The 138587-nt window shown below is 51.3% G+C and overlaps 7 protein-coding genes across 23 annotated transcripts; 3 read left to right on the top strand and 4 right to left on the bottom strand.

Moving 5' to 3' along the window:
- The first annotated feature begins 18225 nt into the window (after window positions 1-18225).
- On the top strand, window positions 18226-25245 carry LRFN3 (leucine rich repeat and fibronectin type III domain containing 3). The gene is made up of 3 exons (XM_059044009.2): window positions 18226-19287; window positions 20842-22278; window positions 24617-25245. Exons 2-3 carry the CDS (start codon window positions 20858-20860, stop codon window positions 25080-25082), a joined length of 1887 nt encoding a protein of 628 aa, XP_058899992.1. The 5' UTR covers window positions 18226-19287; window positions 20842-20857; the 3' UTR covers window positions 25083-25245.
- A 25033-nt stretch (window positions 25246-50278) lies between these two features.
- SDHAF1 (succinate dehydrogenase complex assembly factor 1) lies at window positions 50279-51836 on the top strand. Its single transcript, XM_067019222.1, has one exon. It carries the CDS (start codon window positions 50708-50710, stop codon window positions 51188-51190), a length of 483 nt encoding a protein of 160 aa, XP_066875323.1. The 5' UTR covers window positions 50279-50707; the 3' UTR covers window positions 51191-51836.
- A 6310-nt stretch (window positions 51837-58146) lies between these two features.
- Window positions 58147-62224, bottom strand: SYNE4 (spectrin repeat containing nuclear envelope family member 4). Of its 8 annotated transcripts, none has more exons than XM_059045173.2 (8): window positions 61817-62224; window positions 61470-61620; window positions 60829-60972; window positions 60404-60598; window positions 60084-60332; window positions 59221-59298; window positions 58458-58516; window positions 58147-58365 (listed from the first exon to the last, which is right to left on the bottom strand). In XM_059045173.2, the coding sequence occupies exons 1-8, from the start codon at window positions 61942-61944 to the stop codon at window positions 58188-58190; spliced, it is 1182 nt and encodes a 393-aa protein (XP_058901156.1). In that variant the 5' UTR covers window positions 61945-62224; the 3' UTR covers window positions 58147-58187. The 8 variants fall into 8 exon arrangements, with proteins under 8 accessions (XP_058901156.1, XP_058901155.1, XP_066875287.1 ...); XM_059045172.2 differs by having other exon boundaries at window positions 58469-58516; XM_067019186.1 differs by having other exon boundaries at window positions 60419-60598.
- Window positions 62225-62375: 151 nt separating this feature from the next.
- On the bottom strand, window positions 62376-67544 carry ALKBH6 (alkB homolog 6). 4 transcript variants are annotated; one of them, XM_067019211.1, is made up of 7 exons: window positions 67449-67544; window positions 66578-66660; window positions 66194-66262; window positions 64804-64864; window positions 64271-64443; window positions 63951-64067; window positions 62376-62798 (listed from the first exon to the last, which is right to left on the bottom strand). In XM_067019211.1, exons 2-7 carry the CDS (start codon window positions 66656-66658, stop codon window positions 62535-62537), a joined length of 765 nt encoding a protein of 254 aa, XP_066875312.1. In that variant the 5' UTR covers window positions 66659-66660; window positions 67449-67544; the 3' UTR covers window positions 62376-62534. The 4 variants fall into 4 exon arrangements, with proteins under 4 accessions (XP_066875312.1, XP_058901161.1, XP_066875314.1 ...); XM_059045178.2 differs by having other exon boundaries at window positions 64271-64422; XM_067019213.1 differs by lacking the exons at window positions 66578-66660; window positions 67449-67544 and having other exon boundaries at window positions 64804-65237; window positions 66194-66264.
- Window positions 67545-67915: 371 nt separating this feature from the next.
- On the bottom strand, window positions 67916-80038 carry CLIP3 (CAP-Gly domain containing linker protein 3). The gene is made up of 14 exons (XM_059045126.2): window positions 79843-80038; window positions 79303-79526; window positions 76150-76289; window positions 75971-76064; window positions 75623-75784; window positions 75112-75230; window positions 74366-74602; window positions 71952-72087; window positions 71676-71804; window positions 70900-71043; window positions 70709-70832; window positions 70437-70501; window positions 70005-70077; window positions 67916-69462 (listed from the first exon to the last, which is right to left on the bottom strand). The coding sequence occupies exons 2-14, from the start codon at window positions 79466-79468 to the stop codon at window positions 69408-69410; spliced, it is 1644 nt and encodes a 547-aa protein (XP_058901109.1). The 5' UTR covers window positions 79469-79526; window positions 79843-80038; the 3' UTR covers window positions 67916-69407.
- A 1446-nt stretch (window positions 80039-81484) lies between these two features.
- Window positions 81485-93310, bottom strand: THAP8 (THAP domain containing 8). Of its 3 annotated transcripts, none has more exons than XM_059044011.2 (4): window positions 92880-93310; window positions 84271-84463; window positions 83716-84108; window positions 81485-82099 (listed from the first exon to the last, which is right to left on the bottom strand). In XM_059044011.2, exons 1-4 carry the CDS (start codon window positions 92960-92962, stop codon window positions 81959-81961), a joined length of 810 nt encoding a protein of 269 aa, XP_058899994.1. In that variant the 5' UTR covers window positions 92963-93310; the 3' UTR covers window positions 81485-81958. The 3 variants fall into 3 exon arrangements, with proteins under 3 accessions (XP_058899994.1, XP_058899995.1, XP_066875307.1); XM_059044012.2 differs by having other exon boundaries at window positions 92894-93310; XM_067019206.1 differs by lacking the exon at window positions 92880-93310 and adding an exon at window positions 92054-92128.
- On the top strand, window positions 93277-138304 carry WDR62 (WD repeat domain 62). 5 transcript variants are annotated; one of them, XM_067019006.1, is made up of 32 exons: window positions 93277-93840; window positions 96619-96710; window positions 98082-98144; window positions 102547-102604; window positions 102832-103002; window positions 103872-104009; window positions 104425-104607; window positions 105972-106132; window positions 107567-107756; window positions 114545-114682; window positions 116540-116718; window positions 118293-118384; window positions 119923-120048; window positions 122967-123034; window positions 123115-123236; window positions 124044-124119; window positions 124899-125010; window positions 125106-125169; window positions 125772-125900; window positions 127913-128046; window positions 130205-130257; window positions 132202-132420; window positions 133994-134121; window positions 134461-134573; window positions 134925-135032; window positions 135341-135475; window positions 135770-135884; window positions 136009-136150; window positions 136232-136292; window positions 136474-137157; window positions 137707-137864; window positions 137957-138304. In XM_067019006.1, exons 1-32 carry the CDS (start codon window positions 93661-93663, stop codon window positions 138218-138220), a joined length of 4656 nt encoding a protein of 1551 aa, XP_066875107.1. In that variant the 5' UTR covers window positions 93277-93660; the 3' UTR covers window positions 138221-138304. The 5 variants fall into 5 exon arrangements, with proteins under 5 accessions (XP_066875107.1, XP_066875108.1, XP_066875111.1 ...); XM_067019007.1 differs by lacking the exon at window positions 104425-104607 and having other exon boundaries at window positions 137957-138298; XM_067019010.1 differs by lacking the exons at window positions 136474-137157; window positions 137707-137864; window positions 137957-138304 and having other exon boundaries at window positions 136009-136118.
- The last annotated feature ends 283 nt before the right edge of the window (window positions 138305-138587 follow it).

Raw genomic sequence — 138587 nt, 5'->3', positions numbered from 1 at the left:
ACTCCTAGACAAGAACAAGATGAGAGGTCTCACCCTACCTCATATCAAGACTTATTGTAAAGCTGCTGGAGTGAGTGGAAGTGGTTTAACCACTTTGGAAACAGTATGGCATTGTTTTTCCCAGTGACTCAGAACTTCTGCCCCTCTACCTGTATCCTGGAGAGACTAGTGGATGGACACCAGGAAGCCTGTGCAAACCTCTTCACAGCTGCCCTATTTGCAAAGCCCTTCAGGGTAACCAACACACATGACCATCACAGGAGAATGGGTATGTATATTGTAGCACATTCTTTTTTTTTTTTTTTTTTTTTTTTGCGGTACGCGGGCCTCTCACTGTTGCGGCCTCTCCAATTGCAGAGCACAGGCTCCGGACGCGCAGGCTCAGCGGCCATGGCTCACGGGCCCAGCCGCTCTGCGGCATGTGGTATCTTCCCGGACCGGGGCACGAACCCGTGTCACCTGCATCGACAGGCGGACTCTCAACCACTGCGCCACCAGGGAAGCCCTGTAGCACATTCTTATTCACACAATAATGAGAATAAATATCCTGGATCCATAGAATAAACACAGTAGATACTAATACTTGCTACAACATGGATTTATCTCACAAACAGAATGTTAAGTGAAAGAAAAAAAGCCATATACAAAAGAGTACATGCAATATGGTTCTCATTTGCATAAAGTTTAAAAATAGTCCAGATTAGACTACAGTGTTTAGGAAGCAGAGGTAGGGGGCAAAACTATTAAGAAAAGCAAGGAAAGGATGCTATCAAATCAAAATGGTGGTAACCTGTCAGAGAAGAGGAAGCTTTACGAATAAAAAAGGACAAAACATTTTCTAGACTGCACTGATGACCTCTTTTTTTTTTCTGAGGCGGTAGATGGTCGAGTGTTCACTCAATGATTCATTATGCCGTGCATTGGCTTTTTGTTTGGGGTTTTTTTTTTGTTTTTTTTTTTTTTTTGTGGTACGCGGGCCTCTCGCTGTTGTGGCCTCTCCCATTGCGGAGCACAGGCTCCGGACGCGCAGGCTCAGCGGCCATGGCTCACGGGCCCAGCCGCTCCGCGGCACGTGGGATCTTCCCGGACTGGGGCACGAACCCGTGTCCCCTGCATCGGCAGGCGGATTCTCAACCACTGCGCCACCAGGGAAGCCCTGTTTGGGGGTTTTGTGGGCTCTTTTGATAGGTGTTCTATATGTCACAATAAATGAAATTTAAAAGATCTATTAATGCTTGCTCATTATGAAAATTTTGAAAAATACAGCCAAATACAAAAAGAAAAAGGAATTTCACCTACATCTTAGAGACGCCTTCATTACAATATTTTGTTATATTTCCATCCTGTCATTTTACTGGGTATATTTTTACATATTTCTGACCATGTCATATATGCAAATTTGCATTCTGCCCATTTTTGCAAACAACTTGTATTAACCTGAAACAAGCAGCTATATTCCTTTTGACTGCTCATTCGTGACATGACCTCACAGTTACCCTCGCTATTTGCCCTGGGAAGAAAGCAAAGAGATGACCCTCAGAATAAATTAGACACCAAAGCTAATTTTTTTTTTTTTTTTTTTTTTTTTGCGGTACACGGGCCTCTCACCGTTGTGGCCTCTCCCGTTTCAGAGCACAGGCTCCGGACGCGCAGGCTCAGCGGCCACGGCTCACGGGCCCAGCCGCTCCGCGGCATGTGGAATCTTCCCGGACCAGGACACGAACCCGTGTCCCCTGCATCAGCAGGCGGACTCTCAACCACTGTGCCACGAGGGAAGCCCCAAAGCTAAGATTTTATTTCTCTGTCCACCTATGCTTAGAAAGAGCCGTGTGATGAGTCTCCATTTCCTTTTTCCCCTTCCCACTGCCTGGAGCATGGAAGTGGTGGGAGCCACCTTGGACCACTCAGGCCAGGGCGCTCCCCTAGGGATGGGAGAGACATAGGTCAAAGCAGTCTGCATCTCTGATGCCATAAAGCCTCCATACTGACACCATGAAGCCCTGGACTGCGTATGCTTGGTCTACTGGTGAGAGAGAATTAAAGTTCTCCTTTAGTTATTATAGTTATTATAGTTTATTATTATCTCCTATAGTTTATTGAGTTCTGTTACAGATTCATGTCTTACCTAACATAGACCCTACCTAAATGCTCATTATATGTGAGCATTTTCTCATGTTCCCAAAATCTCCGTAGAAGTATCAGTCTTGGGACTTCCCTGGTGGCGCAGTGGTTAAGAATCCACCTGCCAATGCAGGGGACACGGGTTCGAGCCCTGGTCCAGGAAGATCCCACATGCCGCAGAGCAACTAAGCCCTTGCACCACACAACTGGACCTGTACTCTAGGGTCCACGAGCCACAACTACTGAGCCTGTGTGCCACAACTAATGAAGCCCGCACTCCTAGAGCCCATGATCTGCAACAAGATAAGCCACTGCAATGAGAAGTCTGTGCACCGCAACGAAGAGTAGCCCCCGCTCACCGCAACTAGAGAAAGCCCACACACAGCAACAAAGACCCAACACAGCCAAAAATAAATAAATAAATAAATTAGTTATTTAAAAGTCTCTTAAACAAAAAGAAGTATCAGTCTTAATTGGTTCATAATATTGTGTCCTGTGAAGTTACTGAATTTTTCATTCACTCATGCATTCATCCATTTATTCCATCACATATTTGTTGAGTGCTTACTTGGCCCCTGGATGGAGGATGGGTATGCAATGGTGAATAAAACTGCCTTCCTAGTGGAAGACAGGTGATACACAAGAAAACAAATAAATAAACAAGATAACCCTTCTCTATGTTCAGATACAGCATGTTCCCAAATGTGTAGCAGAGACTACTTGCTCACTAAAACTGCCCCCCTTTGCCCCTTTGCACACAGCTGGACCACATTTCCCATCCTCCCTTATAATCAGGTATGTGAGCCAATGAGCAAGTGGGCAGATGCGTGTCTGACTTCCAGGTGTGATCCCCCAAACCTCCCACTTAGGACTCTCACCTCTTTTAACATTCACCAATGGAGAGGACTAAGGACAGGTGCCGGGAAGCTAAAGGAGCCCAGAGCTGCCAGGTGGGAAGAGCCTGGGTCCCTAAGTGGCTCTGAGGAGCAGAGCTACCCCTCTCGCTGTGTCACACTACCCTGTGAAAGAAAATAGGTTGCATCAAGCCACCGAGATTTGGGGATTCTTTGGTTACAATTGCTAGTAATTCACCTTGCCTCATACACATGAAGAAAGGGCTCTGGGAAACTGCAGAAATGGCTCCAGTTTTTCACCCCTCCCTGGCTCCTTACCTTTTGCCGTCTGACTTCACAGCACCTTCCATCAAAGGGTGGAGTCTATTACCCCACCCCTTGAATCTGAGTAGGTCTTGGGCCGTGAGGTGGCCAATAGAATGATAGAGAAGAAATGGCATGAGAGTTGCCAACAACTGCTGAAGAACCGAAAATGAAGGCAGAAATAAGTAAATACATTCAGGGAAAAAAATGCCTAGGAGGTACCCTCATACAGTTATGGACTCTAGCAGGTTGAGGAAAATTCCTGCAGCTCACCTAACTTCTTTCAAGCCAGCATTTCCCACATTTATTTTATCAAGGAGCCTTTATTCTCAAATACCAATTAACATCCCATGGATCTTTGTCAAATGCTAGTAGGGCACAGTCAAATTATTTCCAATTAGTTTTTGTTCGTTTCATTATTATTTTTTAAATGGTGTTATAAAAACCCTTGTAGTGAAATCTTTTCCACTTGCCGGATTCTTTCCAGGGGCTAAGTTCCTAGCAGGGTAAATGGTGAATTAACAGAGATGCACATTCTCAGGCTTTGGACTCAGGCTGCCCAATCCTTCTCTGGAAGGGTCACTCCCATTCACATCCCAATCATAATGAATGTGAACAGGGTCTCCCATTTCCCTGAACTCTCCTCACCAAAGGGAACCACATTTCAAACATCCTTGCTGATTTGACAGACAAAGGGATGCATCTCAGTATTTCAAGTGGCAAATTATTTGAATATTACTGGGGATAAACTTGCCTTTCATCATTTTTGGCTATTTGTATTTCTTCTTTGAATTGTCTTTTCATATTAATTACTCATCTTTCTTTTGAGTATTGGCTTTTCCTGTAAATTCCACATTAATTTATTAATATCTTTATTACATTAACCACTTGTCTATCACACCTGCTGCAAATATTTTTCTCTACTATTTATTTAACTTCAATTTTAGTCATGCCCTTTTTGAACATATGGGATATTTAACTTTTTATACAGTCAAACCCATCAATCCTTTCCTTTGTAATTTGTTCTTTTTTTTAACAGGATTTTAAAATTTTTATTTATTTATTTATTTATTTTTGGCTGTGAAGCACGGCATATGGGATCTTAGTTCCCCAACCAGGGATCACCGGGGATCAAACCCATGACCCCTGCAGTGGAAACACGGAGTCTTAACCACTGGACCGCCAGGGAAGTCCCTGTGATTTATTCTCTTAAAGTTCAGAAAGTCTTTTCCAACCCATAGGTTATTAAATATTTATTTCATCTTCAAGATTTTTATTGTGTCATTTTCTTCCCACATTTTCCTCTAGTCCATCTGGAATTTATTTTCATTTATCATGCAAGATGAGGCTCCAAATTGATATTTTCCCCCAAATGGCTGAGACAGAAACCCAGCTGGTGTGACATTATGTTTCTGTTCTATAATACATTCTTGCTTTCTTTACTCTCTTTGGCCAATCATTCTGGTACATTACCCAGGATGATTGCTCTTACACTGAAATCACACTTTATATTATATGAATTCCATGATTTTGTCTGTCTTGTCACCAGTGTATCCACAGCACCTAGAACAGAGCTTGGCACATGGCAGGATCTCAATAAATATCTGGTGAAAGAATAAATTAGTGAATGAATCAATGAATGAGTGAGCAATTAAATGAATGCATACAATATGCCAGCCCTGATCTGGGCAGTGAGTGTACAGAGGAGTAGGAAATAGTTTACTCAGTGTGTATCAGGTAGCCATTGCTGCATAACAAAATTCCCTACAACTAATGGATTAAAACAGCAACCATGTTATTATTTGCTCACTGTCCTGTGTTTCAAGATTTTGAATGGGAGCAGAGATGGTTTGTCTCTGTTCCACATGATGTCAGCTCTGGTTAGAACATCCAAGAGAGCTTCTTCATTTGCGTGTCTGGTGCTTTGGGAAAAGTTCGAATGGCTAAGGGATAACTAGAACAGCTAAACTGGGGTCATATATGAGGGGCATCGATTCTCGCTGTTACCTGGCTTCCTTAGGTCTCCACGTGGCCTTTCCATGTGGTCTCCCCAACAAGGAGCTCAGAGCTCGTGAGTACACGAAGCAAAAACTGACAATCCTAAAGCTTAGCCAAGAACTGGCTGTGGGTGACTTCTGTCATATTCTATTGGTTAAAGCAAGTCACATGTCCAAGGCAGATTCAAGGGGAGAGGATGATATGAATGTGAATAGGGAGGTATATCTCTTTGGGAATCTCAGCATAACTGACTTCCACAATCCATTAAACGGCTGCTTTTTAGCCATTCACAAGGGCCAGGCAGAAAGCAGGTGCAATGGCAGGCCACACAGAAACAGGCTCCTGAAATGCAGTGAATGTAGGGGCCCAGGCCATTGCTGGGCCCTGAGGCAGGTACCTCTCCCAGTCTCAGAAAGGAAGTGGTTTCCAATGGAGGTAACCCCAGACATGTGTATTAAAAATGAGAGCACAATCAGTCAAATGGAAGAACATGTACTAAGGTACACAGGCAAGAAACCACTTAGAGATTGTCTTGGTGAATCCCTAAAGTCCAGAGGCAGAGAGATGAGGTTGGGGCCAAATCAGGGTCTGTATAATGGGGAAAGATGGAAGCCCTGAATGCCACTGTAAGAAATCTAGCATTCATCCTAAAGAATAGTGATTCCCAACCAGCAACTGGGTATCAGAATTACCTGAGTTTAAGAGGGCAGACAGCAGAAGCAAGAAGAACTACAGTTCTGCAGCCTGTGGAAGGAAAACCACATTCACAGAAAGATAGACAAAATGAAAAGGCAGAGGACTTTGTACCAGATGAAGGAACAAGATAAAACCCCAGAAAAACAACTAAATGAAGTGGAGACAGGCAACCTTCCAGAAAAAGAATTCAGAATAATGATAGTGAAGATGATCAAGGACCTTGGAAAAAGAATGGAGGCAAAGATCAAGAAGATGCAAGAAATGTTTAACAAAGACCTAGAAGAATTAAAGAACAAACACCTAGAAGAATTAAAGAGCAAACAAACAGAGATGAACAATACAATAACTGAAATGAAAAATACACTAGAAGGAATCAATAGCAGAATAACTGAGGCAGAAAAACAGATAAGTGACCTGGAAGACAGAACAGAATTTTTTTAAAAGAATGAAAAGAAATGAAGACAACCTAAGAGACCCTGGGACAACATTAAATGCAACAACATTCGCATTATAGGGGTCCCAGAAGGAGAAGAGAGAGAGAGAGGACCTGAGAAAATATTTGAAGAGATTATAGTTGAAAACTTCCCTAACATGGGAAAGGAAATAGCCACCCAAGTCCAGGAAGTGCAGAGAGTCCCAGGCAGGACAAACCCAAGGAGAAACACACCGAGACACACAGTAATCAAATTGACAAAAATTAAAGACAAAGAAAAATTGTTGAAAGCAACAGGGGAAAAACAACAAATAACATACAAGGGAACTCCCACAAGGTTAACAGCTGATTTCTCAGCAGAAACTCTACAAGCCAGAAGGTAGTGGCACAATATATTTAAAGTGATGAAAGGGAAGAACCTACAACGAAGATTACTCTACCCGGCAAGGACTTCATTCAGATTCGATGGAGAAATCAAAAGCTTTACAGACAAGCGCTAAGAGAATTCAGCACCACCAAACCAGCTCTACAACAAATGCTAAAGGAACTTCTCTAAGTGGGAAACACAAGAGAAGAAAAGGACCTACAAAAACAAACCCATAACAATTAAGAAATTGGTAATAGGAACATACGTATCAATAATTACCTTAAACATGAATGGATTAAATGCTCCAACCAAAAGACACAGGCTCACTGAATGGATACAAAAACAAGACCCATATATATGCTGTCTACAAGAGACCCCTTTCAGACCTAGGGACACATACAGACTGAAAGTGAGGGGATGGAAAAAGATATTCCATGAAAATGGAAATCAAAAGAAAGCTGGAGTAGCAATACTCATATCAGATAAAGTGGACCTTAAAATAAAGAATGTTACAAGAGACAAGGAAGGACACTACATGATGATCAAGGGATCAATCCAAGAAGAAGATATAACAATTATAAATATATATGCACCCAACATAAGAGCACCTCAATACATAAGGCAACTGCTAACAGCTATAAAAGAGGAAATCAACAGTAACACAATAACAGTGGAGGACTTTAACACCTCACTTACACCAATGGACAGATCATCCAGACAGAAAATTAATGAGGAAACACAGCTTTAAATGACAAAATAGACCAGATAGATTTAATTGATATTTATAGGACATTCCATCCAAAAACAGCAGGTTACACTTTGTTCTCAAGTGTGCACGGAACATTCTCCAGGATAGATCACATCTTGGGTCACAAATCAAGGCTCGGTAAACTTAAGAAAATGGGAATCATATCAAGCATCTTTTCCAACCACAACGCTATGAGATTAGAAATAAATTACAGGGGAAAAAATGTAAAAACCACAAACACATGGAGGCTAAACAATATGTTACTAAATAACCAAGAGATCACTGAAGAAATCAAAGAGGAAATCAAAAAATACCTAGAGACAAATTACAATGAAAACATGACAATCCAAAACTTATGGGATGCAGGAAAAGCAGTTCTAAGAGGGAAGTTTATAACAATACAAGCCTACCTCAAGAAACAAGAAAAATCTCAAATAAACAATCTAACCTTACACCTAAAGGAACTAGAGAAAGAAGAACAAACAAAACCCAAAGTTAGTTGAAGGAAAGAAATCATAAAGATGAGAGCAGAAATAAATGAAATAGAAACAAAGAAAACAAGCAAAGATCAATAAAACTAAAAGGTGGTTCTTTGAGAAGATAAACAAAATTGATAAACCATTAACCAGACTCATCAAGAAAAAGAGGGAGAGGACTCAAATCAATAATTCTTAACAACTGCGCCACCAGGGACGTCCCTTTGTGAATTTCTGATCCATGAAGTTGGAAGGAAAAGAAAATGGTTGTTTTAAGCTGCTTAATGTGGGGATAATTTGTTATGCAGCAATAGATAACTGAAACATTGGAGTTGCAAACGACCCTAACCCTAATCCTACTGCAGCCAGACACGTAATGTAAATCAGTGAGCGAGGCCTGGCATGGGACAGCCAAGTGGGATCCCTGGTGAATGGAGGGGAACCCATATTGTGCTGCTCTGGGCTGTATTTGCCCCGATCTCTTCCTTGTCCTCCCCTTTCTGCCTGCATCCCAGACCACAGTTCCATCTCACCTTCATCTGGATTCACCTGGGGTTCTGCCAGTGGAAAGCAGTGGCAGGAGCCTGGAGGGTAGGAAAGAAGAGGCCAGAGCAATTCTCCCCTTCCACAGTTAACTCCTCCCTCTCTCCCTGTGGTTGTGTCCCCCCCACAGTCCAGCCAGCCAGATAATCTCACTGGGGTTCCAGCTTCTATTAGGTGACTTTGGGCTCTGGTGACACCACCTTTGTTCTTCCAGCTTGGAGCAGCGGTGGCTTCCCACTGCTGTTAACTTCCGATGGCTTCACTGGCTCTTGTTTGGCCCCTCAGCTCCTCCATCTGCTGCATAACCACCCCGAAGTGTTAACGCCCCTCTGTTCTTTGTTTTCTGTATCCTCAGCAAGCCCTCACAGGTATAGCAGCTCCAGCCTACTGGTCCCAAGTTGGAAAGTGGGCTCTGTGTTGTCAGATATCCCAATGTGGCAGAAGCCAGAAATCAGGATTGTCATGGGGAACGTTCTGAGATTTCAAACACCATGGATGCCCACGGCCCTCTGATTTCAGCGTAGGTGGAGGAAACAAGAGAGACTGAGGAGGAGCAGCTGTAGAAGTTCACGTGCTGGGTCAGTGAAAAGACCTTTTTGAAGCACCTACTGTGTGCAGGCACTGTGGGAGGAGCTGAGGACAAAGTGGTGGGCTAGAGAGATGAGTTCCTGCCCCAATGTGCATACATGATAGTGGAGGAGACAGACAGACAAAGGAAGAAGAAGAACAGTGTGTGGTACGTGCCATGCTGAGAATGAAAGGTGGGTGACATTGTGTGAACATGGGTGCGGGGAGCCGGGCTTTAACGACACATGGCAGCACGGAGATGAGGACACCTAAGCTGAGGCCCAAAGGAAAAGAGAGAGTCAGTCCTACAAAGAACCGCGTTCTCAGAAGAGGGAATGGCCATCACAAAGTTCCCGAGGCAGGAAAGAGCTGCGAGTGTGAGCAACAACGAGAAAGGTGGCCAGGCTGGGGCAGAAAGAGCGAAGGGCGAGCTGGGGGATGATGTGAAGGTGGGGAGGCTGCAGGGGCCACAGGAAGGAGTCTGGATTTCATTCTAAATGCAATAAGAAGTCACTGGAAGGTTTTAAGCAGGGCAGTAATGTGATCTGATTTGTGTTTTTGGAGGAGCCCCAGAGCTGTGTGTGAGAACTCCAAGTAGGGTACAAGACTAGATGCCAGGAAACCAGTTTGTAAGCAATTGCAGTGGTCTAGGTAGGACCGAATGATGCTCAGACCAGGGTGTTAACAGTGAAGGGGTGAGAAGTGGGTGGGTTTGGGAGGGTACTGTGTCACAGAAACTGGGAGGGCAGTTTGCAGACAGGAATGGTCTGGAGGACTTGGTAAAACGCAGACTGCTGGGTACCATCCCCAGAGACTCTGGTTCAGTGGGTCCAGGGCAACAGAGAATTTGCATTTCTAACAAGTTGTCATGTGATGCTGATGCTAAGGCCTCTGGTCCAGAGATCACACTTGAAAACCACTGGTCTAGAACAACACTGTCTACTAGAAATGTAATGTGAATCACACAGGTGATGTTAACATTTCTAGTAGCCACACTGAAAAAGTAAACAGGTGAAAGTACTGAAAGTACTTTTAATAAAATAGCTCTCTCGTGTATTTTATTATTAATATATCCCCAAACGATCGTTTCAACATATCAATAGTTTTTAAATTCTTGAGATATTTTACATTCTTCTTTTCGTACTGTCTTTGAAATCCCAGTGTGTATTTTATACTTACAGCACACATCTCAATTTGAACTAGTTAACCTCTCAAAAGCCACTTGTGTGGCTAGTGGCTACCCTACTGGACAGCATAGGACAGGTCCGTTATTACAGGACCAGTGAGTTGAGGATGGAGAATTGCCTCTAGAGCTTAGCAACAAGGAAGAGATTTAGCAATAGGCGACAACATTTGTGAAACAGAGGGAGAGAGATGGAGGGGAGCGCATGGAGACACTTCCTTCCTGAAGTTTGGCTGTGGTTTTATAATGGATGGATCAGGCCAACAATTCTCAAACCCAACACTGAATATTAACATCACACAGAAAAAGAAACATCCAGGCAGTATTACGTGCCTCCTGATGGAAGGCCTTGTCATCACCCATGAAGCATACTTACCCCTAAATTGAATCTGAATCCGACCCAGCCTCTAGATTTACCAGTTTGCAGGCCATACAGGGGACAGAAGAACATATTAAGGGACACCAAGAAGTGCAACCAGACTGTGAGATAGAGAGTGAGGGGGAACTGTCATTGAATAAGACTTAAAGAGGTACCTACAAAATGCAATGCACTATCCTGTTTGGATTCTGATTTGAACAAGCTAACAGTTAGAAGACATTTATAAGATGATCAGGGAAATTTGGAGATGGGCTGGATATTGGATAATATTATGGAATTATTCGTTTTTTAGGTGTGATAAAGCTTTTTTTTTAAGAACCTTATATTTTAGAGATACATACAGAAGTATTTATGGATGAAACCATATGATGTCTGGCATTTGCTTTAAACAAATTCAGCCAGGGAGGGAAGCGGAAAAAATAAAACAAGACTGGTCATATGTTGATAACTGTTGGATGGGTAGCTGGAGGATCATTGTACTATTCTATTTTTGTGCATGGTTGAACATTACTCTAGTAAGGTGGGTTTTTTTTTAAGGGGGTGTGGCTATAAAAGGAAATGAGAGAAAAGAAGGATTTTTTTTTTTTCCTCATAAGACTGGGGCACTGGGACTTCCCTGGTGGTGCGGTGGTTAGGAATCCACCTGCCAATGCAGGGGACACGGGTTTGAGCCCTGGTCTGGGAAGACCCCACACGCCGCGCAGCAACTAAGCCCACGAGCCACAACTACTGAAGCCCGTGCGCCTAGAGCCCGTGCTCCCCAACAAGAGAAGCCACTGCAATGAGAAGCCCACGCACCGCAACGACGAGCAGCCCCCGCTCGCCACAACTAGAGAAAGACTGCTAAGACCCAACGCAGCCAAAAATAAATACATAAATACATAAATTTTTTTTAAAAAAGACTGTAGCGCCAAGGAAATACTAGGGACAGTGGAGATGCAGGAGAGAGCCTGACGGCTGGTGAGCTGGTTCCAGGGTACACACAGTGTGGGGCGGGGGGGTGGAGCGGGGGGGGGGGCGGGGATCCCGCTCTTCCTCGAGTAATGGACTGCATATCCTCCACTGCTGCTTCAACTTCAGCTCCGCGTCTGTGGCTCCAGGGCCACCCACCCGCTAAGGTCCAGCTGGCGCTCCAGGCCACCCACGCCTGCGGAGCAATCCCTCCTCCCCGCACGGGCCTCAGTCCCTACACCCCATAATCCCCGCGCCGCTCTGGAGGCGCGCTTTCTATGGGGGCAAGACCTCCGCTTCCAGATTTGAGCAAGGTGAGGCAGAGGGTGTCGCGTAGCCTTCCGGGAAAAGCAGTTCGCATGCTGACCCAAGCCACCGCTTAACCTGCCCTCAAGCCTACGCGCCCCACAATGCGCCGCGCGCGCAGCTGCTGAACGGTGTGTTGCTTCCCTCCAGTGGCGATTGAGCGGTTACGCCCCGGCCTGGGAAGGGTGCTGAAAGGGATAGGGGCGAAGGCGGGACTGGGGACTCCCTGGTCCCTGGGAAGCTCGGGGAAACCTTTCCAGACGATGAGGCCCTCAGACCTGGGCCAAGGAAGGTGGTGAAGAGATTGCAGGTAGGGACCGCTATGAGAATTACATGAAATCAGAACAATAACTGTTGGCTGCATATTGTCATTATTATTACAGCTAGTACTTAGCGAGTAAGCACTTAGATGCCAGGCCCTGCTCCCAGCGCTTTACTTGTATTAACTCGTTTAATTCTCCCAAAAGACATTTGATTTACTATCAGCCCCCTCTTTGCAGGAATGGAATTTGAACCCAGGCTGTCAGGCTTCAGAGTCTGAGAGTCTTCTTCACTATGAATTTAACACCCTCTGATCAGTCTATTAAATTATCCCAAGATTGTAATTAGCACAGGAATCAACTCTAGATGTCCATTAGCAACGTGGATCTCTTTGAGTTGATGGTTACCAGCACGTGTTCCTGCCCAAGTTTGTGAGTTAGCCCTGCTCCAGGACAGAGTTTGCAATCAACAGAGATTTCTAATTAGCACATGAATCAGAACATGGGATCAGATTTCTGATTAGGGATCAGATTTCACAGGGATCAGATTTCTGATTAGCACTAGAATCAGCAGTGGTTTGTGTCAGGAACTGGAATCATAGGTTTCTGATTAGCACATGAGTCTGCACACAGGGCTTTTGTTCACACCTAGAAAGCTCTATCCCCTTTTGGTCCAAGTGACCCCCTCAGATGTTGCCCCCATCCCTTCCCTGAAGCCCACCCCAACCGTCACCAACAGACAGACAGACTTGGTGATTTCCTTGCCCCTCCCCTCTCTCCCATCTTGTTCATAATGCAATATCACAGCGACAAGCACAGGTTCAGAAATCATCTGTTCTCTTTCTGCCCTGTGAGGAGACACAATTCCAAAGCCTGGACTGTGTCTCATTCATGGGCATGTTCCCAGCATCGGGCCTGGCACACAGTAAGGGCTCAATAAATGCTTAGAGAAAGAGTGTCGGACTCTCACCATCATCCTTCTGCAGTGACCCAAAGATTTATCAAATCAAGCCAGATTCTCTTTGCCCTCAAAGGAGTCAAATTTGTGGTCACCCACCCCAAAGGCAGGGAACCAGGGTAGGTAGATGGGTGTGGGTCAGGGTGGGGCTGGGAACTTCTCCCTGGAGCAGGACTCCATGTAGTGGATGGAAGGAGATCCCATAGCCTCTTTCTGCTGCCTCCCCTGAGGTTGTGGATCTGGTGGTGGTTGATGTTGGCTCCATTATAATCCACACTCTCCTTGCATAACTGTGACTGAGAGGGAGCTGCCCAGCCTAGAAATATGCTCTCAGCCCCCCTTGCATCTCTCCAATAAAATATAGGCAGAAGGGAAATCTGTAGAAGGTCACTTCTGGGCCAAGTTTTTGAAGAAGCTGGTGAAACTTCTCCACTCTGTCTCCTCCCATTTGCCAGGTAGAAGCAGATAATTCTGAGCTCTAGGAAATAATGGAGGCGCAAGATTAACATCTGGCATGTGAATCAGCAGATGGAGGATAGCTGCCAACCACGCAGGACACCTGTGGCGAGGAATAAACTATTGTATTAAGTCACTGCGAGTCAGGGGGTTATTTGTTAGAGCAGCTGACATTACATTCACTGACACACTGATCCTTCCTTTCTGGCCCCAGATATCAGTAAAGCTTGAGCCCTCCTGTCATTCTGTAAAATGAGTCTCTAATCCCCAACTGTGGCATTCAGGCTTTCACAGCGCAGGTCTATACAGTGGCCCAAAGTCTCTATGTTTGCTAGTTAAAAGTTTTCGGCATATTTCCCTTCATTCTTTGCACGAATGTAAACCTTTTCCCATGTTCTTATGGAAGTCTTCTTCCATGTTGATAGCTGGAAGTCATTAAAGCAGACCTTGAAAGGTGCATTCCGTCTTCCACTAGTTCAGCAGAACTTCATGTACAGGGTCTCCTGGTTGCTGTGTAGAAGTCAGTGCTTGCTTGGGACCCATCAATCTGATTTAGGGTGGTTAGTATGCGTGTACGGGGTGTGGACGGAGAGGATGTACTCATCTCCTTGCCCCTCTCTTTTGACCCCTCCATATGGGGGTGCACCTTCAGACATGATCTTTAAAGTGAGTCCCTAGTTCTCAGCTCTGATTCATGTGCTAATTACAAAGCCGAGCTAATTTCAATGAACCCCATTGACTGGACTTGGGTTGTACAAGGAGTTGCTAGGTACTAGCTGAGGATCAGGAGATATCACCTCCATCCCTTCTTGCGCTAACACCCCCCTGACTTGGAAGGGGCCTAAGTTTATTTATAAAGCGACTCCTTTTTGGCAGACAGAGTGAGTCCGTTGGTTTGAATGTATGTGTGCACACGTGTGCATGTGCGTATGTGCGCCCACCCCATGGAGGTGTCTGATGTGACTCTCTGACTATGTTTCTGTGCATATGTGTGGGAGTGTGGTTCACACATGTGTACAAGAGAAAATCTGTGTGCAGAGTGTGTTTCTGCACCTGTGACCTCTCACATGTCCGAGTGTGAGTTTGTGTGTGTGTTTTGGAAGTGTGTCTAAGTAGTCACTTTTGTATGCCCCTGTATTTGAACATGAGTCCAGGTGATATAAGTTCCATGTGCCTGCTGTATCCATGTGTGTTCTGGTGAGCCTCTGAGTATGTGGTGTACATGTGTGAGTATGGATGTGTATTTGGGGGCAGATTCTGTGTGTGGATATGAGCAGTTCCCTTCCCCTCAAGTCTCCCTCAGCTCTCAGGCAATTTAACTTCATTCTTCCTGCTGTGGCTGGAAGCCACCAGGGAAGCCCGCCCCCCCTTTTTTTTTTTGAGTTTCCTTTCTTGAACCCTGCCCAGCAACAAGCCTGATCTTTCAGGCCAGAGGGGAGACTGCTCCTAGCCAAGACTCCTTGCCCTGGCTCCAAGACCCTGTGCCCTCTGGATTTAGAGCTAGACCTTAAGATACACTGGCCAGATATCCCATGGAGGAAGGAGAAATTAGGAATTGGGAGAGAGGCAGGGGGCTGGGTTGACCCAGAAAAGTATGTCCACTGCCTTCCCCTCTCCCCAACTCAGGTCCACTGCCCCACAGAATATCCTACTAGAATTGTACTAACACATGACTCACCAGGAGTGGTGTCTTCCTGTGCTGATGCTTGTGGAGGATAGTGGAGGAGAGGATGGGGGGGTGGGTCCCACATGTCTCCTGGCAGATGGTGTTGCAGGAAGAGGAATGTGGGCCGTGGTCTACAAGCCTGGCCTGGGAATGTTGCTATTGGTTATAGCAACGTGGGGGACTTAATCTTTTGCGAACCCTCATCGGAAGGGGACACAGCCTTGGCTTGCGGTCATGGCCCTACCCTGGGAGTACCTGATCACTAACCACCCCCGGGAACCCCCGACTGAGCAGAGGAGTAAAGTAACCTTGTTAGGGGCGGGGGCATGAATGCACATCCACCCTGGCATCCCTAGCTCTGCTGAAGGTTTCAGAACAGACTTTTGGCTCTTTCCACTTACGTGTATTGAAAAATTGCAGCTAAAATTAACTCAGCTCTAGGGTCCACCTTTCCCAATCATTAGCAAAGTTCATCAGTCCTCCTGGCCCAGCACAGCAGATACGGGTTTCTCAGACGCTCAGAAAAAGGGTGAGAAATTTCAGAGACACTGCAGAAGTGGTTGAGGTGGGGAAGATAGAGGGAAATACCTGGAGACATTCCCAAACAGACTGGGATTAGAATTCAGAGGAACAGGCTGATTTGGTGTATGGCCCCAGGAAATAGGCAAGGGAGGGGGAAGAGTGAGGCAGAGGAGGAACAAAGTTAATAGAAGGTATAGATGAGGAATGGGTTACCTCTTTGGGCAACTGGGGCTCAGGTCTGCTGGGGAACATTAAGGAACCCTGTAGAACATATCAGAATCGTCGTTCCTTCCCTTCCTTCCCTGTTGCAGAGTTCAGAGAGGCTGGGGCATTTATCCACAGAAACTTGCCCCCTTTGGTGACGACTGTCCCTTGGTGAGAAGGGGTGGTACTGAGAGCCATCTGAGATCTGAGGTGGAAAAGCAGCGGCATGACTTGCATGGACTAGACCCAAGGTCCTCACACTTTAGCTGCATCAGGATCACCTGGAGGACTTGCTAACCATAGAGCTCCAGGCCCCAGTCCCAGAGTTTCTGCTTTGCATTTCCACCTTCCAAGGTGATGGTAATGCTGCTGGTCCAGGGACCACACTTTGAGAACCACTGGGCTAAACCAGGAACATCTGCAATGTGCGTGGTGCTGTCCACCACACCTATGCCAAAACCTGGTGAACTGAGGGCATGCAGCACCCCAAGTGTGTGCCAAAGAAACCAACATGTTTAGAGACATAACGAGAGATTTGGCAACAGAGAAAGGCAGAGGCAAAGATGCTAGTTCAACATTTACTTTGGATTTCTGGGCATGGTTCTGTGCTAGATGACACTGCAGTAAAAGTGTGACCAAGACAGCGAAAGGTCCTGCTTCACTGAGCTCACGATCCAAAAGGGAGAAAGACACATCTCTAGACAGCCTGGCGTGGTCAGGGCGGGGATGGGAGAAGCTCGGGCTAGAAAGATTGGGACTGTCATGACAGAAGGCCAGGCCATGGTGGTCAAAGTGTGCTAGGGGAAGCACAGGGCAAAATAATAAGGGCTCTGATGACAAAGCACAGGCCACAGTGGTCAGGGCTCTCATGGGGGAAACAGAGGGTGTGGGCCCCAGAGGCAGAGTCCAACCCTTCCCCCCCCACCCCCCACCTCCAGAGTCAGGAGGGCTTCCCGGAGGAGGGGGTCTTTATACTGAGATCTGAAGGATAAGTACGAATGAAGCAGGTGGGCAAAGGGACCCCCTATGCCGTTTGTGTGCCCTCATGCCACAGCATGTGCAGTCTGGGGGGGTGGTCCCTGTGGCGCCTGAATAGCACCGTGTATGTGTCTGCATGTGCTGTAATCTCTCATTAGCTCCTGGAAGGGGATCCTGGTGGGATGCTTGTTTGGGGGACTCTGCTTAATTGCTGCATTTACATAATTGCAACATCTGGAGAAGGGGACAGAAGCCCAGGAAAAACGGGCACAGTGGTTGAGAATCTGCCTGCTAATGCAGGGGACACGGGTTCGAGCCCTGGTCTGGGAAGATCCCACATGCCACGGAGCAACTAGGCCCGTGAGCCACAACGACTGAACCTACGCGTCTGGAGCCTGTGCTCCACAACAAGAGAGGCCGCGATAGTGAGAGGCCCGCGCACCGCGATGAAGAGTGGTCCCCACTTGCCACAACTAGAGAAAGCCCTCGTACAGAAACGAAGACCCAACACAGCAAAAATAAAGTAATAAATTAATTTAAAAAGAAAAGGAAACTCCACCTGAGGGAAGGACATTCCAGAGAGGTGGTGCTGAGGCAGAGGGACAGAAGGATACAGGCTTCTGTGGGGGCCGGGGGATCTGGGATGGAGAACCACATTCAAGGCTGTGAATGAGAACCGGACACACACATATACACGTACCCATCCTCATATCTGAGTTGCCCCAGGTCAGTCTGTCTCTGTCTCTGTCTCTCTCCCATTTCTCTGTCTCTCTGACTTTCTATCTCGATCTCTAACTTGTGCTGTCTCTTGTCTCTTTCTTTCTGGGTCACTGTCTCTGTATTTCCATCTCTCCTTGAATATGTGTGTCTCTTCCTATCTCTGTCTCTATCTGCCTCTCTCTCGTTCTACTCCTCTCTGTCCCTCAATCTAAGCCTGCCTTTTTATCTCTGTCTTTCTCTGTCTCTGTGTGCCTCTCTGTCTCAGTCTGTGTGTCTCGCTCTGTCTCTCTGACTCTCTCTTTATCCAAGGAGTCTCTCTCCGAAGCAAAGCCAGAACGACTCCATGAGAGGTGAGGCCAGGGGCGCGCCTTTGAGCGAGGGGACCTGCCTACACCTTTAAGTGCGGGCGCGCGCGGGGCCTGCGCCTTTAAGCACGGGCGCGCGCACGGCCCTGGGTTCCCGGCGAGGAGGCCGCGGGAGCGCCCGGACCCGGCCCGCCTGCCCGGCCCCCGCCCGGCCCCCGCCCCGGCCCCGGCGGGGGAGGGGTCTCTGAGCGCGGCCCCTCCCCCCTGCGCCCCCGCCTGTGCTGCGGTGCCCCCGCCCCGCGTGTCCGTGTCTGTCCGCGCCCAGGCCGCGCCCCACCCCGGCCCCCGGGGCTGCCTGGCCGCCCACCTCCCCCACTGCAGCCGCCCCCCTCCCTCTGGGCCAGCCCCCGCCGCAGCCCGGGAAGCAAGTCGGGACGCCGCCACCCCAGATCCAGGACCCGCACCCCGAAATCGGGGGCCTTCACCCCGAGATTGGCTCCAGAGATCTGGAAACCCAAGCCTGGGAGCCTGATTTGGGGCTGGGACCCCAAGACCTGGAGCCTGAACATCAATATCTGGGGTTGAAATCTCAACATCAGTCCCTGGGACCCCAAGATTTGGAGCCTGAACCCCAAGAATTGGAATATGGACCCCAAGATTTGGAGCCTGAACCTCAAGATTTGGCATCTCAAACCCCAAATCTGGAGCTGAACTCTGAGTTCTGTGCCTGGGACCTTGATATCTGAGACTGGATTCTCATTTCTATACCCTGGAACCCACTATTTGGGTGGGTTCTGAGACTTTAGGCCTCAGATTCCAGGATCTGAACCCTGGCATTCCAAAGGGCCTAAACCTGAGTTTGGGCCTGAAGTCCTTGCTGCAAACCTGAATACTGAAATTTGGGGCAAATCTTGACTCAGAGCCCCAGTATCTGAACCCAGCACCCCAGTATCGGATCCCAAGACTGGGCTTGGGACTCAGATCTTAAACTCTCCATTTGACTGTTTAGCATCCCAGGACTGGAGCTGGGAGACCATGACTCCAAGCAACCCAAACTGGGGCCTGGGTCTCTAAAATTGGACCCTTAGAGGCCCAATATTTGGAGACCTAGGACCCAAAGTATCAAGGTCTAGAGACTCCGTGGCCACAAATCTGAGCTGAGACACAACAGACAGTCCCTCTACAGAGACCTTGGGGACAGGGAAGGAATGACCAGGCACCCCCTCCAGAGCCCTGACCCCTGACCCCCTTGGAGCTTGAGGACTCTGCTCCCTGGGGTGGCTTCCAGCTCAGGTAAGACTACTGGGAGACCCCATGGTGGGGAGGGACTTGGGAGGAACTTTGTGACTGGGAGTGGAGGTAAGGATTACCAGGTCCCCCTGGGCACCTTTGGAGTTTCCCCAGGAAACAGATATCCCCTCACAAGGGTCTGCCTCCAGCTCCTGCTCTGCTTCAAACACTCTCTCTGGACATTTGGCCAGCCCTGCCCCTCTCTGACCTCCTCTTCCCCAGTTGATGGCATCTCCAGGTCTGTGACCCACTCACCACCACCCCCTCCCCCACCCCGGCTCTCCAGCGTCTTCCTACCATCTGTCTTATTTGATCATCTCCAGCTGCCTCTCCTGTCCACCATTCCGCTCTCCAGTCTCCTTTCTCTGCCTCTCCTCTCACTGACCATCTCTATTCACCTCTCCTCTCTCTGATCATCTTTGACACTTCTGTCCACTGTTCTTCTCTCTGGCTACCTCTGGCCACCACTCCTCTCAGTGACCGTCTCTGTCTGCCACTTCTGTCTTTGATCATCATCTTTAACCCCCCTGTCCACAGCTTCTCTCTCCAGCCACCTCTGTCTACTGTTTCACTCACTGACCACCTTGGACATCGCTGTCCGAGGTACCGCTCTCTAATCATCTTTCAGCAGCTCTCGTGCCCGTGTCTACCACTGACTCTAAGCCTTGACCTGTGACTGTCTCTGACCATCTTTGACATCTTTTTGTACTACCACTCTTCTCTCCAGCCGCTTCCATCCATCTCTCCTCTCTGACTTCCTTTATCCGCCTTTCCTCTCTCGGACCATCCTTCACCATCTCTCTTGCCCTCCACCCCCTCCAGCTGCCAGTCTGTGACCATCCTGGCCTTTACTGACCACCCCTCTTCTCCCTGTCTCTCTTGCTCATTGGTGTTCTCTGATCATTTCTAACATCTCTCGTTGCCTTTCCTCTCTCTCTGATGACTTCCCCCCACACCCAGCATCCTAACCAGCTGTCCCACGTCCAGCAGTCTCTGACATGTCTGTCCTCCCCTCCTCTCTCTGACTGCCTCTCTGCCTTTTGACCATTTTGGACCATCTTTGAGCATCTTTCCTGGATCTGACCACCCCTGGCCACTTCCCCTCTGTGTCCACTTCTGATCTCCTTGACCATCTCTAACCACCTCTGTTCTCTGGTCACGTCTGGCTACTTCTAATCATTCCCACCACCCTGACCAACTCTTCTCTCTTTGGCCATCTCTGAGTATCTCTCTTTGACCACGTCTAAAGCTCTCTGGCTTACCTTCTACCCACCCTGACTACTGATCCTGTTCTCTGTCTCTAACCGTTTCTAATCACCTCCCTTCCTTCTGACCATCTTTACACATTTCTGCTCCCTCGGTTCCCCTGTGAAACATCTCTCTGAGTCTTTGACCATCTCCTCTGGCTTTTGATCTGTCTGACCAGTCCTCTCTCTGACCATCTTTTACCAAGTCTTCTGCTCTGTGACCTTCTCTTCTGGTCTCAGACCACCCCAGCCCCCTTTAGCGCCCCCTTCTGGCCTCAGCCCGCCCTCACTGCCCCCTTCTTCCCTGCAGGCCGCCCCTGCCCGCGATGGCCGTCCTCCCTCTGCTCCTCTGCCTGCTGCCGCTGGCCCCCGCCTCGTCTCCGCCCCAGCCAGCCACACCCAGCCCGTGTCCCCGCCGCTGCCGCTGCCAGACACAGTCCCTGCCCCTAAGCGTGCTGTGCCCGGGGGCAGGCCTCCTGTTCGTTCCACCCTCTCTGGACCGCCGGGCGGCCGAGCTGCGCCTGGCAGACAACTTCATCGCGACCGTGCGGCGCCGCGACCTGGCCAACATGACGGGCCTGCTGCACCTGAGCTTGTCACGCAACACCATCCGCCACGTGGCCGCCGGCGCCTTCGCTGACCTTCGCGCCCTGCGCGCTCTGCACCTGGACGGCAACCGGCTGACCTCGCTGGGTGAGGGGCAGCTGCGCGGCCTGGTCAACTTACGCCACCTCATCCTGAGCAACAACCAGCTGGCAGCCCTGGCGGCTGGGGCCCTGGACGACTGCGCTGAGACACTCGAGGACCTCGACCTCTCCTACAACAACCTCGAACAGCTGCCCTGGGAGGCGTTGGGCCGCCTGGGCAACGTCAACACGCTGGGCCTCGACCACAACCTACTGGCTTCCGTGCCCGCCGGCGCCTTTTCCCGCCTGCACAAGCTGGCGAGGCTGGACATGACCTCCAACCGCCTAACCACCATCCCACCCGACCCACTCTTCTCCCGCCTGCCGCTGCTGGCCAGGCCCCGCGGCTCCCCCGCGTCCGCCCTGGTGCTGGCCTTCGGCGGGAACCCCCTGCACTGCAACTGCGAGCTGGTGTGGCTCCGGCGGCTGGCGCGGGAGGACGACCTCGAGGCCTGCGCCTCCCCGCCGGCCCTGGGTGGCCGCTACTTCTGGGCTGTGGGCGAGGAGGAGTTTGTGTGCGAGCCCCCCGTGGTGACACACCGTTCACCGCCCCTGGCCGTGCCTGCCGGTCGGCCGGCCGCCCTGCGCTGCCGGGCAGTGGGCGACCCCGAGCCCCGTGTGCGCTGGGTGTCACCCCACGGCCGGCTGCTGGGCAACTCGAGCCGAGCTCGCGCCTTCCCTAACGGGACGCTGGAGCTGCTGGTCACCGAGCCGGGTGATGGCGGCATCTTTACCTGCATCGCGGCCAACGCAGCTGGCGAGGCCACGGCTGCTGTGGAGCTGACCGTGGGCCCCCCGCCGCCCCCCCAGCTAGCCAACAGCACAAGCTGTGACCCCCCGCGGGACGGGGATCCTGATGCCCTTACCCCGCCCTCTGCCGCCTCGGTCTCTGCCTCCGCCAAGGCAGCTGATGCTGGGCCCCCTACCGACCGTGGCGTCCAGGTGACTGAGCATGGGGCTACAGCTGCTCTAGTCCAGTGGCCAGATCAGCGGCCTATCCCAGGCATCCGCATGTACCAAATCCAGTACAACAGCTCAGCCGACGACATCCTCGTCTACAGGTGCAGGGTCCAGGCGGTGGGGGGTTTGGGTGGGGGAGCGAGGTGGAGGGAGGGTTGGAAGAACACCTACTGATACCCAAGGCTGCAGCACTGGAAATGCGGCTGCAAGGTTACAAAGGCAGTCAGACAGCAGAGGTAAAAGAAATCAGGCAGAGAGGGTAAAAGAAATCTGGCAGCAGTGGTAAAAAGAAAGAAGGCAGCAAGAATAAATAGTAATCAGGCCAGAAGAGTAAAGAGATAATTGGGGGTGAGGGGCAAAGTTGAGGGGATACAAACCAACTTAAGTAGTAAAGAAAAACCGAGTATTTCCAGATGACAGGGCTAGACTCAATCCAGTCTGCAGGAAGAAAAAGAGATCAAGCGGGAGAGTACACGGATCATGGGAAAAATGCAGTGATGCAGGCTGGCTACAAAGGAACTCAGACCAGAGGTTAAAAGGAAAATGGGGGAGGAGGTTACATACCGATTAGGCTTTGGGTTTGTGCGGTGTGACTTGCTCCATGTGTTTGGAGTTCCAACGTGGTGACATCTCAACTTTTGGTTTTCTAAATCAAATTAAGCCTAGTTAACGCTCCACCTCTGGGTGAACAGGAATGTTCAGTCAGCCACTGCTGGGGACTTCCTTCTCCCTTCTCTTGTTGCAAACACGAAACTTGGGGTTTACACACCCCAAGAGGCGAGTTACATAACTTCTGCCCCCAAGCCAGAGAGCACACGGAACATCTGCTGTGGCCACATGTGGTCACTAGTGGTGGCTCTCATCCAGGTGTGCTGGCACATCTCACCCAAGTCCAGCCTTGCATGGACGCCTGTGGATGGCTGCCTGTTCTCAATGCCAGGCCGGGCCAAGGGTACAGTCCCTGACACCTGGCTGCAGAGGACTGGGCCTCCCAAGGCCTGGGGTCTTCACCTTGTAAACCCAGTACCTGGGTTCTCTGTGCCTCCCCAGAAGCCCAAACCTCAAAAGATGGTCACTTGATTTCCTTTTCAGTCCTGGAAATCCAACAAGCTTTTTCTACTCCCTTTTGCAGACAGCGGTACTCAGTAGATTCCATGGAGGGCTCACACCTGAAAATCACACGAGTTCTATCTACCTTGCCTTGCAGGGACGGGACAAATGCTCTCCTGGATCATCACCCTCCTAGAGATAGTCATGGAGTTCCCTCATGAAAGCAGTTTAGGAATAAAACAGATTATAAGACAAGTTAAATCTCCAACAGGGTGCCATGCTACAAAAGGAAATATAGTGGAATTGGGTACTAAGGATAAAAGGGAATGGGAACGATAAGGATAAATAGAAACCAGGCCAGAGAGATAAAAGAGAATCAGGGGACAGAACTGGAAAGAAATAAGGCAACAGGGAGAAAAAGAACTCAGCAGTGATGACTGAGGCACATCAGTTTAATGAAAATGGAGCCAGATGACAGGGCTCACTGGGAAGCAGGCTGTGGATATGGTAATAATAACACAGCAGCAGCAGTGGGGCTTGGGGGACATTCATTGGCAGGTTAGAAGGAAATCAGGCATCAGCACTATGGGGGAATCGGGCGGTTAGATTAGAGAGAATTCTAGGTTTAACACTAGAGGAAAGTCAGGCAGCTGGAAAAGGGAAACCAGGCACCTGCTGGAGGAAAGTCAGAGGAGCAGAGGGAAATTGGATGGGCGTGGCGGGGGGGGTGGGGTGGGCGGTGGCTAGAAGGAAATGGGCATCAGGTTAGAGGTATACCAGATGGCATTAGAACAAAACTGGGTGCTGAGTTGGAGAGATGTCTGGCAGCAGGGCTGGAGGGAACTGGGTGGTGGGCTGGCGGGAAATGGAGTAGTAAACTGGAGGGACTGGGGCCATGAGCTAGGGGAGAGTAGGGCAGGGGGACCAGCGTGAAGTCAGGCAGGAGAGTGGAGCAAAACGGGGCTGCAGAGCTAGAGGGAACTTGGGCTGCAGGCTGGTGGGAAATTGGGGGGCCGTGCAGGATGGGAAACAGGCAGTGGGGTATAAGATGAAACCCCACATGGGGGGCAGTGGGGCTAGCCGGGAAGCTGGCAGCGGCGCAGAGGGAATTTGGGCATTAAGGCCACAGGGAGATCCCATGGGTATTCGAGCAGCAGGAAAATGAGAGGGTGGGCTCGGGTGAAACAGGCCAACAGAACGGAGGGATGTCGGGCAGCTGATGGGAATCAGACCAAAGGGAATTCTGGTAGCGGTTACAGGGAACTCAGGGGCTAGGGTGAAATGAGACAGCGGCCTGGGGGGAAGTCCTCCAGCCCGGAGGGTCGGAGCAGAGTGCGGGGTGGGTGCTGGGCAGCCGGAGACCTGACTCGCAACTGTCTGTCCCTCCAGGATGATCCCAGCCGACAGCAGCTCCTTCCTGTTGACGGACCTGGCATCAGGCCGCACCTACGATCTGTGTGTGCTAGCCGTGTACGAGGACGGCGCCACGGGGCTGACAGCCACACGGCCCGTGGGCTGCCGCCGCTTCTCCACTGAGCCAGCGCTGCGGCCCTGCGGGGCCCCGCGCGCACCCTTCCTGGGCGGCACCATGATCATCGCGCTGGGTGGTGTCATCGTGGCCTCGGTGCTGGTCTTCACCTTCGTGCTGCTCATGCGCTACAAGGTGCACGGTGGCCAACCCCCGGGCAAGGCCAAGGCACCTGCGCCTGTCAGCAGCGTTTGCTCCCAGACCAATGGCGCACTGGGCCCCCCGCTGGCCCCGCTGGCTCCTGAGCCGGCCGCGCCCAGGGCCCACACCGTGGTCCAGCTGGACTGTGAGCCCTGGGGGCCCAGCCACGAACCCGTGGGACCCTAGCTTCGCGCCCACCTCTATGGCCCTTCTGGCGCCAGGGGTAGCAGGACCCAGACACCCCGTGGGACCTGGCTTCAGACTCACCAAATTGCTCACGGTTTTTAAAACTCTGATGGGGAGGGTGTCGCGGGCACCGGGGCACAACAAGAAAGTCCTATTTTTCTAAGCTTGGGCCTGGGCCCTTGCCCTTGTCTCTGTCTGTTGGGGTTGGGGGATCGTTCAGGGGTCTGGAGCTGGGATGCCCCCTCTGGGGAGAAAACCACCCCCCAGTTCTGTCTTGAAGTCCCTGGATGAGGCTGGGGTATGGTTATCCCTTTAAGCGACAGACATTGCTTGAGTGTCCTCTCTGGGCCTGCCCTGTGCTGGGTGATGCTGCAATGACTCAGGCAGCCCCCAGCCCCAACCCCTCAGACAGTGATAGCTCAGAGCGAGCAGAGTCGTGGTGAGGAGGGAAGCCTAGGAGACTGTAGGAGCCCCGAAAAGGGGCCTGTCTCAGCCCAGGATGTGGTCAGGGAGGGCTTCGTGAAGGAGACGTGATCTGAGAATGACATCTGAAGGAGATAAATGGGCAAAGAGCAGTGGGAAAGGTGTTCCAGGCAGAGGGACAGCCCAAGCAAGGGCTTAGGAAGTGCCAGGCACCGGGGGTGCCGTGGGAGAAGTGAGGCCGGAAGGGTGGGCAGGGTTCAGGACCTGCAGGCTGAGGAGTTCAGACTCTGGCCTGATAGTACTGGGGAGCCACGGAGGAGTCTATGCGAGGGAGGCAGAGGGTCAGGTTTGGGCTTTAGGAAGATCCTTGTAGCCATTATGAGGAGGGTGGACCAGAGGAGAAGACTCAGGCTTGGGAGCCTGGGGGAAAGCGGGGCAGGGACCTGGGTGGGTGAGGACAAGGCTGGACCAGGACCGGCCTGAGGGAGGGCACTAGGGGGTGGGTGAGAGAGACATTCAAGAAGCTGAGTGGATGGGTTATGGAGCTGAAGGGCTGTAGGGGAGAGAAGTGTCCAGGGTAAGGCCCAGGGCTCTGGCCAGGGGAGGAACAGTGGAGCTGCCCTGATACAGGACTGCGGAGGAGGGGCAGGTTTGGGGAAGATGCTGAGGCCAGTGTGGGACTTGGCGGATATGGAAGGCAGCTGTGCTCACCACTGTACCACCAGTGCCTCTGGGACTTGTTGGATATGGGGGGCCCAGAGGATGGGCATGCGACCAAGGCGTGGCAGCCAGGAGGCCTTAGGACCCCTGGTCTAAGACTGGAACTGGGGACAGAAATGAGGGCTCTGTCAGCTGTGATGGGGAACTGAGGCCACCAAATTCTCTGTATTTAAGGGACAGGCAAATAAAACCCTGGACTAAAAAAAGACTAAACAGGAGCAGTAGGTGAAGGGATGGAGTGAAGCAAACCAGGCAAGTCAGACCCAAGTGACTCTTGTGTTTAATGATATCAAGGCTGCGGTGATCTGAGCGAGAGCAGTGTTAGGGGATCGGCTGGGCAGTTGCCAAATCCAGCTGATCTGAGAGTAGGAGGGAAGACATTGTAGACAGGGAGTGTAGACGCTGTGATTCTCGGGGTCCAGAGCCTGGTTCGGGTTGATCTGGGCCTTTCTGCCCCACGTCTCTCCAGGGCTGGTCGTCACTCAGTCTAGGTCTGCTCTAGGCTCCCCAACTCAGACACCAGGCCTGGAGGTTTGCAGGACTAAACCCTGGGCCTTGGAAATGTTGAGCCTCACTGGAGATCCAGGAATGGGATCGGCAGTAAGATGACAGTGCTCCCTGACTTCAGGCCGCCTGTAGTGGTCCAGAGGCAGAGATGTGGAGGGAACTCGGGTCCTGTCATTCTTCTCTGAAGTGATGTGTGAGGGGCATGGTGAAGAGAGCCCAAGAGTGGATGGGCCATTCTCATGATCTGGCTCACTTGACTTGTCCTCGTGGGATAACATCCTAGATTCTGGCGAAGCTTTCTAGATGGGTGTAGGCCTTGGAAATGATCCTACGTCGGCCAAGGGAACAACCTAAGTGCCAGGGACCTGATCTGACTCCTGAGTCCTCCAGCAGCATCCAGAGTCCTCCTTCTTCTTGTTGTTTGTTACCCTCGGTGGCTGAGGTCAGGGTGAAGCCATCAGGGAGAGCGAGGTGTCTTGGGTAAAAGGGCCCAGGGGGTGGGAGGATGGGGATGGATACCTAGCGCCTGCTACAAAATACCAATTGCTGCCACGAGGGGGAGCCAGAGCGTGCCGTCCCTCAACCCTCCTTTTAAAATCTGAACAGTTTTTTGTGTGCCCACTGTGTGCAACGTGCTGGGGATTCAATACCGAACAAATACAGGCCTGTCCTGCCCTCCCATATCTCACCATTTGGTGGGGGAAACAAGGGTCAAGTTAGCAAGTGTAAAGCACGTATGGTGACAAGACAGGTCATGCAGGCGAGAGCCTTGGAACTGTGAGACCCTATAACCAGGGGACTTGACCCAGGAAGAAAGGTTGAAGGAGGCTTCCCGGAGGAAGTAACGCCTCTGCTGAGATGCTCAGGTTGGAGTTAACTACACAATGGGTGGAAAGGACATTCCATACAAATGGAACAGCACTGCAGGAGGCCAGGGGGCTGGAGTGGGGTGAGGAAAAAGGGAAAGATGCCATGTTGAGGCTGGAGAGCAAGAAGGGGGCAGATGATGCAGGACCCCGTAGGTGGCTTGGAGGAGCCTGGGTTTTATTCTCAGTGGCACGAGAAGCCATTGGAGGGTTTTGAGCAGTGAAGAGAGTAACGCTCCCTGATCTCAAGGAAGCTGGCAGTTCTGTCTGCATGTTCAGGACAGAGCTGAAGCACAGAGACCAGGGAGGGGGCTACAGTGATGGTCCAGGCCGAAAAGTGGCTGGACGAGTTTGGGACCTGAAGTGGATGGATTCAGAGATTTGAAACTACCTCACCAGAGGCCTCCATCCCCTACACAGAAGGGGACAGTGTGGACCACTGTCCAGCTGCCCTGTTCTCAGGCTAGATCGCAGAGACTGGGAAGAAAGAGTCGTAGAGCCTAGATCTCTGGTATCCAAGGACCCATTCCTTAGAAGGGGGAGCTGACTTCCCTATAGTGTGGGAATTAAGGACCTTTTCTAGGTTCAAGTGCTAGGACTGAGGCCATGGCTGGTCGGGGGGAATGTGGACACAGGAAATGCAAGCCCAGAAGGCGGACGTACACCCAGTGGTAGCTTATTACACATTCAGAAGTCGGATGTGGGAGGAGGCCCATGGGGGCAGGCTGGTCCCTCTAACGTGGTCCCCTTCTGCCTCCCGCACAGGATGCCTGGACCATCCCCCACCCCCAGGCAGAAGCAATACAACTGTGGACAAATGGTCACGTGTCTGGAATGTAAAGTTAAAGTGTAGCTTGTCCAACATGGCCTGGCTGAGTCCACCAGTTTCCTGAGCTCAGAGAGTGCTACTCTTTCCACTGTCCGTCCTCCATCTGGCTTTGAGGATGCCCTGCACATTTTTGAGACCAGCTTTCCTGGGGCCAAAGCTCCAGGATATTGGAGCATTTTCTTGAAGACACTGTAGTCCTGATACTAGGACTCTCCCCTGTCTGGATCCTGCCAGATCCCACCCATGTGTCTGGGTGTGGCTAATCACCCACAGGCCCTGAGTGTCTGGACATACCTGTGATCCCTTGAGAGGCCTCAGCTAATGGCAAGCCTTCACAGCTCTTTACCTGGGGCACATATGTGGGAGAATCAGACAAAGGGTCCTCAGAAAGGGGATGTTTCTTTTCTAGGTTGAACTTGGGCATGGCTCCTGCCTTTGGCTCCTCCCTGATCATGCCTCACAAAAGCAAGGTTAAGTATCAAAGCTCAGTGTTGCCCTGACCTGTGCAGGGTGATGCTGGGAACACAGTGGTGACCGACACAGCCCCAGATCCTGCCCTCATAGCGTTCAAGTCTGGTGGAGGAAGTAAACACCCACCAAACAATGGCAGCTCAGAGTGGCCAGGGCTGGGATGGGAGAAGCACAGGCAAAAATGATTAGGGCCTGTTTAAGCCCAAGGGACTCTGGGAGCCCAGAAGGGGCTCCTAACTGAGCCTGGAATGGGAGGTGGGGAGAATCCAAGATTTCCTGAAGGCAGGGCTGGCTTCATGGCAGCATGCCCTGTGTAATCGCCCAGTGCCCTGTGTTTCAAAGGACGCTGTGCTTGGCTGATGCCCTGCTGTCACCATCATGAAATTCTTAATGATTTTTGAACAAGGGACTCCACATTTTCACTTTACACTGGGCCCTGCACACTTGAAGGATATACAAAGAGAGCCGGGAGAAGAGAGGGTCTTCCAAAGAGAGAGAACATTGTATGCAAAAGATAGGAAGGGAAGAGAGAGGATTGTGCGCTTGGAGAGCTGGCCAAAGTTCCGTGTAGCTGAAGCACAGAGTGCGAGAAGCGGCGACGGTGACAGGTGAGCTTAAGAAGTGGGCGGACGCCTACTGCCAGGCTTACGAACTGTGACTCCACGCCAAGAGCACTGGAGCCACCGGAGGGGCGGGATCTGGTTTGGACCTTAGATTTATGGTGGGGAGGGTGGGGAGGGGTACATGGCACAGAACAAGGTCAAGGTGGGAGGCTCATTTGCCTTAGGAGGGGTTGGGAGTGTCTGGCCACTGGTTAGGCTTTTGAAGAGCCTTGAGTGCTTGGGTGACAGACACCCCAGTGTACCAGGAGACTGGCTGGGGAGATTCCACAGCCACAGGCTGAACCCAGAGCTTCATTTTCACTTGAAGATTTTCACTGTTGAGGGGTGGTTGGGGAGTACACCAGGGTAGGTTAAAGGGTGTCACTGGTAAGTACTTGGAAATCTTTTTATATGAGAACTCACATGCATAGACTGATGGAGGTGAATGCAAAACTGATGAGAATTTAGAGTATAAAATGTGAGACTTCAAAGGACTTTATTCTCGGTATATTCTGGCTTCAACTCTGTGGAACCCCTGGGGTACACTTCACTCTGGATAAAACATCAGCTCTTTGGGAACTTCCTCTTCATCCACAGCGCTGAATGCTGTGGTCCCCAGGGCTGGGAACTCACCGCCTTCCTGCTTCTCCACTCACCTCTTTCTGGGGCATCACCCCCAACACACCCCAATGCCCCTGTTTTCCCTCTCTGCTGAGGCCCTCCACATCTCTGTCCCCAGCCCTGGCCCCTCTCCTAAACCCTGAGCCTGGCTTACCTTGGCTTCCTGGACGTCCCCCAGGCCTCTCACACACACTGGGTCTCACGATGGCCTCAGCTTCTTCCCACACCTGCCCCTCTTCCCGGGTCCTGTCTCAGGGCAACCCCCACCCAGCCTCCTGAACAGCCTGCCCACCTCCCCTTCCTCCCTTCTCTGGTCCCATCCTGTTCTAGCTCTGGCCTCAACCACCAGGGTCCCTGCATCTCCTCCCCCTGGGCTTCTGGCCTCAGTCTCACCCTCTGGTCCAGGGAGTCTTCCTAAAGCCAAACCTGGCCCTCCTCTGCATGGAACCCTCCATGGTTCTCCAGGGTTCCTGGGACAGGGTCCCAGTTCCTCAGCCTGGCGGCACAGGCCTTGCCCCCCTCCCCTGCTCCCTTGCCCAGCTCCATCTCTAGCACATGTGTTCAGGGACCTCCCTGGCGGTCCAGTGGTTAAGACTGCGCGCTTCCACTTCAGGGGTCACAGGTTCCATCCCTGGTCTGGAAACTAAGATCCCGCATGCTGCGTGGCGCGACCAGGAAAAAAAAAAAAATGTCTAGCACGTATGTTCTCCACGTCAGGCTGGAAGGGAATCGCTGCTCCCTGAAAGTCCCACACCTCTATACTCCCACACCTTCCCTCACCTCCTCTGCTTGTGATGCAGTGCCTGGGAAGGATCTCAAGCAGGTGTGAAATGAAGCTACTGAAAGAAAGTCGGCTCCTTCTCGAATTCTCCTCCCACCAAAGACAAGGGTTCTGGGGGGAAAGAGACTAGGGGTGCAGGCTCCTGGGACCTGAGGGAGGGAGGGGCTGGAAACTGTACCCAAGGTCCCTTGCCTTTCCCTGTCTAGAGCCCCAGCCTTGCCATTCCTCCCGGATCCTCCATGGACGGTGCGGCCCCACTATTCTCCAGCTCAGGACTTTCTGGGAGGGTGGGAGTGACTGGAAGCCATTGTCTTCCCTTGGGGAGCTCCACCCCCCAATCCTCCAGACCTCCACATCGCGCACATGGCGTCCTCTCCTGCCTGGCTCCAGTCCTAGGGGTCCAGGCCCCAGTCCCCACCTTCAGGTCCCCAGTCCTCCTCCCTGACACACAGAAAACCAGTTTCTATCCCCCTCCTTCTGCAGAATCCCAAAGGCTCCTGGCAGCCTGGCGCCCTCCTTCCCAGGATCCCAGAAGTTCAAGCCTGAAGATCCTCCCTCCTCAGCAGGCTCAGAGCCGTGCTCCTCTCTTCTTAGGAAACATGGCGTTCTTGCCTTGCTCCCTTCCATCTCCTGATTTGTAATCCTCTGTCTCAAACTTGGAGCCGTCACCTCCCCCAAACACAACCACTTCCTCCACACTCGAAGGCCCTCCTCTGAAGAAATATCTTTCTTGTCTCTCTTGGTCTTTACATCTCGCCACCACTCTCAGCTCTCTCTACATTCCTGACTCTGCTGTCTCTCTCCCCACACCCATCTCTCCATCTCCCAGTAATTTTCTTGTATTTTTTCCTCTCCCTCTTTCAGTGTCTCTGCTCATCTCTGCCTCTCCCCTCCCCATCTCCGTCTCTCCCCTCTTCCCTCTCTGTCCCCCTCCCTCCACTCTCTGTCTCTCTGCCCCTTGTCCCTGACCCCGCCCACATAATTAGGCCTCATTATGATCCATGGCACCAGGTCAGGCTGGAGCCAACGTTAATGGGGACTTCAGTGTGCTGACCCTGGGAGAGTGCTGAGGGCCAGGCCCAGGCATCTGGGACTATAAATGCCCCCCACAAATGTGCCCGGCCTCAGTCTAGCTCCTGGCAGGTGAGATGACCAATCTTGCCTTTTTCCTGGGACTTGGAGGTCCAAGCCCTTCTCTGGGAGTCCTCTTGTGTCCCCTTCCCCTCCTGCAGCAGGAGGACTGGAGGGCAGGCGGGCAGGAGAGACTGCACTGACTAGCCTGGATCTGGCCACTCGCTCTCCAGCCACGGCCGCCCCGTGTGTGAAGATCTGCCCCGCTGTGCCTCGGTGCCCTGAGCTTCCTATGGGGTGAGTGACCCATGGGAGATGCAGAAGGCTGGTGAGCTGGTCTGGATCTACAGCAGAGGACTGGTTGTGCCATCTGGGGTTGGGGGGCTGCCTTGCAAGTTCTGCAACAGGGGATTGGCCACAGTGGAGCTTCTCGGGACAGGGCCCTGGCCAGCTGGGACAAAGGACTATTTGGGCAGACTCTGTGACAAGGAGTTGGCCAAACTGCTTGTGGGAAGGGGGACAGTCAGGCCTTTCTGGGATGACGGCCCAATGGAGGCAACTTTATTTTAAGTTAATGTTTATATACCATTGTTCCGGGGCCTTTACGTGTCTTATCTCGTCTAATCTTCCCATAGCTCTGTGGAGTGTGGGGTAAACACTACCTCTTACAGATGAGGCAAGTGTGGCCCAAAGAGGTTAAATACCTTGCCCACAGTTCACATGGCCAGGGAGTGGTAGAGTCAGGATTAAAATATGATGTGTTTGGCCTTAAAATCCACCGAATCGGGCTTCCCTGGTGGCGCAGTGGTTGGGAGTCCGCCTACCGATGGAGGGGACACGGGTTCGTGCCCTGGTCCGGGAGGATCCCACGTGCCGCGGAGCAACTAAGCCCGTGAGCCATGCCCGCTGGGCCTGCGCGTCCTGAGCCTGTGCTCCGCAGCGGGAGAGGCCACAGCAGTGAGAGGCCCGTGTACCGCAAAAAAAAAAAAAAAAAAAAAAATCCACCGAATTATGCTGACTCCTTCCTATCCCCTCCCGGTTCCCTCAGGCTCGGGGGCTGCGTTTGTAGGTTTCCAGGGCCGTGACTTCATCACGGCTTTCTTGGAGTACCGGCGCTGAGAAGGCCAACTTCCGGCTGTACGTGTCGCCACCGCCCAAGGGGCCCCTGGTGCTAGTGAGGGCGCACCCGATGCACCACTGCGTGGGTTCGCGGCGGGCAGCGAGGTGCGCCTAGAGGTGCCGCGGCCGATGGGAGTGACAGGGATGACCCCAAGTAGGCGCGCCTCCCTGGACACGGCACTGGCTCTTCCGCGCCACCTGCTGGCTACTCGTTACGTGGTGGTGACGCCGTCGCTGCAGCCCCACGACCCGCACAAGGCGTTTGCCCTGGTGGCAGGCGCTCGGCCCACATGCCTGAGCCTCAAGCCTCCCTTGCGGGTCCTTCTGGACGGCGTCGAGCACGCTGACCGCCGGCCCCTCCTCGTACACCTTGAGCCTTTCCAGGCACTGCAGGTGCAGAGCTCAGAAGACCTGTCGGGCACCTGCGTGGTGGCCACTCATCCCGTCGCGCTGCTGACTGGTCACAGTTGCCTGCAAGCGGGAGACAAGGCCTGTGGCCACGTGTGTGGCCACGTGTCCAAACTGCTGTCCCAGGGTCTCTGAGGCCCCGTCTACGCCGTGCCTCTGTTCGCGCTGGCGTATCCCGGGCCCCGAGACCTCGCGTACTTGGCGGCTGGCAGCCCCGGCGGCCGACGTTTGTGGAGGAGGCGGCGCCAGTGGAGCGCAGGCTCTGCGCCCTGGCTCCTCACTGCACTTCGACGTGGACCTGGTGCGTCCGCTTGTGCTGCGCTCCTCGGCCCGTCTGCAGGTGCTTTTTCTGGCCGGGGCCGCGGCCCTCGGCGGCGTCGCCTACTATCCTTTCTTTTCTCTCGGGCTCCCAATGGGCGCGTTCAGTCTAAGCTTAGCGCTCATGGAGCTGCCAGGCTTTCCTAACTGGTGGCCGCTGCCCAACCTTCTCTGGAGCTTCATCCCCGCCGGTCCTGAGCCGCATCACGGGCGGCATTCTGGCCACAGCCAAGCCCCGGCTCAGGGCTTCGCCTGAAGCGAGTTGGCCTAAGAACCGGGTCGCGGGCACAGTGCCGTGCACAGCCTGGAGACGCGCGAGGCGTCCTTCTGAGTGTTCAGCTTAAGCGCCGCCCATGGCGGGGGCTTCCGGATCCAGGCCGTCAGGTAGCCGGCGGTGGGTGAGCAACCCTGGGGCCCAAGACAGTCCGGAGGTGGGCACGTGATGGGATTTCTGGGGATGAGGGTCGAAGATTGCTCACATAGCAGCCAGAGAGAGAGTTTCTTTTTTTGTCTGTGTGTGTGATATGCGGGCGTCTCACTGTTGTGGCCTCTCCAGTTGCGAAGCACAGGCTCCGGACGCGCAGGCTCAGCGGCCATGGCTCACGGGCCCAGCCGCTCCGCGGCATGTGGGATCCTCCCGGACCGGGGCACGAACCCGTGTCCCCTGCATCGGCAGGCGGACTCCCAACCACTGCGCCACCGGGGAAGCCCGAGAGAGAGTTTCTAAATGCAAGTTACGTCCCTCCCATGCAATCATTCCACCTCACTCCCAGCAAAAACAAAGTGTTTTATAAGGCCCCACAGGCTCTGCTTCCATTTCCTCCCTGATCGCATCTCCTCTCTTGTCCTTCCCTCACTCTATTCCAGCCACACTGGCCACCTTGCCTGAGGGCCTTTGCACTGGCTGTCCCCATGATATCCTTATGGGTCGCTCCCTCACCTCCTTCAAGTCTTTGCTCAAACGTCACCTTCTTACTGAGGCCAACCTGACTGCCCAATTTAAAATCTCAATTCCCCAAACTCTACAATCTCTAGCCCTTCCCTGCTTTTTTTCATAGCACATGTAACCTTCTGTATACTTACTTATTCTCTTTCTTTGCTACATATTAGTTCCTTGAGGGTAATATAGTTTTAAGATACACAGTTAACTGCACAGTTTTAAAGTATCCAGGCTGGTGAATTTTCACGTGTACGTACACACCCATGTAACCATCACCTAGATCAAGCTATAGAACATTTCCATCACCCCAAATAGCTCCATGATGTCATATCTTTACAAAAATGTTTTGTACTGTTGTATCGCTGGCACCTATGAAAGTGCCCCACACTCATTAAACATTTATGGAATGAATAACAATAATAATAGTTATAATTTGTTAAATGTGCACCACATTATATTCCAGGCACTGGGCTCAAACAGGAAGTTACTGCTGAAGGTCACACGCTCTTTTTCTTTATTACAGTATAAAATGTGAACAACGGAGTGGGAGATGGGATAAAATAATAATAGCTAATGTTGAGTGTTTAACCTGCCTGCTAGCTTTTGAGGTAGACTCTATAATAATATTGTAATAATTCCTGGGCTTCCCTGGTGGCACAGTGGTTGAGAGTCCGCCTGCCGAGGCAGGGGACACAGGTTCGTGCCCCGGTCCGGGAAGGTCCCACATGCCGCGGAGCGGCTGGGCCGTTGAGCCTGCGCGTCTGGAGCCTGTGCTCCGCAACGGGAGAGGCCACAACAGTGAGAGGCCCGCGTACAAAAATAAAAATAAAAAAATAATTCCTTTTCTTTCCTGGAGAAGGGAGGGGGAAAGGCTGGAATTCAAATCTTTTGCCAAATTCATACAGCTAGAAAGTGGCAGAGCCAGGATTTGCACCCCAGTCCACTTGCTTCCACGGCACAAGATTTTAACCACCTTTTTGTTTTGTTTTGCTTTTCGTACTGCCTCACAAAGACTTATAAATAGTCAAGACTTATGAGCTAAGTGATAAGTGCTTTTATATATATATGTACATTATGTAATGTAAATCTCATAGCCACCGTGGAGGCAGATCTTTTTATTACTCCCATTTTATACAGGAAGCGGTTGAAGGTTCAAGTCAAGAAATCACCACCCAAATCTGCACACGGAGCAGGTGGCAGCTGTGATCCCCAAATTTGCTCAGGATGCTAGGGAAGATGTGCCTCTCTCCACCCAGAACGCGGCCCTCCACGCAGACTCAGTGTAACCGGATGCTGACCATAGTCCTGAATTATACCTTGAGAGGCAGTGGGCTCAGTAGTTGCCCTTCAGCACCACAACTGCTGAGCCCACGTGCCACAAGTACTGAAGCCCGCACGCCACAACTACTGAAGCCCGCACGCCACAACTACTGAAGTCCACGCGCCTACAGCCTGCGCTCTGCAACAAGAGAAGCCACCGCAATGAGAAGTCCACGCGCCGCAACAAAGAGTAGCCCCTGCTCGCCGCAACTAGAGAAAAGCCCATGCAGCAACGAAGACCCAACACAGCCATAAATAAATAAATAGATAGTGGCTGTCTCTCATAATGGGCAGGGGACCATCACAGGGGGTAACTGCTGGGCCTCTGGGTTACCATACATCTACACTCTGGATGGCTACTCTTTCCCCATGCCTGGGGGCTGCGCCTACATGCTGAACAACTGCCCTCAGACCCTACCCAGAGGCCTCCCATCCTTCCGGCTGTGGGTCGCCTGCTCTGGAGGGAGACAGCTCATGCTTTGTCGCAACGCACATCTTTGACGTCATCATCACTGCTGTCAAACAGGAAGGAGTTCAGTTTTTTCGGGTAAGAATCACACTGTATGCAATCCTGGGAAACCCCATCCTTCTCTGTCCCTCATTTTTGTCATCTCTAAAATGGAAGCAATTATACAGGTCCACAGTCCCTTAGCTAAAATGATCGGGGCCAGGTGCATTTCAGATTTTAGAATTTCAAAGGGTCATACCATGCAAATGCCACATATTATATAATACCCCTAGCGGGTGTTACAAAATCACAAATATTAACATCTCTGCAGTGACATGTCTGAATATTCATACCAAATAGGATAAATCCAGACTGTAAGCAGCCACATGTGAGTGGCTATTGCTGCCAATTTAGTTCTAACATCAAACACGCAAAACATCATTCAGTCTTCAGACCACTTTTGCATTGGGGGATTGTAGATAAGGGATTATGGATCTCTAGCACCTACCTCGTCAGGCTCCTGTGAGGTGGGAACGAGTTAACACACGAAAAGCACTTGGAACAGAGTCCAGCTCATGGTAAGTGTCATATGAGGAATGTTTGCTATGTTTATTGTCCCCTAAGCCTGGCATCTGGAACCTCCAACTTCTCTGAGCTTTGGACGTATCCTAGGACCACATGCAGCCACTGTCATGTCCCACAGTTTTCCTCAGGGAAGGTTTAGGGACATTGCTCTGGTTGGAAGCTTGTGGGAGCTAGACTATATTTAATTGTGGTTGCTAGCGGGGCAAACTGATGGAGGTTATGGATGTACAAAGCCACCTTTCAGCACCTTTCAGCATTATAGAAAGACAATGGACTCTAGAGCCAGATGGCTTGGGTTCAAATCCCAACTTGACCACTTGTTATTTATATGATCTTGGGCAAATTATTTAACCTCTCTGGGGCTCTGTTTCTTCATCTGTGAAATCGGGATGATGTAAAGACCTAACGCATAGGGCTGTAGTGAGGATTAAATGAGATAATATAAGGAAAGCTCAGAAGGTGTATGTTGCTAAAACCTGATGCGTGAGCCCACGATGGTCCATACTCCTCTCCACATCTCTTAAGAGCTCACCCTGCCACTTAAGAGTCAGGAGTTCCCCAAGTGCTCTTATGGCTACCCAGCATCCAGCAGCCTCCACTCCAGGTATCCAGCACCCTCAAATTCTCAGGGCTCGGGCTTCCCTGGTGGCGCAGTGGTTGGGGGTCCGCCTGCCGATGCAGCGGACACGGATTCGTGCCCCGGTCTGGGAGGATCCCGCGTGCCGCGGAGCGGCTGGGCCCGTGAGCCATGGCCGCTGGGCCTGCGCGTCCCCAGCCTGTGCTCCGCAACGGGAGAGGCCACAGCGGTGAGAGGCCCGCGTACCGCAAAAAAAAAAAAAAAAAAAAAAAAGTTCTCAGGGCTCCAGATTTTTACCCTCACCACTTGGGCCCCCATCTCCCAGGGACCTGACATTCCTGAATTCCTTCCTTGATTAAGGAATATTTTATCATTATGTACCAGAGCTTGTTCAAGAAACTGAGGACACGTCAGCAACAAAGACAGACAAAACCCTTGTTCTCACGGTGCTTCTAGTCTAGCAGAGAGAGAGAAGCAATAAATATAAGTTAATTACATAGTATGTTAGAAGATGATACGTGCTAAAGAGAAAAAAAAAATAGAGCAAGGCAAGTGAGATCAGGATTTCTGAGAGTACAGTTTTAAATAGGAGGGATGTAACTTAAGCCAAGTCTTAAAGGAAGTGAGGGAGAGAGCCATGTGGGTATCTGAGAAAAGAGCATTCCAGGCAGAGGGAACAACAAGTGCCTAAAGTGAAAATTTGCCACCCATATTAGGGGAACAGCAAGAGGTCCAGGCTGAAGTGGGATCGTGGTGCCGAGTAAAGGGAGAGATCATGGGAGTCAGATCGTGTACGGCAATGTGGGCTCTTGCGGTAACTTTGGCTTTTATTCTGCGTGAGGTGGGAGCCAAGGAAAGATTTTGTGCAGAGGACGGTTGAGATATCACTTGCATGTAAATAAGATCCCTGTGGCTGCCATGTGGGAAACAGACTACGGGGCTTGTGGAGGAAGACCAGTGAGGAGGCTTGCTGCAATGCTCCAGGCAGGAGATGATGGGGGCTAGACCAGGGTGGAGGTAGTGAAGGAGAGTAAAAGGTGGGTTGGGAACCTTCTGGGGGGTGGGGTGGGGGCATAAAAAGAGAGACACTCTCTGACCTGGAAGTTCTTGGTGGAGGCTCTTGGTAATTGTGGGAAAGACCTTTGGGTCCTGGCTGAAGGCTGTCCTATTAACTAGAGGAGGTGGGCACTCCTAGCTCCTTAGTGGAACAACTTATCTGGGTTCCTCAGGGGAGGACTTCTGAGTTTTGCATGAGGACAGAACTGGGTATTGGAAACAAGACTCCTGGTTAGCAGATGAGGGTGAGACCTCGCAAAGCCCCAGTACCCCAACCTTCAACCCCCTCAGCTTTCATCCCTCACCCCTCCTCAAATGCTCAGGAATGCAGCCTTTCTGGTGACCCTGGCTCTTGGGTTGCCAGGTGAACCAGCAGTGGCTACAACTGTCGGCAACCCTGAGTATCACAAGGCTTTGGTTGTACTTGCACAGCTCCGAACTACGGGCAGAGGCAGGTCTGGGGCAAGAGCCGCCTGCACTGCACCTTGTCTTTGACTGGCAGCTCGCGATGTCTCTGCAAGGGACCAAACGCTACCGTGCACACATGTAGGGCCTGTGCAGAAACTTCAACGCGGACCGGACCCATGATGTGGGAGGTCCCGATCCGCACGTCTTCTTGCATAATTGTGCCCTGCAGCCACCTGATGCCCCGTGCCAAGCCCCCTAGGCTGCGCTCTGCATCAGACCTGTGTCCCCACCAGAGACCCCAGGGCCCTGTGCTGTCCTTGTAATTCTGAACGGGCCCTTTAGCCACTGCCATGACCTGATGCCACCTAGACCCTTAGAGACCAGCAGCAGTGCTTGGATCTGTCTCTTCCCCAACTACCCATCTGTGCTTTGCGACTTGCGCTTTGCGTGTGGCCCTCCAGGTCTGTGGGCACACCTATCAGCGCCTGGGTGTTAGTGTCAGGAACGCATAAGTCTTGGGGTCGGGGTCTGCGGGTCCTGAGGGTGGAGAATTCTAGTTCCTGGGGTCCAGAACTACTCAGTTCTAAAAGGCAGGATTCCTGGACTTGATGCATGGAAAAGTCCTCTAGGCAGCGAGGACTCCAGGCTCCGGAGTGAGGGTTCTGTGTCCCATGGCCTGACTTTTATGTGCTGGAGAAGGGACTTCCGGTTTCTGAAGACAGAAACTTTACTCTGTGAGATGGAGTCTGCTGGGGCCGGGGGCTGGAGAGCTTCCACTCTAGGGGCTCCAAGCTACCTGAGGATGCTTTGGCCTGGGCCTTCAGCCACGGCTTCTTGGTGGGTTCCCTGAGTGAGTGTCTGGACCCTGCTGGCAAGATGCTGTCACTGCCACCATCTTGTGTCACTCTGCCAACCACCAGAACCCCAGCCCGCTTTGCCCACATATGTGACACCCTCTTTCCCCTCGGGGCCCTTCCAGCTGTGCCTTAAGCTGCTTGCACCAAACCCCTATGTCCAAGATTGCATGGTGGACGTATGCCTGGGCATTGGACTATGCCCAATGCTAAGTGTCTACTATGAAACCTGCCAGTTGCTGGGTGGCCAAGTCTTCCGCTGGCAGAAACTGAGCCAGTGCAGTGGGTGTCCAGGGCCTCGGTCCAGCCTCTCCATCTTTGCTCATCTGGGGCCCCCCTCCTGACCCGGTTGCAGCTCCTTGTTGCCCATCTCAGGGTGCCAGCCCCTCCCTGCACAGTTTCGTCCCTGAGACCTTGTACTTCCCACCGTGCCAGCCTCCAGCCACCCCTCCACTGCCCATTACGGTCCAACCTTTGCCCACCCTAAAGTGTCAGCCCAACTCTGACGGCAGCCCAGCCCCCAGCTCTTATCCTTCTCCACTTCTCAGCCCTGATTATGGTCCAGCTCTTCAACCCTTACCTCTTCAGGAGCTCAGAGCTGTTCATGGTCCAGCCCCCAAGGCCTTATCCATCCCAGACCCTTATGGGTCAGCTGTGCCTCTGATCCATGGTTGGCCACCTGGTATTTATCCCTTTGAGGGTTAGCTTCAGCTCTGCCCAAGTCAAGCTTTCCAGCCCTTACCCCTGCAGGGCCCCAGATGCCCCATCCCAGCCCCAGAGGTGGGGGGTGAGACTCCAGCAGCCACTTGCCACCAAGGAACCCTCCATTCCTTCTCCTTCCCGCAGGCCGGCTATGCCCTGCACACCCACACTACTCGCTGTGCACTCTGGGACGGCCAGACGCTTGCGCGGGGCTGGAGGGGCCGCCCGGCTGGGAGGGTGACCGATGCTGTCACCGGGACTGCGTGTGCAACGCGGGCCTTGTGCTGAGTGGTGTCACCTGCGTGCTCAGGGCTCAGTGCAGCTGCTCAAGCGCTGGCCGGCTGCTACCTCCCACCCGGTGCACCGCTGCCGCCCCTTTATCCTGCAACCAGCCGCTGCTGCGGCTGCCACCTTGGCAGTCAGGTGGCCTGCAAACCCTGCCGCGCAGCCCGGGGGCAGCCCAGGCCTCTGTCTCGCCTCTGGCGAGCTCTATTACCCCACCTTTTAGGGCGCCACCTTCCACCTTCTGGTCACCTGCACCTATTCATTGGTGGGCACAGGCACGGGTTGCCTTCGGGGTATGTGGCCCTTCGAGGTGGTGCCAGAGAAAGGCTCACGGATGCTCAAACTCCGCCACGTGTTGCTCCGCATACAAGGCCAGCTCCTGCCCTGTGTCTGCCACTTCCCTCCTATTCCCTCTTCACCCCAGCACGCCCACCCCACCTGTCTCTCCCATCCTCCAGTCTTCATCTCCGAGTAGTTCCTTCCTCTGCCTGGGTTTCCCTGCACCTGCCCATGCTCCACAACTACCATCACCTTTTCCCCAACTCCCACCCAGCCTCCCCGACCCTGGTCGCTGCTTGCCCAGACGCCTTCCCTGCGTGCCCCTCTCTCACCACTGCCCTTCCTCTGGCCTCTCATCTCGTCTCCTCCTCCTGCCCCCCACATCTCCCTCCTCTTCCCTGGCTCTGCAGCCCTCCACTGCCTCCCCATCCCCCAGTCCATGGATGCCCACTAGGTCTCTCTCCTGTCCTCCTCTCCCCTCTCATCCTTCACCCCCATGCCCACCCCACCACTCTCCCTCCCCTCACTTCCTCCCCATCCTAGTCTCCACAGGTGGCCTCCCACTCCTCGGGCCTTGCTTCCTCCTACTCCACAATACCCACTCCCAAGCGCTGCCCTGAATGGCCCTTCCCCTGACTCCTCTCTCCCCCTTCCTTCACCTCCTCGTCCCTCCACTCACCCCTCCCATTCCTCTGCACTCTCCCCCTGTCCTGGCACACCACCTCTCTTAGCCTTTGCACACACACCACCGCCCCGTCTTCTCCCTGATGCTGCCCAGGCCCTGATATCCCCCCTCACTCGAGGCTTCCTTTGGCCGCCTGCCCTTCCCACTGGCTGCTCTTTCAGTGCAGCTCTCTCTGAGCCTGCCGCCGCCTGTGACCTCCTGCGGCTTCCCATGCAGCCTCTGGGGCAACTTCAACAGCAAGAGATGACCTGCAGCAGCCGAGGCCCTGGTCTGTGCTGCGCTGTGTCCCTGCCCAGATGCCAGCTGTCCGGCAGCCACCGAGGACAGGGGCGCAGACACAGCACCTGCGGCCTCCTGTGTGAGCCCAGCGACCTGCCGGCACCCTGCCACCCATGCCTGCCGCCAGAGCCCTTCTTCTGGGCCTGTGTGGCCGACAAGGGCCCTGCCCACAGGAGCCGCAAAGTGCTCTGTGCCTGCCTGCAGGCCTCCATGGCCGCCTGCCAGACGGCTGTTGTCAGTGTGCAGCCCTGGAGGGCACCTGGCTTTCACTGTGAGTCATTGCTGGTGGGATCGGGAGTGCAAGACCGGGTCTGGTCTTCCGTCATCCCACAGGTGTTAGTGGAGGACCACCATGGGCCAGGTCCACGAGGGAGATACGGTGCCAAATAGGACAGAATCCTGCACACATTCTTGTTGGGAAAACAGATTTTATCTCTTAGCTACATTTACAGAGCACCCATTCTATATCAGACCCTGTGTTGAGACAGTGGGTCTCAAATTATTGTCCCTAGACCGCAGCATCAGCAACACAGGGTCTGTTTACAATGCAAACTCTTGCCCTGCCCCAGATTTACTGAATCAGAAACTCTGGAGTAGGTGGGACCAAGCAACCTTTTGTAACGAGCCCTTCGGGAGATTCGGATGCTAGGCTAGGTTTGAGAGCCTCTGTTTGACCCGCTTTAAGTCAGCTCACTCCATCTTAGAACCACTCTAGGAGTTAAGGACAATCATTGTATGCTTTCTACAGTGAGGAAACTGAGGCACAGAGAAGCTAAGTACTTCCCTAGATCTCAGCCAGTAAGCAGCAGACTTGACTTTTCCACCTGGCTCCAGAATCCTCCTGGCCTTCTATGCTTTAGTATCTTTCCAACAATAATGTAAAAATAGTTCCAGTAATAACATGAAAAAGAGCAGCCGACTTTATTGAGTGCTTGGTGCTTGGTGCTAAGCCTTGTTATTACCTTGATTGATTCTCACAACAGCCCCATCAGGCAGGTATTTTTTTTTTAATTTATTTATTTATTACTTATTTTCGGCTGCATTGGGTCTTCGTTGCTGCACACGGGCTTTCTCTAGTTGCAGTGAGGGGGCTACTCTTTGTTGTGATGCGCGGCCTCATTGCGGTGGCTTCTCTTGTTGCGGAGCACGGGCTCTAGGCATATGGGCTTCAGTAGTTGTGGCGTGCAGGCTCAGTAGTTGCGGCACACGGGCTTAGTTGCTCCATGGCATGTGGGAACTTCCTGGACCAGGGCTCGAACCATATCCCCTGCATTGGCAGGCGGATTCTTAACCACTCTGCCACCAGGGAAGTCCAGGCAGGTATAATTTATGGATGAGGGAAACCAAGTCATCGATGGTTAAGGAATTTACCCAATGTCATACACCTAGAAAATGACGTATCTGACATCTGAACATTCGTTCACTTACTTAACAGATTCTCATCAACTTTGAGTCTCTGTGTCCACATGTCTCCTCCATGTTCCTCATGGACTCTTGGTCCCACATTGACTTTCTCTGTCAGTGTCCATCCCTCTCTGACCCCATCCTGCCTCTAGGTTCGAATGTTCCTGGTGGGAATTTGTCTGGCTTGCTTTTTACTTATAGATTGATGACCATTCCCACCTCTGCCTGCCATTGTCATTTGTCCAGGCTTGGCCCAACTAGCTATGGCAGAGGTGAGGTCATGGGGACACAATGTGGCCACTGTATCAGGCGGGAATCTTTTTTTTTTTTTTAAAGATTTTTATTTTATTTATTTATTTTTTGGCTGCATTGGGTCTTTGTTGCTACACGCCAGCTTTCTCTAGTTGAGGTGAGCAGGGCCTACTCTTCATTGCGGTGTGCGGGCTTCTCATTGCGGTGGCTTCTCTTATTACTGAGCATGGGCTCTAGGCACGTGGGCTTCAGTAGTTGTGGCATGCGAGCTCAGTATTTGTGGCTCACAGGCTCTAGAGAGCAGGCTCAGTAGTTGTGGCGAACGGGCTTAGTTGCTCCGTGGCATGTGGGATCTTCCCGGACCGGGCCTTGAACCTGTGTCCCCTGCATTGGCAGGCAGATTTTAACCACTGCCAGGGAAGCCCTATCAGGCGAGACTCTTAGTGGCAGTGTCAGAATCCCAAACTGGGGAAAGAAGAAAAAGGTTTGAAGCACATGTAACTGCAAAGACAGAGGGTATTTCTATTTTCAGGCTTAGCTGGATTAAGAATTTTCAATTGCAGTTAGACAAAATCTGTTTCTCTCCTTCTCTCTCTTTGTCTCTCTTCTGTGTCTTGGTCTTCCCCTCCCCCCTCTCTCTGTGTTACCCTTACTCTCAAGCAGATTCTTCCCTTGTGGTAGCAGCAAGGCTTCTGCAACTTCAGGCTGACAATTCTATCAGCTTTAAAGCCCTCTTCCAAAATGTAACACCCTTTCCTCACTGGCCCCAGCCAAAGTCCTAGAGTCCCTACCCATAGACTTTGCTTGACCAATTACTGGGGCCAAAGGAGGGAGGAAAAATCTGATTAGCCAGCCCCGATTCCTGTACCCACCCCGGAGCCTAGATGTGGAGTCATCTCAATCTACATGTTGAAAGTAAGGATGGGTGGCTGTCAAAAAGGAGGTATCATTATCAGAAGGGTGGGAGGACAAAAAAGACTTCCACTACTAGAGTCTACTGACAGGTTCCACACAGGCCCAAACAGGTGGATAAGAGGTAGGATCACTTGGTGGTTCAAGAGATGGTCAATCCTTTCAGTAGGGGCTGCGGGTGGTGGGTGGGGCAAAACCCCAAAAGACAAAGAGCAGAGAAGCCATGTCAGTCACATCTAGGACCCATTAAAGTAGCCAGCACACGATGTGGTATGTAGACACTGCTCAGTCATTACTGGTTATGATTGCTGTTATGATTAATCCACGGGGGAGGTCCCTCAAGAAGGGTGCAGCCTCAGGGTGTTGGCAAGCCTGAGCCTGACAAGGTGCCTCTTCCCTGCCATGCAGTCTCCCCCCACCCCCCGCCCCCAAACACAGCCTCTACAGCTTGTATGGAACCCCTACCCCGTGGCCTGTCCGGGTGTTCAGGAGGTGCAGTTTCCCACTCCCTGAACTGAGGGCTGCAAACGTGATGAGGATTCTTCCAGGCATGGGGTGACTGCATTCCTGTGGACCACTGTTGTTGCCTCCACAATGGCCAATACTTCCCTGTGAGCATCCTCTTAGGTCCCTGTTACAGTTTCACTTGAATCCTTCCACTTTGCCTTTGATCCCGAAGCACTTCCTTGAATGGGGCTCATGCCACAACCTCTAGACGTCCTTCCCTTTAGTACCACCTCCCCTTTCACCCTCCCTCCCTTCCTCCACAGCCTGGCCAGACTATCCTCTTAAAGAATTGCCCCTCCTATACCTGCCAACTGGGGGACAGTGTGACCTGCAGCTGCCCTACAAAGTAGTTTTGTGGATCACAGATGGACCCCTAGTCTAGCCCTGACCAGGGCTGTGGTCTGAGGGGTCAGAGATTGGGGCATGACTTCTGGGTCTTGGGAAGGAGGGGACTGGTGACTCAGACTCCTAGGACTCTTGGGTCCCTAACCCTCTCTCTCCCCCACAACGACCTTGGCCCCTGCTCTGAGACCCATGGCCTCACTGCTGGTTTCCCCACCATTGCTCCCTGGCCCCGGTCCACAGTGCCCAGCTAACTCCCTCTTTGTCCCATGTGGCTCTGCATGAACAACCACATGTATCAACCCCTCAGCCCCAGAGCACTGTGGCTGCCCCCGTGCCCTTACCTGCCAGTGCCTGTCTGGTCATCTGCTGCCCTGGAGGGCTGATGCGTGCCCCGTGCCCACTGCTCCTGCTTCCTGCGCCAAGGCTGCACTTTCTGGATAGACAACTGTATTCAGCATGGCCACTGCCTGGCCACTGGGGCCCTGGTAAGCAACATGCCCCAGTGATGGCCTGAGAATTGCTGTGGTCATTGCAAGGCTGCCACAGGTGGCTGGCATCACTGCCTGTTAGCCTAGTCCCCACCCAGCCCCACTGTCCTGGAGGAGCCACTGGTCTCCACTGCCACTGGAGACCTCCACTTCCGCACATTCGGAGGAGCCCACTATGAATCCCCGGGCTCCTATGTCTACTGCCTGGTGGGTCTCTGTGGCATAGCCCATGCCAACCTTGACCCCTTCAGCCTGGGTTTGATCCCTTTTCTGCAGCCACGTGGCTGCACCAAGGGCCAGACCCTCTTAGCCAGTCTGACACTGGACATGAGTCCGAAAGATCTCAACCACATCTGGGTGAGGTTTCTAAGGCCCACACTGACCCACCACTCCTCACTGTCCCCACTACCCTCAGGTAACCCATAGTAACCACTTTTTCCTGCTGATGCCCCCATTATTGACTTTCCCACTGGTCCTGAAAGATAGCTACTCCAATTCCCTAGTGGCCCTATTCATCCCCTACCAATGGCTACTTAGCCCCCTCTCCTCATTGACTTGCTTGTTGACTCCTTCCTACTGACTCTGACTTGTCATTATTTGCCAACCTTGAGACTCCTATTACCCTCCCATTAACTCTCCTTTGAGTCCTCAATTGACTCGCTAATTGACTCCCCTTTAACCCACAGGCTCAGCCCTGACCTCCCCATTGACCCTCCCTTTCACCTCCCCATTTAACATCCCCTTAAGCCATTGCCTCCCCAAGTGATGCTCCTATTGTTATACCGGCTTGCCCATTAACCCTACTTACTGCCCAGTTGACCCCACCCCACACCCTTCCCCATTGATCTGTACTGAGCAATCTATTTGACACTCCCAGGGATCCATGACTGGCCCATTAATGGCCCCATTTACACCCCTGTGGAGCTTCCCATTGAGATTCCTAGTGATATTGACTCCTCCAATGAATTCTTGGACCTTTCTGTTATTCTAATTCAGCCTCTTTGACTCATTGTCTCATTCCCTGAGACTTTCAAAGTGTCCTATTAACTCACCTTCTGACTCCACCCGAATTTACCCACCAGCTGAGTCCTCCCTTTGCCACCCAAAGCCGTCTAAGCCTTCTCTTGATCCTCAGTGATGCATGGATTTGTCCATCCACTTCTTCCATTTGCCCTCTTCATGATCCTCCCCTTGATCTCCCACTGACCCCTCCCTACTGACTCCCAAATTATCCTTTTTACCCCTCATTGATCTTCCATTGACCCCTCATTAATTCTGACCATCCAGTCACTCTACCATTGATTCCTCATTGGATTCTTTATTGACCCTCCATTTGGCCTCCAACTGACCTCCCACTGTAGTCTCTTTTGATCCCTAATGAATAACTAAGCCTCCCTTAACCAGCCATGAATGTTCTCCTTGATCCCTCTCCGATTCTTCATTGACATTTCCAAGAATGTCTGCTGACAGCCACTACCCACTTCCCTGGCTGTTCTCCCCTCCCGTATTCCCTCCCTGTAGGTGGATGGAATTCTGGAATCACCACCCTTCATTCACGGCCGCCGCCTCCTCGCCTACCGCCGGGGATGCCTGTCCTATGTGTGCGCCCCACAGCATCTGCTGCACAGTCGGCCAAGCCCTGGTCGCCTACATTGTCACCTGTCAGGCTCTGGGCGTGCGCCTGGGCCCTGGAGGACGCCTGAATTCTGCTGTGACTGTGCGGGGCTGGGTGGAGATAGTGGGTGAAGCTCCAGAAACTCATATTTGGGCCACCAGAGGACGAACGATGGAGGACCAATGGAGAAGTTTAGGCCTGGGTGAGCGGGGCCGGGCGAAGAAGGGTGGGACTTGAAGAGTTAAGACTACGTTTGAAGAAGTAGCCAGACCTGGAGGGACAGCAGTTTAACAAGGTCTTTCTGTTTTTTTGTGCCTGTCTCTTTTTCTCCCTGTCTGTCTCCCCTTTGCCCCACAGCCTACACTGCAGGCTCGCCAGGAGGCTGGGATCCCCGTGATACCCTGGAGGGGTCCCCAACTTTGCTGTGAGTGCTCTGGCTGGGTCTGGGATGCATGCCGGGCAGGTTGTGGACTGGCAGGAAGAGCCCTCTCCCCTGATGGAGATCAGAGAAGACCTGACATAGATGGAATTGGCTGGAGAGCGTGTGGGAGGGGCATCCAAGGGAAAGGAAACTGTAATTGCAAAGTTGTGGAGGTTGGAAAACACCAATGGGAAGCTAGCCTGACTGGATGCAGGAGGCAATAGGACTGGAAAAGGAAACTTGAGTCCCAAGCACTCACCTTTGCCATCCACCTGCAGCCCTGACTTGTCCACCTGAAGCCACTACAGCATCTGTGCATGGACCTGTCATGGGGGCTGTGTCCCACCTCTCAGCCCTGCTCACTGTTCTACCCAATGCCATGAGGGCTGTGAGTGTGACCCTAGCCTCATCTTTGATGGCACAGACTGTGTATCCCAGGACCACTGTGGCTGCTTCCACAGTGGATGCGACATCCCTGTCAGAGAGGTCTCCAGGCCTGGGTGGGTAGGCACAGAGTCTCCTGTACCTCATCATAAAATGTTCCCTGAAACACACCATATCAGTAAGACTTTCAGCTGTAACTAACAGAAAATGATGCCAACTATCTTAAATACAACAGGGAATTTATCTACTTTTATTTGTGCAAAGTTGAGGCCTTCAGACATGGCTGGATTCAGGGACCCAAATAATGTCACTAGGACTCAAGTTTCCATCTTTCATCCCTGCCTCTTCCTTTTTCTGTGTTAGCATCTATATTAAGTAGGCTCTAAGTCCAAATGCTATAACAGAGGCTCAACATTACAGTGGCTTAAACTTGATAAAAGCTTATTTCTCATGAACAATCCAAGTATAACCAGTTTGTTTCCTCCAAGTCAGGAACACAGGCTCCTTCTATCACACAACACAGCAGGGGTCAGCTCCTGGATTGCTCTAGAGCACAGGATCAGTAGTTGTGGCGCACGGGCTTAGTTGCGGCATGTGGGACCTTCCCAGACCAGGGGTTGAACCCGTGTCCCCTGAATTGGCAGGCAGACTCTCAACCAGTGCGCCACCAGGGAAGCCCGTTAGCACAGATTTGATCCCTGGTTGGGCACAGCCGAAACTTAAAAAAAAAAAAAAAAAAAATTAAATGTCTTAAATATTCACTATTTAAAAAATAAACTGTTTTAAATATTCACTATTTTCAAATAAATGTATTACATAAAATAATATAAATTAGGTGACAATATATTAAAATATCAATAGCATCATATTATATTGCATATTTTATTAACATACTGTCATACATTATCTTATAAATAAAATATTAAAGCACTTGAAAGAGTGCCTGGCACAGAGTAGTGCTCAGTAAAGTTACTAGATTATGAAGGCACAGGTGAGAGAGATGTGATAGGATCCAAAGGCTTTTTTCCCTCTCTCTCTCTAAATCTCCCTTTTAACAAAATGTTTATTACGGAAAATTTCAAGCATCACAAAAGAAGAGAGAACAGTGTTATGAAACCCCATTACAGTTACAAATATTTTTGCCATTCTTGCTTTCTTTTCCTCTCACTCTTTTTGTTTTGTTTGTGCTGGAGGATTTTAAAGCAAATCCCAGACCTTATTCCTCTAGCAAAGACCTGGGTATGTATTTCTGATAGAGACACAGAGGGGATTGATAGCGGTTTCAGATCTCCCGTTTGACTCCCAAACTCCGAGCCTCTCATCCGTCCCTGACCCGCATCCCCTCTAGCAGAAGAACCCACGCCCAGCGCAGCTCGCCGCCCAGGTGTGCCGGGTCGTGGTCGCACGCTGGGCGGAGGGTTCTCGGGTTATTGTCCAGCGGTCCTCCACGCTCCGGGTGCTGGTAGGGTCCGAGGGGGTCGTGGCATTGCGGGCCTCCAGACTCTAACGTAGTTGAGGCTGACCTGATATTTCCTGGACATCGGGGTGCCAGCCTAGTCGAAGTGTTCCATGTGGGCTGGACTCTGGGCTTCAACAGCTGGGGAAGCCGCTCCCTATCCTACCCTCGACCCGACTCATGTCGATAGAGGGCGCTACCAGCCCAACTCCCTGCGCTACAGGATGCGTCTGGGGGCTTACAGCCCACACCATCTCTCACGCCATCTTCTCAGCATCGAGAAGCTTGTCCTGCCAGCTGTGACCCAACACTTCACCGCGTGAGACCCTCGACGCACACCTGCTCTGCGGGTGGGAACGCACGGAGCTTCCCGAGATTGCTTTAATAAATAACTGAGGACAAAAGCATGCCTGTGCCTGTCTTCTCTCTCCCAGTGCCCCCAGCGCCCTGAGGCACACAAGGACTCCAACCTCTAGCTCTCTCCACTCGCAGGACCCAAGAGTCAGGTCAGGATCCCCTGGTCCCTTCCGACCCCAAACCTAAGAGTCTCAGCGCCTAGCGCCCTCCTCCTCCAAGCCCTCAGAAGTACCGTCCTCTGAAGGACACTAATTTCCTGTGGGGCGGGCCAGTGAACCAGCAGCTCCGCCCCTCACTCACAACATTGTGACGTAGAAGCAGCGACAAGCTATGGGACGCGACGGCGCCGCAAAGCTGGGAAGCGTCAGTTGCCGCGTTTCACCGCTTCTCCCAACTGTACTGCCGCGCCACTCGGCGGGGCGTTCGCTGTGTGAGCCCCGCGGCCCAGCTGCTACCATGAGCCGGCACAGCCGGCTTCAGAGACAAGTTCTGAGTCTATACCGCGAGTTGCTGCGCGCCGGGCGCGGAAAGCCGGGCGCCGAGTCGCGGGTGCGGGCCGAGTTTCGGCAGCACGCCCGCCTGCCACGCTCCGATGTACTGCGCATCGAGTACCTGTACCGCCGCGGACGGCGCCAGCTTCAGCTGCTACGCTCGGGTCACGCCACGGCCATGGGTGCCTTTGTGAGTACGCGGGGCCCGACTGAGGAGTCCCCCGGCGCGGGGGCCCCAGGGACCCCACCTGACGAAGGTGACGGCCCAAGGAGATTGCTGGACAGCATGGGGGTACCGAAGACCGCGCCGGATGGACGGTGACCGTCACCCGGTGGCTCAGGGGAACCGGGGGGGGGGTGGACCGGGGAACCGGCTTGATGGAAGGTGAGAGGTCTTGAGAGACCACATCGACAGATTGGGGGAATTGAAGAGCCCTCCTGGCGACGTAGGGTGCGATGGCGAGAGATGCCCGACTTTGCCCGATGTATGGTAACGGGTCAAACTTACCCATGAGGGCTTGGGGCAGCCTGGGTCGCCGGCTGGCTGGACTGTCAAGCTGAGAGCTACTTACCCGAAGGCCTTGGGGAGCCAGGACGCCCCGCTGTTGGACAGTAAGAGACTGACACGCCTTTCTCTAGACCCCGGAGAACGTACCACTCCTGGCTCCTCAAGGAGACTCCCTTCTTTGTGTGTAACTATGAGAAGAGCAGACTTTTTTGCTGAGGAGTTTGGGAAGATGCCCTGATGGCCGGTGAGAAGCCTGAAATCCCCTTAGAAAAGTCTTTCGCCCATTGTGACAAACTAGGATCAGTGAGGAAGCGGGTAGGGAGTCTCTCACCCCGGCTAATCAGTTAAAGACCCCCCTCAAGACCTCTACGTGATACGTCTGAGGGTGACTGCCAATTCCTGCCCCTTTCCCTGCTCAGGACTGTTGGACAAAAAGGCAATAAAATTGGGGATGTGCTTACTTCCCTGTTGGTGGTCTTAAAGATTTAATGTTTGGGGGGATTTTTGAAGAGGAGACACACACACACACACGTGAACCTCTGGCAAGGCATGGGCGTGGGGAGCTGTCTCTTCCCCTCTGGAGCCCTCTAGAATGGCAGATTGGTTGGAGCAGCATAGTTCTCTCTCCTGGGCAGATCGATGGAGGGGACCCAGCCTGGCTTGACCCCAAAGAAGCCCCAGTAGACTCCTTAATGGAGGGTAGTGAGGCAGGAGAGGAACAGTGGCGCTGAGAAGACCTGGCTGGTAACCCCTGAGGTAGTAGTGGGGCCCTCAAACCTGGCTGAGGAGTCCACCCTCAGCTACAAGCTGGGATTTTTGTTAGCAAGGCCAAGGGGTTGGGGAGGAGAGGTGGACCCAAAGGCCACAGGCGGACCTGCCCTAGATATTCTCTGGGGTACTGCATTTTGCAGCCCTCAGCTGTATTTGCACTGATGTCGGTTAAATAAGTGGAAAGCAGTTGAATGCAGTTGAGAGGAGGAGGACGACGACCTCAGGAAAGGAGCCCAGACCTCAGATCAAAGGTAGTATGGACAGAAGAGAAACACAGTCTCTGCCCCAATCCCAGTGGGGGAGGCAGGAACCCAAATAGTAATAAAGTTGGGGTGCAATTTAAAGAATTTTAAAGTGTTTGCCAGAATGTAAGGATAGGCTTCTAAGCAGGGGGACCAGTGTGGGTAAAGGCCTGGAGAGGGCGAGGGGAGAAATGCTGGGGCCTGGAGTGCCCCAGAGAACAGGCTGTGCTGTTCACGCAAGTGGCTTCTACTTCAGCTTTGTCTCTGGTTGGTACTCGGCCTCCATGGCCATATTTGTCTCTCTGCCTCAGTTTCTTTCGCCAGGGTGATGCTGTTAATCCTGGCCTGACTCCATTTCAGAGTAAAAGCCAAAGTCTTGAAAGTGGCTTAAGGGGTTAAGTCCTACCCATCCAGCCCCCATTACATCTCCACCTGCATCTCCCTCCTCTTCCTCTTGCTCACTCCTGGCTCCAAGATCTTGAGCCTTAATAAGCTCCAGGATGGGAGCTTCTGGCAGGGCTGCAGGCAATGATTGAGTTCTCACTGGGGCTGGGTATCCTGGTCAGGAAGGGAGACATTCACTTGGGTATTACAGAGGAATGGAGTTTGTCTGGTAGAGAGGATGAGGGAGGGGATTGCCTGATTTGAGGGAGGAGGTTGTAGGTGAGTGAGCAGTGGAGCATGGACCCTGGAACTGGAATGCCTAGGTTTGAATCGCAATTTCAACACTTACTGATTACACGATCGGAGGCAAGTGATTTAACCTTTGTGCCTCAACACCCTTATCTGCAAAATGGGCATACTAATAGTGCCTCCCTCCTGTGGCTGTTATAATGATACAGTGAATTAAATACATGTGGCAGCAGATGATGATGTCCCAACCCCACTTGTATCTGCAGAGGAGGGTTCCCAAGAGGCTGCCAGCTTCCTGCTCTGAGCCCCTGCATCTCTGCTCCTCTGCTTGAGGGCTTTCGGGGAATTATGGGGGGTGAGTTAATACCCTTAGGAGCAAACTACACCCTGTGGGGGACAGCAGCCACTGGATAAGTGCCTGTTGTCTGGTGGGACAAATGAAATGTGTTCTATAACGTTCCCCGATGGGACTGAGCCCCAGTTGCTCACAGTGGCTATCACTCCATGAGCACGTTTTTTGATTTTCCCCTGCCCTGTCTCACTCTCCCCACTCCCTAACTCCTGCCTCCTGGGATCACATCCCAAATAAACCACCTTACTGAAGTCCTTGGCTCAGAATGTGCTGATGTTAAAGCCCCCCTGTTGGTAATCTCTGTGTCTGCTGCTGTGTTTTTCACTCAGTTCTAAGGCACAGGGTCAGTGCTTCTCAACCTGTCTGTTAAAAGAATCTCCTGATCTAAGAAAATTGCTATAAAGGACTTAAGGGACTTGGAATAACTTGGAATATGGATTGTGGGTTAATAATAGACTTGAATTGAGTTTTTAAATTTCCTGATTCCAATAACTGTACTCTAGTTGTATAAGATCTGTACTCTTGATCTTAAGAACTATACACTGAAGTATTTAGGAATTAAGAGTATCATGTCTACAACTTACTCTCAAATGGTTCCAAAATATGTGCACATATATATTAATGAGAGTGTGAATGGTGAAGCCCATGGGGTAAAATGTTAACATTTTATGTGAATGTGGGTAAAGGGTATATGGGGGTTTGTTGTACTGGTCTTAAAGCTTTTCAGTAATTTGAAACAAAACAAAAAGTTATAAAAAAGACAATGGTCATATCACTGGTCATTCCTCTTGGGCACCAGAGATCTTCACACAGAGGATACATTTTTACAAGAGATTTGAGAAGAGTAAAGCCTGTATCTTCTGAGACTTTATAAGTCTCTCATGCGTACCTTCTTCACAGATTTAGCAATCAATTTAAATTAAATTTCTGAACTTTGAAATAATAACATCTGCTCTCCCTTACAGCTTCTGATCTCCACCCTATTGGGAATGATGGGTCACTAGAATATGTTCCTGTCTTGGGTCACAAGCTCAGTGGTCCCAAAGGGGTGACCAGGTACATGAGGTGGCCCAGTGGCGCCTTGGGGAATTCTGGGAAACTCACAGTACCTGATGAGGATGAGCCAGCCACACCCCCAAATTCCCAGCACTCCTGCTCAGCTCCCTCCCTCAAATAGTGACATCCTAGGCGTAAATGATGTGGAGGAATGACTAGAATTTTTTTTATAGTAGTAAGAGTGTTGTGATTAGATTTTCTCCGGGGGTGGAGGGGGCGGTGCGCGCGCGGCACAGCTTGCAGGATCTTAAGTTCCCTGACCAGGGATCAAACCCGCGAGCTCGGCAATGAAAGCTTGGAGTCTTAACCACTGGACCGCCAGGGAATTTCGTGATTAAAGTTTAAAACAGAATCGATCTTCTGGAGATGGTCCATGAATTGCTGGTGAATAGAAAGATACGATGTCTAGAATTGACTTCAAAGTGGTAATCTAGGAAGAGGGGAGTGAGCACCTGGGAGCATTAAACGGGATTGGCCCTAAGTTGATAATATTTGGAGCCAGTGATGAGTTCACAAGGACTTGTAATGCTGTTCCTTCTCCTTTTGTACAAGTTCAAAAATTATCAGAATGGGGCTTCCCTGGTGGCGCAGTGGTTGAGAGTCCGCCTGCTGATGCAGGGGACACGGGTTCGTGCCTCGGTCCGGGAAGATCCCACATGCCGCGGAGCGGCTGGGCCCTTGAGCCATGGCCGCTGACCCCGTGGGTCTGAAGCCTGTGTTCCGCAACAGGAGAGGCCACAACAGTGACACGCCCGTGTACCGCAAAAAAAAAAAAAAAAAATTATCAGAATGAAAGCTGAAAACAAAAGCCCTTCCAGTGCCCATCTCACTCAAACTAGAAGTCCTCACTGCGGTCCACGAGGCCTCACCTGACCTGGCCCTACTGCCTCTCTCACCTTACCTCCTTCCATTCTCCCACTCCAACCACACTGGCTTTCCCACGTGCCAGGCACACTTCTACTTCAGGGCCTTTGCACTTGCTGTCCCCTCTACCTAGAATGCTCTTCCTTCAGGCCTGTATTGTCCAGTATGGTATCTGGGAAGTACCTGTGACTTGAGCATTTGAAATGTGATTAGTGCAACTGGGGAATTTTTTTTAATTTTATAAATTTTAAGTAACTTAAAATTTTAAACTGTAGCAGTGTAAAATATTTTGTCATTAAACACAGCTGTATTGTTTTGGTAGCACTACATTTCATTTTATGCGTTGAGAATTAAGCATCTGAATTGAGATGTGCTATAAAGTATAAAACACACACCAGATTTCAAAGACTTAGTAAGAAAAAAGGATTGTAAAATACCTCATTATTTTTATATTGATTACATATCGAAATGATAATATTTTGGATATGTTGTGTTAGAGTATAAATTAAATTTAAATTAATTTCACCTGTTTCTACGGTTTTACTGTGACAGCTAGGAAATTTAAAATTATATTTGTGGTTCACATTGTATTTCTGTTGGACAGCACCCCTCTAGGAGTCCCCCTGGTTTGTGTTCTCACTGCAATTTGGTATAATGACTTAATTACAGCATAATGATATAATTGTCTCCCTGATTCTTTCTTTAGCCATCATAACTGTACCCCTCCCCCTTTGCCTTTGCCCACATTAGTTTCCTCCTTAGCACTTAACCACTCTCTGACCTGTTACATATTTTACCTTTTTCTTTTACTTACTGTTGCTTTCTCCCACTAGAACGTCAGCTCCACAGGGACCAGGATTTTAGCCTGACTTGTTCATGATCATAGCCCTGCTCTTGGACCAGGACCTGGTTCATAGCAGACTCAGTCAATATTAAATGAATGAATGAATGAATGAATGGCATGGATTTGCTCCATTACCCAATCGGTTGGGTCAATATTGCCAAGACTCTGCCTGTCCCATTTGCTGGTAACCCCAGGAACACCATGCCTCCTCAAGGACAGGACCTGGCCTGGCATTTGAAACAGAAAAGATCTAAGTTTGCATCCTGACTTCTCCCTGAACTTGGAGTCGCTCCCAGAATCTGCTGCTTCCCGCCCCCTTCCCTCAGTGTCCATTCCCCCTTCAGGTAACAGCTCCCTGATTTTTTTTGGAGAACAACTTCTCCCCGTTTTCAGTATACATTGTTCAGTCAAGGCTGACTGCAGCCCCCAGTGAAGTATGTGACACTGGCTTTGGGTCTTTGGTTGGATCTGTAAGGGAAGAGTAACTCTCCTATTGGCTGCTAAATTGGTGGGATGTAGGCTTGGAGGTTTTGAGGGGCACTCTGGCGATCACTTGCATAAGAGTGAAGCCAAAACAGAGGGAAGAACTGAGCCTCTGGATCCAGCTGTGCTTACAGTCCTGAACTTTTCAGTTACCCACGAAAACAAATTCCCATTTCTTTTTAAATCAGTGCGGATTTGGCTTCAGTCACTTGCTCCCTGTGTGGCCTCAGGCTGGTGGCTTCCTGTCTAGAGCCTCAGTTTCCCATTCTGTTAAGCGGGGCCACATCATTGGGTGGTTGTGAGAATTAAAGGAGAAGGAATCTGTCTTAAATGCACATCCAGGAGCCTAGCACAGGGCCCCTGCCTCTGTTCTTAAGTCTGGTTCTGCTCTACCTCTTGTCCTGATACCTTAAGCTCTGGGGAGAGGATGAGCTTAGACACCTGGGGCTGGGGACTGGAGTCCAGGACTGAGGCCTGGCAATTCAGCACGGTGACCTGGGAGAAGGGGGCTTTCACAGTCCTGCATCAGTGATGGCCAGCCTGGGAGCCCACCACGTGGAGTGTTTGAACAGAGCACGTGGATGAATGCAGGTCAGGGGCTATAGCAAGTGCTGTCGGCAACCCAGCACCAATGTCACCTGCACCCCTCCTGCACACCTGCACCCTTCCTCTAGCATCATGTAGCAAGCACCTGTGCCTCTTTGCCTGAGGGTCTTTTACAGGCAGGAGAGGCTGGAAGTGCTGGGGAGTTAATATCTCCAGGAATAATCCTTAACCAATGAGAGATGGGAGCTGGTACATAAATGCCACAACTTCTTCACCTCTTGGGTGGAACAACTTTGAGTGTGTCCCACAGTCTCCCAGAGGTCCCTAGGGGGATGGCACTCTAGGTGCCCAGAGCAGCAACCAGCTCATTAACTCCTTTCCATGGCTCACTTCCCATTCCCCTATCAATTTGCCTAGGATCAACTCCATAAAAAACTACATGTGCTTGAATCTTTGTCTCAGGGTCTGGGGGAACCCAACCCAAGATGGGCTGATTCAGTTCCATGTTCTGTGCTCAAGGCAAAGGGATCTGTGGAGGGGGCTGTCCAGATGTACCAGGGCCATACCCAAGATTCTTAGTACTCAAGCACCCAATATCCCCACACATCCTGCTATAGACTGAATGTTTGTGTCCCCTCAAAATTCATATGTTGAAATCCTAACCCCCAAAGTGATAGTATTAGGAGGTGAGGCCTTTGGGAGGTGATTAGGTCATGAGGATGGAGCCCTCATGAAAGGGACTAGTGCCCTTATTAAAGAGACCCCAGAGGATTCTCTGCCCCTTCTTCTATGTGCGGATACAGTGAGAAAACAGCCGTCTATGAAACAGGAAGTGGGTCCTCATCAGACACTGAATCTACAGGCACCTTGATCTTGGACTTTACAACCTCCAGAACTGTGAAAAATCAATTTCTATTGTTTATAAGCCACCAGTCTATGTTATTTTGTTATAGCAGCCCGAACAGACTAAGACACATCCTTTGACAGTGACCATTTATTACATATGTCTGGACTGTGTACTCAGATTGGGGGAGGACCATTGACATAGCTGAGCACCAGGTAAGGTGTCCTGGCCAGTCGGGCAGGAGAGCAGCAGGAGCCCCCTGACATGGGCAGGAGCAATGTGGCACCCACCAGCAGAAGGAAAAGGAGGAGGAGGAGGAAGGTCAAGGGCCTCCTGGATGCAGGAGTGGGGGCTCTGCAAAGGGAAATGCAGTGTTCAATGTATGGGTGGGCTGCCACCATGAGCCCTACCCCCACAACCCCAGACCCATCTCCCAGGCATCTCACCCAGGGTCTACCTCCAGCATCACATCCTGGACATTGGGAGATGCTTGCCTCATCTTGTCCTAAAGGTAGAGAGCAGCCAGCAGTAGAATGGGTGGAAGTGATATTTAATGTGGTCTTTACCTTACTACCATAGACCTACAGAGCTGGGCTTATTTCTCCTCCTTTCCTAGCACCCCCTCCATCCCCAAGACCCCACACGGACTTTGAATATCTCCAAGTATAGTGGATGTCTGCCAGCGCCTGCCCTCCATACAGTCTCCCTTTTCCTGGTAACAGTGGTTCAATTTGGGGAGAAGGGTGTTATACCTCCCTATTTCCCTGAACTCAAAACTCCACCTCCATGGTTAGGCATGTGACACAGATCTGGCCAACCAGAGCCCTCCATCAGCTTGGCTACTGTGATTGGCTCAGGGTGTAGGCCATGCCCCAAGCTGGGGAAGCAGAAGTCAGCCCTAGGACTTGGCTGCCTTAGGTCAGTGGCACTCTCTCCTCCTGGGGTGGGTAAGCCAGTGGGAAGTGAGTATGTAGCTACTGGGGCAGCCATTTTGCTAAGAAGGAATCCACCTTGGAGAAGTAGAGCCCAAGACAGGGAGGGACTGAGCCCTGACAGTATTTGAGGTCTTGAATTCAACACCACCTGGACTTTTCAGTTACATGAAAAAAAATAGCATCCTCTTTTTTGTGTGTAATTCAATTTGGGTTGGGTTGCTGTCATTTGCCATCAACATTCCTGAGTGATACACCTGGCTGAGGACCAACTCACCTGAGACTTCCGGAGCAGGGACCGTCTTCGGTGACCTGTTAAGTGTTTCCGGTGGCTGAGGCCTGACATGAGCATGTCCTGTGGGGAGAGAGAGGAGTGGGGTCCTTGGAGAATCAGTGACAAAGAGAGACAAAGTTGGGGAAGGGCCAAGACGGGGGAAGTGTCACAGAGATGAGATTCTGGGGGAAGAGAGAGATCTCAGGGAGAGATGAAGAGAGGGGCAGAGCCAAAGAAACCAAGAGAAGAGAGAGACATTATTTATTTATTCATTCAACAAATATTTAATGAGCATCTGTTACATGCCAGGTACTGTTCTAGGAGCTGGGGATACTGTGAGCATGGAAACAGGCAAAGTCCTGGCGTCCACTGAGTTTATATTCTAGCAGGAGAGAGAGAGACCATAAGTTAATAAATGTATAATGTCAAGATGTGGTAAGTGCTGTTAGGAAATAAAGTAAGAGGATAAGGAGTGATAATGTTTGGAGGCCAGGGCAGGCCTCTCTGAAGAGGTAACATTTGAGGAGAGACTGGATGGAATGAAGTGAGGAGGTGAGCTCGGTGTGCCTCTGGGGGCTTTTGAGATGGGAGTGTATTTGGAATATTTGAAGCGCCAGGAGGCTAGTGTGGCTGCGGTGGGGTGAGTGAGGGGGAGAGTGAGAGGAAATGAGGAAATATAGGTACAACAGAGACACCTGGAGGCCAAGAGGGCAGAGGGAGGAGACCACTGAGACACCAAAAGCAAAAGAGACACCAGGAGAGACAGACCCATGAAGACCTCCTCGAAAGGGGAAAAGGGCCCTGCTAGGAGACACACAGAGGGTCCCTTGGGTACCTGGAGGGAGGTGACCCCCACCTGCTCTCACCTCAAGGCTTTGTCCCCTGCCCTGGGGGCCCCTGCGGCCACACAGCTCACAGGAAGTCCCTGGTGTCCAGGCTGTCCTTTGCCCCAAAGGCCCGAGGTCCCCAACGTCCCCCGCCGGGTCCCACTCCAACTCTGCGGGAGTGGGGAGGCTACTGGGTGCCCAGGGCCCCCAGACCCCACCAGGTCCTGGCCCGTCTGAGTCCCCCTCGACCTCCAAGTCCTGCTCCAGTGTGCTGGCCTCCTCAAACACCTGGTCAGAGGACAGAGGTCATGAGGGTTGGGATTGGTGCCTGCGCCAGGGACCGCCAGGGTGGGCCATACCAGGCTGTAGCTGACCAGCTGGGCCTGCAGCCGCCACAGCTGCCGGAAGATGCTGTCTCGGTGGGCTCTGAAGGCCCTCAGGACCTGCTCCAGGGATGCCCGGGCCTGAGGCTCACTCCGCTGTGCCAGCCCCTCACCGAACACCAGCAGTGCATCTAAACGCTCAGCTGCCCCACGCAGGTCTGCCTGTAGGGCCTGGGTACACATGGTTGGACATCACCAACACCACACCAGCCCATCCCCACCCCCTGCCTCCATACACACACAGCAGGGGCACCAGGGACCTGAGACCTGGAGTCACTCTCCCCACCCCCTCTGCCGTCCAGACACCTGGAACATGGAATAAAACCATTTCCCACCCGGGGGAGCTGGCACCCACTCCTGAGGCCCTGTCCGCCCTCCCATCTTGGCTTCCCACTACCCACCTGCAGCTGGACCATCCTGCTCTGGGCTGATGCCCAGGGCCCCAGGCCTTGCTCCAGGTCCTGCAGCCGGAGGCCCAGCCCCAAAAGGCAAAGATGCAGGCTGTCCTGCTCAGCCTCCAGTACTTCCCGGCCAGAGATGGGGTGCTGAGGAACACAGGGGGCTGAGTCAGAGCCGGTGAGCCAACCAAGACCTGGCCCGCACCCATTGCACCCAGGATCCTGCCTTCTGGATGCTTCTCTGCAGCAGAGTCCATCTCTGGGTCTGCACCAGGGTTGCTCCCACCTAGAGAAACTTCCCAGTGGAGCCAGGCCTGAGAACCTCTAGTTCAAATTCTCCAGGTTTTCAAGGCTCCTAGAAACTTGTACATATAGGGCCTGGGGATCTGGAGAGGGAGGGTGATGGAGCTGGATAGCCCCACAAGGAATGGGGCTACACCAGGGCCAATGATAAAAGAATTCTCTCTCAGTTGGTAAAATACTGAATAGTGATAGTTAAAGAATCATTGTCTAGAGCATCCCTCCCCACACAGATGCCCAACACTTTTCCAGAATCATCACCTCATCCCCGGTGTGGAAGCCAGATCCTGGGAGACAGACAGGAGGTAGGGGCTGGCACAGGGGCCTAGTTCACCTCAGCTCACCTCACGGTGTTTGGCCCCAGCCGAGTCCTCATGAGAAGGGGTCGTTGGTAATCTGGGGAGGCCAGCAGCAGGCTCAGTGCCCCTCGGCCCACCCTGGAAGGGCTCGGGAGGGTCCCAGGAGTCCTGCCCCAGCTTCTGGGCCTGTTCTGACCTGGGATGGGGGGGGGGGCATTGACAGGCCCCTGGGTGAGCCTAGGTGCCCATTATCCACCCTACCCTACCCCTGTCCCCATTTACCTCTCTCATGTCCCCAGGTGATCTTAGCTACAATACATCCTACCCTCAAAAGGCCCCTGCTACTGCCCCCACCCTTTTGGGACCACAGTTTCAAAAGCCCCACCCCGTACCTGATTCTCTCCTCTCCAGAGGCAGAGCAGATGGTGCATCCAGATGCGTTCAGTTCCCTAGGGGCTCCAGGCGGGTGGCTGAAGGGCTCTGAGGGGGGTGTGGGGCCCAGGCATGGGGGCAGGGCCATAGTGGGGAGCCTGAGGACAGAGAGTCAGTAAGGATCCCCAGTAGGAGCCCTTTTCCTATCCTCCCAGACTTCCTCAGTAGGACTCACCCAGGCCTGAGGCAGCCAGAAGCCCAGGGGCAGGCTCAGCTCCACCCCTTTCCAGGAGGAACCTGGACCCAGGTAATTTGATGCCCTGCTCAGGTGATAGTAGCACCACTTAACTCCTTCCTCCCTAGCGGACCAGTAGCTGAACCTCCCAAGCTCACCCCACCCACCTAAGGGGTTTCCAGATATAACCCTGCCCCTCAGGAGCCGTGGATTCTTCTCCACTCTGTGACCCGAACATCTGACCTCGGGAGCCCACACCATCCATCTAAGGTCCCGGACGCAGCGCCCCTCAGGAACCCAAACATCTGGCCCCCCACCCCCAAATGTCCAAAACCAGAGTAAGATTGTTTTGTTGGTGGTTTATTTGGAATGGGGCCTTTTCCTGTGGTTCCCTCACAGGTACTGGGAAAATAACCCCGGGGGGAACCGCCTCTGCCCACTGGGCGCCGGCAGTCCAGAGCAGGCGAGAGCTCGGGAATCCGAGCGGGTCCTGGGTCCTGGCGTCACTTGCTGAGCAGGAGGCCAGCGCGCAGCACGCGGGGTACGCGGCGGATGGTCAGCGAGACGCGAGTGCCGCGGACCAGGTGGGCTCCAGCCTGCGCCGAGGGGCAGGCAGCTGCGTTGCGCGGCAGGGAGGCGGCGTCGAGCGCATCTACGCTGGCGGCTGCGATGCCGTGGAGGAGGCGCGTGTAGGCGGTGCCACGGAGCACCAGCAGGCTGCGCGGTTCAAGCAACAGCGAGGTGGCCGGCCGGGGCGGGGGCCGGGGCTGCGGGGCGGGTTGAAGGTTAGCGGGTCCCCAGAAGTTAGGAGTGGGGTGGGCGAGAGGTCAGCGGGCTTGGGGGTTCAGGGGGAGAGGGTCAGCGAGTCCCAGGGGCAAAGGCTGAGGGGCAAGTGTGTTCCTAGAGATCGAGGCTTTGGAGTGAAAATCCCGCGGGGGCCAGGGCCAGGGCCAGGCTTGCAAGGAAGTGGAGACGAGGTGGTGGTGGGGTGTCAGCAGTCCCTCGGCACGGACTAGGCTGCAGATGGGGGTGTCTCAGGGCCTAAGGGAACTGCAGCTGGGCTCTGCAAGGGGCTGGGGCCGGGACCGAGGGATCAGTGGTCCCAGGAAACTGAGTGGAACTGGGCTGAGGACTTGGCTGAGGCCAGGAAGGGAGGAAGAGATGAGCAGGTGTGGTCTGGGAGGATGTGCGGATATCAGGATGTTTTGAGGACACCAGCAGAGTGGGAGGGGGTGTCAGTGCATCCAGGAGCATGTAGGATTAAAAAGGGCACCCGTAAGGAGCAGCTGGTGTCAGGGTGTCCAGGGGAGTTTCTGTGTACACTGGGGTGTCAGACATACATCAAAGAAAGAGGTCAGGGAAGCTGCTGTGATGAGCAACACAGAGGGGAGGCAGGATATCTGGGGGGCCCTTGAGCAGCGAGTCATGTGTTGAGGTGCCAAGGAGAATCTGGGGGTGTCCTGCATGACAAATCAGATTATTGGAGTGGGAGGTGGGAAGTGTGTTGGGGTGCCTGTGCAGTGGCCACTGAAAGTCAGGCTGTCTGGAAGGATGTCAGAGACAACCCTAGTGGCTGGTGTTGGGCTATCTGAGGATATCAGTGTCTGCTGGAGAACTGGGGAGCCCTGCATGCGGTATTGGAGCGCTCTGAATGTGTGGAGCCGGGGGATCTGTAGGATGTCAGGATATTCACTCAGCAGATGGGGGTACTGGGGTATCCGTGGATATCGTGATTTCTAGGGCACCCTGCAGGCAGATGGGTTGGGCATCTGGGTGGATGTGGGTGCCCTCGAGGGGACAGAGGAAGATGTCTGGAAGGGTATCAGGGGTACCCCACAGGCAGGTGGGATTGGGGCCCCTTAGAGGATATGGGGTGTCAGAGTGCCCACAAGCGGCTGGGGCAATGTCTCGGGGCCCACCTGCTCCGTAGGGTCATCATCCTCCGGCTGCCGAGGCTCGTAGAGGTCCAGCATGGTGTGGGAGCCCAAGCTGATGGTGCTGACAGTCGGGTAGTACAGTGGCCCATCCTCGTGGGGCTGGGGAGTGGGTACCAGGGCTGGACAGGGCAGGAGTCCACAACCCCCACCCTCAGGTGAAAGCGGGGCTCCCCAGCTGGGGACAGGGAGGTGAGTGTCTGGTTGGGGTATGTGGCTGCTTAATGAGAGTGGATGTGGGTTAACATGATGCCCTGCCCCATGGTGGATCCGAGGTCTGGGGGTCGGGGTGAGAGTGTGGTTACCATGATGCCCTCCCCAGGCAGATACTGGTTCACAAGGACATGGTTGGCTGGGAGACCCCCAAAAAGGCTGAGATCAGAAACTTTGTCCACGTAACGCTGGAGCCACGGTGGCAGCCGCTCAGGAACCATCCCCCGGGGATGGGGGAGCCCACCTGGGGGAGGGAAATGGGGTGCTGAGAGCACCCAACCAAGGAGCTCTGGCATGTGGAGCCCCCATTAGGGATATCCCAGTGGTTGGTAGCACTCTGACCTCCTCGGGGACTCCTAACTCTTTGGAGATCACCACTCCACCCTTCAAAGGTTTCCTGACTTCTCTAAACGCTTACAGATACCTTCCAACTCATCAGGAAATCCCTAAGCCCTCAGGACCTCCACTGACCCCTCAGAATCATCCTGGCCCTTGGGACCCCTTGAACCCTCAAGGACCTCCCCCCGGCATCCTGACGCCTCAATGTCCTGAGACTATCCAACCTGAGCTGCCTACCGCAGTCCCCAGCCCTAAATCACCCATGCCCACAGCCGGAGACACTTACCCCAGTTCTGTAACTTCCTCCCGGAGAGCTGGGTCCACTTTGGTTTGGGGGCATTGAAGACCTGGGAGATGGGAAGGGGGTCAGTCCTTTTCCAGGACCGCCCTCTCTGATTCTCCCACCCAGGGCAACATAGGGGTTTTTGCCTAGGGTGGAAATGGGTCATCTCAGTGTCTATGGGATCATTCTCTCAGACAGTGTTCCCAGGATTTTGTTCTTTGCCCTTTCCCCCTGTGGAGGCCGCTGGCCTCAAAGCCCCTCTGTGTCTAGGGATTGAGGGAGGGAATCAGGGCTACACAATCAGGGTCTGAATCTACTCAGAGCTCTGGGCTGGGTTGGGCTCTTTCAGCCCAGCAAACAGTCTGCACTCTGTAATTTCCTGGTTCCTGGGCTATCTCAGCACAGTCTGGGTCCTGGAACCTCCTTGTTCCTCTTGCCTGTGGGAGAAAATGTGCTAAACTGGGCTATTCAGTATAGCCAAGAGAGTATGTTGAAAATTCTCCACTGCTAAGACCCCAGGGGTCTAAAAAGGGTTACCTCAAAGAAGTCTAAGAAATCTCCTTATTTCCTTCATTGTTATGGGGCCGGAAGCGGCTGTCTCAGTATGAGAGTCTGAGTTTTGGAGCTAACTCATTCCTGGGACTCAAACTAGACAGGACTAGTTGGGATAGCACAGGGAAGATCTGTGCTCTATAACCAAGCCTCTGGGGCTGCAAAGGGCTATCCCAGTGCACAGACTCTGAGCTTTGTAAAATTCTCCTTTCCCCAGACCTTAAGAATAGAGTACATACTGGGCTATCTAACACAGGTGGTCTGTGCTTGGTAACCTTGTTCCCAAGACTCTGGGTCTATGCTGAGCTGTCAGCACACGGAAGCGTTTAACATTCTGAGGCCTGGGTTATCTCAGCACAGAAATCTGAACACTGTAAATTCTTCATTCCCCAAATCTCAAGGGAGTGAACTGGGCTATCTCAGCCTATGTTATAACCTCCTTCTCTCTAAGGTAGCCGGATAGGGCTGTCTTAGCACAGGGAGTCTGAACTCCATAATAACCACCACCTTTCTAAGAATCAGTTTGGGGAGTTCCCTGGTGGTCTAGTGATTAGGATTCGGCGCTTTCATTGCCATGGCTCAGGTTCAATCCCTAGGGGAATGAGATCCCACGAGCCCCGTGTGGCGCGGCCAAAGAAAAAAAAAAAAAATCAGTTTGGTTTCCCCTTAGCTTCCTGGGAAAAGCCCTTTCTGACAGGCCCCAGCAGGTGCTGAGAAAGGAATAGGGAAGGTGCTGAGGGATGGGTGCCAGGTGGCACTCTCCCTCCTGCCAGGATCTTCACTGTGACCTTTCGGGCTCTCCCACAAGAACTGGGGGTTGAAGAGGGGAAAAACAGGTCACCTGTCGAAGCAAATACTCCTCCTCTTCCTTGGAGATGAAGTCAGGGACATAGTAGATTACAGGCGGTGCCTAGGATAGAGAGAACCCCCTGAAGGTGTGACCTTTGGACCCACACAGGGGTGCTACCATCCATGAGCAGCCCCTCCTCTGGAGCGTAGCTAAGGATGTCCCCAACAGGCCAGGGCCTTAAGTCGAGGGACCAATGGCTATTTGGGGGATGGGGAGGTGGGGGTGAGGATAGGGCTAGACCCTGAGGGTAAGGATGAATTGAGAGGGAGGGGGGCAGTCCCAGCCCACAAACCCAGGAGTCCGCCTGCCTATCCCCACTCTATCTCCCGCCCTCTAGTTCCCACCTTCACCCTCTGCACCCCGAGTCCTGACAACCTGCTCCACCCTGAATGGTTCCAGAGCTGGAACCCTGGCGTCCTGATCCTCCATTGACATCAAGTCCGTGTACCCGGTCATTCCTGTGGGGAGGGGAGAACATGCTGAAGTCACCAAACCTCCCACCCTCAGACTGTGATCCAGCTTTCTGCTCTTATCATGGGCCAGGGCCTCACCTCAGCCCTCTAGTGAAACTCGCTTGGTTTCTAAAACCTAGATGTCCTCAGCATCTCAAAAGCCACACAATGCACCCCTAGGTTCCCTGCCCAGACACAATGAGCACCCACAGTACTCCCCCCAAACTCCATCCACCAAATACCCATCAAACTACACGTTTGCCCTCTCAAGCCTCTACTGAGAACAACCTCAGACTCCACTGGGAGCCTTTCTTAAGAGCTCCACACATATCCCCCAGGGCTGCACCCCAGACCCCCTTTAAACACCTTGATTTGGGACCTCATCCTAAAACCTTCAGAGCTGCAATCCTGAGCCCGGCTCTCTAACAATATTCGAGGTCCTCATAGACCCTCCTCCCGCCTCAAGCCTTTTCAGACGCCCCATTCTGAGCACGCTTGTGCCCCCAATCTAAGCTTCCTCAGACACATCCATTTTCAGTCTCCTTGTATCCTCCCCACTCTAGACTCCCCTCAGACTTATGCTCCTGAGCGCCCCTTCCCTGCAGCACCCTTGGACCTTTGACCCTGAGCCTGACCCCTCTCACACCTTCCCTCCCTGAACCCCTCGGTTCCCCCGACTCTGTCTTCTAGAACCCCACACTCTTAGCTTCCTCGGACTCCCATCTGAGCTTCCCCGGATCCCCACTCTCAGCCCTCTTGGACCCCCATCTCCGCCCTCGGCGCCCCAAACTGACCGTCCACCAGTGACCCCTCCAAAATCCAAATTCAACACCCCCATTCCCTTCCCAGCCACTTCCGACCCACATGGCCGACGCAGGAATCCTCAGACCAATGGAAATTCTCAAAGGCTCTAAGGCTCCTCCTTCCACCCAATCGGCGCTCTCACACACTATTGTTCCGCCCCCTCACCCTCTTTCAGTGACAGGCTGTGCCTCCCGGCCTCTGAGCCACTGGGGCCCCTTCAGAGACGGGTCTTCGTCTGGCATCGACCAATCAGAGCTCCAGAACCGGACCTGTCCACGCTGCGGAGAGCCCAGAAAGGAGGGGCAGCCGTGGCGGCCGCAGGAAAGACGCGATGGTTGGAAGGACTCCCCGCAGGTTAGGCCATCCTATATAAAGCCGCAGGGATGCGAGACTGCTGTACCCAGCAAGGGTACAGAGGCAGGGCCGTAACTCCCTAAACACCGACTCGACACAGAGAGCCGTAGAAACGTCTTTATTGAAGGGGGTAGGGGTCATGCTGAGTTTGGGGACATGCAGTGAAGGGGCAGTCGTGAGCTGTCCTTGATTTTCAGGGCCCCAGGTCTGCCCTGGACCCCTGGACCTTCAGGGTCTCCGTCGGGCTGTTAGTCTGGCCGGGGTACTCTGAGGTCCTTCAGGGCCAGTAACTTAGATTTGGTGTCTTGGACCTGTGACCAGAATTGTAGATTGAAATGGGGACTCCAGGATTTGGGATCCCCTCAAGGCCTTGATGCCCCTCATGTATGAGATGGAGACTTGAGGATTTGAGGTTCCCTTGGGGCTGGGGCTCTCGGAATTTGGGTGTCTTGAGATCCATGGACTCAGGGCATTGAAGTCCTCTGGTTTCCAGGGATGAGAATTCCTGTTTGGGGTTTCCTGGTGCCTATGAATAGGGCTTGAGGTGCCCTGGGGGCCCGGGATGCATATCTCCTCCATCCCAGGCACAAGAACCTCCATGATTGAGGTTTCCTGGGGGCTTGTGATTGGATTTTTTAAATTTGGGATTCCCTGGGGATTTGGGGATTCCATGATTTGGGGATCCTGGGAGTTGGGGCTTTGGGGTCTCCTAGGGGCTCTAGGACTTGGGGGCACAGGAGAGTTTAGGACACGTACTCTGGGGTTTGGGATCCTCAGAGTCCCAGAATGGGACCTCCAAATTTTGGGGTCCCCCCAAAGGGGGGAAATAATTACTTTAAAAATAGAGAATTTTCTGGGAGCCTGGCCAGCACAGGTGCTGTGGGCCGCATGGGGTGGGCTTCATACAAGGCACTGGGGGTTTCTTGAGGGTGCAGAGGATAGGAAGACTTGGGGGTCCTGTAATTAGCACTTCCAGTACTGTTTTGGTATCTGTAAATTGGGGGTGACAGTGGGCTGGTTAATGTGGGTCTCTTCTTGAGGGGTAAGAGCAGGGGGGTTCGTTAATGGAGGGAGTCTCTGATTGCAGTGTAGGGGGTTTGGGGTGACCACGGGGGTCACATCTTGAGGGGACTGATATTAAATGTGGGTTTGTTACTCTTGCTCTGGAGGTGTTTCTTTCAAGGGGACTTGATGGTGGAGGTGGTGGGGGGGGGGGTCTTCGTTAACAGGGAAGGGTTCTGATCCAGTGACTAGTGACTCAGGAATGTTCTGCTGTGGAGCATTATGTAGAGAAAGTCACTGTCATTTGGGGTGATGTGGAAATCTGTTATTGGGGGCAGTCTGCTCTGAGGGGTTGGGACTAGCCTGAAGGTACTACACTTAGGGAATCTCTTTCTGGGTAACATAGGGTTTGTATTTGCGGGGGTTATCATGAGGGAACCTGTTAATAATGGGGCCTCAGTGATCGAGGGCTGGCTAATGGGGGTCTCTATTCTGGATGTGTTACTGGGAATCTCTATCTCAGGGTGACTCGGGGGCTCCTTGTGTCAGGAGATGCTAGAGGAGGCTCTGTCTCTCTCAGATGTCCAGAGCCTCTAAGACTGCATCTCTGCCCTCAGCATCCAGGGAAACCAGCAACAGAAGAGCAACCTGGGGAAGAGAACTGTGTCACACGCTGGTGCAGGATGCGGGAGCATCTGGATCCATCACCGCCCAGCTCTTCCCCAAGTGTCTGGGATTTGGCCTTTCTGGATTCTGCCTCTGTCTCTCCACCTGTGCCCTCTCAGGCTCCCGTGGAGCGGAAGGTGTTCTGCCTCTTTTACCTGCCCCTTCAAAGTTGAAGCCACCAGGGATTTCCCTGGCGGTCCAGTGGTTAAGACTCCATGCTCACAACACAGGGGGCCCAGGTTCGATCCCTGGTCAGGGAACTAGATCCCACATGCCGCAGTGAAGATCCCGTATGCCACAACTAAGACCCGACGCAGCCAAATGTGTATATAGTGGAAGTCACCAGAATTCACTATGGGGCCTCACTCCCTAAAGACTGTTTCTGGGTAAGCTAACTAGTATGTTTTCCTAACCTCTATTTCCAGCCCCAACCCAGAACTCCAGACTCCCTGTGTCCAATGTCCTGGTGGATGCCTCTCCCTGAATATCCCACAGCAGAGGGGGGGCCAAGGGTTGCTATGTACCTGGAGATGGAGTTCTCTGATGCGATGTCCTTTGGGGTCCGGACTGTTGTGAAGGTGCGTTTGGGCTGTGTCACTGAAGGGAAGAGCATGGTCTCAGGTGAGGGGATGATAGACCCACCTCTGTCCTCAGTATCTACCCAGACTCTTTTTCATTAATATTTATTCACGTCCCCAATATCCCCCATTCCCAATAGCCACCTAGATCTCTTGTCAATAATGTTCCCTGTGTCCTCCAAGACCTACCCATGTCCCCGGTGCCTGCTCAGAGCCTTGTTAACATCCCCATCCCTATAGCACCCATCCTTTTTGGGATCCTGTCTCATCATTTTCCTGGACCGTGTGTCCCCAATTAAATACTGGCGATTCTGTCACCAGTAGACCTTTCCTCCACCCCCAAATCCACACTCCTCCCACAGCCAGCTCCGAACTCACTTGTCACTTGATGTACTTTTTTGGCTCCAACATTATCCCCAGGGGGGTCAGTGGATCCACCAATCCTGGGGAGACATGAGGAGTGGGAGGGGTCAGAGCCACAAGAGGCCAGGGTCTGACCAGGAGCGGAGCCCCGGGGGGCCTACAACAAAAGAACTAGGGCGTGGGGGTGGATATCCACACTGTCTTTCTGGTCCAAGAGGAGGAGACATCCAAGCGGGGGGTCAGGATTCTGGGTGGTGCCCTGAGTTGTGACCAGAGTTTGGGCTCACCTCTGAATTCGAGATGCTGGTGCAAAGACTCCATGCCGTGGGGGGCAAGTGAAGTACCGGACACCAAAGACAGAGCCATCATGCTTGCCGGTGGGCTGGTCTAGCTCTATGCCGTACCAGTAACCTGCAACAGGAGAGTGTCAGGATGCCTCGAGGCCCTGCCTGCCCCCAGCCCAGATAGCTATCCTCACCTGGGGCAAAGTCTGTCTTCCCATAGAAACGCACGATCCCTTGCTTCTGGCCTGCGACGAGGACTTGGTCTCCAACCTCAGCCTTAGCTCCTTCACGCTGCTGCAGGCTGCCCAGAGACGGGGATGATGGGGGCTTCTTCTTACCTGGCGAGAAGGGGACAAGGGGTGAGGGTGAGGCCTCCAGATGCCAGCCCTGGGGGCCCCGTGTCACCCAGAAAGCCACAAGGTAGAAACTGTCCTGGCTCAAACGAGACGAGCCTTCCTCTGAAATGAGTTGGGGGGGGGGCTTGAAAGGAAACAATCCCAGCTGCCAGAGAACTGGGGGTGGCGGCTTTGGGCCTGAGGGACAACTAAGTCAAGAACCTAGAGAACCTCAAAACTCTTTCTCAAAGTTGAGGATATTTGGGCCAAGGGAAAAACTGAGTCTCAGAAGTCAGAAACTGTCCTTTTAAAAATGAAGGGGGGAGTTAGGTCTGAGGATAAATCAAGTCACTAAAGCCAGGAACCCCATAGATTCTTCCCTAAAACTGGGAGAAAACCTTTGGGTCTAAGGGGAAACTAAGTCATAGGGGGCAGGGAACACACAGGTCCTTGCAAGAACTGGGTGGGACCAGTACTGAGTCAAAGGAGAAACTGAGGCACAAAAGTCAGGAACTCAGAGGTCATCCTCTAAAATGGGAGTTTGAACCTGAGGAGAAACTGAGTCACAGAAGCTGGGCTACCCACAGAATATCCTCAAGAATGGCTCTCGTCACTCCTAGGGCTCCCCCTCTGACCTTTGTGTTCCCTGCGGCCTTTGCCTGTGACACGGGAGAAGTCCATCCGGGGAGTCCGAGGTGTGGAGGTGACAGATGAGGGAGGTACGTCCACTGCCTTGGAGATCTTGGACACAGAGGCAAAGAGACCTGGGGGGACAGAGCCTGGGCTGGGAGTTGTCCAAGCCTCTGCCCTGTGACCGCCCCCCATCACCTCCCAACCCCAGCACTCAGCAGCAGCATCAGAACTACTGAGTGGACCCCACCACCATCCTTCTGGGCCCCAGTGGGACTGACCCTGCTTGGGAGGGCAGATGAAGTACCGGACACCCCCAACACTGCCATCATTCTTGCCCTCAGGTTCATCCAGTTCCACGCCCACCCACTGGCCGCTGGCGAACTCCGTGGTCCCGCAGAACCGCAGCGTGCCCGTCTGAGGAAACAAGGGAGGCTATGGCTTGGGTGCACCTTGAGAGGCCATGATAAGATCACCGGCACGCAGGTAGCGTGGTGGGATGGATGAGGGAGCCCCAGGCTTAAACCTCAGCGTGGACATCACCATTCACTGGTTGTATAACTTAACTGTGCCTCAACGTCCTCATCTGCGAAATGGGAACAGAAATCTCACCCACCTTACAGGATTGTTACAGAGCTGCGCTGTCCGATGCAGTAAACGGCCACTAGCCACATGTGACAATTTAAATTAACTAAAATTAAATTAACATATCATTTCTCCAATCATACTAGCCACATTTTAAGTGCTTAATAGCCACATGTGGCTATGGCTACTTCACTGGACTACACAGACACAGGACATTTCCAATCTCACAAAAAGGTCTATTGGACATGAATGCTATAGAGACATAAAAGCCCGCAGAACAGGGCCTGGTGCTGAGTAAGGGATCAGTAAGTGTTGACTATTATTATCCTGTAACTTTGGTAAAGGGACCTCACGGGGCCTCAGTTTCATTTGGAGAATGGAGATAACAATCCACCTCAGAGGCTGGTTATCTGGTGGAAACATTTTTAATATATGTGAAGTTGCTTAGCTGCAGTGAGTGTCGTTATCATTTGTGTGAGGCTTCTTCACTGCTCTAAGCCTCAGTTCCTTATCTATAAAATGGGCTAAATAATAGTGCCTACTTTGGAGAGTTGTGTGGGGATCAGAACAGTGCCTGGCACACAAAGAGCCAAGCCCTATTCTAAGGGCTTTACACATTTTACCTTAGTTAAACCTCGAAAATAATCTTAAAAGAGAGTGGATATATGTATATACATAACTGATTCACTTTGCTGTTCAGCAGAAACTAACACAACATTGTAAATCAACTATATGCCAATAAAAATTAATTTAAAAAAATAAAATAAACCTCAAACAACCCCCCTCAAGTGGGTACTATCAGCTCCATTTTACAGATGAAGAAACGGATGCCCAGAGAGGTGAAATCACTGGCCCCACAGCTGGTAAGTGGCAAAGCTGAGATTTGCCTGAGCAAATCCCTGAGCCTGAGTTCATAACCACTGTGCTATGCTGCTTCTCTACAGGCAGAGATTGTTATTACATGTTTTCAGACAGAGTTTCACCTCTTGGGCTTCTTAGTCTTCTATATTGTAAAATGGAGAGAATCAACCCATCCTGCTTTCAAAATTGTCACACTGATTTGATTAAATCATGTACAGAAACTTTCCAGATGGGGCTGATGCATGCAAAACTCTTTGATTATGGAACAAAATGTGACTTTTATGGCTTCTCACTGTACAAAGAAACAAAATTCAAATTCACTCCAGTGGCCTGCTGGTCTGGTGAGATCCAGACCCTGCTAATGTCTCTCCACTTCACCCTGCCTATATAACTCCCCTCCAGTCATACTACCCCCTCCCCTCCTCTGGGACTTTGTACCTGCGGTCTCCTCTGTCTCCATATTTTTGCAAGGTGAGCTCCTTCCCATCTCAGCTCAGATATCACCTCCTCAGAGAAGCCGTCTCAGAAGACCTTAGCTAAAACCACCTCGGCCCTCAGCCAGGGCCAATTTATTAAATCCAAGCATTTAATGGTTTTCAAAGCCTTTGCTGCTACTGGACATTATGTTAACTATGGGTATACTTTATTGACTGTCTCTTCCTCGATAGAAATGGAGTTCTATGAGAGCAGGGCTGGGGCTAACACAGGCCTTTATCCCCAAGGACAGGCTGGGTCCAGCATGGAGCCTGAGGGACACCAGGTAAATGAATCAAACTTGGAACACTTGGATGAATGAAGATTCTCTCTGTCCTCTGGGACTTTATACCTGCTCCCCCTCCCTAAGGCCCCCTTCTCCCTTTCTTCTCCTGGCTCACTCCTCAGCATCTTCAAGTGAGCAAAGTACTGACCACTGTGGGGACACAAGTGGCCCCTGGATGGGAACCACAAGGCCCAGGGGGACCCCCATGGGGCAGAGTTGCGCTCATCACGCTGCACGTGCTTCCTCGTGAGCCATGACGGCTCTGGGCTGTCACTGTCAGGAGATGGATCTGTCTTCCCCCTTGCACTGAGAGCTCAGCTTGGGTGGGGCACAAAGGAGGCACTCACAGAACAACTGTTAGACGAGATGAATACTGTGCATGACTGGGAGGGTGGCAGGCAAAGGGGAGAGTCTGCACTCTGCCCAAAGACCCAGCTCTGAGAGATGAGGGCTGAGTCCTGCCCTCCCTTCCCCGCTCCAGTCCCTGACCTTCTGGCCATCCAGTAGCACGCGGTCTCCCAGGCGCAGGCCCAGTGCACTGAGCATGAGATTGCCTGGGACATTGTCATAGTTGGGTAGCGTGACCTTGGGGAGGGCGCAGGAGAGCGGCACAGCCTCCTCCAGTAGCGTCCGCAGCTCCTTGGCCACCAGCGCCGCCTCTGCCTTGTCCAGGGACATGTCCATGGGGTCTGGGACCACCTCCGCTGGCACCTGTCCCTTTCGGTTCTGGGGGCCAACAGGAAGAGAGGGAGCAAAGAAAGACTCAGCGGCATAGGCTGCACTCCTACTGAGCCCATGCCCCCAGAGACCCAGGGTCAAGGTGAGGCAGAGGTGGGAGTAGGTCATACCCTGGGCCAACTTGGAAATAGGAAGGGGTGGGGCATTGAGGTACAGCCCACAGTCCCCAGGGATGTCCACCCCTGAGACCTCAGGCTGGGGATGTCAAGTATGGAGCCAATAGGGAATGAAGGTCCCACTTCAGTGCTGTAGGTCATGCCCTCAGGGTCAAGACCCCAAGCCCGGAATGGGGCCATGTGAAGGACAAACACTGAAAATGGGCTCCTGTGGTGCCGGGTTAAGGGTCCAACTGGGCCAATGGGGAATGAGAGCTTCAAGAAACTCAAGTGGTCCTGCCCCGCCCCCTCCCCCACTCCCATCCTCTGCAGAGGCCTGCTAGCCAAAAAGCGGTTGGGGAGGAAGGAGAAGATAACAGGACTGGGCCAGGGGGGCAGTACCCGAAGCGCCGGGTTGGCGCCGTGTTCCAGCAAACATTTGGCTGCGCCCAGGCACAGGTTGGAGGCAGCGATGTGCAGGGCTGAGCCATGGTTGAAGTCACTGCACGTGGAGTTCACCACTGGGAAATGGGTGAGGAGGGTTCCGGGTGAGCGCCCACAGCACCCCAGCCCTCCCGCTGCCTTCCAGCCTCCGAAGTCCACCTCCTCATGCGTCTCTTAACCCGCAGGCCCCAGGGCCCCCGGCAGACTCTGACGCAGAGCCCCGCCCCTCCTCGGCCACACCCCTCCCAGCCAGCTCCCGCCAGGCCCTGAGGTTTTGGACCCCTGAACTCCTTCTCCCGTACCTCCCGCCTCCCGCCTTCCACCCTGGCCTCTCATGCCAGGCCCCATCAGTCGCCTTCCCCGCTTCTCACTCGTCTCCTCCCCCGACACCTGGGTACCCTCCTTCTGCTTCCAAGCCCTCCTTCCTCGCCTAGGTCCTGCCCCTCCCAGCCAGGCCCCTCCTCCTCACCTCGGGGCCGTGCACCCTTCAGTAGCACGCGCACGAGATCCGGCACGTCAAAATAGGCCGCGTAGTGAAGCGCGTTCATGTTGGTCCAGCGGCTGCGCAGGGTCACGTCTGCGCCCAGTGCCAGCAGCTGCTGCGAGAGGCGTACAGCCGCCGCGGGGTCCCCTGCGCGACAGCCCAGGTCAGCTTGGGTCCCCTCCTCCAGAGTGTGGGCCCAGGGCATGGGGAAGGCCCAGGGCTTCAGGGACTGCACTTGGGGGTTTTAGGCTGTGGGTCCAGGATGGAGGTCTGAGGGCCGGGGTTCTGAGCGTGTTGGGCATGGGAGTTAGGTTTGGGGGTTTGGACCCTCACCGACTCCGTGGGCCCCCGCCTTGCACGCATAATGGAGCAGTGTCATGTCGGTCAGCCCATCACGATCATTCACATGGCAGCCTCGACGCAGAATCTGGGAGTACCAGGGGACCAGGGAAGGTTACCCAAACACGTGAGGAACCCCTTCCTCTCCTCCCTCGCTTCCCCAGCGCTCTCACCTCATTGCCAATGACATCAATCTTGTGCTGGACTTGGGGCACCCACTGGCGCACAATGGCGAACAGCTCAGGGATGGTGGTCTGCGGGTCAAACAGAATCTCCTGGCAGGCAGGGTCGTTGGGGTCGAAGAAGGTGAAGGCTGGGGTGGTGAGAGGTCCAAGATCACCCCAGGCAAACTGTGGACTGACCCCCCTCCTTCCATCCTAAGGCAGAGGAGCTCTAGACTTTTAAAACCTCTAATGTAGAGTCTCAAACTGGTGGCACATGGGCCACAGGCATTTTCTGTGTGGCCAGCGTGAGGTTTCAAAATCAGGAGGTCTCACATAAAAATGTGGATGCCTGGTGTGTCTTGAAAAATTGGAAGATCATATAGCAGCAAACTCCACCCCATGAAACAAGAGTGTGGTAAGGAGTCTGCAAGCCCAAGGGGGCTGCTACTGCTCTAGCGCATGTTGCCCTGTCAGGGCGTGGTTTAGCCAAATCTCCAGGTTAAAGAAAATTAAAAAGCCAGAAATCATGGTTTTTAAGAAAAATCTCCCCAAATTTCAATTACTGTGCAGTCCACATAAAAGGGATCCATGGGCAGGATCCAACCTGTGGCCAGCCAAGAGGTGCCCAGAGGAACTTCCATCTCCCCCCTTTAGAGTGTTGTCCTGTAGTAACGTCAGCACCTAGCACAGGGCTGGCACAAGGCAGGAGCCCAGTGCATGCTGAATGGACGAGCAAATGAATGACCAGATGACACAGAGCCCAGGGATGTACCGCATAGAAGGTGTCTCCCAGAAGCAGCCTGTGTGCTCTTTTTAAAACCCCAGTCACAGCGCAGCTCTCCTTGGCTAAGCCTGCCCTGGCTCCCATCACACTCAGAGTACAGACCCAAATCCTCACCCTGGCCCACAGGCCCTGCACAAACTGGTCTCATCTGTTCTCTGCCCTCTCCTCCTCACTCATTCCCCTCCAACCACACTGACCTCCTTCTTTCCTTCCAACTCGCCAGGCAAATTCCTCTCTCAGGGCTTTGTGCTTGCTGTTTTTCTTGCCTGGGCCCGTCTTCCCTGAGATCTTCCTAAGGCTTCAGAGAGGCCTCCCCAGACCACCCTGGCTAAATCAGCACCTCTGCCCTTCTTTATCTCTTGCACTTTTTCATTTCTTTAAAACTATCACTACTTAGGGACTTCCCTGGTGGTCCAACGGTTAAGACACTGCACTTCCTGTGCAGGGGGCCCGGGCTTGATCCTGGTCAGGGAACTAAGATCCCCATATGCCACACGGCATGGCCAAAAGAAAAAAAAGAAGAAAAAAATCACTACTTAACATTACTTGTTTATTCCTTCCTCCCTCCCTCTTTTCCTCTCTTTCTCTTCTTCCTCATTCTCTTCCTTTCTTGCTTGTCCCCCTCACTAGGATGTTTCCAGGCTGCCTTGTACACTCCCTTATCCATGGAGGAGGCGCTCTGTCAGTCTAGCTGAATTAATGTACAAATTTAATAAATACACGAGTTCCTCTTGGAGTCCACCTTAGCCCTCTCTCTGTCCTAGACCACATTTTCAGATTCCTTCACATTCTGTGACCAAACCCTCCTTGTTCTACAGGCAGGATTCCTGGGGATGGGGGGGCAGATACCCTAGACTCTTTGACTTCCTAGCAGGCCACAGGCCCCAGCCACATCCAGCCACATTTCCAGTGGAGATTTTCCAGTTTCCCAGGGTGGATACCCGGCCCTAGACACCCAGATAACGTTCTTATTTTTCTATCAGACTGGGGGCAACTTATGGCCTCTCTGACCCACCTCTAGTGGGTGACATGTCCACAGATGCCACCCCTCCTGCCCTGATGCCGCCTACTCTCTGAACTTGGAACCTCATTTCCGAACTTACAGCTGCTGGGGATTCCCAGCCAACATATTTTAAAAGCCTCCTCCTATATCTAATTCTGGCTGAGCTCCACCCTCTCTACCCAGTAGCCAGAGGGAGCTTTTAAAAATATAAATCAGACCTGCCCCCACCCCAAACTGCTCTCCCCCGCCATCACACTTAGAATATATCCAAAGGTCTCACAGTAGCCTTTAAGGCCCTTCCAGATCTAGCCATTGCCAACCTCTCATCTCAGCTCCGATCACTCCCTAACAGCAACACCGGGATTTTCCTTCTGCTGCAAGCTCAGTCCTGCCTCAGGGTTTTTGCACTTGCTGCTTACAGCCTGGAACACTCTTTCTCCAGCTCTCCTATGGCTGATTCCTCCTCATGCTCTGGGTCTCAGCCTAAATGCCACCTCGTCAGAAAGACCCACCCTGACCACTCTGTCTCAGGTGCTGCCCCCTAGCCATTCTCTATTATATCTCCATCTTTTATTTCTTTCATAGCATCCACTCCAATCTGAACTTATCCGATTTATATACCTGTTACTTGCTTAGTCTTGCCTTCTCTCCTGAGAGCAGGGATCATGCCCGGATTGCTCACCATTAAATCTCCATCTCCTAGCACAAGGCTTGTCACAGAGTAGTAGTGATGGATAAATAGTGCTTGGTGAATGAGTAGACACTTTCCTTTTCTCCAAGAGGCCACCCTCTCAGCTCCACATCTTCCTACCTCAGAGCCTTTACTCCTGTGGTTACCTTGCCTGGGATCCCCTTCCCCTGATCTTTTCCCTTGTTAACCCTCAATTCATCCTTGGGTTTCCCTCAAATGTTACTTCCTCAGGGAATGCATATCTTAAAAAGCTCTTGCAGAATTCGGTTCTTAGCAAACACAATTCTCATCATGTCTTGTAATTATGTACTTATATTATATTTTTATACTTATTTGTGTGGTTGTCATTGAGGCCTGTGAGTTCTCTTAGGCAAAGACTAGATCTGTCTTGCTCCATGCTGTGCACCCAGTTCCTAGGTCCATAGCAGGTTTTCCAAAAATGCTTGTTTAATGACTAAATGACTGAATGATGTGTCATGAATCAAATATTATGATTATCCCAATTCCATTCTCCGATGGGTGAATGAATTAATGAAGGGGGGGGGGAATCCAAGGGCCATGATTCCTCCAGAACACCTTCAAATCCTCCAGAATCCTCCCACCATCTCCACCAGCAGAGTTCAGCCAAACCTCCCTGGCCACCCAAGGCTCCAGGCCATATTGCAGAGTGGGGAGGGTGGTTACCGTAGTCCTTGGGGAGGGGGGCAGGTGCCGAGGGGTGCACAACAGGCTTCTGCCGGCGCTCCTGGGTGGGGCTGGGGGGCTCTGGGACAGGCTCATCCTCCTCCTCCTCCTCTTCTCCCTCCGCCCTGAGCGGCGGGGCCATCGGGGCGGGATCTGTCTTAGTCATGGTCCTTGGTGGCACTCAGTGGGCAGGTGCAGAGTTGGGGGTGGCCTTCAGGCAAATCCTGGGGGCAGAGGTCAGCTAGAGAGGGTGCCCCACAGTCTCCGAAACCTCAGCCCCCCAGACGCTCCCCGGGCTCCGGGTGGCTCACACGCCCCCAGATCTGGATTTTGGGCAATCACAGGGACGCCAGTCACCCATCAGAGGATGCTGGTTTGTGGGCCCAACGCCTATCACTTCCCCCAGGCCAGTCCCCCATTCTTCTCCTCCCGCGTCAGGGCCCTCAGTCTAGGCCGCCCCCTCCCCCGGTTTGTTTATCTCAGGATGCAGGATGCTTTGCCCCTCCCCTTCTCCGTGGGCCTCCCCTCTACCCATCTTACCTTGGGTGTCTGGGGCTGGAGACCAAAGCTGAAACCGGGGAAACTGGAGTAATGGGGTGCCAGTGTCTGAGGAAGTGATGGGGGAGAAGGAGACAGAGAGAAGGGGACGAGGCCCGGACGCCGACGGGGGATGGGGGTGGAGAGGGAGGGGCGCTGATGGCGCATGCGCTGTCACCCCCAACCAGGCGCGGGGGCGGAGACACTGCGAGGCTGCTTGCATTGATGAAAAGACTGGAGGCAACGGTGGGAAGGGTATATAGACACCGAGGACGGGGAGAAGAAGAAATGGCCACGAAGAAGGATGTGAGGCATGGAGACAGAAGGAGAGAGATGAAGCAGGGACAAGGGCAAAAAGAGAGGGATGGGAAAACGGGCACAGCTCTTATTGTCCATACTGCTGTGATAGCGCCTTTGCGAAGGCCTGCGAACCAGACCAGTTTGGGAAGGGGTCTCGATGTGTGGTGGTGGTGGGTGTTTTCTCTCTCTGACATATCAGACCTGACCTCTACTCCATGTCCACCTTAGACAAGGGATGTCTCAGAGGGATGATTTTGTGGAGACTCCTATAATCACTGTCATTGTCATTATCACATAGTGCTCACACAGCACTTACCCAGAGAAGTTAAGCCATTTACCCAAGGGCATACAGCACATAGGTAATGGAGCTAAGACTTGAATCCCAGTGGCCTGGCTATAGAGTCTGGGCTTTTAATCACCGTGCTACATGGCTTTGGCAGCGTCTAGGGGATAGATCTGCCAATGGACTCCTCCCCCAGAAAGGCCTCCAGGAGCCAGCCCAGGAATGAGGCCTTCCTGGCCCCATCATCCTGGCTGGGCTGTCACACCTGACTGGCTGTGGCCTGCACTGTCCGCAATCATCCCAGCCTGAACAGGGCTGGCTGACTTTGCCTTCCATCTCTCATCCTTCTTATGTGCAGGCCCAGTAGCTCCATTCAAGATATTTCCAGAATTTCATCCCTCACCCCAGTCCCAGGCCCTAATCCTGGTCCACCCTTCATCCTCTCCCACCTGGACTATGGCAGCTCCCCCCAACACCCCAATATGCAGCCAGAGGGACCTATTAACACCTATCACATCAGGACCTTCCTAAAGGCATCTGCTTGCTGCACCTCACTATAGGTAACAGCCAATGTTTCAACCACAACCCACAAGTCCCTGTGTGAACTTCCCTGTCATCTCTCCGATCTCACCTCCTCTCACTCTACCCCTCAGTCACTCCACTCTAACCACCCTGGCCTCCTTGTTCCTCCTCACCCAAGGACATCTGCACTGGCTTTCCTTCTGCCCGGAATGCTCTTTCCTCAGATACCTGGTTCCCTTACTCCTCTCTTTTAGGCTTTCACTTATTGGTACCTTTCCAATGAGACCTTTTCTGCTCTATCTAACATTGCATCCCAACCCCACCCTCCTCACACACAAACACACACTCCCTTCCCTGCTTCAGTGTTCGCCATAGCAACACTGTCTTCCTCCGGCTTATACCTTAGATGGTAGGGCATGTGCAGGGGCCGTTCTTCTCCCTGGAACATCCAGTCCACGTGCGTTCCAGGCCAGCTCCTTCTCATCATCAGATGTCTGCTCAAACATTGTCTCCCTAGAGAGTCCTCCCTCCCACCCAGCCCATTACATTTTCATTCAGTCTTTATGGCACTTATCACAACCTGAAATTATACTGTTTATTATACTGTTTATCAGAACTCAAGCAGAAAGTGAGCACCACGAGGACAGGACTTTTGTCAGCTGTGTTCACTGCTGTATCCCCAGCTTGGCACCAGGCTTGGCAAAGGGTACGAGGGGCTCTTCAGAACCAGGTACAAATCTCTCCAAGCAAACAATCCTTGCTCTGCTCTGAGAATGTTTTACTGACCGCAAAAATTGAAGGTGGGGTTGGGACCTGGTTCGCAGGGTAATCACTGCTGACAGGGGTCTTGGGCCCAGGTCAGCCCTAAGGTTCAAGGGGTCCCTAGGAGGAGGTGGTGGGAGCCAGGCCCCTGAGGGAGGCACTGCTTATGCCCCAGGCATGGGTCATGGGGCTGGGCCAAGCCCACGTTTGATGCATCTCTCTTCCTCTGTCTTCCATCATCTGCCCTGGTCCTTATGCACTGGGAGTCTGAGTGTCCAGGAGCTCAGGCTTGGCGTCCAGGGTGGGCGACGCAGGACCTTGGGCAAGGACCACAGCTATGTCAGGCCCGCCACAAATGATGGTGAAGGCTTGGGATTCCTCAGGTCCAGGGAGCTGGGCCGTCCCAGGCAAAGAAGTAGTAGAGATGGAGGACACAGGGGAATGAGGGGAGTGAGGCGAGGGAAGGAGGGAAGGAAAAAGTGGGGGCAGGGGAGAAATGGTGAGGAACAGGGAGGTAGAGGTGGGAGCGGGGTGTCAGGAGACAGAGCGAGATATGGGCAGAAAGAGATGTGAGGAGAGAGATGTGAGAACCAGAGAGACATTCATGAGGGTATAAAGAGGTATGGGGAAACAGGGAGAGATGTGGGGGAAGAGAGACATGGAGAGACAGATATGGGGGGTGGGAGAAATGTAGGGGCAGGGAGACAGGGACATGGATATGGGGGATAAAGATACAGATGAAGAGAGACATGGAAAGTGGGGAAATAGATGGGATGACAGAGACATAGGGGGCAGAAAGGCAAAGATGAATGTGGGAGAGAGAGGAAGAGATTGAGAGACAGGGATGGAATGGGGGCAGGGGAGGCAGAGAGAGACACTGTCAGTCCAGGGGCCCTGGCAGGCTCCATGAAGAACCGCAGGCCTGAGTCTGAGTTATGTCCTTGCCCCCGCCCACCCCCCTGTATGTCCCTCTTGTGCTCCAGCATGGTTCAGGCCACAGTCTCAAACATAAAGCCTCCAGGGACAGCCACTGCAGCTCTAGCTGACTGCTACTATCTGGGGATGTGAACCCACTCCTGCTAGATCTGCTGAGCCTTCAGGAAAGACCAGAAAATATTTTACAGTATTACTGAGGCCAAAAGAATAACATCTGTGGGCCAGGCCCAACCCACTGGCTGTCAGGTTGAGACACCTTAGCTACAGAGGTACCTCAGGGGCTTTCTGAAACACCCTCCCACCTCCCTTGTCCAGGCAGGAACAAGGGCCCTAGGACCTCAAGCTTGACCCTGGGGTTTTAAGCAGGAAGAAGGCCTGGTCAAATTTTGATTTTTAAAGACATGATCCCCTCGGGAATTCCTTGGTGGTGCAGTGGTTAGGACTCTGTGCTTCCACTGCAGGGGGCACGGATTCGATCCCTGGTGGGGGAACTAAGACCTCACAAGCCGCGTGGCGTGGCCAAATAAAAAAAGACATGATCCCCTCCACTCCCCATGCCAGAAAATACTCAGCAGTAAAACATAGGGGCAAAAGGGCCTAGATAGGGCCTGGGAGACTCTAGTATAGAGTTGCAAACTCAAGCTCTATAGGGGCCAGGCAGGGAGCTCTCCCACAGAGGAGCCCAGGCCTCCTCTGGGGCCAGACACCTGGGTCTGAATCCTGGCTCTGCAACTTACTGACTGCCTGGCTTTGGGCAAGTTACTGGACCACTCTGTGCTTCCGTTTTTTCATATGGAAAATGGGGACAAGAGCAGTTTCAATATCAAGGTTATAGTGAGTTTTCAATAAGTTATTAACTCTGTGTCTAGAAGAGAGTAAGGGCTGCTTAAATATTATAATATTATTAATAAATGGAGCAGCCACTACTCAGCTCCTACAGTTGCTTGGCATTGCCAGACTGATTTTTTTCAAGCCAGAAATTTGGAAACACGGGTGAACTGTTCAGACTTTCAACTCTGGACTCTAGTTTAGCCGAAAGCGCACCCACTGTGTGGGCCGAGCAGGACACTCACCGCGCGCAGCCGGCCCCGGTGTGCCGACGCCAGCAGGCTCTCTGCGTGCAGCTGCTTCGCCAGCTGTTCCAGAGCCCGCAGCCGCGCCTGGTGCCGCTCGTGGCGCCGCTGGAGCCTCCGCACCCGCCGCTGCAGCGCTCCCAGCGCCGCGCCCAGCCCGGGCCGGGGGTGCTGGGCCGACCCTCCAGGGCGCGGCCCCGTGGGAACCGGTGGAAGCGGCAGGGGAGTCAGGAACACGGTGGCTGGGACCTCGGGGCCCCCGGATGCTGGCCCCAGCACCACAAGCTGTACGGGGCCAGGGGCCGGGACGGCTGGGCCAGGGGCCAGGGATGTGGCCTCCTGTGGAGTTGGAGGCACGACTGGTTTCTCGGTGCTTCGGGAATTCGTCTGCCTCTGGAAGACAAGGCAAGGGATGGGGGATGGAGGACATCAGGGCCGGACTCCAAGGTAAAATTCCTCAGGAGTGGAGCGCTGAGAGTCAGCCTGCAGGAGGGACCTCCCTGAGAGGGGAGGGCGGGGGATCAGACTCCAGCAATGGGACTCTCCTGAGCTCACCTTGGCGGGCGGCGGTCCAGAGAAGATGGAGGGCACAGCATCCGGCCGCAGGTAGCGCACGCCCCAGCGCCACTGGAAGCAAGAGGGGGCGAAGTGCTCGCTGCACAGGTGCTGGTGGCAGTTAGGCACCCAGTGCTCACGCCCCATATGCCTCAGCCAGGCCTGCAGCCGGGGGCCATCCTTCAGGGGGAACCTGCCGGTGGGGGGGGGGGGGTCACCGAGATCAGGTCCAACCCCACCCCTCCCTGAGGATATGCACACCCAGAGGTCCCTGAGCTCCAAACCTCTGCCTCCCCTGGGCCAGAATCTGGCCCTGCCTCCCAACCAGGCTCTCAACCTCCTACTCACATCCAGTTCTTCAGGCTCCACCTTTCAAACATCCAGCATCAGCTCACCTCTCCCACCTCTGCTGACCCTCCCATCCCGCCTCCAGCCTCCCCTGGCTGGGTTTTTGCAACAGTCTCCTTCCTGGTCTCTTTGTCCACTGTCACTCTCCCTTCCCCTCCAGTCTGTTCCTCCATATGAATCTCAGGAGGCAGTTTACAAAATCGAACAAATCTAGAATGTGGGAGATCCCATATTCATGGGGGTAGGGGTGGGATTATAGATTAAAAGAGATTTAAGAAACATCAGATGTGGACTTTGTCTGCAACAAACCATTCTGTAAAAAGGCATTTTAATACAATTGGGGGAAACTGAACATGAATTGGGTATTAGATAATTGTAAGAAGTTAATTTTGCTAGGTGTGATAATTATATTGGTTTAACCTTCTAAAATAGTCATCTGTTGGAAAAATATTCTGAAATATTTATGGATAAAAGGCCTAATGTCTGGAATTTACTTTAAAATACTGCATTAAAGATGTACATGGCAGGAAGGTGGATGAAAAACATTAGCAAAATGTTGACAACTGGTATAACTGAGTGATAGATACATGAGAATTCATTTAAACAACTCTGTTTTTTGTGTATGCTTGAAAACATGTTAAAAAGTTTTTAAACAACTTAACAACAACAACAAATAACCCGATTAAAAAAATGGGCAAAGGACTTGAATAGACATTTCTCCAAAGAAGATACAAATGGCCAACCAGCATGTGAAAAGATGCTCAACATCATTTATCATTAGGAAAATGCCAAACAAAACCACAAGATATCACCTCATAACCATTAGAATGACTACTATACAAAAACAAACAAACACAAAATAACAAGTGTTGGCAAGGATGAGCAAACTGGAACCCTGTGCACAGTTGGTGGGAATGTAAAATGGAGCAGCCTCTATGTATGGCTGTTCCTCAAAAAATTGAAAATAGAATTACCATATGATCCAACAATCCCTCTTCTGGATACAGACCCCCTAAAAATTGAAAGCAGAGTCTCGAAGAGATATGTGCATACTCATGTGCATAATAGCATTATTTACAATAGCCAAAAGCCAGAAGAAACCCAAGAGTCCATCAACAAATGAATGGATTAGCAAAAGTGGTATATACATACAATGAAATATTATTCAGCCTTAAAAAGGAAAGAAATTCTGACACATACTATAACATGGATGAATCTTGAGTACATCACGGTAAGTGAAATAAACCAGTCACAAAAAACCCAAACACTGTATGATTCCACTTATATGGGGTATCTGAAGTAGTCAAATTCAAGGAAACAGAAAGTAGAATGGTGGTTGCCAGGGGCTTGGGGGAGGAGGAGGGAAATTGGGAGTTCTTGTTCAATGGGTATAGAGTTTCAGTTTGGCAAGATGAAGAAGTTCTGGAGGGACTTCCCTGGTGGTGCAGTGGTTAAGAATCTGCCTACCGGTGCAGGGGACATGGGTTTGATCCCTGGTCCGGGAAGATCCCACATGCCACGGAGCAACAAAGCGTGTGCGCCACAGCTATTGAGCCTGCACTCTAGAGCCCATGAGCCACAACTACTGAGCCTGTGTGCTACAACTACTGAAGCCCGCGTGTCTAGAGCCCGTGCTCTGCAACAAGAGAAGCCACTGCAATCAGAGGCCCGCACACCGCAAGGAAGAGCATCCCCTGCTCACCGCAACTAGAGAAATCCCGCGCACAGCAATGAAGACCCAATGCAGCCAAAAATAAATAAATAATTTTTTTTTTAAAAAGAAAGAAAAAGTTCTGGAGATTGGTTGCTCAACAATGTGAACATGCTTAATACTACTGAATTTAAAAATGGTTAAGAGGGGAGATTTTATGTTATGTGTATTTTACCACAATTAAAAAATTTTTTAATTTAAAATTTTTTTTTAAATGAATTAAATAAAAGCTTTCCCAGTGGGAGTGGATAGGGATTATCTGATAAGGCACCCTCTATAGGTGCCCAACTACTTCTGTGTCCATTAGAAATACTGCCACCCATTAACTGGTGCCACTGTCCCCAATATCTCTTTTTGCCCTCTTTTATAGCAATACACTTTCTATTTAGACCTGGGCTCAAGACTGTCCACAATAAAGACCTCATTTCCCAGCTTCATTTGCAGCTAGAGGTGGCCACATGATTAAGTTCTGGCCAGTTTGTTCTGAGGGAGCTGCCAGAAACTGTGAAACATTAAAGGTTTATTTTAAGCTGCTAAATGTTGGGATAGTTTGTTATGGAGCATTAGATAACTAATACAGTCAGTCATCCACATCCCACCTTCACAATGTCTTCCATATCTGTGACATTATCTACCTCATATTTTTCTTAAAATTGAACAACTTAAGTATTAAACGAAGATACCTAAAAGAGAAACTTTAAACCACAATTGAAAATGGAAAACCAGTATCAATTCCATAAATAGGAGTTAACCATAAAAATACCCGATACCTTTACTTGCTGAGGGCTATAAGGCCTGCTCTCTCTTTGTTAAAAAGGAAGAGTGGGCTTCCCTGGTGACGCAGTGGTTGAGAGTCTGCCTGCCGATGCAGGGGACACAAGTTCGTGCCCCGGTCCGGGAAGATCCCACATGCCGCGGAGCGGCTAGGCCCGTAAGCCAGGGCCACTGAGCCTGCACGTCCGGAGCCTGTGCTCCGCAACGGGAGAGGCCACAACAGTGAGAGGCCCGCGTACCACAAAAAAAAGAAAAAAAAAAAAAGGAAGGGTAAGGAGTGTTAGAGGGTGGGAGACAATCCCATCCATAGGAGACAGGACAAATAAACTCAGGCATATGCACACAAAAGAATACCACGCAGCTCTAAAATAGGCTGAAGGCACTGTATGAACTGATATGCTATTGTCAGGCATACATTATGTGAAAAAAGCAAGGTTCCAAATAGAGTATATCAGCTTTTAGTAATTGTGGCAGCCTGAATAACGGTCCCCCAAAAGATATCCATGTCCTAATCCCCGGAGCCTGTGAATATTGCATTTCATGACAAAAGATGTGATTAAGGATCTTGAGATGGGGAAAATTCTCCTACATCATCAGGGTTAGCCCTAAAAGCAGTTGCAAGTATTCTTATAGGAGGGAAGCAGAAGAACATATTACCACAGATAAAAGAGGAGACGCAATGTGATGACAGAAGCAGAGATTGGAGTGATGTGGCCAAAAGCCAAGGAATGCCTGCGGACACCAGAAACTGGAAGATGCAAGGAACAGATTTTCCCCTAGAGCCTCCTGGGGAATGCAGCCCTGCTGACACCTTTTTGGCCCAGTAAAACCGATCTGGATTGTGAGAGAATAATTCCTATTGTTTTAAGCCACCAGCAGTTTGTAACACCAGCCATAGGAAACTAACAAAGTAATAAAGGAGGAAACAAGAACATATGTTCAGACTTGCTTGCATTTGCATAAAGAAACACTGGGAAAGACACGTAAGAACGTAAAGAGGCCACCAGTGGGGAGGAGGTGGATGGGATGGACAGAGGTTGTTGGTGGGGAGCAAAGGAAGACTTCTCAGGCAAAAGGCAGACAGCGAGGGAAGTGGGGGATAGCTGGTGAATGAGGACAGAAGGGCTGACTCAGAGGAGAGCGTGGCATCCAAAGAGCAGAACCCCAGGGCACAGAGCCAGGAACTCTGGCTGCTGCAGTTCCTTCACCCTCAATCTGAGATCCAAATGTTCTCACCAGCCTCCTTCTGCCTGGACACGAACATGAAAACCCTTGTACCCGCACTTCCCACCTACTCCTGGGCAGAGACTGCCAACTGATTACTCCACGTCCACTTTCTTCTTCCTTACTAACAAACTCCAACTTTTTTGAGGCCATAATGTGCCCTGTTAGACGACTGTCTCCCAGGCTGCTTTGCAGTAGGTGGTACATGTAACTAAGTTCTGGCCAATACTTTCATGTTGGGTGAGACATCCAGGATGGTACCTTAAATGTGAGAGGGTTCTCAAATGGAATCAGAAGCAGCTCAAGGTGCAAAGGAGGAAAGTAATATCATTGAAAACCTCTTCCTAATTTGGTCTTGCTTTTATTCTCTTTTGTTCCTCTAGATGGCAACATTTATGATAGGAAATGTCCCTCTCTAAAATTCTACCTTAAGTGCACAGCCAGTGTCCTCCTTTTTTATAGAATATTTTAGTCTTGTTGGCCATTCTATCTACAGCACTGCTAGAAGTTCTTCTTTTCTTCCTTACTAACATAACTCAAAATGTCTTCAGGGTGGTTAACTGCCCAGAAAAAGACTACATTTCCCAGGCTCCTTTGCAGTTGGGGTGTGACCAATGATGAAGAACCTACCGTTGGGTGGGATTTCTGAGAAGGCTTTGTAAAGGGGACCAGCTCAGTTTAGAGTTGTGTCTCTTTTACTCTTCGTCCCTTCTCTTTTCTCCCTACCAGAAATGGTTGGGCATGATGGCTGAGGTACTTGGCAGCCACTGGATGGACATGAAAGATGGGACCCTCACCCCTGATGATTGTGGAACTGCCACATCAGTGCTCGTCTGCCAACCTCTGTACTTGCTTCATGTGAGAGAAAAATAAACCTTGAGGTAGACTGTATTATTGTTCAAGACATTTGCTGCCCTTCCCCACATGAAGATACACGTTTCCACTCTACTGACCTGACACTTACCATAGACTTGCTGTGGCCAAAGAAGTAAAAGTGATATGGGCCACTGCTAAATATGCAATTTACCAGGAGCCATTCGGTGATTCTCCTCACTTTCTCTTTTCCCCCTCCCACAAGACCACCAATATTCCAGGTAGGGGAGGCTCCTTCAGCCTGAATCCCCAATTAAGATACAGTAGAGAAGGGCCACAAATGGCCTAAAAAGGACATTAGTGTGAGTGAGGAATAACCCTTTGCTGTGGTAAGCCACTGAGATTCTGTGAGTTTGTAACTGTAGCATATAACCTAAACACGCTGATTCCTATAGACCCCATAATTTGGTAAAGCCACTATTATTTCCGGACTTTGTTACTGCCAGACAGATACAATTCCTACCTGTTAGACACCTCCCCCTGCCATTAGAGAAGACTGTCATTTGTTCCTGAAAGGGCCTAAATCACAACTAATGAATGTTTCCTTTGGCACCCAGGCAGGAATTTCAAGTTACTTCCTAGCAGCCACTTCCCTCAGTGTTTCACCTTGTTCCTTCCTAGCATCCATGCCCTCTCTTGAATCTCCTTTGGAGACTGCTCCTCACCAAACTCTTAGCTAAATGGCTTCTTCAGGAGTGACACGGATGGACCTTGAGGTGGGAATGGCTCAGCCTGTGTGAGGAACAGCCTGGCAGCCATTGGTGGGATTTAAACAACACAGACATGAACTGATTTTTATACGGTCCCTGGCTGCTATGCACAGTTCCCACTGTTCTCCTTATTATTATGTGTGAAGCACTTAGAACAGTACCTGGCATACAGTAAGTGCTCTTTAAGCAAGTTATTGTCATCGCTGTAAGGGAAGCAAGCATAGAAGTAGGGAGACCAGCAAGCATCTATCACAGCATCTCATTAAGAAATGATGGGGACTTCCCCAGTGGTCCAAAGGGTAAGACTCCACGCTCCCAATGCAGGGGGCACGGGTTCGATCCCTAGTCAGGGAACTAGATCCCACATGCATGCCGCAATTAGGAAGTCCACATGCTGCAGCTAAGAAGTCCATGTGCCACAACTAAAGATCCCACATGCCACAACTAAATATCCCGCATGCCGCAACTAAGACCCAGCACAGCCAAAATAAATAAAGAAAGACATATTAAAAAAAAGAAAGAAAGAAATGATGGCAGCCTGGGCTATGCTGTGACAGCAGAGGTGATAAGAAGTGGTCAGACTAGGAATGTGGTGGGTTTTCTTTCTTTCCTTATTTCCTAATAGTTTAGTGAGGATTCTGTCATTTGCATTTATAACTGTATTGCCAAGGAGTTAGGGTTTTTGTTGTGATTGCTGCAGGATGGGACTGTTTTGGAGGGTAGAGTCAAAGGATGGATTAATGGACTAGATTGGGGGCAGTGGTACTGAAGAAAAGAAAGGATAAAGTTGTGTCCTCAGTTCTTCAATGATTGACCCCGCACCTATCCACGAGCTCTGTCAGGGCAGGAACAAGATCTGTCAGGGTCCTTTGTGTCCAGCAGGAGCTTACTTACTACAGGAGACACTCGGAGTTGCTGACGTAATAAACAATGTCAGAGTGATATATATTAAAAAGCAAGTCTGGACATACTGATTTAGGTTCAAAAACTCCTCTGCCCTCCTCCTACCCTGAACCAGGGTCCCTCAAGGGATGGCTGGGACATGGCATTCTGAGTTTCCTGAGAAGCCCATCTGAAATGCATTCATCAAATTCATCCAACAGATATTTCTGAGCACCCACTACATGCCAGGCACTGTTCTAGGTGGTGGGGACATAACAGGGAATAAGACAGAAAATAAACCCTGCCTTCATGGAGCTGACATTCTAGTGGAGGAGCCAATAAATAAATATATCAAATATGTGGTATGCCAGAAAGTGGTAAATGTTAAAGGGAAAAACAAAGCAGGAGGCAAATAGGGAGAATATATATGTACTGGGAGAGGGTTATCATTTTACAGAGTGGTGGTCATAAAGGGAAGCTCTTTCCAGGCAGAGGGAACAGCACAGGCTTTTCAGAACAGGGAAAGGCCCTGGGGCAACAATGTGCCTGGCATGCTAGAGGTACATCGAATAAGCCAGTGACACTGGAGCAGAGTTAAGTAAGGGACAGGAGGGAGGAGATGAGGTCAGACAGAGAGTGGGGATCCAGCTCCTGTAGGGCTTTGTAGGCCTGTTCTCTGCCTGCTCCAGCCTCACCTTCTTGTGTTTACAGAGTCAGGTGGGAGCTGGGGAGGGGATCTGAGCCCTGAACAGACTGTGGGAGCAGGCTGACAAATGGAGAGGCTACTAAAATAGTGCAGTCATGCAGCTGGGAGGTGACAGTGGCCAACACCAGGGTGGGGACAAGGAAGGAGGTTAGAAGTGGTAAATTCTTGATAGACTTTAAAGGGAGAGTCAACAGGATTTGCTAATGGACTGGATGAGGAATGTGTCCTGGCCCACTTAGACTAAGGCCACCAGGGACAAGCCTGTAGTCTAGGGAAGTCAGGTTTATTTACCACAGCAATAAGGGGACTGTACACCAGAGATACTGTGGGGAGTTGCATCAAACAGAGGAAAATAATTATTATTTGGGTTTGGTGAATGGGGGAAATTTAGGTGAAATGTAAGTGAAACAGTGTTTGGATAGGCTCAAAGCAAAGCAGAACTGTGTGTAAAGGGATCAGTATCAGACCTGGATTACAAAGTGGGCCCAGGGTCTGTCTCCTTGGAAGCAATAAAGTTTGGATAGATGTGGAATACTGTGTCCAGAAACCCCTTACCTGAAGCTCTGCACCTGGATTGTAAATCAAGGTTGCTTCTCTGTGTCAAAGTGACTCAACATCTCCAAACCTTAAGTAAGATGTTTCATTCTTACGGATGTAATTTCAAACAGTAGTTTGTGATGGCCTACGATTTTAGAGAACAAAGCTTCCTAGTAAGAAAACAGCAGTCACTCAAAAGAAGGGGAGTTTTGTCACTACATCTGCAGCACGTCCCTGAGAAAAATATAGAAAATTTTTTTCCTATTAACTCTTCAGCTAGCTTTTCCCGTGTCTGTCTTTCCAGCCAAATAAATAAGAAGGCAGGTTTTTTGTTGTTATTGGGGTTTTTTTGTTTTACAGTTCAAGCTAATTTTTACTTTCTCAAGTGTGAGAAAAGAGAAGTAAAGATGACTGTAAGGGTTTCTAGCCTGAAAGACGGTAAGGATGGAAAGCTATTAACTAGGATAGGAAAGGCTATGGGAGATTTTAGGAGAGACAAAATCAGGAGCTTGGTTTCGGATGTTTTGAGTTTGAGATGCCTCAAATCCGTGGGGATGGCGAGTGGGCAACTGTAGGCTCTTTCTGAGCCTGGAGCAACCTCACTTCTGTCTACACAGCCCTCCCATTCCTCCGCTCGCCCAGTTCACTACCTGCAGTTAATCGTCTACCCCTGCTGTTTCACACATCTGCACCTTTACATATGCGGTGTTTACTGTTAGTGAAACACTGGGAATACGATCTCTTCGCAAAATGAACTAGGTCCCCCGCACTGAGGCATTTACCCTCGGGCCCGCCCCCACAGGGCCCCGCCTCCCTGCAAGCCCCGCCCCTCGCTTGTGCTCACTTGTAGAAGCTCACCGGGCGGTTGTCCGCGCCCAATTGGCCCGCATTGTTGGAGCAGTTCGGAGCCCGGCAGTACTTGGGCATGGCTGTCCAACCCAACTGGGTTTTGCCCGGTCTGAAGACTCACTTTGGTCCTCGCCGGGCGCCGCCGAACACCGCCCCGCCCGCGCTGTTGCAGCGTGCCTGACGTATGGGGCCTCGTCACGTGCCTGCGTACTGCGCGCCAGGTCGCGTTACCACAGCTACGCCCTCATCACGTGGCAAAAGGAGAAAAGCGAGAATGTCTGCGCAAAGCCGGCTCTTAGCCACCCGGACCTCATCACATGATGGGGGAGAGGTGGAGTCAAGGCGTTTCTGAGTCTGCGCCAACTCTTCAGTCTTTTTCTGTTCCACCCTATGCTTACATCCGGGCGACTGCCACTGCGCGGATAGTCGCCCTTGGGTGGGGGTGCGGGGGCAGCAAAAAGCGAGGCGAGGAGGCTTTGGCATTAGCCTCGTAAAAGTTAAAACCTGATATTTAGTGAATGATGAAAACACAGACGGGATTTTAAAAAAACTCCACAACACTCGACCAAGCATCAAGCTGAGGAGCCGTGGCTCCACCCTGCCAGACCCTCCGCTCCGCCTCTTATCTCTCATTGGTCAAAAGCGCCGCCTGGCAACCCTGAGATTGGCCAGACCGGCAGCCGGCCGCGTCCAATGGGCGGCGGCGCCAGCTTTCCCGCGGCTGTTCACTGTTCGGTGGCGGTTGAGGGGTGTAACGGTCGCCGGGCTCCGGAGCGATGATGACGGCCTTGGGGCCTGGAGGCCACGCGCGGAACGATGCAGCCGAGAAGTTGCCATCCATCATGGCGGGAGTTCCGGCGCGGAGGGCCCAGTCTTCCCCGCCCCCCGTTCCACCACTCTGCCTCCGGCGGCGGACCAGACTCTCGGCGGCGCCCGAGGACACGGTGCAGAACCGGGTGAGGAGCTGCTTACCTTGCGCGTCTCAGTTCCAGGTTCCCCTGGGTCTCCCTTGGTCCCGCCCTTAGATCTTTGGCCCCGCCTCTCAGCCCCCGGTTGGTACCCCCTCTAGCTGCTCTCTGACCCGACTAGTTCTCTAAACCCCGCCCCCTTAGCCAAGGCTCATCCCACTGCCCTGTCTCCTCCTTTCTCGGTTAGTGCCCGTCGTTCCTACTCACCTTCTCAAACCCTGACCCCACCCTTAGCCCTTGGAGCGTTGCCGGGGTTCCTCTCTGGTCCTGTACCTTGAAGTTTTGCTAATCACCTCCTAGTTCTGTTTATCCCTTTAGTTACCTTTAGACGTATCTCTGGGCCCTTCCACTTTTGTTGACCTCAACCCCCTCTTGGTCTTTAGAGTCCCTACCAGGGTTCAGTCCCGAGTCCTACTTGTTCCAACTCTTCCTCAGCTCTAGCCTGCCTTCCTTCATCCCCTGCCTTCTCTTTCCTTCTCCTTTACCAAGGTGGGATTCTTAGTCCATATATTCACCTTAAATTATGGACAGGATGTGAGTAATATTTGTAAAATCTCAGCAGCACTGCCGGAGGTAGGGAGACGGCGTGTAGAACAGCTCCTTAAATCCTGAGACACAGAAACGAAGGTTTTAGAGTAGGTAGAAGAAATTCCAGTAGCACAGCAGCAATTTTAAAAATTGTTTTCCAGCTCCCTGAGCTGCAAAGTCTGTTTTTGTAAAATGGAGATAACAATAACCAAGGTGTTGCAGGGAGATGCGACAAGATCGTGAATATGACCTACTTGGCACAAAGTCCAGGTAGAGGGTCAGCAGTACGTGGTAGCTGCTGTGGATCTTGTTCCTCCTCCGTGGCTTTCTGCTATACTCTGATTATATCACCTACTCCTGGGTGCAAGGTGCTAGGCAAGTGGCCCCTGCCCATTTCTCTCTCCATACTTCCCTTGGCCTCCCTCTCATGAAGGTTCAGTCACACTGGCCTGCTTTCTGTTTTCCTGAGGCTCCAATCTCTTTTCCACCTCTTAGTCTTTGTGTTTGGTTAAGTCCTCTCTCCGGGCTTTTTGCTGCAGTCTACCTGGCTGGCTCCTATCCCTCGAGTCTCAGTCTGAATATCCCTACCCTGAAAGGCCTTCTTGAACCCCAGCCTAAAGCAGACACCCACCTAAATCTCTCACCCAGAACCCTGTACTTCATAGCCCTTATCTTGTATGTTCCTGAAAGTGCCTTCTGGGCTCTAAAGTGTATAAAGGAGAGGAATAACAATAGTAATTTCAGAGACGCAAGGTGGTCTTAACAAGGTGGTCAAGAGCACCGCCTCTGAACCCAGGGCTTTAACCTTAGTTCTGTTATCCTTTCCTGATCTTTTCTGTGCCTCAGTTTCCTCATCTGTAGAATGAGGATAATAATATAAGTGTTCCCTTATAGGGTACTGGTGAGGATTAAGTAAGCTCACATATTTTAAGTAAGCTCACATATCTTAAGTATTAGAACAACAGCTGGCACATTGTTAAGTACTCTCTTGGTGTTAGTTACTGCTGTGATTGTGTATTCAATATTTTGGGTGATTGATTGTCATTTATTTTTCTTGTTTGGTGGTATAGGGTCCATCCAGCTTGCAAAAGCCTAGTCTAAAAATTACCAGCTATGCTAATGCCCAGTAATGCTGATTAACATTAAAAAAACGTGACTGCCGTTGCCTGGTTGCCTGGGTTAGTCCTGGCACTGCTCCTTCCAGATGGATTACCCTCATGGGCCTCTGTTTCCTCATCTGTAAGGTGGAGATGATGGTGATGATAGTGACCATATCACAGGGTTATTGTGAGCATTAAATAAGTTAATACAGTTATAGGTATTTAAACAGTGCCTGTCTCCTGGTTAGATGCCCAATAAATATTAGTTATTACTATCTAATATTTGCCTTTCATTTCTGAGGCCCACCACCTTGCTTGAGAATGTTTTACTTTATAATAATTAGAAACTAGTCTCTTCAGAATATGAAAATACCACAGTTTGTTAGTTCATACTCTAATTGTTTAATCAACTATGATGGGGACTGGCTCATTTGACTTATCTTGCTTAGAGAATTTTAAAATTTTAAATGCGATTGTTCAAGTTCACTTGTGTCTTTACTCGTTGAACCTCTAGACTGTGAATTTATTGAGGGAATGGACAGTGTCCACTTTTGTTCACTGCTGTAAGCAAAGTGCTGGCTTTAAAGCCAGAGACACTACCTGGGTTTGTATCCCAACCTTGCCACTCCACAGGGGTGGGACCTTGGGCCTCTGTCCTCATCTGTAAAATAGTGGTGATAATAGCACTTTCTTCGCAGTGTTGTGGGCTGTCAAGTCTTTCATCCATATGAAATACTTAGAGTCTTATTCACCTTCTCAGTGAGGCCTTCTCCCCTTCCTCTGTACTCTCAGTCTCCTTCCTTGCTTAATTTTTCTCTAATGCTCCCATCATCACCTGACATCGATTTTACATATTTGTTCTGTTCATTTTCTATGTCCACCATCCCATCACCCCAGAATGTGAGCTCCAGGAGGACAGGGATTTTTTTGTCTATCTTCCTCACCATTCTGTGCCCTTCACCTAGCACTGTATTTATCAAAGCAACATTTGAGGAGGACAAGCTTTAGCTGCTGATAGATGACTCTAGACTCTCAGTGAATGTGTTGGAGTGACAGGGATTGAATGGGTGGCTGAGGTGACTGTGCCACGTGAGGCCTGCTGGGGCAGCTGCTTCTAATTTGGGCCTTTTCCCTGCAGGTATCACTTGAGAAGGTGCTTGGCATCACAGCCCAGAACAGCAATGGCCTAACCTGTGACCCCAGCACAGGCCACGTGGCCTACCTGGCAGGGTGAGTGAGTAGGTGGGCCTCGACCTCCGATCACTGATCCTGAGTTCAGAGCCTGAAGTCTTCAATGAATCTCTCTGGGCCTTGCCTTTTCCGTCTGTAGAATGCAGATAATGCTGCCTACCTCTGAGGGCTGTGGGAAGGATTCCATGGGCCCTTCTGTGTATAGAACAGTACCTGGCATGTGTGAGTGCTAAGAAAGCCTTATTGTGACTGCAGGCAGGAGGTGGCAGTGATTCTGGGACAGGTAGGTGGTTAAGATCCAAGCCATGGTTGGTGTCAGGCCATCTGGATTTGTGTCCCAGCTCCACCGTGTGTGCCCTTCTCCAAGCCTCTGCTTCTGTAAAACAGAACTAGTGATACCCTCCTCTTGGGTAGTTAGTTGAGAGGACTGAAGGACATTTGCAACTGTTTATTCCACAAATATTGGTCTAGCCTGGCACTCTTCTAGGCACCGAAGGGACCCCTCACCCCCACAGGGCAGGGCAGAGCAGGGCCATAGTAATTCCTGATGAATAGTATCTGTTACTGAGTCTCTGGGAAGCAGCCAGAATAGAGGACAGGGTTGGGCTCTTGAATCTGACAGGTGTGGATTCACTTCCCCACTCTGTCCCTGACCTGCTTGGGAGTCCTGGGTAAAGGACTTCCCTCTCTGTAAAGGGCTTCAGTTTCATCATCTATGAAAAGCGACAAAGATTCCTGACCTCATCTGGCGATTGTGAGGATTTAAAGAGATTGTGCACAGTATGTCTTTATTAGCCCAGAGCCTAACAGTTACCACAGAGGAAGTGTTGGCTTCTATTTAAGATTATATTGATATTAATAATAATGTTGGGACTTCCCTGGTGGCGCAGTGGTTAAGAATCTGCCTGCAAATACAGGGGACATGGGTTCGATCCCTGGTCCGGGAAGATCCCACATGCTGCGGAGCAACTAGGCCCATGTGCCACAACTACTGAGCCTGTGCTCTAGAGCCCACGAGCCACAACTACTGAGGCTGTGTGCCACAACTACTGAAGCCTGTGCGCCTAGAGCCCACACTCTGCAGCAAGAGAAGCCACTGCAATGAGAAGCCCACGTACCACAATGAAGAGTAGCCCCCGCTCGCTGCAACTAGAGAAAGCCTGCATGCAGCAACGAAGATCCAACGCAGCCAAAAATAAATAAATAAATAAATGTTTAAAAAATAACAATATTAATAATGTTAAGTGCCCAGAATTCTCAGCATAGATAATGGGGGAGGAGGAGACTGAAGAGAGAAGCATCTGTTCAGAAAGAGCCTTGTTTATATGTGGACTCTTGTGTTGGGAATAGAATCATCCCTGGACCCCAATACTCCCCTTAGTTTGGGCACATTTTCCTCTTTCTCCCCAGCTGTGTGGTGGTGATTTTGAACCCCAAGGAGAACAAGCAGCAGCACATTTTTAATACAGCCAGGTAAGCTGGGACCCGGGCATGGGGTAGGGGTGGGAACAGGGTCCTGGCACATCCCTCCTTCCCCACACTGCCTGGAAGTGCCTGTGGGTGGGTGACTCATTCATTCACCTGGTGGTTCAGTGACATTCACCAAGGGTCTGCTCAGTGCTAGGTACTGTTCCAGGTGTTGGGGACATGGAAGTTAACAAAAGAAATGAGAATCTGCTCTTGTAGAGCTGACAGCTTGGGTGGTGGGGAGAGGGACAGACTAAACTAGTTGGCAGTTCCTAGCTGACCATGAGACCATGACTGTTGCTATGGAGGAAATGACGGGGATGTGTTAGGGCAGGTTCGCAGGCAAAGGACTCTAGTCAGAGTCTTATCAGAGCCTCCCTGAGGCTGAGAGCTGAAGAAATGAGGGGGTGACCCATGTGAAGGTGTGGGGAGAGCATTCCAGGCAGAGGGGACAGCAAGAGCAAAGGACCTGCAGTGGTTAAGAATCTCAGGATGTTTGAGGAGCAGTCAGGGTTCCATGGGTGAGGGGGAGGTGAGGCTGGAACCAGCAGAAGCCACATCACAGGGGCCTTGGCGCGGGGTTGGCTCTCATGCTGATTGCAAAGAAAAGCCACTAGAGGGCATTTGCAGGCTAAGGATATACTTCACGCACCCCAAACCTCCAGTACACTCTATCTCCCTTTCTTGATTTACTTTTTTCCACAAAATGCACTCCTTTTTGATATGCTGTCTAATTTCCTCAGCGATGATATATACTGTCTCTTTTCACAGTGTGAGCTGTCTGAGGGCAGGGACTTTCTCTTAGTTAATTTCTGTGTCCCTATACCTTAGGTCAGTGTCTAGCACATTGATAACACTTATCATTTCCTGAATGAATGAGTGTGATTTGGGTTTTAGAAAGATCCCTCCAGCTGCCAGTTTATTGAGGAAGGCCCTTGGCTTTGAGCAGGCCCAAGATGATGCCCGGGTCTGCCTTGGGGCTGATTGAACACTGTTATTCCTGGGGCTTTGGTCCCAACTGGGTTGTGACCTTTGGGAGGCACCTCACTGCAACTTTTTATTCCACAAATAGCTCAAGTTTAGCTCCTTTGACTGGGCTCTCCAGGTAGACGGATAAGTTGTGGGTTTTCTTCTTCCCTTACGATCCCTAAGGCAAGGTGCCTAAGATACAGTTTGGTAGATACAGATTCCCTCTCAGAAGGGGCTTCTTGGACCCCTGACTCTGACTGTGGGTTCTGTCACTGGTGGTGAGGGCAGAGACGGGTTCCAATCCAGACTTGTGTTTATTCACTATGTGATCTCAGGTGAAATACTTCTTGTCAATAATCACAGACTAGGGGCCCACAGACTTGTCTGACAGTATGTTTTAAATATCGGACTTACTTGACAACATTTAAAGTTTTCTACACAAAAATCCAGATGCCCTCTCGTTTTAGAAATGTGAGAGATTCAGATCTCTGGGGCCCACATTCTCCTATGGCAGGGATGGGCTGGAGCTTGGTGGCATTTGTCAGAATGCCCCTTGCCCAATTCTTCTCATCCTCCCTGTTGCCTGCCTGAGTCCTGTAGGCGGTAGAGTAGGTAACCTTGATCCAAAGCAGATAGCATAGAAGTGTCCACTTTCAGTCACAGATGGTTCTGTCTTGGGAGGCAGTGTGGCCAGAGTGGAGGTTTTCATTGTGGCTGCATTTCAGAGTCACCTGATCCGAGGCTTCACCCCCAGAGAAGGCTGAATCAGTTAGTCTGGAGTAAGACCTAAGCACTGCCAATTTTTAAACTTTTTATATTGAAATAATTTCAGACCTACAAGAATAGTACAAAGAGCACCTGTACACCTTTCACCCATATTTCCCAAATGCTAACATTTTACCACATTTGCTTTATCATTGTCTGTCTATGGGAATTCCCTGGCAGTCCAGAGGTTAGGACTCTGTCCTTTCACTGCCGAGGGCCTAGGTTCGATCCCTGGTTGGGGAACTAAGATCTCGCAAGCTGCACTGTGCGGCCCCAAAAACAAATAAGTATCATTTTCTGATTCTCTATCTATATACATAGTAATTTTTTTCTGAACCATCTGAACGTAAGTTGCATACCTGATACCCCTGTACCTCTAAATACTTAGGTGTGAATTTACTGAAAAAAAAAAAAAGTACGACCTTTCAAAACCACAAAAGATTGAGCAAAATCAGGACATTAAAATTGGTGCATCACTACCATCTGCTCCTCATTCAGCTTTCACCATTTGTCCCAAGAATGTCCTTTACAGCAAAAAGGATTCTGTCCAGAATCACGCATTGCCTTCAGTTGTCTATTCAGTCTCCTTCAATCTAAAGAGGTTTCCTCCATCTTTTCTTGACTTTCATGACCTTGACACCTTTGAGGATTGCAGGCCAGGTGTTGTATAGAATGTTCCAGCGTTTGGGTTTGTGTGCTGTTTCCTCATCGAGTTAGGTTCTGCAGGAACACCTCCGAAGGAATGCTGCGTTCTGCTCAGCGCGTTCTGTCAGGAGGTGCGTAATGTCGTTCTCTCCTGTGACTCGTGGTGATCACCTTGAGCCCTTGGTTAAGGTGGTGTCCGCCAGGCTTCTCCACTGGGAAGCCTCCCTTTTCCCCTTTGTGATTAGTGAGTATCTTGAGGGGAGCTTCTCAAACTATGCAGATACTACCCTGTTCCGTATCAAACTTTTACTCACTAGTTTTAGCATGACTTTGATATTTCTCAAAAAACTCCCTGGGGGGTCTTCCCTGGTGGCGCAGTGGTTGAGAGTCCGCCTGCCGATGCAGAGGATACAGGTTCGTGCCCCGGTCCGGGAGGATCCCACATGCCGCAGAGCGGCTGGGCCCATGGCCGCTGGGCCTGCGTGTCCGGAGGCTGTGCTCCACAGTGGGAGAGGCCACAGTAGTGAGAGGCCCACGCACAGGAAAAAAAAAAAAAAGCTCCCTGGGGTATTCTCATGTGCCCTGTCTGGTTAGGTAACCTTGGCACGACTTCCTTGTGTTGAGGTCTCCTCATGTCAAAACTAGCTAGGAAGGGCCTTGACTGCAGGGAGTGTGCATGGGGAATCAGTGTAGGGTGTAGCGGGGCGCATTTGGCAGAGGGCCAGGCTCAGGCTCAGGCGTGCAATAGGCTAGGGGCAGCTGCAGACGACAGACACGCCCTCTTCCCCACCCCCAACAGGCATGGCTTAAAACGCAAGGGCGTGCTCTTCCTACACAGACAAAACCAGGAAGTAGGCACTTAGGGGGCTGGTGTCTCTGCCAGCATCAGGGGCCCCACTCCTTCTGTCTTTCTGTTCACCATGCTTATTGGGAGGCTTAAGATCACCTCCTGGCCCAAGGTGGAATTCTGGTTGTCATGTGGGAGCAAGTGGGGAGCAGGGCAAAGAGTTCCCTTTGAGAAGCTTTTCTGGAAGTCCCACACAACACTTTAGCTTACCTCTCATTGGCCAGACTGCGTCATGTAGCTGCGCCTGTGTGGCTGCAGGAGAGGTGAGGAGATGTACTTGAGCAGGGGCCGTTGCCATCCCCGTGAAAACTGGGCTTCCCTTCGTGAGGAAAGAGAGGCGAGTGGATATTGGATGGGCAGCACACCTTGGCTGCTACCTTAGGAGCAATGGAAGCTGCAGAGGGTTGAGTTGATGAAGATAAATGTTCTATGAGATTTTCAGTGACTCACTTAGAGGCCTTGACATAGTTATCTGCACAGCAGTTTACTCATTCGAGGTGGACAGTTACTAGACTGCTAAGGAACAGAGGTAAAAACAGGATTAAAAGAGAGAGAGGAGAGACAAAACAACACAGTCTGGGAACAGTGAAACTTGCTGCCACAAAACATGCAAACTAGACTGGTCATTCAGGGCTCTTGCAGGCTATCTGGGAGTGTCGAAGAGAAATGTGTTGGTTGTTTACAGGTTTTCCAGGACACCTTCAGCATTTAGCAGTGGAGCACAGGCTGCAGGCTGTCTCAGTATGATGTCTGCCAGGATCCTCCATCAGTACCACCTGCATAGTTAGGCCAGATCTGTACCATTTCCTGCATCTGAATTTCTCAGGGTTACAGAGTAGATGGGGTCTTAGGGAGCCCACCCTGTCAGAGGGAGAGGGAAGGAGGGTTTCCATGCAACATCCATCCCATCAGGGTTTGGGGTTTGGGGGAGGAAGGGGCCTTCGCTTTTTACAAAACCCCATTTCTCTGTGCCGCTGCCCCCGCTTCTTCCAGCAGCTGGGAACGCACTGGGAGCTGTGCTGGGCAAGGATGTAGCACTGGCTCTCAGGGAGCTGCAGGCACTCACCTCTCCCAGCCTCTTGGGAGTGAGGAGTAGGCCGAGTGCTGTGAGCCACAGCCAGGCTGGGGTCTGGCTGCCCGCCCTCAGTGGAATCAGTGATCAACCCCTTTCCTTGTCCCCAGGAAGTCTCTGAGTGCCCTGGCCTTCTCCCCTGATGGAAAGTACATAGTGACGGGGGAGGTGAGTCGTGATCATGACTGAGTGGGTGGAGAAGGGCCTTGGGGCCATTCCTTGGCCCCAGGAGTCCTGAGGAATCCCTGGAATAGCTCCTTCCTGGGCTAGAAAAGCCCCGTGACAGATGGGGGAGGTGGCTATAGGGCGTACCCTGGGGCAATGCCAACTTCAGCCCCTCAAGCCCCACCTGGGTGCAGAACCCGGCAGCAGTAAATGGCCCCAATCTTCCCCAGAATGGGCACAGGCCCGCTGTGCGCATCTGGGACGTGGAAGAGAAGAGTCAGGTGGCGGAGATGCTGGGCCACAAGTACGGTGTGGCCTGTGTGGCCTTCTCCCCCAGTATGAAGCACATTGTGTCCATGGGCTACCAGCACGACATGGTACTCAACGTCTGGGACTGGAAGGTAAGAGCTGACTGGTGGGTGTGTGACAGGCAGCCAGCTGCCAGAACACCCTGAGTCTTGGGCATTGGGTGAACTAAATGAGGTAACGTGGTAAAGTGTTTAACCAGCAGATATTTATTGAGCATCTACTACATGCCAATCCCAGTTCTAGGCACCTGTTGCAGGGCATGTGACAAGCTGTCAACCCAGGGAACATATAATTCTTTTTTTATTGACCAGCTGTGACCTTGAACAAGGGACCTAACCTCTCTGTGAGTCTGTTTCCTCATCTGTAAAATGGGTATAATAGTATCCGCTTTGTTGAGTTGTGAGAATTCAGTGAGTTGATATGCTCTGGAAGGCTGGACTTTGGAACAGCTTGGGGAGGACTTGGAGTCGGGAGAAGTGAGTATCAAGTCCTGCCTCGGTTCATGACCTGCTGTGTGACCTTGAGCATGTGACAGCCCCCTTTGAGTATGACAGGGTGGTGGGGAGAAGCACCTCCCTTGTAGGACTGCTGAGGGGATTCCACGAGTTATCCTGTGAAGGGCTCAGCAGGGCCCAGAGTAAGAGCCCGATATCCGGCAGCGTGGGTCGTGTTGTCCTTACCTTCCAGCTGTGGCTGTCCTCAACACCATGTGTGGGCTGCAGGGCTTGGACTCTTGAGGAGAGCTCTGGAACTTACTCTCACGTGGGAACCTTTCCAGGCCTCAGTCTCCTCTGTGTTGGGAATGATAAGAGTGTCACACGTAGGTTTCCCCAAAAAGGAGGGCCCAAGGAAAAAAGACTTGGAGCAGGGGAGGGTCGAGAGACGCAGGGCTGAGGGCAAAGGCTCAAAGAGTCTGATGAGGTGGGTGCTGGTGTGAACTTCTCTGCACCGATTCTTCCAGAAAGACATCGTGGTGGCCTCCAATAAGGTATCGTGCAGGGTCATCGCCCTCTCCTTCTCAGAGGACAGCAGCTATTTTGTCACTGTTGGGAACCGGCATGTGAGGTTCTGGTTCTTGGAAGTCTCCACTGAAGCAAAGGTGAGTTGCTGTCCCTGCCACCTCATCCGGGCCCAGGGGAGGAACTGTCAGGGGCAGTAGGGACTCCTGGTTCTACCTGAGATTCAGGGGCAGTGGTCTCAGAGGCTGTCTAGCCTCTCAGGGGTCTGCCTTCTGCTTCTGGGCCTGCTCTCCAGGTGCTGACTGACTGGTAGGCCCTGCTGGGTAACCTCCCCTGCTGGACCCCGGGGCCAGACTTCATCCCTGGCCTGCTGCCTCCAGCCACTCTGCCTGGAAGTGTGTGTTCTCTTTGTTCTTCCCTTCTCCATTCGGAGGAGTTTCTGAGAGTTCTTCTGTTTAGCTGTGTCGTATACACGGGTCATGAGAGGCCCACCGTGACCTTGTTGGGGGCTAGGCCATGTGGACAGTGTCTCACTGTGCCCTGCTCTGCCTCCAGGTGACGGGCACAGTGCCCCTTGTGGGGCGCTCAGGCATCCTGGGTGAGCTGCATAACAACGTCTTCTGTGGTGTGGCTTGTGGCCGGGGCCAGATGACAGGTAGTACCTTCTGTGTGTCCTACTCGGGCCTCCTCTGCCAATTCAACGAGAAGAGGGTGCTGGAGAAGTGGATCAACCTAAAGGTACCCCAGCCTCCCTCTCTGCTGTCAGTGGGGGAAACACTCCCCATGACATGTGTCTCCAGGGACACTCAGCAGTGCCCCTGTGTGATAGTTGGTCACACCAGCTCTGGGTCTGACTTCTTGTTCTGCTTGTACAACTCTGGGAGAGTGACTTTCCCTCTCTGAGCCTCAGTTTTCTTATCTGTAAAATGGAACTACTGCCGCCTACCTCACAGAGTTGACAGGGGAGTCATGCGAGATAATATATGTAAGGCACTTAGCACAGTGCCTGGTTCCCCTATAATGGGGGTCAGGGTTACAATTGCTTTCCCATCACCATTTGACCCAGTTCATGTTTCTTTTCTTTACTGGGCACTCTTGGCTGGTGCGAGGACCGCTTTTTTTTTTCTTTTTTAATCTAAGGTATCATTGACCTATTAATTTTTATATTACTTCTATAGTTAAAGACTATATAAAATACATAAAATTTTAAACTAAAAGGTGATATATCAATAAATTACAGAACCACTTTTCTTCAGGATCTGAGGGTTTGAATCCAAGCTGTCTTCCTATCCTGGGATTGGATGCCTGTTTGGCTGTTAGCAGGAACATCACAGTTTTCCTCCTTGTCCTATTCCTGCTCTTATGACTCCCCTCTGGAGCTCAGCTTTAGGGTTAATGGCATGGTAAGAGGTGTGTGGAAGAATTCCGAGCTTTATCAGTCTTTCCTAGTTGGTTAAACATCATTTATTTCTCTCATTTGAATCCTCTTGCTAGAACTCATGCAGCTTTTAAGCAAGTCAGAAGCTTTGGATAGATAGATGTTTAGCCCCTGAGCAGGTGTCTTAAATGACCCATAAACTTAGTCCTTCCAGATTTGGAAAAACTCCTCTAAGTCGTATCCAGAGGTCTGGCAGTTCCTGCCCCTTCTATCTGCGTGCCCTGGCAGAAGAGACAGTCCTTCCTATATATTATAACTTTTTTCTATGCTGCTTTAAAGTATAATTTCTATGAAGGTATTTTTAAGCAATAAGGAATAAAGCCTAAAATTTAATTTAAGCCTAAAATTCAACGCTGCTACTGCAAGCAACCTATCTGAAGTCACAATCGGCTGAGGAGATATTTTCCACACACAGCTGAGTTCCTCTATAACAATGATAACTGTCCCAATTTGTGCCTCTGTCTGCCTGCTGCCTGCTTTCCTTCAATAGTGACTGAGCACTATATCCTGATTTCAAAAATCTTAACATTTGCAAAAATGGGCTTCTTAGACCCCAAAGCTGTAAGGCTTTTCTGGAGTCCCAAGGCTGTTCTGTCAGCCCCCATATCCCTGAACTGGGCCACACAAAACACTAAGTCCACTTGGGTCCCCTTTGCCCCCACAGGTCTCGCTGTCTTCCTGCCTCTATGTCAGCCAGGAGCTCATCTTCTGCGGCTGCACAGATGGGATAGTCCGCATATTCCAAGCCCACAACCTGCAATACCTTGCCAACCTGCCCAAGCCGCACTACCTTGGAGTGGATGTGGCCCAGGGCCTGGAGCCCAGGTACTGCCTGGCACGGGGAGGGAGAGGGGCCTACCTAGAGTCTGTCTGCTGGTATCCATCCATGCTTCCAGATCCATCTACCTACTGGCCAGCCTTGGGCTGGAAGCAGGATACAGGGTGTAAGGAGGCAGCAGGATCTCATGAAGTCTGCAGTCTAGTGAGGATGCTAGATGATAAATGAATGCATAAACAAGATCATTTCAGATGGTCATAAATGCTTTGGTGAAATAAAGCAGGGACTCGAGAAGGAGAGTGTCTGGGGGTGGGCCTGTTGACTGGGTGGCCAGGGGAGGCCTCTCTGGTGAGAGCAAGCCAGCTATGTGGAGAGCTGGGTCCTGACAGCAAATGAGGAGGCCTTAAGGGGACAGCACGCTGGGCTCGGTGTGTCACAGGAACGGCTGGGGGCTGTGTGGCTGGAGCCCAGTGTGCTGGAGGGAGGGTGGTAGGAGACAGATGTGAGCATTGATGGAAGCTGCTGAGAGGAGCTTGGAGCCTATTCTGAGGTCACTGGGCAGCCACTGGAACCTCAGGCACTGGTGTTACTTGGTCAGGCCTTGAGTAGTAGCTCCTCTGGCTGCCATGTTGAGAGTGGGTGGAGAGGCGGAGCAGTGGTGTATCTTCCCTTTTTTTGTAAGTCTGTTTTGTGGGGGTGAGGGGCTACCTAACCAGAGGGTTCTGGGTGCCTGGGGCTGCCTCTTTGTAGATTGCTGGACACTACCTCCTGGGTGTGCCTTTTCTAAGAGAGCGCGTGGAGGGGCTTACTGGATGTCGCAAAGGAAAGAGAAGGTGGGTGAACAACCCACAGACAGTAGTGTGTTGTAGTGGCCGGGGTGCCCAGCTCTGCCACCTTCTGCTGTCTGCTGTGTGGCCTCGGGCAGGTCACTGTATCAACCAGTGCTTCAGTTTCCTCGTCTGTAAAATATAGTACCTACCTCTCATGGAGATTGTGGGAATTCAGCACAGCTAAAACTCTCGGCTCGGCACACAGTAACTGCTCAGTCAACTGTAGCCTTGGTAGGAAGGCCCCAAGCCAGGGGATGGCTCACCAGCCCCCTTACACAGGGAATTTTGATCATGTGTTTGTGAGGCTGAGAGAGAAGGCCTGATCTTTCTGCCTGTTATCCTATGCTCAGAGAGAGAGGATGGAGCTTGGGCCGAGTGAAAAGAGGGGAGAGAAATGTTAACAGGAGTCGAAAATTCAAACACTCTTAGGAGCCAGGCAGAAGCTTCCAGTTTACAGTCTCTGTATTAGAAGCAAAGCAAAGAAAGAAGATGGAGGAGTGAGAAGTGGAGTTGGAGTAGGAGAGATGGGTCACCACAAAGATCATAAGGGATGGCATTGCCAGGCAGGAGGCAGCTCAAGCATCACCAGAGGCAGCTGTTACTACTCATAGTGACATTGATGGTCACTGATGACTCACATGGCCTTGTCAGCTTCCTTTTCCACAGGAAGGCAGAAGCCATCTACCCGGATACAGTGGCGCTGATCTTCGACCCCATCCACCAGTGGCTGTCCTGTGTGTATAAGGACCACAGCATCTACATCTGGGATGTCAAAGACATCAACAAAGTAGGCAAGGTGTGGTCAGAGCTCTTCCACAGCTCCTACGTCTGGAACGTGGAGGTGAGCCCCTCTCTCCTTCCCCCTCCCCCTGCTTAGCCGCCAGCTGGTGCTTAGCTGAGGAAGCTTCTGCAGAGTTTGGGGAACCCATTCAGCCATACCTGCAAAAGGTACTCATGGACCCCTACTATGTGCAAGGTGCTGTTCTGGGTTCTGGGGACACAGCTGGGCAGGAAACTGACACAAGTCCTGATCTCCTGGAGCTCACATCCGGGTGGTAGAGTAAACCTGTAAACATATCTATATGGAACATGCCAAGTATAATACTTCTCTGAAGAAAAACAAAGCTGCCTAGGGGAAAGGGGGTTTGAGAGTGCTATTCTAGAAAGGAGAGTGGTCAGGGCAAGCCTCTCTAAAGATGTGACATTGGGGGACCTGCAGGAAGTCAGGGGTGAGGCATGCCACCATTGTGGGTACGGCAAGTGCAAAGGTCCTGCAGCAGCAGTGTGTGTACCTCAGGGAGCTTTCTGTCTGGGGCGTTTGCGTAGTTCATGGCTTTTTTTTTTTTTTTAATAAATTTATTTATTTATCTATTTATTTATTTATTTATTGGCTGTGTTGGGTCTCCATGGCTGCGCGCGGGCTTTCTCTAGTTGTGGCGAGTGGGGGCTACTCTTTGTTGCGGTGCACGGGCTTCTCATTGCGGTGGCTTCTCTTGTTGTGGAGCACGGGCTCTAGGCGCACGAGCTTCAGTAGTTGTGGCGTGCGGGCTCAGTAGTTGTGGCGCACAGGCTTAGTTGCTCTATGGCATGTGGGACCTTCCCGGACCAGGGACAGAACCCTTGTCCCCTGCATTGGCAGGCAGATTCTTACCCACTGTGCCACCAGGGAAGCCCTTTTTTATTTAAGTGTTGAAGAAGTCTTTATTTTCTGAGAATGAATCTGTGGGGATTTTTCATTCTGAAGCTGTTCTAAATGTAATACTTCTTGCAGATAAGACTTGTAGATAAGATAAGGTAGAGAAAGAATTGTAGTCTGCTTTTTTTTTTTTTCCTGAAAATTTCTTATTACTAGGAATGTTTGTTCTAGAGAAATTATGTTTTCAGTGGCCCAGTTCAGGATTGTGAGAAATAACTTTATCCTTTTGAATAGGCATTATTCAGCCCTTTGCTTGAATACATCTACCTTTGTGGATCTGACATTTCTGTTGACAGCACTTTTCTCACTGAACAAGAATGTTTTTTAAATAACTTTCGAAATTTATATATAAATATATTCTCCTTTAAAAAAGGTGAGATATTACAGATCAAGCTAAAGTCTTTTTTGATCACCTCCCCACCCCCCACTCTTGCTGTCTCTCTCACCCTCACTCTTGTTATCAGTTTATTATGTGTTTTTTTTTCAATTCATTTTCTTTGCATCTGCTGGTTATTTATATATATATTCTCAACAGAAATATCTGTGTGTGGATAGATCTTTTTATCAGTTCTGGAAAGTTCTCAGCCAATATGGATTTAAGAGTTGCCTCTACCCCATTCTCTCTCTTTCTGTTACTCTAATGTGCTGTCTTTCTCTATCCTTCATATTTTTTTTTCAATAAAACAGATGTAGAAAACCACACGAAAGAAATGTGCAGTTGATTGATTATTGTTAGCAGCTGTTGACACTCAATGCCTAGATCCCTTTATTCATTGGGGGTTGCAATATGGTGATATTCTAATTCTATCATTTCTTTTTATTAGTTGGACTGCTTATATGAAGAGAAACTTTCCCTCATCTACCATTTGGTCACCCAGTGGTACCCTTCCTATAGGAAAGGCAGGATAAATGCTTGATTCTTTCCCTTTAGTTACCAGTTTTCAAAATAATGAATTGGTTCCTTGTCCTCTAAAGGTAACTAGTTATTTTTATTTAATATCGTTATAAATTCATATATTTAAATATATTGGATATATTTTAATTGATTGTAATTATTAACATTATTGGAGCTCAAATTGTCCCATCTTTGGCCAGTGGAGGCCTCTTCAGGGTTGGCTTCTGAGTCCTTTGGACGTGATGAGAGTAGACTTTTTTTACCTTTTTTTTTTTTGCGATACGCGGGCCTCCCACTGCTGTGGCCTCTCCCGTTGTGGAGCACAGGCTCCGGACGCGCAGGCTCAGCGGCCATGGCTCTCGGGCCCAGCCACTCCGCGGCATGTGGGATCCTCCCGGACCGGGGCACGAACCCGCGTCCCCTGCCATCGGCAGGCGGACTCTCAACCACTGCACCACCAGGGAAGCCCGAGAGTAGACTTTGATTAGCTACCTTGCTAATGACAAGGGATGACAAGGTGTTCTAGCCTCATCTTGTGCATTTCCTGCCCCAAACCTGGAATCAGCCATTTGAAGAAGCCCTGTTTTTTGTTTTGTTTTGTTTCATTTTTTCACTTTGAATTGGTATTTCAAAGTCACAGTCTGGGTGCTGGGGATGCTTATAGCTCCTTCCAGAATCCTAGGTCTCAAAGACATAGGGGGATGATGGAATTAGAATATCTCCAGTTAATCATTTCCTTGTTCCCACATTATAATACAACAGCCTAAGAATAGATAATTCAATTCTGAAAACAGTCAAATCAATTTTTTTTGCAAATGTTCTCCCCATTCTCCCCTAATTTTTAGATTAATTACTCTGTATCTATATGATCTGATCATATAGCCATTATATACTATATTCTCTCCCTTTTGACCCCATTTATTTGAGGGGAGTATAAGTGTACATATATATTATGGTAAAATATACATTACATAAAACTTGCCACTTAAATCATTTTAAATATATAATTCAGTGTTATTTAGGACATTCACAGTGTTGTACAACCATCACTACTGTCTAGTTCTGGAACTTTCTCGTCACCCCAAAAGGAAACTGTACCCATTAAGCAATCACTTTCCATTCCTTCTCTTCCCAGCCCATAGCAACAGCTAATCTGCTTTCTGTTGCTATGGGTTTGCCAGTTCTGAATGTTTCATATAAATGGAATCACAGAATATGTGGACTTCGTGTTTGACGTCTTTCATTTAATAATGTTTTCAAGGTTCATCTATGTTGTAGCATGTTTCAGTACTTTGTTCCTTTTTTTGTTTGTTTTTGTTTTGTTTTGTTTTTGCCGTACACGGGCCTCTCACTGTTGTGGCCTCTCCCGTTGCGGAGCACAGGCTCCAGACGCGCAGGCTCAGTGGCCATGGCTCACGGGCCCAGCCGCTCCGCGGCATGTGGGATCTTCCCAGACCAGGGCACGAACCCGTGTCCCCTGCATCGGCAGGCAGACTCTCAACCACTGCGCCACCAGGGAAGCCCAAGGCTATTATTTTTTAAAATATTTTTTATGTCCATTTCTTGTTCTCCTTTCTTTCTGGTACTCCTGTAATGTATACGTTGGTATTCTCCATGGTGTTCCATAAATCCCTTGGGCTTTATTTATTTTTCTTTATACTTTTTTCTTTCTGATCCTTAGGCTAGGTAATTTCAGTTGACCTATTTTCAGGTTTAATGATTCTTTTCTTTGCCTGTCAAATTTGCTGTTGCACCCTAGTGAATTATTTATTTATTTATTTTAAAGAGATACCATATATATAGGCATACCACATGTTTATTTATTTATTTATTTATGGCTGTGTTGGGTCTTCATTGCTGCACATGGGCTTTCTCTAGTTGTGTCGACTGGAGGCTACTCTTCATTGCGGTGCACAGGCTTCTCATTGCAGTGGCTTCTTGTTGCAGAGCACGGGCTCTAGGCACATGAGCTTCAGTAGCTGCAGCACATGGGCTCAGTAGATGCGGCACACGGGCTCTAGAGCACACGGGCTTCAGTAGTTGCAGCATATGGGCTCAGTAGTTACGGTTTGCGGGCTCTAGAGCACAGGCTAAGTAGTTGTGGCGCGTGGGCTTAGCTGCTCTGTGGCATGTGGGATCTTCCTGGACCAGGGATCGAACTGCATTGGCAGGCAGATTCTTAACCACTGTGCCACCAGGGAAGTCCCTAAATTTTTTATTTTAGTTGTTATACTTTTCAGCTCCATGTTTTCTACTGGGTTCCTTTTTATAATCTCTGTCTCTTTATTGATATTCCTTATTTGATGAGACACCATTCTCCTGGTTTCCTTTAGCTCTTTGTCCATAATTTCTTTGATCTCTTTCAGTATATTTAAAACAGTTGATTTAAAGTCTTTGTTTAATGAGTCCAATCTGGGCTTCCTGTTAAATTTCTTTTTTCCTGTGAATGGAACCCATGTCCCCTGCATTGGCAGGCAGATTCTTAACCACTGCGCCACCAGGGAAGTCCACTTTCTTCTTTTCTTGCATGCTTGTCTCATAGTTTTTTGTTGAAAACTGTATATTTTGATTGTTATAATGTGGTAACTTTGGAAATCAAATTCTCCCCCTCCCTAAGGTTTGTTGTGGGTTGTAATTGTTTGGTGACTTTTCTAAACTATATAAGGATTGTATTCTTTTTCATGTGTGGTCATTGAAGTCTCTATTCCATTATCTTAGTGGTCAGCCAGTGATTTGACAGCAGTTTCTTTGAATCTCAAAATTCAGCAGCTTCTTTCTTTGTTAAACCCTCCCTTAGTTGTTGTAAGTTAGATTCCAGAGTTCTGAAAAAGATTCTGACAGTTTATGCCAGTTTAAGTTTGCTTTGGTGGAGGGATGGCTTCTTGGATTTCACTACTCTGCCATTTTCAGTGATGTCACTTGATCCTCATTTATTCTTCGTTCTACAGTTAACTATATATTTAATCCTTATGTTGACGTCTCTCTGGTTATTTTTGTTGTCATGGCTTATTCTTGAGAAGATTTGTCAGGAACAGTTCGCGGGGACAGTGTTTCCTTAGTGTTTTGCATGTTGCTAACAGTTTTTGCCCTTTATACTTGAAAGTCACTTTTGCTGGATAGAAAATACTTGGCTAACATTTTCTTTCCTTGTCTATCTTAAATATGTTAACCCATTTTTTTAATGGTTATTGAAATGTCTGATGTCTTTCTTTCCCTTTTAAGTGACTTGCTGCTTTTGCCTAGAAGCCCAAAATTTTTTTTTTTTTAAACCTAGTTATTTTACTCAAACGTGTGTCTTGGTATTGGTTTTTATAGTAGATGTTTTTTTCTTTTTTGGGGGGCTATGCCGTGTGGCTTCTGGTATCCTTTTCTTCTTTTCCTTTTATTTTTTTTTTTATTGAAATATAGTTGATTTACAGTTTTGTGCACTTCTCCTTTTATTTTAAAGAGTAACTTTGTTTGGGGCTTGCTTGGCATGGGTCCCTTTTTTGTTGTTCATTTTTAAGTGATACTGGTTTTTCTGAATTTTTAGAAGTTGGTGTGGTTCAGGGCAGCTAACTTGCCAAGAAAGAACTCCATTTTCTAATGCTTTTTATGTTTCAAAGTATGGCAGCTTGCTTTCTGATATTTCCTTGTTATGTTCCTATTTATATGTTATGTCCTTACTTTTATCTGTACTTCTTTACTTTGTCTCTCTTGTCCCTATCCTGATCAATTTTGTTTCCATTCCCAGCAGTTTCTCCTCAGTATAGGCCTTTGTCCTGAAAGGAACCCTGGCAGGTTAGTTTTGAGAGATCACCAGGCCTTGATTTCTCCAGCCCCTTCAGGCCTTACTGCCGAGCCCTGCACTCAACCACTATTGGAGTGGATGACCCCCCACCCCCACCCTGCCAAGTTCAACTACTGTTCAGTTTAGCCAGTTGTGCTTTCCAGTGAGTACCTGCTGGCTACTTTGAGGTTAGAATACCTCATTGCTCCTCTCTGCTTTCTCCCATATACATGTTGAGAACATGTAGGTCTTATGACTGGAGGTAATTTGTTCCTACCTGCTTGTATTTGGGGAGTTATGAGAATATCTTGTTCACCTACTTTTTTTTTTTTTTTTTTTTTTTTGCGGTACCTGGGCTTCTCACTGTTGTGGCCTCTCCCGTTGTGGAGCACAGGCTCCGGACGCACAGGCTCAGCGGCTGTGGCTCACGGGCGTAGCCACTCTGCGGCATTTGGGATCTTCCCAGACTGGGGCACAAACCCGTGTCCCCTGCATCGGCAGGCGGACTCTCAACCACTGTGCCACCAGGGAAGCCCCTACTTTTGTTATAAATATTGTCTGTGGGGTTTTGGTTTTGCTTTCAGGTTTCTCTTTTTCATGTGGGAATTTTGGATTAAAAATCTATGATGTTGCTATCATCATCATCTCAGAGTCCAGGCTTCCATATTTTGAAATTTCTTTATATGTTATCTCTTTGTCTCTCTGAGTTGCATTCTGAATAACATCTTTAGTTCTATCTTTCAATTCAGTTAATTTTCTTTTCAACTGTGTCAAATCTTTGGTTTTTAATATGTTTTATTTTTCATTTCTAGAAGTAGTACTATTTTGTTCCTTTTCAGCTCTGCTTGGTTGTTCTTTATAGTTTCTGGTTGGCTACTCATACTTTTAATCTTGTCAAATTTCTTTTATTTCTTTAAACATAGTAAACATAGTTATTTTATAGTCTGTTAGATAATTCCAGTATTTGAAGCTAGACTCTGTTGTTTCTGCTGCTTCTTGCTCGTGATACCTTGTTTCCTTTTGTGCTTAGTGATTTGCACTACCCATTTTCCTTAGAAATTTATTTGTGGGGATGTTTTATGGACTGGACTGAAGATGGGGCATGGTAATATATGGTAGCATTTTGTGTCTTTTTTTTCTTGCAAGGCATTACACTAAAGCTGTTTATCTGCAACTTACTTTCTTTTCACCATGCAATAGTATATCATAGTGCTGTCATTGAAGTGGTTGTAATGAATCGCCCTTTGCCTTGTTCTCTGGGGACTGTAGGTGTATCCTGAGTTTGAAGATCAGAGGGCTTGTCTGCCATCAGGATCTTTTCTGACTTGTTCCTCAGACAATACCATCCGCTTCTGGAACATGGACGGCAGCCCTGACTCTCACTGGCAGAAGAACATCTTCAGTAATGTAAGGGGCTTCATTGTGAACCATCTTTTAGGAGGAACAAAGGCCTACTTGAAGCTAGGATAGGGGGGTAGGAGGGAGTTTTATGGAACCTCAGTGTTAAGCTTCACTAGGGACAGGAACCAGGAACCAAGGCTGGTCATTCTCTGTCTCCTATCTCATTTCTCTCTCTCCCCCTCTCTTTCTTTCTAGGTGACGTGGTCTTTCCTCTCTGCTTTAAAAAAAAAAAAAAAAAAAAAAAAATATTTATTTATTTTATTTTTGGCTGTGTCGGGTCTTGGTTGTGGTCCTCTCTGCTTTTCTTTACCACTCAGCTCCTGCTGTCTAGGTGTGTGTGGACACAGCCACTCCAGGCAACCTGACATACTCAACAAAGAAGAAATTGCTCCCCAAGTCTTGAGTTAGAACTCCCTGGGAGAGCACCTGATGGGCCAAACCAGGCAGGGGCGTCTCCCGTCTAGCTAGCTGCCACGCAGTGAAGCCTGAGGTGGAGGTGCTGGCAGGATCCCAAAGAGAGCCATGATGAAAGGCTGGGGAGAAACACTTTATTGAAGAAATAGTTGGTGTTGCTAGGTCAGGGAGGGAGCTTCTCTGAGGAGCTGAGGCCTGAATCATGCATTCACTGATTCTACAGATAGTTATTAAGGTCAGTGCTAGGTGCTGTGCTGCATGCTGGGGACACATCAGTGACTAAGACAGACCCTCCTCCTGCCCCCGTGACACCTACAGTCTAGTAGGGGGAGGCAGCCAGCCAATAACTGCACAAATTATGATATAATCACAAGCGTAATAAGCACCATGAAAGAAAGTTGTAAGGTATGAGTAAGATATATCTAAAATTAGTCATCTGATTTTATCTGTGGCATTAGGGGCAGCCTCCTGGAGGAGGAGATAACTGAACTGAGATATGGAGGATTGGGAGGAGTAAAGAGGGGAGGGGAGTGTGTTCTACACCCAGGGACAAAGGCCTTATGGCTGGAAAGAGCTTGATGAGTTGGAAAACCCAAAAGAGGTTAGTGTGGCTGGAACAAAAAAGGCTCTTAATGCAGGGTATGTATAGCAAATGCTCCTATACGACTTCCCTCACCAGCGCCCTACGTCCCCCTGCCATACTGCCATCTTCTCTTCTGCATCTGTGATAACCATGTTATATTTGGTTGCACACAATAGAAAAACCCAAAGCGAGGTAAAAGTTTGATTTTCTGACTTGTAAAAATAGTCTAGAGGTAACTAGTCCAGGCTGGGTTTTTTTTTTTTTTTTTTTTTGCGGTATGCGGGCCTCTCACTGTTGTGGCCTCTCCCATTGCGGAGCACAGGCTCTGGACGTGCAGGCTTAGCAGCCATGGCTTACGGGCCTAGCCACTCCGCGGCATGTGGGATCTTCCCAGACCGGGGCACAAACCTGTGTCCCCTGCATTGGCAGGCAGACTCTCAACCACTGTGCCACCAGGGAAGCCCCGTCCAGGCTGTTTTGGCAGCTGTAGGAAGCCCTTAGAGACCTAAGAGCCGTCCAGCTCTCCACTCTGCCCATTTTGAAGGAGTGGCCCTTGTCATCATGGTCCAGGATGGCTGCTGGTGCTCCAGTCATCACATCCAAGTTCCAGGCAGCAGGACAGTGGGAAAGAAGCAGAAGAGTTTTCACTTGCTTTACACCTCACTGACCAGAATTTATTGGCACAGCTTCATCTATATACAAGGGAGTCTGGGAAGCATAGTTATTATTCTGAGTGGTGAAGCTCCCAGGTCAGAATTGGAATTCTGTTACTAATGAAGAATGGGAGACTGACTATCAGGAGAAAAAATTGCAGAGGTGCTCCAGAGCGTCTCATAGCACTGACCTAAGTCCTTTCCCGCTTGCAGACCCTGCTGAAGGTTGTGTATGTGGAGAATGACATCCAGCACCTGCAGAACATGTCACACTTCCCAGATCGGGGGAGTGAGAATGGGATGCCTGTGGACATGAAAGCTGGGGTACGAGTCATGCAGGTCAGTCCTGACGGCCAGCACTTGGCTTCAGGCGACCGAAGTGGAAATCTGAGGCAAGTGGGCCCTGGCGTTGTCTAGTGTACATCTCCCAGCTTGGGCTCAGGTACTGAGGGCAGTGGGGAGGAGCCCTGGCCTTGGCACCTCCAGCTGCCTGTTGGGAATGAGGGACTGTGAGTAGCAATCTGGTAGCCAGCCATCCCTGGGAACATAAGCTGAGAAGGGGCTTCTAGAAGGGCTAGCTCAGGGTAGATCAGGGTAGCTACCGGGGCCTCAGCAGCTGGGCCATGTGAGCTCTGCCTTCAGGGTGGACAGGCAAACTTGCATGACTCTTGGGCATGGTGACACCTCAGCCACATGGTACCACTGCTGAACCGTCAGAGAAGATGCCAGCTGGAGCTTGGCATTTCTGGTGGCCCTGAGAGAGGGACCAGAGGATGGGACATCTGAGGGCTCGGGCTGTTTACCACCCTGCAGAGGTTTTTCAAGATGTGACAGGCCCAAAAGGTGCTGACATAATATGAGCCCTGTCACAGAGATCAGGTTTAAGGTGGCAAATGACAGCTGTGACCACCTGGGTAGTGGAGCTGTTGCAGAATGGGAGGGACTGGGGCACTGGAGAGCATGTGCCCCATAAAGGGGCAGCCACCACGCAGCACTGGTAGTATAGGCTCCAAGTTGTCCTGTCTTCCCATTGTCTAAGAAGAGCATAAAGTGCAGATTTTTTCTGTGAAATTCCGTGGTTTTTAAATGTTGGCAACTCTTCTGATGTCAATTACTGCATGAGGCAAACTGAACGTGACAGGGGGCTGCTCCCGTTGATAGCGCTCGGCTGTGAATGGAGAGGTAACATGGGCATAGCGATCTTCCCCAAGGCTGGCCACTGGCCTGAGTGCCATGGGTATTGACTGATTTAATCCTCTCACCGCCTCTCTGGCGTAGGTGCTGTTATTCACTCCACTTTCAGATGGGTTCACTGAGGGAAGAGAGGCCAAGTGGCTTGGCTAAGGTCACACGGGTAGAGAGTGGAGGAGCTGGAATGACTGTTTCTTATTTCAGTCCTGGATGACCTGTTATCTGATTTCATTTGGCAAGAATGTGAGGAAAGTCTGGATCTGAGACTCTTTAAGAATGAGAGGGAGTTCCCTAGGGGTCCAGTGGTTCGGACTCCACACTTTCACTGCTGAGGGCCTGGGTTCAATTCCTAGTCAGGGAACTAAGATCCTGCAAGCCACACAGTGCAACCAGAAAAAAAGAAAAAAGAAGAATGAGAGATTGGAATCAAATGTTCCCACCCATGGGTCCTATCCTTGAGTATGACCTCTGACCCCTGCCCCAGCCCCAGGGATCACCTCTGATATATCCCTACCCTAACCTCTGTTCCCCCTGAAGACTATCCTAGGTGTTACCCATGGAACCACAAGGGGCGGGGTGCCCGCTGAGGTGCTTGCAGACTTGGCAGGTTTTTAGATGAGAAACAGGTTGGGCACCTGTAGACTACTTGGCCAGGGTAGGGTGTTCTCCACGTCACCTACCTGGCTGCTCTGACCTTTTCTAGTAGTGGCAGAGCACCTGGAGCTAAGGGGTGGGGGTGCCAGGCAGGGTACAGCAGGCAGTGTGTATCTCTCAGGATCCACGAGCTGCACTTCATGGATGAGCTGGTCAAGGTGGAGGCCCATGATGCTGAGGTGCTGTGCCTGGAGTACTCCAAGCCTGAGACAGGTGAGCCCATGGCAGGGGAGCAGCCTGCCTGGCAGAGCCACAGTGAGGAGTAGTTGGTGTCTGGTGGGACCGTGAATGATAGGGCAGGGCTCTACTTGTTTACCCTGGTCTCCAGTGCCCCAAACAGAGCTCAGGCTAAAGAGGTGAAGTTTGAATGAGTGAATATATGAATGAGCTCCTCCTCTGCTGGAGAAGATAAAAGATAGATCAATAGTCAAACATATTCTTTTGAAAAAGTTTGATGCTTACAGAAAAATTGCAAGAATATTATAATGAATACATGTAGCCTCTTCACCTAGGCTCCCGAAGTTTTTTCTTTTAAATCTTGTCTGACCTGTGACAGAATTATCTGCTTCCCCTCTTGCCATTTCTGTGTATTTGTGCACCTGTGTATATATACACTTGTAATAAAATAATAGCATGTGTATTATTATTATTAAAGCGTGTATATTATTATTATTATTATTATTTGCTGAACTACTTGAGAGTAAGTTGTAGGCATGCTGCGCTTTCACCCTTAAATGCTTCTGTGAGCATTTCCTAGGAATGGGGACATCTATTTACATGACCACAGTGCACTTATCAAATGTGCATCTTATCAAATGTGTCATCTATCTTGGGTTCTTATTCACATTTTGCCAGTTGTCCCAATGCTGTCCTTTATAGCACCTTTGTTTTTCCAGTCCAGGTTCACATTTCAGTTGTGGCTCTTTTGTCACCTTTGTTTTGGAATATTTCCACAGCCTTATTTAATTTGTCTTTATGACTTTGGCTTTCTGCAGAATATAGATCAGTCATTTTATAAAATTTCCTTCAATTTGGGTTTGTTGTTCTCATAATTTGATTCCAATGATACATTTTTGGCAGGAATATAATGTAGGTGGAGTTATGTCCTGATAATGTTAATGTTTTTTCCTATGCTCTTCCTTCCCCCACACCCTCTGCCCCACCAAATTTTCTTTAAATTTCTTTTCATTCAGTACACCTCTCCCAAGCTCCCCTCCACCTCAGGTCATGTGTTAGGCCTCAGACATAATAGGTGCCCAGGCTAGGCACCATCTGAGGGGGCCAGCACGAAGGTCCAGTGGCTGAAGGAAGGGTGGCAGCATGTGGTCAGTAGGGCCTAGATGAGGCTCGTGTAGCCAGAGCTCAGAGAGTGAGGGGGCAGTGTTTTGGGGAGGCTGAGAAGTTGGCAGGGCCTCACATGGCTGCCAAGTAGCTGGACTTGGTAGGGAGGAATGCTGGGCTCTGCTGGAATGTCTGGTGTGGGCACAAGTGGAGGAGTGCCCACGTGTACATCAAGATTCATCCTGCAGGAACTGGTGGCAAGGGATTTAAAATGCCAGGGTTTGGGGCTCTGGGGAAAGACTGCACAGAGTGGGGGAGTGGCCCCTTTCTGGGTTTGTGGCAAGTTGACTGCCGTTAAGAAACCGAAGACTCCTCCTTCAAGGCCAGGAAAGCTCGGTCACACTGCTCTCTGGGAGGCCAAGCCATCAAGCAGCCTCCCAGAAACCCAGTGGCACCCTTTCCATCCACAGGGTTGACCTTGCTGGCCTCAGCCAGTCGGGACCGACTGATCCACGTGCTGAACGTGGAGAAGAACTACAACCTGGAGCAGACCCTGGATGACCATTCCTCCTCCATCACAGCCATCAAGTTTGCTGGTGAGCCCTTTCCTTCTGCGTCCTGCGCCTCATTAGATGGGCTCCTTTGACTGCATGTAACAGCAAAAGCCCCCTTTAGCTTAGAGAAAAAAGGGAGAGGCAAGCTCTGGATTCAGGCACAGCTGGATCCAAAGATTGAATTTCTATTTATTTATTTAAAAAATTTTTTTAGACTAATTTTTTTTTTTTAATGCTTTTGGAGTATCGTTTATTTTGGCCACTCCACGTGGCATGCAGGATCTTAGTTCCCGGACCAGGGATTGAACCTGTGCCCCCTGCAGTGGAAGCACAGAGTGTTAACCACTGGACCACTAGGGAAGTCCCCAATGGTTGAATTTTTTAAAGTTACCTGGACTCTCTCCCTCTGTCAGCTGTGCCTTTCTCGTGGGCAGGATCTCAGTGGTCACTGTGCCACTGTAAAGAGATTTCCCCTCTTCCTGTCAATTTTGGCAGAAGTTGGGAGCTGACTTTCCTTGTGCTAGCTTGAGGCACCTGCCCTTTCCAGAACAGTTATTGGTGCCAGAGCTTTGGAGTATCCTCTTGGGCTGGGTGTGACTTGTGTGCCCCCAGCCCCCACCTGCCTCCACCCCTGATCCAGGAAGACTGACATTAGGTGAGTGCTGGTCCGCAGAAAGAGATCAGAATGCCAGTCCAAGGTGGGATGGGTTCTGGTGACCTTGGCCAAAAAATAGGTGACGGTGACAATTGCTGGAGGCTAATTCTGTGCTGGGCGATGTGATCCTTGCACTGCTCCAGCAGTTACTATACTTTACAGCCAGAGTCACACAGCCAGTAGGTGCAGGCCTGATATTTTGCATAAGGCTGTCCTTCTTTACAGCCCTTGCTCAACCAGGCAATTGAAGGGATCCCTCCAAGACTCCAAAGATCCAGTACAGAGATCCCTGGCCCTAAGGGATTCCAAGAGGAGGGGAAGTAGGCCCTGTGGGGGTTTAACTGATCAGAACCCAAGAACATGTTCAAAACTATATTCAAGAATCCATTCATGGAGGGAATACGTCTACTTACTCCAAGTTCTTGACTGTGAAGTGTATTATACATATAATCTTGTGACTGAGAATGTATTAATGTCCTTGGTCTTCCCCACTTTCTGCCCTGTCTCTGTCTAACTCAGGTGGTCGGGAGCTGGGCAAAAACAGGTTAACACATTTGCTATGTCTTGATGAGGACCTGACAAAAGCTGATCAGCTCAAAACTTCTCAGACACCTGCAAAAAACTGTTCAGACCATCCATTCCACAGGGTAGAGGTAGTTAGAATAGACTGGTAAACCTAGCAGTTTGGTCAACAGTGACCTCACCTTTAATGAATGGTCTAGATCCAGGAGAGGTGATAACTGGCCAAGGGGGTGGCCCAGGAGTCGGTCCTTTAGGTCACCTTCTGAAGGCATGGACCTCTGTTAAAGCCTCAGCCGGTCTGAGAGAATGCACATCCTAAAACCAGTCCTGTGAGCTCTGCTCTGGCTGGGCTGGCTCAACTGGGCGTTACACTCAAAACATTGATAGTTCGTATAAACTGGGCACCAGCCAGTCAGAAACTGTCTGAAGCTATCCAGCTAAAGAATGAATCAGTCTCTTAATTCTTTTCTATGAAACATATATCCAAAAAAGTGAACAGAAAAATCTGTGAGTAGTTTACAGAATAATACAATGAATATCCACATAAAGGTTCATAGTCAGTAGGTCTGAACTAGACACACCCATTGTTTATAACCAGCAACTGTTCTGATTGGTCCTAGTCCTAATATTGCTAAATACTTGGACTCACCACCCCAGGTTAAGAAGCAAAACATTACCAGTAGTAACTTGCAGGCCCTCTCTGGATTCCTCGCGAACACAGGGCTCATTCCCTTCTGTAAACTAGTGACTGCTGCTTGAGTAACATCTTAACTTGTATGTCGGGTCTGGGTGCTCTCAAATGTCCTGTCATGAAGGAGCAGTGTCTATTGTACTAAGGTTGTGCATGTTTTATATTTGTTCTGTCTTTTCATCCTCACCACAACTCTGCAAGGTATTTGTGCTGTGATTATTCTTATACTATAAAGAAAGAAGAATAAAAGTAAGAACATCGATCATGCTTACCAGGTAGCAGCCACTGTCCCAAGGGCTTCATACCACTCCGCGGGGCAGTGGCTGATACAGTCTTATTGAACAGACAGGAAGCTGAGGCTCGGAGAGGAAGCCTGGCTTCAGAGCACAGTGTTTAACCAGAGAATGCCTGGGATCAGCCCTGGCCCCATCTTGACTCTCTGCACCCTGGGGCAAGGACTGTGTGGCTCTGAGCCCCTGGGTTCACATTTGTACAAGTGGCTGGTGACAGTCAGGAAGGGGAGGCACATGTGGCACAGGACCTGGCCCGAAGTCTGTGTGGATATTCCTTTTTTTTTTTTGGCTGCACCGCATAGCTTGTGGGATCTTAGTTCCCCGACCAGGGATCGAGTCTGTACCCCCTGCAGTGGAAGTGAAGAGTCCTAACCATTGGGCTGCCAGGGAAGCCCCTGTGTGGATATTCTGATCATTCTTGATGGTGTGAGCCTCCCAGCGGTCTGCCTGTCTCCTCTTGCCCCCTGCTTCATTCCCGCCTCCACTGTGAGGCCAGAGTCACCTTTCCAAATCCCAAATTAAACATAGTGCCCCTGCTGTGTCCCTGGCTTCTGTTTCCCTGTCTGTTCTTGCTCTGCAGATTCCTGCCTTGCCCACTGCACCATCTGTGCCCCCCTCACACAGAGCTCACAGTTTACAGAGTCCTACCAGCACCCAGCACTCACCTCACCTCCTCCAGGAAGCCCTCTCTGACCCCCAGCAGACGGCCCTTATAGTAGAGTTCCCTAGCTAGGATCCCCAGCCCCAGTTGGGCCCAGCAGTGGCCCAGCCCTGCCTAAGGCACTGCTTCCTCCTCCAGGCCACAGGGACATCCAGATGATCAGCTGTGGGGCAGACAAGAGCATCTACTTCCGCAGTGCCCAGCGGGTAGAGTGGGGCAGCCTCCTTGGGGGCTGGGTAGGGGGCTTGTCAGGGGTGTCCTCTGAAGGCCCTGCCTGCCCTGCCAGGCCTCAGATGGACTACACTTTGTCCGTACCCACCACGTGGCAGAGAAGACCACCTTGTATGACATGGACATTGACATTACCCAGAAGTATGTGGCTGTGGCCTGCCAGGACCGCAATGTAAGGTGAGGAACTGCCCTGGACTCTTAGTCAGCCAGACTAAGTGGGGCCTGGTTGGGTCTGTCTTCTCATGAGCACTCTGCTTTCCTCCCCCTGCTCACCTGGTTCCTGAGAAGATGGGTGGAGTGGTAGGACCCAGTGGGTGTTTCTTAGGAGCTGGGTTCACCCAGGCCTAGTCTCCAGGTCAAACAGAGGGTTCTCCTAGATCTCAGGAGCCTGTGTGGGGCAACTGAGGGCTGCGGATGTGTCTCATAAACTCACTCATCCTCGTTCCCTGAGCTCCTGTCTGGGAGCGACAGTGGGGGAGTCGCAAGCCCTGCCTTCGTGGAGCTCACAGTGCAGTGGAGGAGAAGATAGACTGACCAGACAGTGACAGCACAGAGTGGTCAGGGCTGGGATGAGGGGAGCCCAGAGGCTTTGGGGGGCCCTGGGAGGACATCCGACCCTACCTGGGGTCGCTGGAAGGGACATCTGAACTTAAACTGGGAAGGATGTGGAGGAATAAGCATGTACAAAGAGGTTCTCCATCTCCTTCATTTGCTCATTCAAGTTGGGTGCCAGGCACTCAGCTTGCTGTATGTCAGGGAGATGAATGTTAACTCAGTGGACACCCCAAGATGTAACCTCTGTGACCTCAGCCTGAGACAGGGTCTCATTCCCTGATACGGGGTTTCAGTCCAGGCGTCGGATGGGGGACAGGAGGTACTGGGGGCTTCCAGGGGAGAGGAGGGCAGCAGGTAAGGTTGGAACAAGGGAGCAAGAGAGGGTGGTGGGCAGGGCCATGTTAGCCACTTCTGCTCTCACCTTCCCAGAGTCTACAACACCATGAACGGGAAGCAGAAGAAGTGCTACAAGGGCTCCCAGGGTGACGAAGGGTCCCTGCTGAAGGTGAGGAGCTGGGGCCCTGGGTGAAAACCGTACACAGACACCCACACACACGGCACCCCTGTCTGTCTCCTGCCCTCTTGGGCCTCCTGATACCTGGGTCCTCCTTGGCACCTGATCAGAGGGATCAAAGGATCACATGCTGGCCAGCATCTACTCAGGCCTGGCTGACCAAGGATGCTTGGGAGCCAGGGCTGGCCCTGACTGCTCTACCTTTATTTACTGAATCCTTCCCCAAGTGGGGACATTTAAGTGGTTTCCATTGTGAGTGGCAATAGAGTGCGGTGGGAGGAATAGAGAGGCCTCTCCAGGCTTGCCCCTGCCTATGGTACCCAGGGTGAGGTGGGGACCTTCTCAAGAGCCTATGAACTAGCAGAGTTATGAGTTCAGGCTCCAGGGTCAGACCCTCTTACAGCTCTGCCTCGGGCTGACTGTGACCTTGGGCAAATGTCTCCTCTCGAACCTGTTTCATCATGTGTAAAATGCAAATAAAAATTGCCTCTATCACAGGGTTCTGTGGGGGAAATAAGTTCACGCACGTACAGCTCTTAGCACAGGGCCTGGCTGCCATTAGTACCATTGTTGTAGTTGTTAATTTCTTCACCTTGTTAAATGGGAACAGGAGCTTCTACCTACCACGGTGTGTGTCGTGAGGGTTACCTGAGTCCGTGTGCCAAGCGCTCAACACGAGGTGGTCCTCAGTCAGTGGGGTTGTGTGTTGAGACCCAGGCCTATTCCAGAAGGAGGCAGCCCAAGTGTCACGTGGGTCCTCTTCTCGGCAGGTCCACGTGGACCCCTCAGGCACCTTCCTGGCCACAAGCTGCTCTGACAAAAGCATCTCGGTGATTGATTTTTACTCCGGCGAGTGCGTTGCCAAGATGTTTGGCCATTCAGGTGGGTGTGCCTCCTTGCCTGGGACACCTCCCCACCTACCCCAACCCAGCCTTCTGACTCAGAAGGCCAGCACGGCTTTTCTGCTCTGCTTGCAGAAATCGTCACCGGCATGAAGTTCACCTACGATTGCCGTCACTTGATCACAGTATCCGGAGACAGGTGGGAAAGGCCTGGAGGCTGCCCCGGCTGGGCCTCCCTCTGGGAGTGTGTGGGACCTATCCTGCGGGGAGAGCAAGGGCTCAGACACCGGAACCCCATGCCCACAGCCTGCCTGTGCAGAGAGCTCTCTGAGCGTGCCAGCTTACTCTCCTCGGATAGTGCGTGCCCAGCCCTGAGTTCAAATCCTAGCTCTGCCACTTACATTTCCCTTCTCTGACTTTGTAAAAGAGAGATGACCCCATCTACCTTGAAAATCGTATGGTGAGAGTCAAATGAGATGACATAAGTTCCTTAGCACATGGTTGGTACCCAAGGAAGTCCCTTTGGGCGCTCTCTTCAGTTTATCAATACTACACTCCTTCCTCACAACCCCCTTCCTTGGGTCTCAGGGTCTTCAGAGCAGCCTTGGTTTGCTGGGATACCCTGGACCCCTCCCAGGGCGTAGACCTGACTTGGTCTGGAGCCCTGTGCTAAGCTGATGAGGGCTGTTTTCCGGGCCAGGAAATGAGGTCTTGGCAGTGATGAACCAGGTGGCTCTGGGGTCAGATGGCTTCCATATTCACTGTTCCTCCCTCTTCCACATCCCTCCTTGGCCTCTGCAGCTGCGTGTTCATCTGGCACTTGGGCCCGGAGATCACCAACTGCATGAAGCAGCACTTGCTGGAGATTGACCGCTGTGAGCAGCAGCAGCAGCAGAACGCGAAGGACAGGAACTGGAGCAGCCACCCCAGGTCCTGGCAGCCACCTGCCCGTCCCCAGATGGGGATGGGCATTCTCCAGAGGGATGTCTTCCTGCCCTGGGCCCCATTAGGAGCGAGGCTGGGGAAACAACCAAGGCCCAGACAGCCCCAGGCCCTGCCCTTTGTGCCCTCGGGGCCTAGAAGGGGAGATGTACTTCAAATAGGAAGTTACAATGATGCATAGGAGAAGGGTTGTTTTGGGTTGTTTTTAAACATCTTTATTGGAGTATAATTGCTTTACAATGGTGTGTTAGTTGCTGCTTTACAACAAAGTGCATCAGTTATATATATACATATGTTCCCATATCTCTTCCCTCTTGGCATCTCCCTCCCTCCCACCCTCCCTAACCCACCCCTCAAAGTGGTCACAAAGCACCGAGCTGATCTCCCTGTGCTATGCGGCTGCTTCCCACTAGCTATTTTACATTTGGTAGTGTGTATATGTCCATGCCACTCTCTCACTTCATCCAGCTTATCCTTCCTTCCCCCTCCCCGTGTCCTCAAGTCCACGCTCTAGTAGGTCTGAGTCTTTATTCCCATCCTACCCCTAGTCTCTTCATGACCTTTTTTTCTTAGATTCCATATATATGTGTTAGCATACGGTATTTGTTTTTCTCCTTCTGACTTACTTCACTCTGTATGACAGACTCCAGGTCCATCCACCTCTCTACAAATAACTCAGTTTCATTTATTTTTATGGCTGAGTAATATTCCATTGTATATATGTGCCACATCTTCTTTATCCATTCATGTTCATTGCAGCTCTATTTACAATAGCCAGGACACGAGAAGGGTTTTGAAGGGTAAAAGCAAAAGTGCTTGGAGAACCCATAAGCACTCTGGTGGGAAGCCCCAGGGGGCTGTGGGGACAAGAGGAGGCCCCCGACCCAGCCCACCCAGTCCACCGAGCCCATGGTGGGGAGGGAGGAGATCAGAGAAGGGTCCAGTGGAGCAGAGATGTCTTCTTAATCTTTTTTTTTAAGGTATTTTTGTTTGTTTTTTTTTAATTTTTGGCTGCATTGGGTCTTCATTGCTGCACACAGGCTTTCTCTAGTTGCGGCGAGCTGGGGCTACTCTTTGTTGCGGTGCGCGGGCTTCTCACTGTGGTGGCTTCTCGTTGCACAGCATGGGCTCTAGGTGTGCGCTCTTCAGTAGTTGTGGCACAGGGGCTCAGTAGTTGTGGCTCGCGGGCTCTAGAGCGCAGGCTCAGTAGTTGTGGCACACGGGCTTAGTTGCTCCGCGGTATGTGGGATCTTCCCGAACCAGGGCTTGAACCTGTGTCCCCTGAATTGGCAGGTGGATTCGTAACCACTGTGCCACCAGGGAAGTCCTATCTTAATCTTTTAATGGAAGTTATTCCTTCACTTATATCTTTGAGTTTCCTAAGCATATTTCTGAAGTCTTTATGTTACAAGACCAGTTTTATTTGGAGCGAATTCCTGTTCTGGTTTTTGATTTGGGATTTTGGTTTGGAAGTTTCAGTTGGAGTGGGAGGTTTTGAATTTTCTTCTCTCCGACCCCCGGAGCTGTCCCTATCTCTCTCTGTGTCTTGAGGCTTTGCATTGCTTCCCCACGGGGACCAGGCCTGACATGGGCCATCTATTTTGCAGTGATCTTGAGGTAATGCAGATCTAGGCACCAAGAGAGTGGGTAGCTCTTTGGCTTGTGGAGCTAAAACCTCATTGCTAACCCCACTTCCCAGAACAGAAGCCAGCTGCTCAGGACTCGCCCTACTATCATCTGCTTTGCTTTTTGTCCCATTGCTGTGGCCCTTGAAGAGTTTATCTTCCTTCTTGAGCCCAGCCTTTGTTACATATCATTTATTGTGGCAGTATGTTTCTAGCAGAGGGGGTGTGGCAGGTGAGACCTTCCAGCACCGTCTTGACCAGAAGGCAAGAGTATGTTCACATGGACCCCAGCACAGGGCCCAGCCCTATGCAGGTCCCCTCTACCACCCCATTTACGTATGTTTCTCTCCTTGCCGTCCTTTTTCCTGGCTTCAGGCAGGAGACATATGCATCCATGCCCAACGAGATTTGCTCCCTAAGCCCTGGAGAGCAGACGGAGGATGAGCTGGAGGAAGAATGTGAACCTGAAGAGTTACTAAAGACACCATCAAAAGAGAGTTTGGATCCAGGTTGGGAAAGGGGCCCTATTTTGACCTCTCAGTGTAGGGATCATTGCTGGGTTTTGGCCACTACTCTGTTTTCACAGCCTGGCACATATTGAAGCTCAATAATCACATCAGTCAGGACTTTTTCAGGGTAATAGCACCTAGACTCTCACTGGCTTAATTTGAAAAGAGAATTTATTGGTTCTTGTAAATGAAAATTTGAGAGTATTGGTTCAGGCATGGCTGGATCCAGGTAGTCAGGTGATGTTAAAGAAATAGATGTTTCTCTGTCTCCTGGCTCTGCTTTTCTCCATGTTGACTTTGCTCTCAGGCAGAGTCTCCCTGTACAAGGGGCATAGTATCCCCAGCAGCTCAAGGTTATAACATTCTAGAAAAGAGAGCACTTCTTTCCTAATAGCTCAAAGTCTTGTGTTCATGACTCATGTTCCTGCTGTGAGTCACCTGCCCATTTGAGTCACTGTGATTGGCCAGGCCTGAGTTATGTGGTCATCTCTGAGGGTAGGAGGCTTTAGTCAGCTCCACTTGAACCACCTCACCAAAGGCGAGGGGTGGGTGTAAGGGGGTGTCCCAGGGGTAAAACAGGGTGATGTTCACCAGAAGATAGACCAGATTCTCATGTTCAGGCAGAAGGGAGAGTAGTAGCTCAGCGACTTTATGAGAGACCAGGCCCTCTATAAATTTCTGCCCCTCTGCATATCGCCTTGGCTTAGGCCCTCATGTTACAAGATGGCTACTTAAGTTCCAGGCATCAGAGACATTTTTTTTTCACGTCTTTATTGGAGTATAATTGCTTTACGGTGTTGTGTTAGTTTCTGCTGTACAACAAAGTGAATCAGGTATATGCATACGTATATCCCCATATTTCCTCCCTCTTGAGTCTCCCTCCCACCCTCCCTATCCCACCCCTCTAGGTCATCAGAAAGCCTCAAGCTGTTCTCCCTGTGCTTCCCACTAGCCATCCATTTTACATTTGGTAGCATATATGTGTCAGTGCTACTCTCTCACTTTGTCCCAGCTTCCCCTTCCCCCGCTGTGTCCTCAGAGACATGGTTGAAAGAGGACATTCCCTCCTGGAATCTCCTGTACAGAGGAAACTCTTTCCCAGAAGCCCCTGCAGGCTTCTCACAGGTCCCATTGGCCGTGGTTGCTCCAGCTGTGAGAGAAGCTGGGAACAGTGACCAGCACTGGGTTCTCTTAGTGAGGGTAGTGGGCTGCCAAGAAGGAGGAAACAGGCAGGGGCCAACTGGATGGCTGACTGGTAGGCAACAGCAGTGTGAGGATTCAGCCTTGGGAAACAATCAAATAGAGAGTAAGCTCATTCTCTTTGTCACCACCCTCACGTCCAATCCAGCATCCTCTCCCAGGTGGCCACTTGGATGAGTTTGGTGTGAATTCTTATAGGCCTTTCCCTGAACATTAATATACATGTGTGCATATCCATAGGAAACATCTGTGTCCACAAATTGTATTATACTGCAGATATCATTCTGTATCTTTTTCTTCTCAAAACTATCTTACTGACCTGTAGGTTGGTGAATACAAAACAGTGGCCTCCCTCATTCAACCAGAAGTATAACCAGTGATTTTGCTCTGGGTGGACATTTGTGTGTTTTCTAACTTTACACTGTTGTGAATGAGGCTGTGCTGACCACTCCTCTGCCTCAGGCCAACTACTGGCATTGCTAGATCCTGGGGTTAATACACTTTTTTTTTTTTAATATTTGTTTTATTTTTTTTTGTCTGTGCCACGTGGCATATGGGATTTTTATTCCCCAACCAGGGATTGAACCCATGCCTCCTGCATTGGGAGCACAGTCTTAACCACTGGACTGCCAGGGAAGTCGGATATACTTTTTATTTTAAAAGAGAACCCCAAGGGCCCTCCAAATCCAGTTACTGCCCCACCCACCAGTCAGTGTTAAGCCCTCCATTTCCCCACACGTTTGCCAACTTTTGATAGTTAAAAGCATTTTAATTTTGGTCAGTCTTACAGGTAAAACATTATATCCCATTGTTTAAATTTGCACTTCTCTGACAGTGAGGTTGACCATCTTTGGATGTCTGTCGTTTCCTGTGTTGTCTCTGGAGAACTGCTGTTTATGTTGCCCATTGTCTCTTGGGTTGCTTATTCTCTTTTCATGGATTCCATATGTCTCTCCAGATCCTCGGTGCCTGCTGACCAACGGCAAGCTGCCACTCTGGGCAAAGCGGCTGGTGAGTCTGCCCGGAGAGTGGGATGCCTAGGAGCTGACAAAGAAGGGGTGCCCTCCTGCATGTGAACACTTTTCTCCTCCATATGTCTCCTTTCCCAGGAGAACCCCTGTCATCCTTCCACTCTCCGCTTAGACAGTCCTTCTTTCATGCAACACATATTTACTGAGTGCCTACCCTGTGCTAGGCCTTGCTCTGGCCCTTAGATACAGCAACCAGCAGGGCAGATGAGATCTCTGCCTTCACAGGCTCGTTGTCCAGTTTGGGAGGTGGACTATAGCCACATTAAACAGGTAAATTATATAGTATTTGGGGAACTGATAATCAGTGCTATGGAGGACAAAACAGTTGAGAAGGAAAATACAAAGTGTTGGGGGTGGTGACAATTTTAGGGTAAAAAGAAAAGGCTTCACTAGGAGGCCTTCATGTATTTGAGCAGAATTAAAGCAAGTGAGAAGTACAGATCCTGGGAAAGAATGTTCCAGACAAAGAGACCAGTCTGCAAGGGTGAGGGCCGTGAGGCAGGATCATGCTTATTAGCATGTTCCAGGAAGTGCAGGGAGGCCCGATGCCTGGGTCGAGGGTGAATGAGGGCAGAATGGTGGAGAAGGGCTCGGAGAGGCAGTGGGGGCCAGGTGGTGAGGAACTGTGTGTGCTTGCTGCGTCCCCTCGACACCCCTGTTGTCCTTCTCCACTTATTTCTTCCCTTGTAGCGCTGAGTGAGATGGACAGGAGGGAGAGTTCTGAGCCGAGGAAAGTCGTGTTCTAACGCAGGTGTTAACAGGTCCCTATGGCTGCCTGTGCCAAACAGACCCTCGGGGGCAAGCAGGGGGACCAGGGAGGAGACTGCTGTGATAATCCTGGCAGGAGAGGTTGGAGGCTGGACCTGAGGGGAGGGAGGAGTGGTTGGATTCTGGATGGATTTTGAAAGTGGAGCCAAACAACTGGATGTGAGAGAAAGAGAGGGACCAAGATGAAGGTAGGATTGAATGAATGATAATTAATTGAGGGAGGGGCAGGCCAGGAGCTGGTGGGTTAGAAGTTGGCAGCAGAATCCTAGACCCCGGGTTGAAGGGTTTATTTCAGGAACAATGTCTGACCTCAGATCAAAGCCTAAATGTCAGCTCTTCAGGGAAATCCTCCCTGTCATCAGCCCCTGCACTGCTGACCAGGTCAGGCATGTGGCCGTGCTCTCTCAGGCCCCCAAGCTTTCCCTTATCAGTGCATATTACAATTGGAGTTACATCCAACAAATATTCACAGAACACTTACTCTGTACAGGTTCTGTTGAGTCTTTTATCTGTATTGTTTAACCCTCCTGGATGTACGGGCTTTTCATATCCCCTGTTATTTCACAGATAGGGAACTGAGGCCCAGAGAGGTTAAGTAACTTATCTGGAGTCAAGCTAGGAATTAGGGGAGGTGGGGTCGACCCTAGAAGGCTGGCTCCAGAGCCTAAGTTCTCAAGCACCCACCCTCCACTGTCTCTCAAGCAAGTCTTGGTAGGAGGCAGTGGTGGGCAGGACCAGGATTAGGGTTAGGAGACTGTGGAAGAAAAGTGGCCATATCTTGGATGTGTTTGGGTGGTGTGAGGGACAGGATAAGAGGAATGAAGGAGAACCTCAAGTTTTGGGGCCTAAGCAGCTGCAGAGAATCACTGAGACAGGGAAGGCGTTAGGAGGAATAGGTTTAGGGGGAATGTCAGTTGTTGTCTTCAACATGTTTGCTTTGAAAGATCACTAAACATCCATGTGGAGATGTGGAACAGTTGCATATGCACTTCTGAAATTTAAGAACAAGGTTCGGGCTGGAAACAAATATCTGAAAGTTGTTTCTGATTGATGTTTAAAGCCACGAGGCTGCATGCGGGTCCGTGCAGTGTCCCGGGCCCTCACTGGAGTTGGTGAGCACTTGGCTAGCTGCCTGACCATCCCCTGTCACCCTCAGCTAGGAGATGATGATGCGGCAGACAGCTCAGCCTTCTATGCCAAGCGCAGCTACCAGCCACATGGCCGCTGGGCGGAGCGGGCTGACCAGGAGCCTCTCAAGACCATCCTGGATGCCCGGGACCTGGATTGCTGCTTTACCCCCATGAAGCCCGAGAGCCTAGAGGATTCTGTTCTAGATACAGTGGAGTCGCAGAGACTGGCGGGCCTGCTGAGCGAGGTATAGACTGCCTGCCCCAGCGCGGCCTACAGCCCCTGCACCATGACTGCCGGCGCAGGACCTGGGGCCTCAGTGCTCTCGTTCTGAAGATAAAGCTGACTGTCCCACTCCAGGGGTGTGAGAGGGTTACGAGATGGTAGAGGGCAGGGGGGTGAGCCTCAGACCTGGTGCACAGTGAAACTTACCAGGGCAGACCAGAAAGCGGGGAGGTGGGGTCGCAGGGGGTTAAAAGCTTGGGCCCGATGGCAGGCCTGTGCCTGAGTTGGGGGCATTTGAGCAGGTGAAGCCCTGGCCCTATCCCTTCCCGGCTGTGTAACTTGCAGCAAGGCTTGATTCTCTGGGCTTTGATTTTCAAAAATATGGTCATTTAAAAAAAAAAAAAGGGACTTCCCTGATGGTCCAGTGGTTAAGACTCCGTGCTCCCAATGCAGGGGCCCTGGGTTCGATCCCTGGTCATGCCGCAACTAAGAGCCTGCATGCTACAACTAAAGATCTTACACGCGGCCACTAAGACCCGGCGCAGCCAAATAAATAAAGAAATAAATAAATATTTTTTAAAAAGAAAGGTGACTAAGAAAAAAGATTTCAGAAATCATTGCACATGTGGCTTTTACAGTAATCCCATTCACAGGGTCTGGGCCCTAAAAGGTATTGAAACAACTTTAGCTCTTATTCTTTTTCAAACAAAATTCTTTTTTATTCTATTATATAAGTTTGCTTATGTGGCATAATATAAATAGTTATGTGCATAAATCATAAATATATAGTTTGATGAATTGCTACCTGTGTACACACCAATGTATCCACCACCCAAGTCAAAATATAGAGCATTTTCTACCTCTTGGAAGGGGATCTTGGAGGACCTCCTTGTGTCTCTTCCAATCAGTACCCCCAGTGAGGTAACCAGCATTCTTTTTTTTCTTTTTTTTTTTTTGGCTGCATTGAGTCTTCGTTGCTGCACGCGGGCTTTCTCTAGATTCGGCGAGCGGGAGCTACTTCTCATTGCGGTGGTTTCTCTTGTTGCGGAGCACGGGCTCTAGGCATGTGGGCTTCAGTAGTTGTGGCACATGGGCTCAGTAGTTGTGGCACACAGGCTCCGTAGTTGTGGCTCACGGGCTCTAAAGTGCAGGCTCAGTAGTTGTGGCACCCAGCTTAGTTGCTCCACAGCATGGGGGATCTTCCCGGACCAGGGCTCAAACCCGTGTCCCCTGCATTGGCAGGCAGATTCTTAACCACTGAGCCACCAGGGAAGCCCTGGTAACCAGCATTCTGACCTCTCTCGCCATGGATTGGTTTGCCTGTTCTTGAATTTCATATGAATAGACTCTTAGTGGGTTGGAGCCATACCTCTTCCTTATCTGTAAAGGGGCTGATGATAATGCAGGGGCAGCACAGAGTGAGCTCATCATGGCCCCAGCCCAGGCCCTGGCTCACAGGGAGCATCCAGCAGTGAGGGCTGCCATCACTGCCTACATCTTTACCGTTACTGTTGGTGTTGGTGGAACACCTAGCAGCTTGGGAGGGCCCTGGTTGCCACGGCTGCCTCTGATGGCTGTGCTGTCTTCCCCCACAGTCAGAGAGTCCCCAGAACAATGGCTGCAGGCCTCCCTCCTTACCACTCCTACAGAGGGAGTCTTCTGAGGCCGGTGAGCTCATCATCTACCCCCTGGAGACAGAGGTGACAGTCACAGGGACAGACAGGTGGGTGTCCTTTGCACCAATGGGAACCTTAGTTGGAGAGAGAAAGCCTCAGCTGGTAGGCACACCCTGGAAGAACTACTCTCTGCTCTCCCAGTGGGCCTGTGGGAGGGAGGCGGCGGGGGTGGGGGGTGAAGCCCGGATGGTGCAGGAGCCCAGCCCTGCAGCCTGTGCTGCAGCCTGTCTCCCTGGTTCCAGGAGAAGGTGCAGGGGCCCCTGGAGGCAGCAGGAGAGGTGAGGCTGTACTCCCAGCCAGAGTAGGTGCAGATGTCTAGGCGTTCTGGGTGGGGGCCACTTGTTTACTAATCAGTACGTTATCATTCCCTCGCCCCACCCCCGCAGGCACTGCAGCAAGTACTGTGCAGAGGAGGTAGAGAGGGCGCCAGGAAACCAGCAAGGTGACTCCTACCTCAGGGCCCCCTCCATCGGCTCGAAGGACCAGAGCCCACCTGAGGGTGAGTGAGCACCAGGCAGTACACCCTGCAGTAGTCTGTTCATCTGGCCAGGTCCCTTTCTGGGCACTGATGGTGACCTTGACTGAGTCTTTCTGAAGCCCAGAGTCTGTCACAGAGACAGACATGGTCCCTGCTATTGTCACTCTAGAATTCTGGAGCCCAACTTCCCACCAGTGGGAGCCCAGCTCTGCACCATCCTTGAAGTGTAGCCTTGCTGGTCCATAAAAATAGGGGGCGGGTCTTATCATCCCCCTTCTGCAGATGAGGAAACTGAAGCCCTGAGATCCAGAGCACCTTACCTGACTCAGGGCCCAGCTTTGGACTCCTGACCCCTCCCACCCTGTCTTCCAGACTCAAGGGAGTCAGAGGCTGACTTGGAGTGCAGCTTTACCACCATCCATTCCTCCCCTCCACAGCCAGACCCAGACCCTCAGTTTGATGTGACGCCCCCTACACCAGGTAAGTAGGGGCCAGATGTGGGGAAGGGCAGTGTGTGGGCCTGGCCAGGGGATGGTCATGATATATAACCACTGGCCCAACATCAACCCTGCATTTGGTGGCCACTGAGCACCAGTTTCCTCCCCTGGAAGACAGATGCATTAGCCCTTCCTTCTCCGCCTGGTGGCAACAGGGTGTGTGATGGGCAAGTCCAGCTTTCTCCACTGTTCAGTGGCCAGTGGCTTTTTCAGAGCGTCTGCCATGATTCATGGTGTTGATGGTTCTCTCCTGCCCACTCCCTCTCCCCGACCCCCTTCTCCTCTCCCCAGGATGCCCGGGTACCACAGAAGAGTTGTCCCAGCCCGAGGTGCCAAGCATATCCAACGGCTCCCTGCCCCAGACCCCTGAGCAAGAGAAGTTCCTCCGCCACCACTTCGAGACACTTACTGACGCCCACCCTGAGGGTAGGCCATGCCCCTCTCTGACCCCTGCCTGGGCAGCATCCAGGACTGGGCTCAGTGTGGGCTTCTCCGGGGAAAGGCTTTCCCTGGTAGGGCTGGCGAGGGTGCTGGGAGGGCGTATGTTTTACTTAGGGACCCAGCTGTATAGTTTCTTCTGCCTGCTCCATTTGCTTCCAAAGTGTGTGTTGTCTATTGATGGGGGTTTCTGAGGATCTGTCTGCTGGTCTGTGGGTCTGCCTGGGCCCAGGGCTGGCTGGCTGGAGGGATTCTGAGGGTACCCTCGGCATCTTGCCCTAGAGCTCTTCCATGGATCCCTGAGAGACCTGAAGGCCTCTGAGACCGAGGACGACTTCTTCAATCCCCGGCTGAGCATCTCAGGCCAGTTCCTCTCCCGCCTCCAGAAGACATCCAGGTGGGAGCTGGTGAACTAGTGAACCCCCACCCTGCCTTCCAGCTCCCTGTCTCCCCGTGGGGTGGGGCTGTGTGCCCTCAGGCGCCCCCAGGGCAGCCACAACCACCTGTTTTCCTGCCAACAGGTTCACCCGCACCTTCCCTTCCCGGCTGCCCCTGCACCTCGTGAAATCCCCAGAGGTCAAACTCATGGATGTTGGGGGGAGCCCGCCCAGAGCAGAGCCCCTGAGAGCAGGTACTGGCTACACCTGCCCAGGCAGGACCAACGTGAGTACTGGGGCCGCTTCCCTCGAGACATAGGGCTGGGAGCCTGGTGGCCTCATCCTCACCTCAAGGCTGTGCTTGCAGGTCATCTCTAGGGGAAAGGCTGAGGAGCCCCTCGAGACCCTGGAAGCCTGGTCCCCACTGAGTGAGTGTCCCCACCCCCAGGTGAAAAGCCCTAGCCTTCTCAGCAAATGGCCCTGGGTGCCTAGCTGAGCCATGGTGGGGATGGACAGGATCCACTCAGACCCTGCAGCCACCCTGGCTGGGGCTCCCTGTCCATCAGCTCTGAGCTGGGGTGTGAGAGTAAGCTGCCTCTTCCTTTCTAGCCCCCTGCCTCACGGGCCTGGCGCCCTGCATCCTGCCCTCCTCTGTGCCGCCCACAGACAAGAAGCCTCCGACACCCGCAGCTCTACCCACTCCAGGCCTGGCTCAGGGTGTCCACACCCCCGCCGCCTGCTCCTGCATGGAGGCCACTGCCAGTTCCTGTGCCAAGATACCATGCAGCATTTCCATTGAGGACAGTGAGGGCCCTGTCCTGGCTGAGCTGGCCAGGCCTCTGTGCAGGTCCTCGTCCCTGGGGAAGCTGTCCTCCCTGGGCCAGGACCTCCAAGTCATCACCACCACAGTGACACCCAGTTCTGACAGCGAGGGTCAAGAAGCTGCCCTGCCCTCCCGGGGCAACCATGAGGCCCGCGCCAGCCTGAAACTCACCCTGTCAAGCATCTGTGACAGGCTCGTGTTGCCCCCACCCCAACTGGAGCCTCCTACCACATGTGTATGGTCCCAGGAGCCTGTGGCCACCCAGCCCAGTGTCACGGTCACAACAGCCAGCTTCCTGGCCCCCAGCCCTGTGGATAGGAGTGCCCCAAGGCTCCACAACGCCACCTTTCTCCCAAGTTTCCTGGCCACCGAGTCCCTCAATACCCCTTCCAATCCCAACAGCCCCCCACTTCCAGAGGCCAGGCCAGGGGTCCCTGGCAGCATCGCGTCCCTCCTGGAGCCCACCCCTGGTGAGTACCATCCTTGGGACAAGGGATCGTCCCCTAAGCTCATCCCACGTAACAGCTGGCTCAGCTCCAGAGGTGGGCACTTGACCTGGCCACAGGCGCTGTGCCATTCATTCATTCATTGCCTTACGTATTTAGTGAGTACCTCATTTGTGTTGGGCTTTGTTCTGGGCCCTAGGGACGTGCGACGTGGTGGTAAACAAGACTACAGAGAATTGACATCTTAACTGGGGGAGACGCCCAGACTAAATCTATAAGGAAAGTGTTAAGTGTATCACAAAGCGATGTGTGCTGAGAAAAAGAGAAAGAAAGGGTTTAGGAAGTGACAGGTGGGAGCAGTGGTTAGTTTTAAGCAGGATGATGAGAAAAGGCTTCAGGAAGAAGGTGGCATTTGAGCAGAGACCTGCAGGAGGGGTGGGAAGGTAGCCTTGGGGACTGAGGGAAGCGTCCCAGGCAGAGGGACAACAGTTGGGGTCGGCCCAGCAACACTGGACTCTTTAGACCAGCTAAAAAGTAGAAGTGTCTTTCTCATTTCATCCCCTACACCCCCAGATGCGCTCAGTCCAGTCCAGGGCTGCCCTGGACACTGCGGGGAACCGAAGGGGCCAGCCAGGGTCCTGCCCACAGATCCCCTTGAGCTGAGCAATGTGGGGACCGTCGTGCACAGGCTGCAGACTACCTTCCAAGAAGCCCTGGACCTTTACCACCTGGTGAGCCGAGCCCCAGGGTCGGGAAAGGACTGAGGGGCTCCCTGGCACTGCCTGGCCCAGGTGGCCCCTAACAAGATGGGCGCCCCTTGCAGATGGTCTCCAGTGACGAGGTGAGCACCGAGCAGCGGCAGGCACGGACTGAGCTGGCCTCCACTTTCCTTTGGATCCACAGCCAGTTAGAGGCCAACGACTGGCTGGTTGGGACCAATGTGGCCCCAGCCCAGGCCCTGCCCAGCCCAGGCCCCCCCTCCCCACCTACACTGTGCCCCCTGGCCAGCCCAGATTTGCATGCCCTGCTGGAACACTACTCAGAGCTGCTGGTGCAGGCCGTGCGGAGGAAGGCACGGGGGGACTGAGAGCCAGCAGCCCCCTCCACCGCAGCCCTGCTGCTTCTGAAGAAATAGGTACTTTACGCAAATAAACTGACAGCTTGGAGGAGTGGTTCCTGGTGCCTGTTCTGGCGCATCCACAAAGCCCCCTTCAGATGGATGCAGGGAGAAAGGGTAGAGAGCCCAGGGAACTCACAGATGCCGCAGTGCCAGGCCCTGTTCCAGGACTCTGGTGGGGAACGCAGGACTGTTGGGGAACTGCAATAATGATGACCCCAGCACCTGGCTCCCACGTCACCTGTCCCCAGCCCACTGAGCTGCTGTGGAGTCACGGGTGGTCCTTGCCCAGTGGGGCCCAGCTGTACTCTAGGGAGGGGCCAGCCCTTCTTCCCTG

The sequence above is a fragment of the Kogia breviceps genome, chromosome 18 (assembly GCF_026419965.1).
Source record: "Kogia breviceps isolate mKogBre1 chromosome 18, mKogBre1 haplotype 1, whole genome shotgun sequence".
NCBI lineage: Eukaryota > Metazoa > Chordata > Mammalia > Artiodactyla > Physeteridae > Kogia > Kogia breviceps.
The sequence above is the reverse complement of the archived record's forward strand: the minus strand, read 5'-3'. Positions and strand labels throughout refer to the sequence as shown.

Coding starts and splice junctions, on each gene's coding strand:
- CLIP3 (XM_059045126.2), bottom strand. CDS start 79,468: ATGACTAAGACAGATCCCGCCCCGATGGCCCCGCCGCTCAGGGCGGAG. Junction 72,088..74,365: donor TGCTACTGGATGGCCAGAAG/GTCAGGGACTGG, acceptor TTGTTTCCTCAG/ACGGGCACGCTGCGGTTCTG. Junction 69,463..70,004: donor TCAGAGAACTCCATCTCCAG/GTACATAGCAAC, acceptor TCTCTTCCCCAG/GTTGCTCTTCTGTTGCTGGT.
- SDHAF1 (XM_067019222.1), top strand. CDS start 50,708: ATGGGACGCGACGGCGCCGCAAAGCTGGGAAGCGTCAGTTGCCGCGTT.
- ALKBH6 (XM_067019211.1), bottom strand. CDS start 66,658: ATGACCGGGTACACGGACTTGATGTCAATGGAGGATCAGGACGCCAGG. Junction 64,865..66,193: donor AGGAGTATTTGCTTCGACAG/GTGACCTGTTTT, acceptor CCCATCTCCCAG/GTCTTCAATGCCCCCAAACC. Junction 64,068..64,270: donor TGCCTGGGGAGGGCATCATG/GTAACCACACTC, acceptor CCCACTCCCCAG/CCCCACGAGGATGGGCCACT.
- SYNE4 (XM_059045172.2), bottom strand. CDS start 61,944: ATGGCCCTGCCCCCATGCCTGGGCCCCACACCCCCCTCAGAGCCCTTC. Junction 60,333..60,403: donor AGCTGGTCAGCTACAGCCTG/GTATGGCCCACC, acceptor TCCTCTGACCAG/GTGTTTGAGGAGGCCAGCAC. Junction 58,517..59,220: donor CCCTGCTCCGGAAGTCTCAG/GTGAGTTGGTCC, acceptor CTCTACCTTTAG/GACAAGATGAGGCAAGCATC.
- THAP8 (XM_059044011.2), bottom strand. CDS start 92,962: ATGCCCAAGTACTGCCGGGCTCCGAACTGCTCCAACAATGCGGGCCAA. Junction 84,109..84,270: donor CTGGACCGCCGCCCGCCAAG/GTGAGCTCAGGA, acceptor CTTGTCTTCCAG/AGGCAGACGAATTCCCGAAG. Junction 82,100..83,715: donor ACCGGGGCCGGCTGCGCGCG/GTGAGTGTCCTG, acceptor GGGACGGCCCAG/CTCCCTGGACCTGAGGAATC.
- WDR62 (XM_067019006.1), top strand. CDS start 93,661: ATGATGACGGCCTTGGGGCCTGGAGGCCACGCGCGGAACGATGCAGCC. Junction 128,047..130,204: donor AAAAGAGAGTTTGGATCCAG/GTTGGGAAAGGG, acceptor ATGTCTCTCCAG/ATCCTCGGTGCCTGCTGACC. Junction 136,151..136,231: donor CCTGCCCAGGCAGGACCAAC/GTGAGTACTGGG, acceptor CTGTGCTTGCAG/GTCATCTCTAGGGGAAAGGC.
- LRFN3 (XM_059044009.2), top strand. CDS start 20,858: ATGGCCGTCCTCCCTCTGCTCCTCTGCCTGCTGCCGCTGGCCCCCGCC. Junction 22,279..24,616: donor GACGACATCCTCGTCTACAG/GTGCAGGGTCCA, acceptor CTGTCCCTCCAG/GATGATCCCAGCCGACAGCA.